The sequence below is a fragment of the Monodelphis domestica genome, chromosome 1, assembly GCF_027887165.1.
Source record: "Monodelphis domestica isolate mMonDom1 chromosome 1, mMonDom1.pri, whole genome shotgun sequence".
NCBI lineage: Eukaryota > Metazoa > Chordata > Mammalia > Didelphimorphia > Didelphidae > Monodelphis > Monodelphis domestica.
The window spans coordinates 411,954,437-412,098,615 of NC_077227.1; the positions used below are offsets into that span (position 1 = coordinate 411,954,437).

The 144,179-nt window shown below is 40.4% G+C and overlaps 1 protein-coding gene and 2 long non-coding RNA genes across 8 annotated transcripts; 1 reads left to right on the plus strand and 2 right to left on the minus strand.

The window, feature by feature from the left end:
* Positions 1-11,067: 11,067 nt before the first annotated feature.
* Positions 11,068-44,282, plus strand: TMEM268 (transmembrane protein 268). 5 transcript variants are annotated; one of them, XM_007474527.3, is made up of 9 exons: positions 11,068-11,494; positions 21,041-21,273; positions 23,867-23,976; positions 26,624-26,731; positions 29,242-29,391; positions 33,394-33,504; positions 34,559-34,639; positions 36,657-36,851; positions 42,528-44,282. In XM_007474527.3, exons 2-9 carry the CDS (start codon positions 21,162-21,164, stop codon positions 42,708-42,710), a joined length of 1,050 nt encoding a protein of 349 aa, XP_007474589.1. In that variant the 5' UTR covers positions 11,068-11,494; positions 21,041-21,161; the 3' UTR covers positions 42,711-44,282. The 5 variants fall into 5 exon arrangements, with proteins under 5 accessions (XP_007474589.1, XP_001368090.1, XP_056667999.1 ...); XM_001368053.3 differs by having other exon boundaries at positions 11,084-11,701; XM_056812021.1 differs by lacking the exon at positions 42,528-44,282 and adding an exon at positions 37,458-42,209 and having other exon boundaries at positions 11,154-11,494.
* A 1,224-nt stretch (positions 44,283-45,506) lies between these two features.
* LOC130456422 (uncharacterized) lies at positions 45,507-49,285 on the minus strand. The gene is made up of 2 exons (XR_008915252.1): positions 48,393-49,285; positions 45,507-46,331 (listed from the first exon to the last, which is right to left on the minus strand). It is a non-coding gene; the product is annotated as an uncharacterized LOC130456422 (long non-coding RNA).
* A 17,013-nt stretch (positions 49,286-66,298) lies between these two features.
* On the minus strand, positions 66,299-77,197 carry LOC130456423 (uncharacterized). 2 transcript variants are annotated; one of them, XR_008915253.1, is made up of 4 exons: positions 77,137-77,197; positions 74,090-74,217; positions 67,543-67,682; positions 66,299-66,428 (listed from the first exon to the last, which is right to left on the minus strand). It is a non-coding gene; the product is annotated as an uncharacterized LOC130456423 (long non-coding RNA). The 2 variants fall into 2 exon arrangements; XR_008915254.1 differs by having other exon boundaries at positions 77,120-77,140.
* Between the last annotated feature and the right edge of the window lie 66,982 nt (positions 77,198-144,179).

Sequence of the window (144,179 nt, forward strand, 5' to 3'; positions counted from 1 at the left end):
TGCCATGCTAAGTAAAGAGTTACTAAATTTGGTGGGGCAGAACAGTTGGGTAAAGGCTGGGAGAGTGTACCTCAGGAGGAATTGCTTAATGATTGGGAAAAAAAATTTCAAGTGTAAAGCTGTTACAGCAAATATTTTAAATCAGGTGTAAGAATTTGTGCCTTAAATTTTTTGTCATTTTTATGGCTATGTTAAAACCAGTGTTAAAATTTTTTTCAAGGAAGTTTTTTGGGGAAAAAAATGATTTGGCTTCTGATCATGTAAATTGAAACAAAAAATCCCCTTAATACATGTCTACATAATCTGGCAAAAAAAAAAAATCCCAATTAGCCATTTCCAAAAGTACGTATCTCAACATTGTGAATTGAGAGTCCTGCTTAGAGATTGGGAGGTCCTGGGTTCAAATCTTGCCTCAGACACTTCCTGGCTGTATGACCCTGGGCAAGTCACTTAACCCCCATTGCCTAGCCTTTACCACTCTTCTGCCTTGAAACCAATGCAAAATATTGGTTCTTAAGATGGAAGGTAAGTGGTGTTTTTTGTTTTTTTTTTAATTATCTGGTGGTTGACCATTAGGTAATGAAATCTAGATTTATGAAGGCTATGCAGTGGGCAGCATATATTGAGAATAGGCCAATAGTGGGCCTTTTCAGAGTGACAGAACTTGCCAGAGCTTGCCCTCCACAGATGAAGCCCTTTAAGAACCCGTGGTTATGGGAACAGGCAGGTGGCTCAGTGGATTGAAAAGCCAGGCCTGGAAAAAGGAGGTCCTGTGTTCAAATTTTTTGGTCTTTGACACTTCCTAGCTGTGTGGCCCAGGGCAAGTCACTTAACCCCCACTGCCTAGACCTTATCACTTATCATCCTTGAAACCAATACACAGTATAGATTCTAAGATGGAGGGTGAGGGTTACAAAAGAAAACCAAACCAAACCATGGTTACTTTCATGCCTGGAAGAATGAGGAATTAAGTAGTACTTGAGCAGAAATTTTAGATTAAAGCAGGCATGAAGGACAGACTCAGAATGAAGATAAAGGAAAAGTAAAAATACAGTACTAGACACATGAAGTATGTTTTTGGTGGAATCAAAACAGATAATTGATTGGATATGAGATATGGGAGGGAATTAAACTTCCAGGGGATTGGGTGAATGGGCATGCTATTCAGGATGGGGAAATTTGAGAGAAAAGGTAAGTTTATCTTTGGAAATTTGAAACTGAGGGACTAGTGGGCCATCCTGGCAGAAATGAAGGCAATTATAAGATACCCACTATATATCTTTTTAAAATTTTTTATTAACAAAAATTTTCCTGAAAACAAGTAATTAGGGGGAAAAAAACAAACTTTATAACTGTTGGCAAACACATTGCATGCCTGCTGGAGGGGGCTGTTCTGTTTCCCCTCTCCACCAGGAGTGAGGACATTTCTCACATGCCTTGCCCCTCTGCCCAGCAGCCCAGTGAGAACACTTCCTCCCCTGTCTAGGGTAATGCAGGGGGGCTCAAGGGTGGCTTGGTGCAGTTTGGGCACATGATCTCTAAAAGGTTCACCAAAACTGCCCTGTAACATGCCCAGTCAAAACATGTCCAAGAATATTTATGTCTCAATGTAATTTTATGCCCCAATCAAGTCCATTGTCTTGTCAGGAAACAAGTAGCATGTTTTATCACGAATCTTTTGGAATACACCTACTATTTGTCTTCTTTATGCATGTCATTTCTCAAATCCAAATTTAACACACCAGGGAAATACTACCTCAGATGCTATATATTTTATTTAATTTTTTTTAAGTAAGAATTTTTTTCTTTTATTCCAGTGACAATTTTACATATAAGTTTTCCAGGGTCACGTGATTCATGTTGTCTCCCTTCTTCCCTCCCCCTTTCCAGAGTTGACAAGAAATTCCCCTGGGTTATACATGTATTATCACTCAAAACATTCCCTTATCATTCATTTTTGTAAAAGAATAATCTTACAAAACCAAAACCCCAAATCAAATTCCCAAATAAGTAAAAATCACATGCTTTCACTTGAATTTTTACTCCACCAGTTCTTCTGGAGGTGGATAGCATTCTTTCCATAAGTGCCTCAGAATTGTCCTGGATCATTGTATTGATGATAATAGCAAAGTCTATCATAGTTGATCATTCCACAATATTACTGTTATTGTGTACAATGTTCTCCTGGTTCTGCTTATTTCACTCTGCATCAATCCATGAAGGGCTTCCCAGCTCTTTCTGAATTCCTCTTGTTCATCAGTCCTTAGTATTCCATCACCATCATATACCACAATTTGTTCAGCCATTCCCCAGTCAAGGTGTACAAATGGAGATTTTGAACCTTTGGACTTCATCCCCCAAAAGTCCCTTAGTATTTCCCAAAATTCCTTTTAATCTCTCCTGTGCCTCCACATTTGTGTGATCACATTATTGTTTTATAAGTGGCTGTGACTCCTCTCTCTTTTTTGTTAAAAACCCTTACTTTCTGTCTTAGAATCAATACTGTGTTTTGGTTACACTATCAATACTGTGTATTGGTTCCAAGGCAGAAGAATGGTAAGGGCTAGGCAATGGGGGTTAGAGTGACTTGCCCAGGGTCACACAGTTGGGAGGTGCCTGAGGGCAAATTTGAACCCAGGACCTCCCAATCTCTAGGCCTGACTCACAATCCACTGAGCTACCCAGCTGTCCCTCCCCCACCTATTTTTGACCTGTGACCAGGCTGAGTTCAGGCATTTCTTTTGCTTTAGTTATTATTAATAAAACTTTATAAAATATAATACTTTAGTTATTGTATATTAATTTTAAGCTTTACAAAGGTCATCCCCATAGTTTCCAATTTTTTGCCATCACAAAAAGCTCAGCTATAAATATTTTTTGTACAAACAAGTCCATTCCCCATTTTTTTTTTATCAGTTGCTATATATTTTAACCTAAAGTTGGAGAACCTAGATTTGAGATTCCATTCCTTGCCATATAATCCTGAGCAAGGCACTTAATATCTCATGGGAATAAGCTTACCTGCTCTATTTGCTTCACCAGATTGTGGTGATGCTAAAGATACTATTTATAGCTTGAACATCTACAGTGCTATAAGCACTTTGCAAAGCACTTTATCAATCTTAGTTTATCAAAGACCTGTACAAGTTGGTACAATGGAAAGAGTTTAGGATTTGGATTTACTCGATCTTGGTTCCATTCCTGGCTCTGTTGTCACTTGTGGGCATGTCATTTCATTTTTCTTGGAGCTGATGGGCTCTGAGGTCCCTATCTGCTCTACATCTATGATCTTAGGACATAATTATTGTTTCTGACAGTGCGAAAATTAACAGTTGCTTCTTTAAACTCAGAAACTCCTGCTTCTAGAAGCCTGATAGCCCCTCCAGTGAAATGAAAAGATTTTCTGAAGTACTTGTCATTATGCACTTAAAGCAAATGGACACATGGGAGATACAATAACAGCCCGTGCTTTCAAGCTTACAGATGGCAGATAAAACATGTACATGTAATATTCAAGGTAGGATGTGATAAGTGCCTTGAAGCTCAGCAGAGTGATTAGAAAGGGAAGGAACAAATACCAGTTTGGGAGACTGGCGAAAGCTGAAGGCATCTTAGCTGGGCCCTGGGGAAAAGGAAAGAAGGCTTTTAGTAGCTGGATGGAGATATAGAAATGACACGTTCAAGGTATGGGACAGGGCCCTGCCCAAATCCAACTAATAATATCTTGCTGTCCTTCATAGGCAATCTTTGAAGGAGGAAAGTAAAGACCTCACTCTCCTCCCACATCCGAGTTTCAGTTTCTTCCCTTCGGAGCTTCCCGGTTCTCAATTGGTTATTGATCAACTCCATCTAGATGGCTTCTAGATATACTGGCAGAAAACAAAACCTAGGTTGAACTAAAGCTGTTTCAGGTTTTTTAAAGCCACTGAAATGATATGACTTTAGCCCCAAGGAAGGAAAAATCCCTACCTTTGAAAAGGTCATTTCTAAAGGAAAGAAAAAAACACAAAACATTAGAGTTCAAGACTATTATAAGACATGTTGCCTGGGGCAGCTGGATAGCTCAGTGGATTGAGAGCCAGGCCTAGAGATGGGAGGTTCTGGGTTCAAATATGACCTCAGACACTTCCCAGCTGTGTGACCCTGGGCAAGTCACTTAACCCCAACTGCCTAGCCTTTACCATTCTTCTACCTTGGAACCAGTACACAGTATTGACTCCAAGACAGAAGGTAAGGGTTTAAAAAAGAAAAAAAAAAGAGACATGTTCCCAATGTTTTAGTGTAGTTTTACGTATTGATACTCTTAGAAGTATAAATGTTACAAACTTGCTAAAGACATCATTTCAAAGTTTAATTATTTAAATGTTTTTACACTTACTTGGTTTTCTGAATTTTGAGTAAAAATACTTAATTTTAACTTTAACAAGATAGGGCATCTTGCCATCATGCATTTTGTGTGTGTGTGTGTGTGCTAGTTTCATGAACATTGCTTAGCCACCTTGGTCACCTGATCTATCCCCACTGGATTTTTTTCATTTGAGGTCTTGTCAAAACCAATATATGCATCAAACTATCAAAATCATCTTTGGCTAGAATTTCAAATTTGAACCTTTAAGTCATTGAGCAACAGCTAATGGAAACTTGGACAAAGTTTGAATATGGACTGAAACAATGATTAGCCCAAAAATGGTAGTTATGTTTGCGTGGAGTGGAATTTTGCAGGGGAGCTTAACACCCCCCCCCCCCAATCACTCTAATGGGCATTGAGGAGACTTAATTCAGCTTTTATTAGGAAGGGGGAGAGGATGGAGCACTGCCTGAGTGGTCTCTCAGCAACAGTGTCCGTGTACAAATGAATTCACAACTTATAGGAAATTAATACAATGGTGCCTTGAGTTACCCACCACCACCTGTGTGTGACCTAATGTCTGAATGTTCTATTCCTTTTATCTTGTCTTACCCTTCTAAAGTTTCCCAGCTCCTTTTGAATCATGGGAGTATTTCTCAAATTAACACTCCGTTTCAGTCATAATTCAGGAATGTGCAAGGTCAGAGCCACAGTCTTTCTAGATAGCGGGACTAATTCTCATGAATATATCTTCTAGGCTCCATGGCCTCCTCATTGGACTCTTTGTACTGTAATTTTCCATGGGACTTCATTTTTTTAACCCTTGAAATACCAGTTGCAAGTCAATTGAGGATTAACAATAAAGAAAAGAAAAGGTGTTTGGCCACTTTTAAAGAAGTACTAATAATGAGAAGGGGCTTGGATAGGGGATGTCTCTACTGTTGTGATGTAGAGATGGGCTTCTTTTCTCTCTTGCCTGAAGGGCCTAGCTAAGCTAATCTATATAGGAGAGTTACAGGGATAATTGATCACCATAATTGTGAATAATGCATGACTGATTTTTACTCTACACATGTTGAATTTTAACAAGCTTTTTTTAATTTAAAAAAAAATTTAATTTTTTAAAAATGCTTGTTAAGGGGGCAGCTGGGTAGCTTAGCAGATTGAGAGCCAGGCCTAGAGACGGGAGGTCCTAGGTTCAAATCTGACCTCAGCCACTTCCTAGCTGTGTGACCCTGGGCAAGTCACTTGATCCCCATGGCCTAGCCCTTACCACTCTTCTGCCTTGAAGCCAATACACAGTATTGACTCCAAGACGGAAGGAAAGGGTTTTATTAAAAAAAAATGCTTGTTAAAAATACCAGCATTTAAAAATTGTAAATAACCATTTTATACGTTTTATACGTTTTTAGCATTTATGTTTTGAATTTATTAAAAGATAAAAACTATGCTAATACTTTTGTCTTAATCACTTGTCATACCTTTTAATACCTTATATTAAGTCAGTATTACATTAAATAAGATTATACTCCAAAGAGTCCATTTTAGCTCACAGAAATTGCCAAATTTTGTATGCTGTGTTTAAAACCTTTCTCTTCAATAGAAATTGGCATACTCAAGGGTACTTGTTCTTTTCCCTTTTCTTTTCTTATGAATTGGCCTCATTAGCTTTGGGGGCTTTGAAATCCTGGAAGACAGATGGTTAAAAGCCTTTGTTGAATGATTTGGTCTGTGGGTGTGTGGGTGGGAGACCTGAAAGACAGCAGCATGTTTCCTGCAGCCCTTGAATTCAGAACCAGGGCTCCTTACATTTTGTTGGGGAGAGAATAATTGCTGGGAACAAGTTAGCAGGGAGGAAGGGCAGTATGAGCTGACCATGATTTTAGGGCATTCTTTAGCAGAGCTTCTCATTGTCTGTTATTGTTTTCTGGGGTTTTTAAGGTGGAAATGTTGTGGGGGCCTTGAGGTGAACCCCCAGGGTTCAAGAAGGGAACCCTTTGCAAGAATGCAAGACTCTATAAATTAGCTTAGAAATTTAAAAAAAAAAAGGAAATTTATGAATTTCGAACTCATGTTGAATTTGGGTGGGAGGACAGCATATGGAAAGCTGCTTCCTCAAGGTCATCAATTCTGGGGTCTTTATACCCTTTACAACAAGTGGTACGTGACTTCAGGAGGGTGTGTGCTCAGGCACAAGGCTGGGCCAGTTTGGTCATCTGACTGGGGTCAGCCTGAAGACATAGGGGTGACCCTCAGAGTTTAGAGGTCAAATAGATGTCTTAGATATGACTCGATGGTATCAAAGCAGAGCTTGGAGGTGTATCTCTGTGTCCATCTCCAAACCTAAAGGAAGATCCAGTAGTAATTCTCTCAGGGCACTTTCCCTTTGATATAGCCTGGTCTTATCAGGAGTTTTTCATATTTTAGTTGGGAGTCACAAGGATTTTCCTGTTCCCAGTATGGCCTGAAACACTTCTACAATTTGGGCGTGCAAGGTAAACCCAGGATCCCACATCAGAAAGATTAAAAAATGCTTAAAAGATCATTTAATTACAGCATTTGGGTTAAACTATGGAATAGCCAGCCATTTTAGACAAATGAATGTGAAACTGATAGGCCTGGAAGCCTAATGCTATTATTTTATTCTACCAAAAATAAGAGAATCTATTCCTTATAATCATTTCTCAGATTGCATCTGCTACTGTCCTGGGGGCCTGACAATTTGAGAAGAAAGCTCAGGTAAGCTTCCTGTCTATCTTTTGTGATTATCCAGTCACGTCTGATGCTTTGTAAGCCCAGGGGCCATGAGCACACCAGGGACGTCTGTCCTCTACTATCTCCAGAAATCTGCCCAAGCTCACGTTCTCTGGGCCTATCTGGGTAGCAGTGACTGCTTATAGTCTGAAACTGGACTTTGGATCTGGGCAGGAGAGTCACTTGACAGAAGCCTGGGCAGTAGAAAAAGCATGAGGACTAACAGGTTGGGTCCAGGCTAGGAGGGGAAAATTTCAGAGCTGGAAGGGATCAGAATCAATTTCAACTCTTTCATTTCACAGATAAGGTAACTAATCAGTCAGCTGATTTAATCTCCCAGATCACATGGATGTCACATGCCACCCCTTCTCTGCTCCAACCGTGCCCTTCCCCCACTCATTAATGGAAAGCCACTTAACTATCAACCCAGTCTATAGAGTGGCACCCACCCTTGCCCTCAAGGATCTTAAGTTCTGATTGGGCCGTATATTCAGTATTGGTACAGAGAATACATTGTAAAAGTTTGGAGAACTGGGAGATCAATGAAGGCCATCCGTGAAGCCTTTTTTTTTTAATGCTTACCTTTTGGTCTTAGAATCAATATTGTGTATTGGTTCCAAGGCAGAAGAGCCATAAGGGCTAGGCAATGGGGGTTAAGTGACTTGCCCAGGGTAACACAGCTGGAAAGTGTCTGAGGTCAAATTTGAACCTAGGACTTTCAGTCTCTAAGCCTGGCTCTCAATGGCTGAGCTTCTCTTGAGTGAATCCTTTATGAAAGAGAGAGGACTTGAGCCCTGAAGGATTTGTTTAAATAGAGGGGTTTAGAGGACATAATTATATTAAGATATACATTTTATTTAAATAATTGCACAGATATAAAAGTTCTAGCTACCCCCTCCCCTCTGTTCCTTTATTTTTTTTAAATAAAAGTAGGTTAATCTCACTTTTACTAGCCCATTGCTTCAGTATTGACCAGCTTTGGCTAAATGTTTTTGCTCAGTATATGAGGCCTCTTGAATCTCTGTCTCCAGTTTCCAGGCAACTGCTTAATCTTCTGAAAGATTATTTTTGTTCCTCTGGAGGTGAGAAGTAAAGCAGCCCTTAATGTAGGCAAAAGGGAGTGGAAGCCATTTAGGAATAGGGACAGGGGATGTTGGAGCTAGCTACAACTGGCTCAGGAGAGCCAATTGTTAACTTTTCATTTACTCCTTCAAAATCAACAAACTACAAATCAGGATTTGATTAATTAAATTGTTGATTGTCTGGACTTAAGAAAGCAATGGAGAAAATGTTAATGATATGAATTTTGGGGCAGCTGGGTAGCTCAGTGGATTGAGAGCCAGACCTAGAGACAGGAAGTCCTGGGTTCAAATTTGAACTCAGACACTTCCCAGCTATGTGACCCTGGGCAAGTCACTTGACCCCCATTGCCTAGCCCTTACCCCTGTTCTGCCTTGGAACCAATACATAGTAGTGCTTCTAAGGCAGAAGGTAAGGGTTTTTAAAAAATGATGTGATTTAAATGTCATATGTATATATTTACATTTTTCTGAGAGCTTTTGTTTAAATATTTACAATACCTCCAGGATAAGGATATGATTTGAGAAGAATGGAAAGCTTCCCTGCTCTTAGGATCTTTCCCCATCCCCTCATGACCTAATAAGCATTACTGAGTGGTCTCAGTAAACATTTGTTGAATTGAATGAACCTCATGCCTGAAATTTAGCCAACAGGAACTATCTTTAATCTTAGAATTATTATCATAATTATTAAGCTTTTTTTTAACTGGAAGGTGGCTTAAGGATACAGAAATGCTGCTGGAAAGATCTTAGTAATAATGAAGAAACAGGCATCCATAATGGACTAGGAAGAAATGACTGTGTCCAATACTAGTAGGAAGAGTTAGGTGAACACCCAGGCTCATGGGCATTGTGTGGAATGTGCTCTTGCCATTATGGAGAGGAGTAGGGGGTGGGAAGGTGTGTGTTAAAAAAAGCAATGCCTTCTCCAGGATCTTCTATGGAAAATTCTAGAAAGGCAGAATAAGACATAAAGTCACTAATACTTCCCTGTGAATTTGTCAGATGGTTTCATTCTGTCAAAAGAAAGAGCAGGGGATGAAAGAGGAAGAGGGAAGGGACGATGGAGAAGCTACAAAGGAGAAACTGGTTGAGAAAAGGAAATACCAGAGTTTCAACTTCAGGGTAGCCAGCCTCAGTGGAAGAGCTCCCTTACACTGGTACTGTCAGTCAGATCAGGAGACCTGGGTTCTATTCCGGAATCTGCCACTAAATGGCCTTTGTCTTCCTCAGCAGGTGGTTCTGCTGGTTCAGCAGGTCCTGTCTCTGGACAACAATTGTAAAATGAAGAGGCTGGACTAAATACATGACCTCCAGGGCTCTTTCTATTGCTTCCTTTGTGGTAGAAGAGAACACAGGTATAGAAACTAGAGGCAAAGGTGGAATCCTAGCTCAGCTAAATAACCATAACTAGACTTTAAATAACCTTTTTTTTCTTAAACCTCACATTCTGTCTTAGAATCAATACTAAGTATTGGTTCCAAGAGTGGTAAGGGATAGGCAATGGGGATTAAATGACTTGCCCAGGGTCACACAGCTAGGAAGTATCTGAGGCTACATTTGAACTCAGGACCTCCTTTTAGGCCTGGTTCTCAATCCACTGAGCCACCCAGCTGCCCCCTAAATAACGTTTTAAGGTTTGCATTAATCTCATTCCATTTTCAAAACAATTCTGCAAGGCAGGTACAAGTATCTTTCTTATTTTACTGAGGAGGGAGCTGAGCCTGAGAGGGGTTAAGTGACTTGTTCAGGATTACATCTGCGGCAGGATTGGAGCTCTTCTGGACTCTAAAACTATATCCCACTATGCTCCTGGTTCTTGTCCACCCACCATCTTCCTATCTTCCTGAGTATCTGGCCACAGGAAGGGGTCCTAGAATTGTTCTTGGTCCAGGTCCTGCTGATTTCTAGGTCACCATTTCTCAAGCTTATTTCATAGTATTATGAAATCTCAGAAACCCCTGGAAAAATGGTGGCTTGAGCAAATCCAACCAGTTCTTATGATCAGTATTCCTTTCACTTTCTCATTGCCTAAGGTGTTTTTTGCCCTCCCTCCTCTTTCCCTCTCCCTTTGTCTTCCTCCCTTCCTCCCTCTCTCTGCCTTTTCCCCTCTGTCTCTTTGTCTCTCTGTTTCTCTCCCTCTCTTTTCCTCTGTCATTCTCTCACTCTGTCTCTCTTCGTGGCCCCTGGAATAAATTGTTCTATCTGCCCATTTTGCTGGATGAAGCCTTCACGTGGGCAGGAGAGCCACCAATGAGTCTGAAGCCTTTGGGTGATGCCACCTTGCTCGTGGGCCTTGATTTCCTGGGGTGTGACCCGAGCACATGCTACAGCTTCCTGGGCTCACTGGTGAAAGGTGGACAGAAGAGGAGCAGACCTAAGAAAAGGCTCAGCAAGCCCTCCCACCAGAGGTGCTAGTTTGTGGACCCTGCTCCAAACTACCCAGCATTCATCTTGTACACATTCTGGGTATCCGTGTTCAATGTCTATCCATCACATATATCCGGCATGTTTATTTTGTGTACTGATGTGCTCCCGTTGTCCACCCTATGAGACTTTAAACTCCTTGGGGGCAGAGAATTGTTTTTTCTTTTAGTTTGTTGACAGCTAGCCAGCCTGTCCCAGTGGATTGGCTGCTGGATCTGGTTTAAATTATGTTCTCCTCTTCGTGACTCCATTTTGAGGTTTTCTTGGAGTGGTCTGCCATTTTCTTCTCCAGCTCCTTTTAGAGATGAGGAGACTGAGGCAAACAGGGTTAGGTGACTTGCCCAGGGTCACACAGCTAATACGTGTTTGAGACCGAATTTGAACTCAAGAAGGCAAGTCTTTCTTGATTGCAGTTCAGGTCTCTGTGCACTGCGCCACCTAGCTGTCCCAAAGCACCCTATAAGTGCTAGCTATTGTTTTTGTATATTTTTGTATCCCCAGGCTTTTAGCACTGTGGACTTTGTACCTAGTAAGTGTACATACTCAGTCGATTTACTGGGTAAGTGGCTAGCCTTGCTGCTTCAGTTTACACCTCTGCAAAATAAAAAGGGTAAATGGAACCTGATTCCGCGATCCGGAGGGCCCCTTTCAGTTCGAAGTCCCTGATTTCTAGTTTCCTACCTCCCTGTTTTGCATAGTGGCCTCGTCGGGGGGGCGGGACCCGCGGGGTGAATCCCCATGAGGTTGCACAAGTCTGTGCCTGTGTTGCAAGGAAATGATCGGGCCGTGAATCCGGCCCCTGGAATCGAAAGAGCAAGAGAGGCTGATGGTGCCGGCAGTCCTTTGGGGCGCACGCAGCGGAGTCACATGCCTGATGACTAGCAAGGTAACTGTAACCAGAGAACAGCGCCGCTGGGCCGATAGGGAAGTCAGCATTTCTGTCGCGGTGCGAGGTCAGGCGAGCGCGCAAGAGTTCCTTATCTTCTAGGATCTGTCTCTCCGCCGCGGCCCTCTCGCCTCTTGTTCCGCTTCCCTCTAAGGAAGCCCTCTCTGCCCGGCGCCGCCGAGGGTCTCCGCAGCGGCGGATGCCAGGGTGAGTGTGTGCCCGCGCTCCTGCAGCCTCGGGACAGCTCCCGGCACTGCGTCCCCAGAGCAGAGCAGAGTCTCCCTTCTAACCTTAAGTCCCTAGAGCACCACCTCCCCCTACCCCGCCCCGGGGGCAGGGTCCGGGGGAGGGGTCTCTGCCAGGAGAAAGAGGAAAAGGGACTTTGGATGCGCGACCAATCTGGAGGTTTCCTCCAGTCAGCGGAGGGGTTGCTGCAGGCTCGAAGCTCCTGTGGTGGAGCCCAGGGCACATCAGTTTGGCCTCCCTGAGAGAAGGTGGCAGATCTTGCTCTGGCCTATCATAGGATAAAAAGTCAGGTGACGCCCCTCCCCTCCCAAGGGGCCAAGGTCCAGCTACGCAGAAACTTCAGAAAAGCCACCAGCCAGCCCCTGCTCCTGAGGGCTCCTGGGGTCCGCCAACAGAAAGCAGAACATCCCAGAATCCCGGCTGTGGTGTTTGACCTGACCCTTTCCGGGGCCTTACAGACGAAGAAGCACAGGCTTTAAAGGATGGGGTAGTTTCCGCAGTGTCTGAAGCACTAATCAGAATTCAACCTCAAGTCCTCCGCTTTCCATTGCAACACGCTTCCCCAGCTTTAGTTGGTTGCAGTGGTCTGATGGGCACAGGCGCGCACACTCTCAGTGACTAACTCTGCTACTGTCTGACCTTGGCTGAGGTCCTCCTTACTTTCAGGGGCCTCCGTTTCCTTCTCTTTAAAAGGAAAGTGTTGGGACTGAAGGATCTCCAGGGCTTCTCCCAGCTCCCTGAGAATAGAAAATGGCCCGTTTAGGACCCAACTTCGCTGTGCGAGGTTTGGATCTGTCTCCTAACTTCTTGCTGCAGTAGTAGCTGGTAACCCCGGGGAATTCAGCTGCCTTCTCCGGAGGAGGAAACTGAGTGGCAGTGATGTATATAGTTCGTGGTGGAGTCTCTGGGTCAGTGCATAGAGTCCCTTGAAAGAGTAATCTCCATAGTCTTTGGTAACCCAAATCCCCAACATTTTTTTGCTTCTTTTGACTGAAGAAGGGTAAGAAATAATCCTGAAGGAGATAAGCCCCCTCCCCCCCCAAAGGCAAGTTACATTAGAAAGTAAAGTCAAGAATCTTTATAAGAGGTCCAGGAATGTGACTTTTAAAGGCCTAAACTATAGGGAGAGATTATTATTTAATAACTACTTAAGGCATCTCTTTGAATCCTTATTATAATTTGTTACTGTTATTTCCAGGCTCTCCCTGCTAGAGGAGGATAGGGACCTTCCCATATACCTTGTCCAGTACCAACACTTCCCAGCACTTTTAGTAAATAGCATAAGGAGAAAGTATACAATGAAGTCATGCCCCCTTTTTGGCCACTGTTCTTATCTGAGAAATAAGGATTTAGAGCTGAAAGGGAATCTTTGAAATCATCCAACATAGCCCTCTCATTTTTACAGATGAGGAAACTGAGGCACAGAAAGGTGACATGATAAACCAGGTATTAAGTAGCCCAACAGGGATTAACTTCTCTGACCCTCAATTCAGTGCTTAAATGAGGGATGGTTTAGATGGTCCCTGTGTTTCCTTCCCTCTTTCCATGATTCTGACAGCAGTTCTGAAGTTGGGCATTGTTGGTTCCATTCTCCTTTCCCATTTTATCTTTGCTACCTAGACCTTTGTTTGTCATGGTGGGGGGGGGGGAGGGAGGGATTAACACTCCTACTAAGACAACTAGTAAGATGAATGGAATGATGAGAGGCTTAGCCCAGCTTGATTTTTCTCTCACACCTGATTCTTTCCAGTAGGGTGACTCCCACATACTTGATAAGTATTCATTCATTTAGCAGAAGTTTATTAAACACATAACCCCAGGGACTAGGTGGGTAGGAGTAGAGAGCTGCAAAGTTGGAATAAGACAGCCTCTGCCTTCTTGGAGAGAATATAACACACATAATGTTAATGGTCCACATTTGTATGGTGATGCTAACTCATTTCTATAGTGCATTCAAGTTCCTTAACAATCCTGCTAGACCAAGAATTGTAAGCATGATTATCTGTTTTACGCAGGAGAAAATCAAGTGCCAAGGAGGGAAAGTCACTTTTTTTATGGGCCAGATTGTCATTAAATGTGGGAATCAGGATTCAAACCCAGGCCTCTCCTCTTCCCATTAGATCCCACTCAAAGGACATTAGAGAGGTGCAGAATGAGATCCAGGAATCCAAGTGGAAATGTCATTGCCAACAAGTTTTTTTCCCTCAGATTCCGGGATTAAAGTCCTGAGTTCCAGTCCCAGCACTATTACTACGCTGGTGACCTCAAACAAGGGGGAATCAAGAGCCAGCAGATGCAGGGGGTGGCTTTAGAATGGAAGAGCCTTGCCTCAAATCCTAGCTTCATTTATCGTATGAAATTGGGCAAAAGCCCGACCTTTTAGGGCCTCCAGGTGAGGTGAACTAGATAATTCCTGCAGATCCTTGATCAGAATGGGCAACTACAGAGGCATATTATGATATCAAAGGACCCTTGATAAAAGCTAGCCTAATTTATATATGTAATTTAAGGGCAACTAGGCGGTACAGTGGAGAGAGTCCAGAGCTTGGATGTAGGAAGACCTACATTAAAATCTGGCCTTGGACACTTAATAGCTGTGTGGCTCTGGGTGACCCACTTAACCCTGTTTGTCTCAGTTTCCTCATTTGTAAAATGGCCACAATAATAGCACTTACCTTTCAGGGTTGTTGTGAGGATAAAATGAGATGAGTGGGTAATATAGTGTCGGTCCCATAGGAAGTGAGGGGAGGCATTGGGGTGAGGAAAAGCTTCATGTAGAAGGTGCTGCTTGAGCTTAGTCTTGGAGGGATTAAGAGATTCTGTGGGGTTGAGGTAAAGCAGGAGAGCCTGAGGGATGTCACGGAGATGGGAATTGGAATGCCTTGTGTGAGGAGCAGAGAGAAGTCAGTTTGGCTAAACCGTGGCTTGTGGGGACTTCGTAGGCTAATGCAGACTAGGGCTGGAAAGGTAGGTTGGAATCCCATTGTGAAAGTCTTTAAAAACCAGCCAGAAGAGTTTATATTTTATCCTGAAGAAAATAGGCAGCCACTGGGATTTAGTGAGAAGGGGAGCAAACCCACCAGACCTGTGTGTTAGGAAGCTCTCCTTGGTACCAGTGGTCTGCCTGGAGAGAGGAGGGACTTGAGGCAGAGAGACCACTTAGGAGGTCTTGTCTTAATCCAGGTGAGAGGTGATGAGAGGCTGGACAAAGGAGGTGGGTGTACGTGAGGAGGGAGGGGACAGAGGCCAAAGATGCAAGCATTGGCTTCTGATCAGATGGATATATGGGAGGAAGGAAAGTGAGGAGTTTAAGATAACATGGAAGTTTTGAAGCTGGGAGAATAGGATGATGATTCCCTCTACAGAAATAATGAAGAAGTTTGGGAAAGGGGTGGTGTTAGGGGAAGGATAATAACATTTTGTTTTAAACTTGTTGAGTTTGAGATGTGTATGCACCTCCCAGTTTGAAATGCCCAACATGCACAGAATTAATAAATCAATCAATAAGGCCAGTCGGTCCACTTGCAGGCCATTGCAATAGTCTGGGTATAACGTGAAGAGAGCCTGCAATAGAGTGGTGGCAGGGCAGAACTTGGAACAAAAGCTGGGACAGGACTTTTAGCTCTCTTCAAGAGATGATTAAGCTCAAGAGAGCTGATGTGAGAGAGTGGAGAGAGAGAGAGAGAGAGAGAGAGAGACAGAGAGACAGAGAGACAGAGAGAGACAGAGAGAAAGAGAGAGAGACAGAGACAGAGAGAGACAGAGAGAGAGAGAGAGAGAGAGGAAAAGAGGGCCCAGGACAGAACTTTGGGGTCAGGGGTTTGCTGGAGCCAACTCATAACCAGCTCTAAGCCGATTTGCTCACTGTGAGCCAAATAGACAACCACTACAAATCAGAAGCTGATTTAGTGCTTGGTGGATTGTCTAGACCGAAGAGAATTGCAAAGGCGTTAATCATACAGATTAAACTTGAGAGTGTCATATGAACATTTTTTTCCCTAGACGGTCAGTCAGTTGTTAAACATTCTATTAGCACAGAAGGCATGATCCCAATGAGTTAGGAGAAGGCTGAGGAGCAGCCAGACAAGTGGGAGGAGAAAAAGACAACAGCAACAGGAACACGGAAAGAAGGAGAGTGTCCGGGAGGAAAGGAACCAATTCTGTAGAGAGGTCACAGTGAGCTCTGAGAAATGGGCCCTTTTATGCAGTCATTTGAAGAGGAGAGGAAGGGAGAAGATGATTTTCAAGGTTCCTTTCAGCTCTAAGATTCTATGATGGGGGGGGGGGGGGGGGAGGGCAGAGGGTTTGGTTAATTTGTTTTGTTTTGTTTTGTTTTGTTTTAGAGGGAATCCGTGCACTGAAGTGCCCGGCAATGCTGGTGACACATTGCCTCCCAGTCTTTCTTAATGCGGGTAATAAGTACCTGTGATAGAATGAACTCTTCCTGCCCGGGGGAGAGTCATCATCATTTGGGGGCTATGAGATCATAGACTGAGAGCTGGCAGGGATCTCTGAGGTCATCTAGGTCAGCCCCTTCATTTTACAGTGAAGAAACCGGGACCAGGAAAAATTAAATGGATGGCCCCGAGTTAAATGTTGTTCAGTCATTTCAGGTACATCTGACTCTTGGTGACCCCATTTAGAGTTTTTTTGGTTTTTTTTTTAACCCTTACCTTCTGTCTTAGAATCAATTTCATGTATTGGCTCTAAGGCAGCAGAATGGGTAAGGGCTAGGCAATGGGGGTCAAGTGACTTGCCCAGGGTCAAACAGCTAGGAAGTGTCTGAGGCCATATTTGAATCCAGGACCTCCCGTCTATAGGCCTGGCTCTCTAACCATTAAACCACCCAACTGCCCCTATTTGGGGTTTTCTTGGCAAAGATCCTGGAGTGGTTTGACATTTCCTTTTCCAGGTCATTTTACAAATCAGGAAACTGAGGCATACAGGGTTAAATGACTTGCTCAGAGTCACAGATATTAAGTCTCCATTTCTGTCTCTAGGCCCCTTACTCTATCCATTGCACCACCCAACTGCCACCTAGAATCACATAGAAGTGGCAAAGTGGGAATTGCATGAACCTGGGTTTTGTCTTCCAGTATCTTTGTACAGTACTATTTCCTTTATTAAAAGAACTGATTCTCTGAGACACTCCCAAAATGAATGGGTGTATAAGGGGGAGAGGGAAGTGTCAAGGGTCCACATGTGTATGGCCCAACCATTTTTTCCTAAATTAGGTAGCATGGTAGCACTAAAGTCAGGAAGATCTGAGTTCAAAACTAGCCTCAGATACTTGCCAGCAGTGGGTTCCTGGGCAAGTCACTTAGCTTTTGTCTTCTGTTTCTTCAGCTGTAAAATGGGGATAATAATAACACCTATCTCCCAGAGCCATTGTGAGATGTAAAGGAGATAATATTTTCAAGTTCTTAGCACAGTGCTTGATATACATTAGGTACTTAATAAATGCTTATTCTCTTCCCCTTATTACCAAGTGGTAGTGGGAGATGGTACCCCATAATTATCAGTCTAAATTAACAGTCCACACAACACCAAATTCAATGTTAAGGATCTATGCCATTCCTGAACTGCCCCCCCCCCCTCCTGTACTCTACAGTGTTGCAGATCAGTGCTGTAGTCAACAATCTTCATGAATTTTCTGTGACTGAAAAATCATATTCTGAGGGGATCGACTTCCAGTAAGGAGCCTCCCAGTTTTTAGGTAGGGCTGCACTTGGAGAATAGGCCAGACTCATTTTTGGGGAGGGGAAGGAGAGGCTGGACTTGTGATTTTATCAGTTATCCATCCCCCAGTGCAAAAAAAATTCCTCTGCTGAGCCAGGGAAGCAGCTCACTTGTAACTCAGGAATCCTGCAAAGTTTTTCAGAGGGTAGAGCAACCTGCCCTGTTCATGGCACATATCTAGTGTGTTTCAGAGGCAGGACTTGAACCTGGGATCATAAATCAGAAGTCAGAAAGGGAGTCAAGATAAAGGGAGCTGGGAAGAGGATAAAAGACCTAAGGGAAGCAAGAAGGCATTGGGAGATGCTATGGAAATGGTCATCCCAGTTGAGAATAATGGCTTATGGGAGAACTAGGCTTGGAGTTGGGAACACCAATGTTCAAATGTGGCCTTAGACACTTCCTAGCTGTGTGATCCTGGGCAAGTCACTTAAACCTGTTTGCTTAGCCCAGTGATGGCGAAGCTATGGCACAGATGCCAAAGATGGCACATAAAGTGCTTTCTGTGGGCACACAGCTGCCCCCCTCAGTTCATTACTAGAAATGTAGAAGGACTCTAGTGGAGCTTCTCCCCAGGCCTGACTACATTCTTTCACATCCCCTGCCCCTCTGCCCAGCAGCCAGTGGGAGCCCATAGGGAATAAGGTGGGTGACTCATAGGTGGCAGAGCTGGAGGGGAGCAGAGAACTCAGGCCATTCCCCTTTTTCTCTCTACACTCACTGAGGACATTCCTCATTTCACCCTCTCCTCTGCCAAGAAGCCCAATGGGAGTGCTTTCTCCCTCCCCTGTGTGGGGTAAGGGAGTACACCCCAGCTGGGGGGTGGCGGGTCACAGCACTTGGTCTAGAAGGTGGGATGGGGGTGGGATCCTGCACTCATCTCTAAAAGGTTCATCATCACTGGCCTAGCCCTTGCACTTTTGTCTTAGACTTTGCTTGCTAAGGCAGAAAGTGAGAGTTTTGTTTTGTTTTGTTTTTATGAAAAGAAAGAGAGAATAATAATTAATGATAAATATGAGTGATGATAACAACAATTAAATACTGTCAGAGCTCTGTATTAAGGTCACTTGGGCCTTGAAAATTAAGTTAGCTTGAAGACTGTTGCCCTCACAAAGCAGGCCTGTGATCCTGGAAAATTTCTAGACTGGGATCTGTCTGAATGGTTCAATGGAAAGAATGTTGGATTTGGAATAGAATATCCTAAGTTTAAATCCTGGCTCTTAGCCTTCATCCTTTTAAACTTCTTTACAGCATTTGTCACTATTGACAAAGTCCTGTCTTTAGGATTTAACAATAAGATCACAGGTTTCAGTCAGTCAGTCAATTAACATTTAATAAATACCTATTGTGTGCCAGAGATTCAAAGAAAGGCAAACAATAGTGCCTGCTCTCATGGAGCTCATACTCTAAAGGGGAGAGCAAACTTGCAAACCACTATGTTGTTATTTAATCATTTTCAGTCATGTCTGACCCTTCCTGGTTCCATTTGGTGCTTTCTTCTGTTTAAAATTTTTTTTTTTATTTTGGAAAACTTTTTATCCTCTCTCTTAATATCAGTTATAAGACCGAAAATTGATATGGGCTAGGTAGTTGGGGTTAAGTGACTTGCCCAGAGGCACACAACTAGGAAGTTTCTAAGACAAGATTTGAATCCAGGTTCTCCCAACTCCGGGTTTGGTGCTTTATCCATTGTGCTGACCAACTACCTCCATTTGGTGTTTTCTTGGCAAAGATACTGGAGTGGTTTGCCATTTCCTTCTTCAGCTCATTTTATAGATGAGGAAACTGAGGCAGAAGGGTTAAGTGACTTGCCTAGGGTCACACAGCTAGTAAGTATATTTGGACAGATTGAATGCAGGAAGATGAGTCTTCTCCTAACTGCCCTAAACTGCTATGTACATGCCAGATATCTACAGAATAAATTGGGGATAATCCAGAGAAGGAAGGCACCAGAATTTTGAAGGATCAGGAAGGGCTTCTTGCAGAAGTTTAGAGTTTAGCTGGGACTTGGAGGAAGCCAGGGAAGCCAGGAGGTGGAGATGAGAAGGAAGAGCATTCCAGAAATGGAGAATGGTCAGTGAAAATGCATTGTTGGGATATGCAGGAAACATGAGTACCTGAAGATGAAAAGTATTAAGAAGAAGCTTAGAAAGGTGGGGAGCTAGAAGAGGTAATCTTGTCTATTCCCAGGGTTTCCTGACTGGTAATCCATGCTATCTGCCATATTGCATTTCTCCAGAAGAATGCTCAAAGCCTCTTCAGTTTGGTAGACCCTACCTACCATCTGCTAGAATCTACAATCTATTGGGAAAGCTACTTGGAGAAAAATGGTCAAATATACCTAGGCTGGCAGCTGGATTTTCCTCCCAATGGTAGAGGCTCTCAAGGAAAGGACTGAGGTCTTGAGGTCAAAGTCTGAAGTGCATAAATGGGGAACCTGATTCTCAGAATATTTGATTCCTCAAGAGAATCAAGTTTAATGGAAAGTGAAACAGTGCTTCAGTTGGTGTTGTGAACTGTCCAATCATTCTGGAGAACAATTTGGACCCTTTGTTTGTTTGCTTGTATCCTTTGACCCAGCAATATTACTACTTAGTTTCTATCCTAAAGAAATCAAAGAAAAAAGGGTATAGGATTCATATGCATAAAAATATTTGTAGCAGCTTTTTTTTTTTTTTGCAAAAGTGCAGGTTTATTTATGCCACTCCCTCACTCAGTAAACTCCAGTGTGTAGCAGCTTTTTGATAGTGGCAGGGAATTGGAAATTGAGGGGTTGCCCATTAAATGGGGAATGGCTGAACAAACTGTAGTATATGGTTGTAATGGAATACTTTATGGTTATAAGAAATGATGAGGGGGGTGTTTCTAAAAAGACCTAAGAAGATTTATATGAACTGATGCAAAGTGAAATGAACAGAACCAGGAGAGCATTGTACACAGTAACAGCTATATTGTACAATGAAGAACTGTTAAAGATTTAGTTACTCTTATCAGTACAATTTTCCAAAACTTTTCCAAACATCTCTTGAAGAAAAATGTTCTCTATTCAAAGAGATGAAATCAGTGAAGATTGAAGCATACTTTTTAACTTATTTAATTTTTCTTGCTTTTGGGGGGGAGAACATGGTTAACATGGAAATATGGTTTATGACTTCACATGTATAATTTATATTATGTTGCTTGCCCTCTCATTGAGTGGGTGAGGGAGAAAATGGAAAACTCAAAAATGTTCAAAATGAATGTTAAACTATATAAAATATAATCATTATTTTTTTCAGAAACTACTTGCTACCTGAAGGGTAGCAGTCAGCAATATCCCTGCAGAGTCTTTGCAGGGATATTGAATTCTCTGTCCCCTAAATTCCCTTTAATCCAAGATTAAAATAGTATTTCTGCCAGAGTTATCAAAATGAACAAACTTAATGGCAACAACTGAGAAAAAAAAAGTTATTGTGAGTGGTTTGTTCCCAGATCATAGGTTAACTTCAGTCTTGGAGAGATAGCCAGTGTTCCTGATCTTGCCACATAATGAAGTTTTCCTTTTTTCTGTGCCTTTGTCCCCAGCTTTGACCAAAGCTAACATGAGCTGAGTTGGCTGTTCTCCAGACAGGCAAAGAAGGGGAAGCAGCTTCTTATGAAGATGGCATAAAGTTTGGACAGAGTTGTTCAGGGTTTTCTCTACACCATGGCATATGACCTTCCTCAGGACCCAGCTGGGGTGCCTGGACCCTCTCTCACTTCCTTTTCTGACTGGAGCAGTCTCATTCAAGAGGATAATTCCTGCCTGGAGAGAAGAGGTAAGACTTTATCTCTTCTTGGTCACACTTTGGTGTCTCATGCAGGAGCTGTCATCATTTCCTGACCATTTGTGAGGTCTCCAGGAACAGAGAACAATCAATAAAGCTTCTTAGTGTTTCATTTCTCCTATATAGATTTTCCTGACATTTACGTATAGCAGTTCCTTAACCCTTCAGCACCTCTGCTGGGTGGGTTGAGGCAATAGAGAGGTTCAAGCTGAATTTTGGCTTATTGGCATAGCTCCCAAGTAAGTCTTCTGCATTGGGGATTTGGTATTGCTTCATGGTATGAGAAGAGTAGTCCTTGTAGGAAATGGCTTGGGATTAGTTCATAAATTTATAAGTTCTGGTTATGCAAGTAGGTCTTTCTGAAGTCATTTCCTTCCTGGAAGGAGATGATTATGAGGTAGCCCAGGAATTTATTGGGAAATGGAACCCCCAAAATATTCCAAAATAGAAATCTTCTTGGATCTGCTTGAATGGGCAGCCTGTTGAGGGCTGATTTTGATACTTGGCCAAGACTGAAAACCAACTTTAATGAGTGGCTAAAAGATTACATGTATGAAATCAGCATGTCTCAGTATATATTTACATGGAAAGAGCTAATGTGCTGAAGGTTTTTGCTTTATTTTGTAAGGAAATTCTTTTTCAGGAAGTGGCAGAGAGCCCTGATCTGAGTTGCTTTTTTAAGAAGATTCTTTTTTTCAAACCAGGGGTAGCTTTTAGAGAAACAGAAAGCAGTGACTGGAAAGAACACTTGCTCGTCCTCCAAATAGGCAGCCTGAGGGCCTGTGTATGGATGGGTTTCATCCAGGTTACCAAGTGAGCTGTATTGTCTTGCTTCTTTTTTCCCCAGGATTTCCATCCTGGGATGTTGGTGGGTTTTTAGTTCTAGCTGGGGACCAATCTGTCCTAGGATGAAGAACATAATCCTTATTTTACAAGCAAAGAAACCATAGCCTGTTGAGGGGAAGTGAGTCATCTCAGGTCACACTGCTAGTAAGTGATAGAGCAAAGACACAGAAATTGGAAAATGCAATCAATGAATCAACAAGAATTTATTAATCATTTACTAGGTACAGGATCCTGTGCTGGGTGGTAGGGATCTACATATAAACCAAAACAACCTCTGCCTTTAAGGACTATTGGAGATAAACAGCATAGCAATAAATATAGGGGCTTTTGTTTTGGGGATGAGATGGGGTGTCAGAAATTAGATCTGGGGAATGATTAGGAAAGGCTTCATGCAAGAGGTAGCAGTTGGACTGAACTTGGCAGGAAGCGAGGGATGCCAGAAGTTGGAAAAAAGCAATGAGTACATTCCAGGCCTGAGGAAAGCAATGGCTTAGAAATGGGATGGAATACCACCTATGGGAAATAGCAAATAGCCTCTTTGACTGGAACACAGAACTCATGAATGGGAGTAATGGTTCTGGAAAGACAGGTTAGATCCAAATCATGGAGGGAAATTTGGTACAGTGGATTCTATTCCTGGATAAAGAATCTAGTTTACACAGACTCTTTGCTTCCATTGTTTCCCTTTTTATTCTTGGCTTCTTTTGGCCATTTTCATCTCTATGAAAACTTCCAGTTGAGAAGGCAGTGATGAGGTAAGACTTCAGAAGATGGTAGCATCACTGAACTAGACAGGGACATTGGTGGCCAGCTAGTCCTATCCCTTCATTTTATAGATAAGGAAAGTAAAGCCCGAGGAGGTTAAATGTTTTGCCTGAGATTACGTAGGGAGAATCAGACCGGAACCCAGGTCCTTGACTCAAATTATATCTTCCCATTGTAACATATTGCTTCCCCTCTAACTTCTTTGTGGTCATTTCTGGTTAAAAGGTTTACAGTTATGGGGCAGCTGAATGGCTTGGTGAATTGAGAGCCAGGCCCAGAGACAGGAGGTCCTGGGTTCAAATTTGGCCTCAGATACTTCCTAGTAGTGTGACCCTGGGCAAATCACTTAACCTCCACTTTCTAGCCCTTATTACTCTTCTGCCTTAGAACAGTATTGATTCTAAGATGGAAGGTAAGAGTTATTAAGAAAAAAAAAAGTTTATAGTTATGTAAAATGTATTTCTTTGCTCGTGTTTCCTAATTATAAGTAAGTCATTCATGTCTTTCTTTTCTCCTACAATGAGCTATTTGAAATTTGTTGACTCATTGGTCAATGTTCATTTATCACTGACTGTGTTAACCTTATAAAAAAGTTTCAATTTAGAGACCAAGGCCCAATTTCCTCTATATCTTTCCTCTTATCTAGACCTCCTGTACATTCCCTCTGATCCTCCTACCCTCCCAGCTCCTTCCTTTCTACAGAGAGCAGGAAAGGAGTTAATAAAATGAAAATGAGAATTTTTCTATTTTTTTGTGTTAAGGTTCCTTCCCTTCTTCTTCAGATTCCTTTTCCCTCTCTGGATTTCTTGAACCATGTTGCCAACAAATAATAAACTCTTTATTTATCTGGAAAAATTCTAAGTGAACATTAGCTGCACAATTCTACTGAATATAATTTTATTTTTATTTGATGAGTCAAAAAGCATTAAAGGGCAGCTGAGGTGAGAAGATTCTACTTTCTCTTCCATTTCAGGACTTAGCAATGGCCAGCTCCTCATGGTCCTAAGTATTGACAGTACCTGTGAGGCAGCCTCCTTCAATTTAGAAGTCTCTCAGGAGAAACTGAAGGCCTGGGGGATTCAGGTGAGTCAGACCCTTCTGTTACACATTAGACTCAGAACTGTTAATGATGAGAGCCAGAAGGAATCTTAGAGCCTTTCATTTTATAGATGAGGAAACTCTGTTTTGGAAGGCCAGGGTACAGTTGGTTTTTGAGTATTATTTGGGGGAGCAGGACAGAGAAGGTCTGCCCTTCATGGAGGACCCCAGGCCCAGGTTTCCGAATTCAGTCCTTGGGATCTTGTTGGTAAGGAATCTTAGCATGATGGGTGGCACATAATAGGTGCTTAATAAATTGTTTGTTGACTCTTTGCCTAAGGAAGAAATGAAGCATCAGTGTGGAACTAAGGACAGTGTAGATGTGACCTTCCTATGGTGCTGGGGTGAGAAGAGAAGTGGAGTTTGAGACCTTAATTTCCCAGGACCACTGATGGAGAAGGCTGGAATTGTGCCAGAATTTTCCTGAGGCACTGAATGAGGATACCTAAAACTTTTAGTCATGTAGAACTAGGTTTGATGATAATTGATGTTAATAAATATAAATGATTATTCTGGCCTTCCTCTTTTTGAAGCAAAACTCAGTAGGGATAATTGCCTTAACCACCTCATGTCTACTCGCCAGCTTAGGCCTTGCCAACATCATACATCTGTAAGGGTTAAAAAACTAAAGGTTGGACTAAATTTATGAGAAATGTGGTCACTGAAATTAATTACTCAACTCAGAATGACTTTTTATGGTAGTTTACTTACAAAAGGAGAGAGAGTGAAAGTAAAGGAAATGTGAAAGAAGATAGAGTAAGGTATCTAACTTAACACACTAAGTATTTTGCTCCAGCCCCTGGCTCAATCCAGACAGGGCTAATTAGTCCTCAGCTGGAGGGCCCTTAGACTTCAGCCGAGGGCCTGGTGTTGAATAAAGCAAGGGCTTCAGTCATGAAGCCTCTTCCAAGATGGGGGCCTCTCCAGAGGCTAGTCCCTCAGGGGGGTTGGGAGGGGGAGGGAGGGAGGTGTCAGTCTTTTTACTCACCCACATGGTAGTCCTAAAAGAAGATCCAAGAGCTGCCTCACCAATGTCAGGGTCTCAGGTCCACAAAGCAAATCCTTCACCAGCCTCCAACTCAAACTCCAAATGGAACTTGAACTCCAAATTCCAAAGAACTTCCTCTCACAGGAAGTTGCAACTGCTTTTAAAGACGCTTCTTTGTGTCACTTCCTGTGCATTCCTTCCACTTTACGTGGACCAATTGTAGCTTTAGCTTTGCTTGGGACTGCCCAGGGGGCAATCACTCATTTCTGATTCATCACCCACTTTCACACACATGGGTCACAGACCTCTCTATGAATCTTAAAATTTCTCAGACTTGTGAATGTTAAAAATTTCCCCATTGGGGAATTCTTCATTGGAACAATTCCCTACTGGGAACATTCCCCATTTAAAATGTGAGAACTCTACTTGGATCAGAAATGGGAGGACCTCTACTCCACCTGTACTTAAGACTGCTTTAGGGGAAAAAACTCCTTGCTAAACAATGAAAAAGTACTTAAACCCATACTTAAGCCATGCCTATTTTTAGAAAGGGGTGCTAAGTACCTATAAAAGGTCAGGCAACTTGTGAACTTACAAGGAGCAAAGAGGTGAAAACTTACTCAGAGCTTTCCTGATATGAATTACTCATAAGTTTTAGTCTACCCAGAAAAGGTGAGAGCAAGATGTGAATTAAGAAGGTGATAACAAAATGTGAATTCAGAATGGGCTGTCCTTTGGAAAACGTCTACTGTGATTGGTAGATGGAAGAACTTAGGGGAGGTAACATAGGAGAAAACCCGCTATATAAGAAAAAAGACAGACTGAAAAGAGAGGTCTTAAAATCTCTCTGGAGAGACCGGCTCTAAGGAGGGCCTCTTGAGAAGAATCTCTTGAAGGACAATCTCTAAGGAGGTCTCTCAAGGGAGGCTGACTCTGGCTGGAACTCCCTCTGGGGAGACTCTGTCCCCCAGAATCCTCACTTGAACAGATCTTATGGTGAGTGATAACTGACTGACTGATCTTTTCTTTTAGGATTTAGGCCTGGGTTGGCCAGGGCTACCCTGGGCCAGTCTATCCTTTTCTCATTATTTCCTTTTTTTCTCTTTCTCTCTTTCTTTGATTCCTCATTGTATTATTAATTAAAGTCTCTATAAAACCCAGTTGACTTGGGTATATTCATAATTGGGAATATTTCCCTGGCGACCACCTTATATTTGATTTAAAACAAGACACTGTAGTGAAAACATATTTTCTGTGGTCACAATTTACTCACCCACTCTTATATCTACTACAATTTATATCTTCCACTATTTTACTCACTACAGTTTACAACCTCAACTATTTTAATTATTACAGTTTATGGCTCCCACTCTTTTAAATATCACATCTCCCGCTTAAGGATAAAATAGGGTGTATACACTTCTGGTGATTAAATCTAAAAATAGGCAGGGGAGACATCTACTTTGCAAGGTAAATAAGCCCTAAAGTGTCCCAGCCCACTCCTGTTCTTTCCAGCATCTGCCATTCCCTGTGGTGGTATAGAGTCAGATAAATGATGCTCTTGGCTGTTCCCAGACCAGGAGGGGGAGGAGCTGTCTCCCAGGCAGAAGTAAAACATGGTTTCTCTTTTGGGTTGCTGAATAGGTGCCTACAGAGCAGTACAAGAGTCTAATTGAGACCGCCGTCTTGGATCCCCAAGTGAGAAGATTTGTGTTCTATAACTCCAGGCCTTTCCAGCTAGCCATTGCTGTGGTAAGGATTCATGTCTGTTCTCTGGCTGCCCCTAGACTTGTTTTAGTTTCTTTTTTGAAGAGACTAGTATCATATGCTAAAGGGAGGCATATCTGAAATAGACATTATTGAATTCAATAGGGCTTCCATAGAGCTTGTTGAAGTGACTTTAGAAGTCTTGGGAAGGTACCTTGCTCTTTCCTAGCTAGGGGATGCTTGCACTCAGCTAGGGGATTTATGACAGAGGGGAAATCCAGCCTTGAGATCTTGAGGCAGGCAATCCCTGAGGCAAAATGGCCTTGCATTTGGAGTGGGAAAGGAGGTTGAGAGAAGGTAGGGAAACTACCCTTGTGATTCTGATTCCAAGCTCAGTGTTCTTTCTCTTACTACGTTGTGTTTTTATTCATGACAACATTTGTTTAGCTTTTTAAATTTTCTACATATGTGTTCCTCTTGAATAGCTTGTCAGAAATAACAGATAACTCTACCTTCTATGTCCTGCAGTATAAAGCTGCTGGGTATCCTTTTAGTTATACTAAAAGTACCTGCTTCCAACTCTAGAAGGGGGAACTTTTAACTACATTGAACTAATTTGTGTTCCTCTGTCACTACTTTTATATATATATATATATATGTATGTATGTATACACACACACATACACACTCATATATGTATATATACAAGATTTTGTAGACTTGGATCCTTGGCATTCCAGGTCCTGGATCTGGCAAATCTTTATGCCTTGTCATGGAAAATAGGTAACCTTAGGTTCTTGATTGCTGTGCTGATGGAGTCTAAGCTCAGGCAAATTCTCCCTAGATGGAAAAGTCCTAATTTTGTTCCATATGATGGATCATAGGAACATAGACTTAAAGCCAAAAGTTATTTTAGAAGTCATTGAGTACAGCCTTATTTTAGATTTAGGAAACTGAGGGAACAGGTAGGTGGCTCAGTTGATAGAGAGCCAGCCCTGGAGAAAGGAGATCCTGGATTTAAATCTGATATTAGATACTTCCTGGTTCTGTGACCCTGGACAAGTCACTTAACCCCATTCTCTAGCCCTTACTATTCTTTTGCCTTGGAACCAATATATAGTATTGATTCTAAAATGGAAGGTAAGGGTTTTAAAAAAGAGTTAGAAAACTGAGGTCTGGGGAAATGAAATTATTCCCTCTGGGGTATACAGAGGTGTAATTTGAACCCAAGTCTTCTTGACTCTAAGTCCAGTGCTTTATCTATCTACTCTCCCATACTGTCAGTTGAGGACCAACCTGGCCAGATTGTAGACTAATCCTCAGGTTGACCCATGAGAGATGGATTCTTGGCCCAAGAAAAGGATCTGTTAAGTTACAGAGGGGTTTTGCCTGTCTCATTGGAGGTGGCACCAATAGTGATGAGATTTTAGGCCAAAAGGTTCATAGATTTAATGGCATCAGGACCTTGCCTTACCCCTTCATTTTACAAGTAAACCTAAAGGGGTTAATGGTCTTGCCCACAATCATGGAGGCAGTGAGTGGCAGAGGTGAGGTGGAATTGGAAGCCAGGTCCACTGACTCCTAATCCATTGTTTTTGTCACTGTATCATTCTTATCTTATTGCCAAAATAATCCTTTGGATGCTTGCCAGGAGACTTGCTTTTTGGTGTGTGAGATACTGAGCTGGGAACAGCAGGGACAAAGGTACTTCCTCTGCTCATGTGTTGGTAGGCTCCCTCCCCTTTCATGTTTCAGTAGCTGTACATTTCTTTTTAGGATTGCCTTTTAGGCTTAATTGAAGAAGACGGTGCCATGAAAAACAGTAACTAGCCTTCTTCTTAGGGTGAATTTTTATGGACGAGGGGCAGTGTGATACATGGGTAGAGAAAAGAGCTAATGGCTCTTTGACAGAAGGAGCCCCATGCCCCAGTCTGACACTAGCTTCAGTTTCCTTATCTGTGAAATGAGAATAATCATACCTGGGCTCCATCTCCTAGGGAAGTCATCAGGCTCAAATGAGATTTTACACATATAAAGAATTTTGCAAACTTTACAACAGTTTTGTTGTTGTGTCCGATTTTTTGTGACCCATTTGGGGTTTCTGGGCAGAGATACTAGAATGCTTTGCCATTTTCTTCTCCCGCTTATTTGACAGATGAGGAAACTGAGGCAGACAGGGTTAAGTGACTGGCCCAAGGGCACACAGTAAGTGTCTGAGGATAGATTTGAACTAAGGAAGATGAGTCTTTTTGACTCTGGTGCTGTATCCACTGTGCTTCCTAGCTGCTCTAGTTCTCAAAATTTTTTTTTATTTTTGCTCACTAAATGGTATTATTCTTTGCTCTGAGTTGAGGCAGGCTACAAGAGAGGCAGCAGGCCTGCATAGTTGTATATAATTATGTGTAAGTTCTATGCAACTCGTGACCCCCTGGGGCAATCCCTTTGAGAACCATTGCTTTAAAGTACTCTGTGAATACCAGTTATTATGATTATTTTTTTCCTGGTTTATTTGTCTTCTGGTTACTTGAGTACATGATGTCTTTGTGTTCCTCCAGGTTTTCTACATAGCAATGTGGGCCAATCTGTATTCCACCAGCCAGATGTTTTCTTTGGGAAGACACTGGGCAGCTGTGGTTCTTGTGACCCTAGGCACTGTGTTAGCTACTGTCATTCTCATTTTCATCTTTGATAGGCACCAAAGGAAGGTAAGGGAGATCCTTCTGTAAAGTGAATATTGCTTATAATCCTTCCTCTCTAAAGGGCATGGAAAATACAACCCTCAGGCTTTTAATTTTAATTTTATTATTATAATTTTTAAACCTTTACCTTCCATTTTGGAATCAATACTATGTATTGGTTCTAAGGCAGAAGGACAAGGGCTAGGCAAATGGGGTTGTGACTTGCTCAGGATTACATAGTTAGGAAATGTCTGAGGCCACATTTGAACCCAGGACCTCCCATCTCTAGGTCTGGCACTTTATCCACTGAGCCACTCAGATGTTCACTCCTTTCCCCTCAGGTCTTTTCTATGTCTGCTATAGAGCCTAGCACCATAGTATTTTGCAAGTATTTTTTGAGTTGAATTGTTAAGCTCTCTTCCAAGTGGCTTAATGGATTGAGAGCCAGGACTAGAGTTACCCTGGGTTCAAATGTGTCCTCAGACACTTCCCAGCTATGTGACCCTGGGCAAGTCACTTAACCCCATTTGCATAGCCCTCACTGCTCTTCCATCTTGGAATCAATCCACAATGTTAATTTCAAGATGGAAGGTAAGAGCTTAAAAAAAAAAATACAGCGGATATCACATAGGTCAAGAGGGATATGATAGGGGATGTAGACTCTAAATAATCACCCTAGTGCAAATATCAATAATATGGAAATAGGTCTTGACCAAAGACACATGTAAAACCCAGTGGAACTGTGCGTTGGCTACAGGAGGGGGGGTGGGTGGAGAGGAGGGAAAGAATATAAATCTTGTAACCATGGGAAAAATAATATAAATTAATCAATTAAATAAATCTTTTCAAATTTAAAAAGAAATACAATTAAATATTTGTAACTAAAAAAAAAATACATGGGGGCAGCTGGGTAGCTCAGTGGACTGAGAGCCAGGCCTAGAGACAGGAAGTCCTAGGTTCAAATCTGGTCTCAGATACTTCCCAACTGTGTGACCCTGGGCAAGTCCCTTAACCCTTAACCCCCATTGCTTAGCCCTTACCACTCTTCTGCCTTCAAACCAATACACAGTATTGATTCTAAAATGGAAGGTGAGGGTTTTAAAAAATATTTTAAAAAATTAAAAAAAAATACAGCTGAACTTATTCTTTGGCTATATGTCATGCTTCTCCTAATCTGTTGTATACCTAAAGTAAAATATGGTGGCATTCCTTATAACTGCTGGATAGGGGGGATCAGTTAGTGCATATTTATTTAGCAGTCAGTAATATTAGGGGGAAGCTAGGTAGCTTGATTGAGAACAAGGCTAGAGAAGGGAGCATCTGGATGCAAATCTGGCCTCAGATGCTTCCTAGCGTGTGAACCTGGGCAAGTCACTTAACCTGCATTTGCCCAGCTCTTACTACTCTTCTGCCTTGGAACCAAAACTAAAACATAGTACTGATTTTAAGATGGAAGGTAAGAGTTTAAAACAAAACAATACAAAACTCTACCAGTAATATTTATTAAATATCTAATGTGGTAGGAGCTGGGAGAGATGCCAAGTTTGAGGTAGGCCTGATCTCTACCCTTAATAGGTTTATAGTCTGTCAGCAATTGTTTGGGCCTCGAAAGGACCTTCAGGATCATGTAGCCCAATTCCCTCACTTGTAGGTGGGAAATCTAAAGTTAGGTTAAATGACTTCTCTGAGGTCACCCAGTCCTGGAGCCAGGATTCAAATTCAGGTTGCTTGGACTGTAATCTGATGCTCAGGGGGGATGATGGAGAGACAAACAGACAGGCAGACAGAGACAGTCGGAGATAGACAGTGTATAGGTAGGTAATGACAACATGTAGTTTATAGTACATCAGAGAATAACCAAACAAAATGTCTAAGTGATGTAAAAAATAGACACGAATCCAGGACTTCAATCCCCAGAATGCCCTGTAATCTCACTGAATTCTCACGTGGGCCGAGATTGAGAAGGTATTTAAACCTGGTTGTGAATAGGCTCACTCTCTTTTTGGACTTCCGTTTTGGAGCAGAGGCATCTCTTCCATGATGTGAGATTATCTTGTCTAGGCCTCGCTGGCCTAGGCACATGTTTTCTTATCCTGTATTTTCTTTAATCCTTAACCTTTAATAAACCTCTAAAAAATATAATACTCCTTGCAGAGAGAAACTAATTTCTACCTGCCTCAGTTTCCCTAAATTTTAATCTTTACAGTGATGTCTAAAGAGGAAAGTCTTTGCAAACTGGGAGATCCAAGAAGACTCCTTGGAGATGGGAACATGTGAATGTGATTTAGATGAGGATGGGTAGCAATTTAATAGGTAAAGAAGAGAAGGAAGGACATAGCAAACATAATAGAATGATATGAAAAAATACAAAGATGTTGGGGAGCACCATGTGCTCTGAAGACAGTAAGTCCATTTATCTTGGAATATATAGGAAGAGGAATAATACTTCCTGTAGAATATTCTATAATTGAGTAATATGTAGCAAAAGGAATAAATGAATGGTAGTTCCACAGCATGCAGGGCCTTCATAATTAGGCCATAGAGTTTACTTGATACTATTGATGAGAAAATAATATATATATATATATATGAGTTTTATATATGTATATAATATATGCATATCTCTGTATGCATGCATACATGCATATCTGCCTATCTAAACATAAACTGTATATTTTTAGTCTCAGATCTGCCGGAAACAACTCTTATTGAATTGATCATTAATCTATAGCTAAACATTTTCTGGCTTGGAGAAAGATGTCTAAACTGGCATTGTAATATATTAGCCAGTATTTATAAACTGGTTTACATATATTAATTCATTTGAACCTTGTAAACACCCTTGGATGGTGATGTTATTGTTATGTACAATTTACAGATGAAGAAATTGAGGCAAAGTAACTTGTACAAAACTACATAGCTATTATCTGAGGCTGGATTGGGACTCGTTTCCCCAGTTTCAGGTCCCACACTCTTTGCACTGTACCACTTAGCTGCCTATAGTCTCTCATGCCTTCTGACATGACTCTGTCCCAATAAGTCTTTGGAATAATATTATAGAAATCTGAAAGGGAAAAAAGATCACATTATTTAAAAAGACAGTTCATGTTAAGAATCTAGAATTGTTGATTAACCATGTCCTATTATTTCCTCCTGGACAACTTCCCTTCACTCCTAGAATTAAACCCAGAGACCTGTTCTCCTTCCATATATCTTAATCTTTTCTCGATGGAGAAGGGAGGGTTCTAGCACCAATCACTTGAATGGGGAGTTAATGGGCACAGTAGACCAGGCATCCCTTTTCTTTTTTTTTTTTTAATTAATTTATTTAGTCAATTTAGAACATTATTTCTTGGTTACAATAATCTCATTATTTCCCTCTGTCCCCTCCCCCTCCCCTTCCCACAACCAACGAGCAATTTCATCGGGTATTACATGTATTCTTGATCAGAACCTATTACCATGTTGTTGGTGTTTGCATTACAAGCATCCCTTTTCTTAAAGAGTTTGATGCTACCCTTTCTCCATTTCCCTAAGAAACATGTAATTTTGTTCTTGACCTATCACCTGCTTTTCCTAAGGGCTTTTCCCAGAAATCTGGTAAGGGTTTTAGAGAGAAATATTTTTATTAATATTAATAGGGAAACTGAAAAAGGAGATTTTGAATATGCTTCTGCAATGGGCATTAGGGAAGAGAGGAGGAATCTCCTGGTAGATCTATGTAGAAGAATGATCATTCTGACCACAGTATGGGAAGGATAGATTGGGGTGGAGAGGTGGCTGCTAGGGGAGCTGGGTAAGACAGGGGGGAAGGTAGAAAGAAGATGGTAGGGAGGCATTACTTTACCTCTTAGCCTCCTTGTTGTGTTGTTTTTTTCTGGGCTTCTTTTATCTCTTTTATCTTTTATCATGGTTCCTATGAGAATCTATATAATCACAGGTCATGTTAAAATGGGGTTGGTTATTAGTGTGGTTTGAGAGCTACCCCGAGACAAGAACACCCTGCTTTATCCCTTGTTGACTTTGCAGGCAAACATGAACACAGACCTCCGGTTGGCAGCTGCCAATGAAACACTGATGCCATACCACATGCTCCTGGGAGTGACTGGCGAGGTGGAAGGCTGCCAGATGGTGCTGCAGGTATCACTCCTCTGAATGATTCATCCTAGTAGATCAGGTCTCTGTCAGGGAAGACAAGAAAGGGCTTCTCCTCCAAAGGAGAAAGGGTCAAGGAATATGGATCTACTTCTTTTCCTTGAAGCAGATCTAAAGATGAGTTTTGAAGACCAGAAAAGATACCTGGATTTGGAATTGTAGGGTTTGGGGTTCGTTTGCTGGCCTTGATGTTTAGTGCTTTTATTATCTTGAGTCAATCACTTAGTGGCTCAGAGCCTTGGTTTTTTCATCTGTAAAATGAAGTGGTTCAATTCACTTGATAGGTTCAGGGATCTAGAACTAGAAAAGACTTCATGGATAATTGAGTCTATCCTCATCATTTTTACAGAGGAGGAAACTGAGACTCAGAGAGATTGGCCGTATTCAACCCATGGTTACATGGCTGGTCAGTGGTGGCTGTAGGATCTGAACCCTGGATTTCCCAATCCCAAGTCTAGTTCTCTATTCACTATGCCAAGGTCCCTTCCATTAACTGCATGTCAATACATCATCCTAAGGGCAGATGAACTGTTTCAAAGCAAGTCTTTTCTTTCAACATTAAGAGGACCCAAATTTAAAACAATTTTGAATGACCAAATTGTAGCCATTGATGCGGTGCATTTTTTAAATCCATAAGTTAAATGAAAATATAGAATGAGCATCCTTATTTCAAAGTAAAATTATAATTATTTTTGCATCAATTGATGTTCCTGATTCTTTTTTAATTAGCAGGATGCTTACTAATTTAATGGTAGGAGAGGAAAATCCTTCACCAACAGGGTTGGATATTTTTCACTTTTATGAAAAGCAAGTTTTCTACTTGCCAGAAAAATTAGACTTAATTATAGAGCAGTACACAGAGAGGGAACAGAATGGTGTGTTCCTGCTATGGATAGCACAGTGAAACAGAAAAGTCTTCCTGTAGAAGGTCTGCTTTCAATATTGAAATGAAGACAATGCAAAAGAAGAATAGCGGGTGAGTGGGAAACAGGAGCCAAGAGCCAAGTTGATGTTTTCTTCTCTCTTTTGTCCTCTCTAGCTTTGGTTTGTTTACTTCCACTTAGAGAGCTGTCTCCAGTCCTTATCTGACTGTATCCGAGAACTGAAGACCAATGAAGAGGTAACCAACCTGTAGGGTAGCCTGAATGACTGACTTCTCTGGGATGATTCTGAATTGAGTAGAGAAGCAAAGATACCACATTGGGATTGAAAAGCATCCTTAGCTATCAAGGCAGTGCCCTGTAATGGGAAAGTCAAGAGAGAGGACCTGGATTCAAAGCCCAACATTGCCAATTAAAAGTCACTCATGTGACTTTGGGCAAATTCCATCCCCTCTGTAGGTACCTCAGTTTTCTCAGCTGAGGGAGTTGGATTAGATGACATTGAATGTCACTTCCAATTCTAAATCTGTGATCTGGACATCTCAATAGATGATCATTGGATCAGAGATTTAAAGCTGGAAGAGACCTTTGAGGCAATCAAGGCACATCCTTAATTTTTTTTTTAACTCTTACGTTCTTTCTGTCTTAGAATCAATACTAAGTAATGGTTCCAAGGCAGAAGAGTGGTTAGGGCTTGGCAACAGGGGTTAAGTGACTTGCCTATCTAGGAAGTGTCTGGGGTCAGATTTGAACCTGGTCTGGTGCTCCATCCACTAAGACACCCAGCTGCCCCCAAGTACTTAGTTTTTTTTTTTTAAACCCTTACCTTCCATCTTGGAGTCATTACTGTGTATTGGCTCCAAGGCAGAAGAGCGGTAAGGGCTAGGCAATGGGGGTCAAGTGACTTGCCCAGGGTCACACAGCTGGGAAGTGTCTGAGGCCAGATTTGAACCTAGGCCCTCCGGTCTCTAGGGCTAGCTCTCAATCCACTGAGCTACCCAGCTGCCCCTCAAGTACTTAATTTTTGAGAGGTGTTCATTTGACATTGAAAGGTGGAGAATTGCCCAAGAACCCACTCAGTGGATACAGAGGCCCTAGCTTAATATCACACCAGAGGGACCAGCCTAGCTATGCGTTTAACTCATGTAAGACCATTTTAAAAGGATTAAGTTCTAGTTCTAGCTCTGTCCCAACTTGTTGTGTGACTTTGGGAGAATCCTTCCATCACCTTATGGCTCAATTTTCTCAAATTCAAAATGAAGGGATTGAATTATCTGATCCCTAAGGGCCCTCCTGGCTTAGGAATTCAGTATTTCCAACTTTAAATTTTCATTGCTGATATACCTTTTCAATATGCATCTATGTAATTCATTGGGAAAGAGACTAGCTTAAAGTTATTTGTACTTATTTTACATGGCTTCTGACAGCTAGAATAAATTATAATAACTAGCATTCCTCTAATGCTTTAACCCTTCAAAATATCCTTATATCTATTTTTTCCTTCTTTTTTGATCATAGCAATCTTGTCAGGAAGGCAGAACAGTCCAGCCCAACTTCATTTTATGAATTTTGTTTCATTTTAATAAACCTAGGAGTTCAGTGATTTATTTAAGAGCACACAACTGGTTCAACTTAGGGCAACTAGTTCTTGTGATTCCCAATCCCTGTGGCCTGCCCACTTGACCATACTGCTGCTAACTCAGATAGCTGGTCAGTATGTGCCAGTCATTCTGCTTCCAGAATGTAGACAAGGGCAGGCAGGGTTTTGGCCAGCTACTCTTGTGCTTTCTGGCCTCACTCAGTTGTGGGGCAAGTGAGCAATGGGGACCTTTTTTTTCCCTTAAACCCTCCCTCTCTCCGTCTCTCCCTCTCTATCCCCCTCTCTCCCTTCTTCTCTCTGTCTTCTTCTCTGTCTCTCTTTCTGACTCTGTCGCTGTCTCTTTCCTCTGTCTCCTCTGTTTCCCTCCCTCTTTCACTTTTTTCTGTGTATGTCTCTTTCTTTCTGTCTGTCTCCCTCCTCTCTCTCTCTTTTCTGCCTGTCTCCCCTCTCTCTCTTCCTCATCCTTCCCCCTCTGTCTCTTTCTCCCCCCCCCCCCCTCTCTCAGGCAGAAAAATGGCTAAGGGCTAGTTAGATATTTAAGTGACTTGACCAGGATCACAAATCTAGATGTATCTACCCAGCTACTCTTATTGGGACTTCTTTGAAGACCCTCTAGGTCAGGATCTGGCCCAGGCACACTATGACTTTCTCTGCAGTCAGTGCTAAGACACCGCCTGAACCAATTCCAAGTGGTGGTGGAGACGGTGGTGAGCCCTGCTCAGGATCAGGAAGAAGATAGTGAGCGACTGCTGGAGGAATCTCCTCTGCTGCCCCATGGAGGAACGGAGCCAAGCAAGGGAGTGGTCACTCGGATGGAGCTGCACCATCTCATTCCAGATGCTGCACCAGAGGTAATGACCATCTTTCTCAGACTATTTGGAGTCAGACACCCCATTGGAGGGTAGTTAAGTGTTTACCTCTCAGAGTCATGGCCTTGAGAACACAAAAACCCTTGGATTATTGATGGCATTAAGTATTAAGTATAGATTTATTTTGCCTCTTTTGGGGGAGGGAGGGATAAAAGGTAAGATATTTGTAAAAAATACCTAGCACAGTGTGTGGCACATAGAAGTGTAATGGGAAAATTTTTAGGCTTCTGGGAGAGGTTATGAGCACTGTAATGGTTAAAAATGTGGCTACAGGATTTATGTAATATTGAACAATGGCCGCCAAGGAATTTACTTATGAAATTCCTAAAATGAAACACTCAAGTCAGAATGAAGTTTATGGAGGTTTAATCACACTGGGAGTAGGGAAAGGAGAGGGAGAGAAGGAGAGAAGAGAAAAGGGAAAGGGGCTACTCAACCTCTGACCAAGGCGGAGTGAGTTCTAGGCCCAAAGGGCCAAGGTGGAAAGAATCAGTCCTTAACTCACGTGAGTGATCTGAAGGAAAGCTGTCTGCGGGCGTCCTCCCTGTCCAAGCTCCTCACACCAACTCCCTTTTGCTCTCTCCACAGGAAGTGAGCGAATTCCAGAGGCTGTTCCCTACCTCACTTCCTGTGTCTCACAAATGCCAATGGTTGGCTCTAGCTTGGCTTAGGACAGCCCAGGTGGGCAGTTAGTTATTTCTGATTTGTCATTGACTAGCACATGCCTGTGTAGTGTGGGTGTGCACAATTTTTGGGTGCTAGACCAAGATGGAGACTTTTAAAATTCACAGAAGGCACTATATAAATGCTTTAAGAAATTTCACTGAAGAGTAAAAACACTGATGAAAAGCAACTGCTTGACTACAGGGGTTGAGGGGATATAACTGAGGAGAGACTAAATGAACACTCTCATGCAAATACCAACATGGAAATGGGTTCGAATCAAGGACACATGTGATACCCAGTGGAATCGCACGTCAGCTATGGGAGAGGTGAGGGGGGGAGGAAAAGAAAATGATCTTTGTTTTCAACGAATAATGTTTGGAAATGACCAAATAAAATAATGCTTAAAAAAAAAAAAGAAATTTCACTGAAGGGGGCAGCTGGGTGGCTCAGTGGATTAAGAGCTAGACCTAGAGACAGGAGATGCTGGGTTCAAATCCGGCCTCAGACACTTCCTAGCTGTGTGACCCTGGGCAAGTCACTTAACCCTCATTGCCTAGCCCTTACCTCTCATCTGCCTTGGAACCAATACACAGTATTGATTCTAAGGTGGAAAGTAAGGGTGTAAAAAGAAAAAGGGTCACTGAAGCAGATTTGTAGTCATAGAACTTAGGGACATTAAGTCCAAGCCCCCTCATTTTAATGAGTTTACTAACTAACTGAGGCCCAGGTCAATTCACTGACTTACTTAGGTCCATACTCAACTACTAAGTGTCTAAGGTAGGATTTGAACCCCGGTCTTCCTTACTCTTAATTCCAGTGCCCTATACACTGCATCATGCTTTTAATTTTAGTTCAAAGTAAGGAAAATCCCCCCTGTCCATTATACTGTCCCAAAATGGAGTGAACAGCCTCAGAAATCCTCCCTAAGGGGAGTTTAAACAAAGGCTGGTTGATCAGTTGTCAGATATACTGTAGAAAGGATTCCTTTTATTTAGGGAGAGGGTATCATCGCCTCGAGTTTCAGATACAGCTTCCCTCCCTTCTACCACCCAGAGAGCTATTAAGAATTTTAAGAAATAAAAATTGTTCTGCAAAACTGACCAATATAACAATTTATGCATCATTCTGCAACCATGGTCCCCTACTTCTGCAAAAGAGGGAAGTCATTGCATCTTTAATCACTTCTTCAGAGGAGGAATTCCTTTTTGTCTCTGTCCAAAATACCTGCCTACTGTAACATTCTGTGATTCTATGTGATTCACTAGTGAAAAGAACAATACTCTTATTTTAAGGTTACCTTCATTTTCCAAAATAATACCATTGACCCACCAAAGATAAGACATGCATTTTGTATTTCTGTAATAGTGAGGATATGCTACATTCTTCTTTTTCCCTCACCTCCAAGACCTTAGTTTGGGCATCACCTTCAGGAAACTTCCTCTGATGTCTCCTGGTCAGGAATGATATCCTTTTTCCTCTTTGCCCTCACAGCACTTGGTGCCTCTTTTTTTACATGGAGCATTTTTAGTTTTTATGTTTTACTTTTTCATGTGCTTGCTTTATCTACTCCTATCAGATTGTTGGCTCCTTGAGGCAACATGTATATAATGGCACCCTCCCACCCCTCATTGCACTAATAGGTGCTTGTGCAATCTGCTTCTTAGATAGAGAAGGATTCGTTTGAGTTAGTGAGTCATAGAATATTTAAGATTTTTGTACCTTCTCTTAAAAACCTCAGCCCATTTGGTGCTGCCAAGCAAAGGCCCTTCTTGAATCAGCCCCTTCTTTCCTTCTTTGGGACTTGTTAAAGTTAATAAAAACAATGTGCTGTATCACGGAAATGAAAGATTTTGCCGTGAAATCCTTTCCACACTGCATATATCTCTGGCTTACACTATATTCATGAAAAATTGAGTGAAAATTTCATTTTCGTGAATTGAATCTCATTCTGTGTGCCCTGGGGGAACCACAATTTGAAAAAATCCTGTGATCCCTTTTGTAAAGCAAAAGCCTTGATTTATTACATCCGTTCATCCAGTTTCCTTTCTTTGCAAGCATAGATTTCCATGTGGCTGTTTTTATTTTTTTAAAGGAAGTCCAAAAGGGTGCTAATATGGTTGGTATACCCTTTCTCTGTAGCCTACATGTCTGCCAAAGCAACACCTGGGCTGCTTTCTTTATTTCCTTCCTTCCTTCCTTCCTTCCTTCCTTCCTTCCTTCCTTCCTTCCTTCCTTCCTTCCTTCCTTCCTTCCTTCCTTCCTTCCTTCCTTCCTTCCTTCCTTCCTTCCTTCCTTCCTTCCTTCCTTCCTTCCTTCCTCTCTCTTTGTTTTGTTCATTAAATTTTTTAAAAATTTTATTTAATTAGTCAATTTAGAACATTTTTCTTTGGTTACAAGAATCATATTCTTTCCCTCCCCTCCCCTTCCCCCTTCCTGTAGCCAATGCGCAATTCCACTGGGTTTTACATGTGTCCTTGATCAGAACCTATTTCCATGTTGTTGATGTTTGCACTAGGATGATCATTTAGAATCTACATACCCAACCATATCCCCCTTGACCCATGTAATCAAGCAGTTGTTTTTCTTCTGTGTTTCTGCTCCCACAGTTTTTCCTCTGAATGTGAATAGCGTTCTTTCCAGTTGTTCTGGATCTGCATTGCCACTAATGGAGAAGTCCATTACATTTGATTGTACCACAGTGTATCAGTCTCTGTTTATAATGTTCTCCTGGTTCTGTTCCTCTCACTCTGTATCAATTCCTGGAGGCCCTTCCAGTTCACATGGAATTCCTCCAGTTCATTATTCCTTTGAGCATAATAGTATTCCACCAACAATAGATACCACAATTTGTTCAGCCATTCCCCAATTGGAGGGCACCCCCCCCCATTTTCCAAGTTTTTGTCACCACAAAGAGCACAGCTATGAATATTATTGTACAAGTCTTTTTCCTTATTATCTCTTTGGGGTACAAACCCAGCAGTGCTATGGCTGGATCAAAGGGCAGACAGTCTTTTAGCAGATTTTGGGCATAGTTCCAAATTGCCCTCCAGAATGGTTGGATCGATTCACAATTCCACCAGCAATGCATTAACGTCCCAACTTTGCCACATCCCCTCCAGCATTCATTACTTTCCTTTGCTGTCATGTTAGCCAATGTGCTACATGTGAGGTGATCCCTCAGAGTAGTTTTGATTTGCATCTCTCTAATTATAAGAGATTTAGAACACTTTTTCATATGCTTATTGAGAATTTAGATTTCTTTACTTGAAAATTGCCTATTCATGTCCCTTGCTCATTTACCAATTGGGGAATGGCTTGATTTTTTTGTACAATTGATTTAGCTCATTATAATTTGAGTAATTAGACCTTTGTCAGAAGTTTTTGTTTTGAAGTTTTTTTCTCCAATTTGTTGCTTCCCTTCTATTTTTGGCTGCACTGGTTTTGTTTGTACAAACCCTTTTTAATTTAATGTAATAAAAATTATTTATTTTACATTTTTACTCTTCTGTGTTCACCTAATTTACTTATAGTTTCCTTCTTTATATTCAAGTCATTCACCCATTCTGAGTTTATCTTGATGTAGGGTGTGAGATGTTGTTCCAAACCCAATCTCTCCCATACTGTCTTCCAGTTTTCCCAGCAGTTTTTGTCAAATAGTGGATTTTTGTCCCCAGAGCTGGGATCTTTGGGTTCATCATAGACTGTCTTGCTTTGGTCCCTTACCCCAAGTCTATTCCATTGATCCTCCTTTCTGTCTCTTAGCCAGTACCATATTGTTTTGATGACCGCTGCTTTATAGTACAGTTTAAGATCCAGTACTCCTAGGCTACCTTCCTTCACATTTTTTCATTATTTCCCTTGATATTCTTGATCTTTTGCCTTTCCAAATGAACTTTGTTATGTTTTTTTATAATTCAGTAAAAAAGTTTTTTGGTAATTCAATGGATATGACACTAAATAAGTAAATTCATTTGGGTAGGATTGTCATTTTTATTATGTTAGCTCGTCCTACCCGTGAGCAATCAATGTTTTTCCCATTGTTTAGATCGAGTTTTAATTGTGAGGAGAGTGTTTTGTAGTTGTGTTCATATAGTTTCTGTGTTTGTCTCAGGAGATAGATTTCAAAGTATTTTATATTGTCTAGGGTGATTTTAAATGGAATTTCTCTTTCTAATTCTTGCTGCTGAGATGTGTTGGAGATATGTAGAAATGCTGATGACTTGTGTGGGTTTATTTTGTATCCTGCAACTTTGCTACAGTTGTTGATTATTTCCACTAGCTTTTTAGTTGATTCTCAAGGATTCTTTATCTTTATCATATGATATCATCCGCAAAGAGTGATAGCTTGGTCTCCTCCTTGCCTATTTTAATGCCTTTAATTTCTTTTTCTTCTCTAATTGCTACTGCTAGTGTTTCTAGTACAATGTTAAATAATAGAGGTGATAATGGGCATCCTTGTTTCACTCCTGATCTTATTGGGAATGCATCTAGTTTATCCCCATTGCAGATGATGTTTGCTGATGATTTTAGATATATACTGTTTATTATTTTTAGGAACGACTCTTCTATTCCTATGCTTTCTAGTGTTTTCAGTAGGAATGGATGTTGTATTTTATCAAAGGCTTTTTCTGCGTCTATTGAGATAATCATGTGATTTTTGTTGGTTTGCTCTTTCTTTCTCTTTCTTTCTTTCTTTCTTTCTTTCTTTCTTTCTTTCTTTCTTTCTTTCTTTCTTTCTTTCTTTCTTTCTTTCTTTCTTTCTTTCTTTCTTTCTTTCTTTCTCTCTTTCTCTCTTTCTTTCTTTCTCTCTTTCTTTCTTTCTCAGAATTGGCAGAAGAGTGGGAGTTAGGCAATGGGGATTAAGGGACTTGCCCAGGGTCATACAGCTAGGAAGTATCTCAGGCTGAACTCAAGTCCTCCTGACTCCAGGCCTCACACTCTATCCACTGCTCTAGATAGCTGCCACTTATGATGCTTTCTGATTAATTCCAGGTGATGGCCCAACGGTTGCTGGTCGTCTTTGGTGGATTATACATCAGGCTCTTGGTGACCAATCAACTCCCTCAGCCTGCTGCAGCATCCGGGCATGCAGGTTCACTGCAGGGACCCTGCCCCTGCCAGTTCATTGAGACCCACATCCTCGGGGCTGGGTGCTGCTCCCCCTTGGCCAGGTGATGGCTCCAGAGGCCAGAGCTCTGGTCTGGAATGAGGACCTGAGGTGTGGGATCCAAGGTGCTGCCAAAGGAGGCCCAGATGCAGGCAGCAGCCTGGAAGGGCCTTCAGCACCCTTGGACCATGAGGGCTAAGCTAACATTGTTGGGAAGGAGAAGTCACTAGCCCAGATGGCATCCTCTGCACATCCACAGAGTCTGTTGAGACAGCTCTTCCAACTGTGAAACTGAACACTGTGCTCCAAGCTTGCAAACGTTTCCGTCAGTGGTTGTGAATGGGCCCAGCTTCAAGATTCATTTTCTGCTTTGTTTATTCTTAGGCACTGAAGTGAAGGGCTTTCCTCTGAATTATAGAGGCCTTCTCTGGGTATCCTGGAGCTGGCCTGTGTGCCCACACTGCCCATGAGATAGTGCCCAAGCATGGTAGAGTGCAAAGAAAGAGCCTTGGATCTGGAATCAGAGGACTTGGGTTTGAAACTTGGCTCTCTTGCTTATTTCTTATGTGACCTTGGGTAAGTCACTTCATTTTCTGCCATGAAAAATGAGAGAATTGGGTTGGGTGATTGCTGAAGTCGCTCTCAGCTCTGATCATTGTGAACTCTGTATCCTGGCATTCAAGCCCTCCCTAAGATGGCCATAATCTATTTTTATAGTCTTATCTCCCAGTGCTGCTCCCTTAAACAAACACGTGGCATTAGACAAACATCCTCAACACATCCTCAGAGTTTTCCAATTTGGTACCTTTGGCCTCATTTGGACTGCCTCCCTCCTCTCTCCCCGCTTTGTCATCCATCAGAGTTCTTTCTTTTGAGGTAAAGGGGAAATTCTGCTTTTGGCTCTGATGGACTGGTTATAGCTGGGTTTGACTTGAGTGAGTTCTGAAGACTTCCTTTGCAGTAGAATTGTGAAGATGAGGTCACCAGTTATTGGGAATGAGAGCATAGACAAGGCTGGCACAGGAGAGCGAGTGCTGGGCTGATAGCAGATGGCCAGCTGCATGCCAGTCCCAGTTCTATTGACAGTCTCTTGGGGATTTGGTTTTCCCTGGGCATCATGGGCATCATGGCCCATCTTGTGTCATTGTGGGGAATCAAATGAGAGAATGGATGCAATAGTGCTCTGAGCACGGTAAAGGACCACTGGTGTCCTATCTGTGGGATTCCTAGTGTCATTTTTTGTCTTCTGTAATGGAAATGTTTCCAGGGCAACAGGGGAGGGGACATATTCCCTGCCAGTCAGTAGGCACAGTGAGGACTCATTCTGTTGACCTCAGTTTTGGGTTTTGTTTGAGAGACAGACAGACAGACAGAGAGGGAGAGAGGGAGGGAGAGGAGAAGTGGAGAGATAGGAGAAAGGGAGATGATTATTCATAAAGGTAGCAACAGCTGCCATTACTGATGAGTATAGGGTGCAGAGAAAATGTCAGACTCGGATGTCACCCATAGAGATTTGTGTTTCAAGTCTACTGATAAACCCTGGGCAATTTATTGTGGGTAAAAGACATGTTTCTTAAATGGCAAAATGATCATTTTTCAAATTGAATTTCTATATTAAAGTCTCCTTTGAAGCCATCTGACTTTTTGTTTTTTAAGTTTGTTTTTTTCTAATACATATTCTAGTGGAGTTCCCTTGGCAAGGAGGATGTAGGTTAGACCCAAGGAAGGAAAAGCTTGCCCCCATTCCATTCAGTCATCGTTTATTGAGTGCTTAGTATGTGCCAATTACTGCACTGGTCCTGACGATCCAAAGATAGAACAAAAATCTCCCCTGCGCTTTAAGAGCTTATATTCTAATGGGGACAAATAGCACATGCACAGGTGAATAAATACCAAGTAATTTCCAGGGAAGGAGAAGTGCTCACTACTAAGAGAATCAAGAAATACCTCTAGGAGGTGTCCTATAATCTACCTTTTTTAAAAAAAAATCCTTACCTTTTGTCTTAGAATTGATAATAGATATAGGTTCCAAATCAGAAGAAAATAAAGGCTAGGCATTGGGGCTAAGGGACTTTCTCAGGGTCACACAGCTAGGAAGTTTCTGAGGCCAAATTTGAACCCAGGACCCATCTCTCAGCCTGGCTCTCAATCCATTGAGCCACCCAGCTGTCCCCACCACAATTGAAAAATTGAGGGATTCTACAAGGCAGAGGATGAGGATGGAGAGGATTCCAGCCATGGTGGATAACCTCTATATAAGTAGAAGATGGGTGTTATATGTGGGGAACAACAAGTAGGCCAGTTTGGATGGATTGTAGCCAATGTGAAAGGAAGTAGTGTGGTGATTCCTTAAGCTCCTCTCTGGGGATGGATTATAAAAATAAATAACAACTTTCTATCTTTATCCTCTCTCCAACTAGCACTGGCCACCTGGATATGGAGTGAGAAGACATGAGTTTATCATTTAACCTTTCTAGGATTTTAGAAAATAAAGGAGATGCTGTAAGAGATAGATTTGGACTTGGTTTCAGGAAGACCTGGGTTCAAATCTCATCTCTGCTACTTCCTACCTGTATGACTTTAGGAAAATCATTTCAGGCGTGGATGTTGGACTCAATGACTTTTTAAGGTCTCTTTCAGTTCTAAACCTATTTGGCCTTTAAGGTCCTTTCCAACTTTTAATCCTATTCCCTAAAACTACTGGCACATGAAACCATTACTAGAGGGAAAAAAAAGTTAAATCGTTGCTGAAAATTGCAAGAACTGCTCTAAGGCCTAACCTTCTAATATGTAGGTCAGCAAGGTCTGATAAGATCAGAATTGTTGTGTCAACCTGGAAAAACATAGAACGTCAAAAAAAGTCAGCAAAACCAAGTCTTTAATCAGGAAAGAGATAGCGTTCACTATTCAGCTGCCAGAGCCAAGGGCTCTGGGACTCTGGGAACAGTATCTCTGGGAAGATCACCATGGGAGATGATTCTCCCAAGAACAATAAAACATAGGGATCTTCTATTCCTTCTGGGAAACTTAGGGCATCAAACATACACTGACAGGTTGTAAGCAGGCTTGGGAAAGAGACTGTAGCTAGAGTCTGGGGCATTAGGGAATGGTCTACTACAAAGGATTCTAAAAGGGTGAGTCCTGCCCAGGTTCTTGGGAACAGATCTCTGATGCAATGGGGGAAACTTCTAAGACTAAAAGGGTGATTGAACATTTGAGCATTTCTGTTATTCCTATTCAGGATACTTAATGGTTGCTGGGAGATCCCTTATTCAGTCTAACACAAGTCACTTTAGGACTTCCCTTAAGGTAAGTTCTCAAGGGAAATGGGCAAATTTGGGACTTCAAGAACTAAGTTGACACATCCCCTTTGTGGGCAAGGCCAACTGCTATTGACAAAGAGTGTGTGTGTGCCTAAGAAAGTTTGACCCTGTTACTAAGAATAGAAAACATGGAGCATAAGTATAGACAAATGGCATTCTGGGGGCACTCCCCAGATGCAGTCATGCATTGACAGTTTGGCCAGAAAGGCAGGCACTTTACTTTTGGCAAGATCATAACAAACAGAGACTACCCCAATTCCCAAAGTCTTTCAGTCTTCCAAATTCAGTGGGTCTTGATGTAGGCCTCATTGTCCTCTTTTGTAGAAGTCTCCTAAGCACAAACAGGTTCTTGGAAGAGTTCCATTGCTGGAAGAGAAAATATGAGACAACTATAACCAAATTCTCCAATAGGAATTGATTGACTCTCAGTATATTTGCCCACTATTACATATAGGACTAAATTATGCTGTTAATTTTGGTCTGATTGATTTAAATGTTATCAGTCCTTAAATATTACTTGACACTAGTGCTTAGATCAATATGAAAAGTAACTTCATTAGCCACTTCTTAACAACCTCTTATTTTTTCTATTAATATCTATTTATACCAATTATAAATATATATAAGCTATAGATATGATCAGAAAAAAATTTCCTTACCCTACCAAAGTAATCTTATAGAAAAAGCAACATTAAAAACACATACAAACTAACCTATAGAAATATGAAAGCAAAAATAAAATCTATATCACAGGTTTATCAAAGCTTATAAATCTGAAAATGGCCTTCTTCACTGTTTGTGGGAAAACAAAATTATCAGCTAATGCTGATTAAATATACTGTTATAAAAACCATATTAAGAATGCTTGCATGACAATTTCAGTTTCAAAGCAAATTTTGCAAATTAAATTCAAAAGTTAAAATACTTCTAACTTATCATGAATTCAACATTCTCAGATCCTCCTTTAGGGGACTGAGATGCTGAGGATCTAAAAATATGTTTTCATTCACTTTTAACTGCTTAATCAACAGCCATAACCAGGCTCAAATAGAATAGACATTTTAATCATATTAACTCTTTTAAAAAATTCCTTTAACTCTTGTATACTTCCAGGAAATATTAGGAATGAAGTACTATGAGAGAAATAATGTTGCAACTGAATCACAGCAAAAGCAAAAAGTTAGTAAATAAAAATTATTGTGAAGGAGTTCTCTTACTGTGGCAGTATCATGGAATATCCGGAGTTAACCAAGTCCTAGCCTTAACTCAATCAATTTTGGGGACACAATTTTCAATTTCTTGTGTATCTACTTATTGACAAGAAGGGCTAAATTTACCTTTTAACTTAGGCCTAATCAGGTGTTTTCATTCATATTCCTAGGCACAAAAGGCTCCACTCTTCTTATCTAATTGTTTCTTGCTTTGTAACCCCAAAATGTATAAACCTTACTGATACTTAGAAGCACTTTGGTGTTTTATCTGAATCCTGTTTATCAAATATGTTGTTTAGAATTTACTATCTGTATAGGTTCCCCCTTTTTGATGCTGATATCTGCTAGGTTTTTCTTATGTACTGAATTTTTCCTAATAATACTCCATCCAAAGCCTCGGGAAAAAGGACTTCTTTATTTGCTTAATTATTTTAAAAGGCTAAAATTTCTACATGTCTGCCTCTTGAATTCCTGTTTCAGGATTTGCCTATTATGATTTTCTACCTTTCATGATTGCAGAAAATTTTGCCATAGAGAAGAGGGAAATAACTAAAATAAGGGAGAAATGCGCCCTTAATTTGGAATATTAATGCCATGTCTAAATTGGCTATGCTGCCCAGCTATGTGTAGAGCCTGCCAAGTATAATACAGAAATTTCTTTCTAGGGAATCCAGCTGAGCCCCCTCTCAGCCTTCACATGGTCCAGAACTATACCTGAGTTACCAGAAATCACTCATAGGACTGCTTGCATCACTAACCAATTTTCTCCATAGCACTCTTTCCAATTATCTTCCCATTTGATTCAACCTTACATGGCAGTTCTACCCTAATCAAGTTCAGGGTTAACTATAACCTATCTCCTGTTGCTGTCAATTTTCTTCATAAAAATTATCAGGCTCTATTATTCTTTCCTAAATTCTTCTGATGTCACCTTGAGAAAATTACATTCTGCAGTTCTATACATACGCTGAAAATATGTTATGCAAACTTAGAAAAGCACTCTGGAATTTTTGTTGCAAAATTTCAGATTAACAGATATTATATTAAACCTCATAAAATGCTTCTAGTTGAAATTTTTCCTACTTTAGCTCTTTTCCTTTCTACTTCTCTACTTAAAGGAACCTCGCTCATTCCCAGGGGAAATAAAATGGCAAATTTTATACCTGGTTCAGAAAAGCTAAAAGGCAATGGAAAGAAAACCAAAAGAAAGGGATACTTAGCCCAATTGAGTTGTCTTTGGTGAAGTACTTCCCCTTTTAGTAGAGATGATTTCTATGTAGGTGTCTTCAGGAGACTCCTTCAGGTTCCTTGTAGAGATATCTTAAATGGACTCTTGGTTCAGGCTTTAGAAAAACCTTGTCTAGCTTTTAGCTCCCTAGGAAATGACTTGAGATAATAGTTAGGACTCCAAGGGTTCTGAATGAATTCTTCTTTCAACAAGAAATCTAGCAAAATTAACATTAATAAAATTCTAATAACTTCACCCACACTCCCGGAGTGGATTGGTAAATGCAGGATGTCATTAGAGAATTCCCAGGTGGGAAAATCTTTTCCTAATAAGAGTCTGTACCAGTGGTTATCTATCAGAGAACAATTAAACCTAAGGGTAGATGCTGAATAGGGTCAGTCTTCCAGATTTAAAAAGGAAGAGATAAAGGTAAATCACTATAGAAAAAACAATCATCAGAATTTACTAGTCTTTAAAAAAACAAAACTTATCTATGTAATGTAATCTATGTACTCTGGAAATTTACCTAAAAAAAAAAAAATCAGGCTACAGTTCATGGCCTTTTTTCTTTTGTGTCTCCAAGAAATTGCATTTCTCTCAGCTACACCCTAAACTTCTCTTTTAGCTTAAGGCAAAAGCCGCTTCCAACAGAAATTTGATTGTTCAGCTTAAATGCTCAGGGTTGTCTTACCATTAAACATAAAGCATTTCTCCAAATATTTCTTGCCCATTTACAAAATGCAATAACTAGTCAGGTCTGCATCAAACTCAAATTAACTTTCTTTACTCTTTACTCTAGAATACATACCCGCTAATCAGAAAAGCCTTATCTCTAGAAATAAGTAACAGCTTAACAAAAATGTAAAATTATAGCACTCAAATTGAGTTACTATACCTAGAATAAATTTATCTCATTACTAATATGATTAAAAATTAACTGCTCTTAATATATACTATTTCTCACATTAACCATACTAAGATTTGAAAGAAAAGACTAAAATAGAAAGTTGTGAATCCTAGACCCACTTTTGTCTCATACTAGAGATTCTGACATCCAGAATCCAAGTTCCTGTATTTTCAGCTTTTGAGAGGAATCAATTATTAGTACAACTTCAGACATTATTGGCTAACATTTAAATTTCAAACTTTTAAGGTTATTTTAGAGAAGCCTCCACCCCAGAAAGATAGAAACCCAGAAGAAATCCAGAAGAAATCTAGCACTGAGTTCTCAAGCTTCTATGAGAAGCTTTTTCTCATACAAATTTACAACCATTAAAACCTTAAGCTATGGCATTTCATGCCATGAAGAACCTTTGTCTATTTTAATTGATTCAAAGCAGTTACCCAAAACTTTGACTGAACACTTGGATTGAATAACTTTGCCTCCAAAACCAAAAACAGATCCGAGTATGGAGGTTGCAGTCAGGTTGAACTGAACTCCATTTTGGCCAAAAAAGAAAAATGCTCAGGGTCAGAGTTAGGCAACTTTTGCCAACCACATCTACATCTACAGTCCCCAAATCCCCCCAGGTATCTGGTACTCCTCACAGCCCTCTGGGGAGCTTGCTGGGGGCCCACACAACACTGTGTTAGCCCATGAACCCCGATTGGTTCACATTCCCCAAATACACGAGACCTGAGTTCTTTGAGAGTTTCCGCTTACCCAGCCAACCTGCCAAGCTAAGTCCAGCCTGGAACTCAGTGTGTTCCTGTGGGCACCACACTTCTGGAGACACTAGCAGGTGGGCATGGGCGTGGGAATCTCACTGGGGCTTCCATTTTGTCAACCTGGAAAACCACAGAACTACTAAAGTAGTCAGCAAAACCAAGTCTTTAATCAGGAAAAAGATAGTGTTCGATATTCAGCCACCACACAGAGTCAAGAACCTAAAAACCACATAGAGCCAAAGACTCTGGGACTCTGGGAACAGTATCTCTGGGAGGATCACCATGGGAGATGATTCTCCCAAGAACAATAAAACATAGGGATCTTCTATTCCTTCTGGGAAACTTAGGGCATCAAACATACACTGACAGGTTGTAAGCAGGCTTGGGAAAGAGACTGAAGCCAGAGGCTGGGGGTATCAAGGAGTGGACTACTATAATGGATACTAAAAGGATGGTTCCTGCACAGGTGTTAAGTCTTCTTGGGAAAGGATCTCTGGTACAATGGGGGAAACTTCTAAGACGAAAAAGGGTGATTGAGCATTTGAGCATTTCTATTACTCTTATTCAGGACACTTAATGAGTGCTAGAAGATCCCTTATTCAATCTAAGATAGGACACTTTGGGACTTCCCTTAAGGTAAGTTCCCAAGAGAAATGGGCAAACATGGGGCTTCCAAAAACTAAGTTGACAGCTGAAAACCCATTTTTCCAAGGAGCCTCACCCTCCTCCATCCCCCTCCAAAACTTTGATTTAGTGATACTCAGGAGGAGCAGGACTAAAACTCATTTCCCCATGAGTCCCCAATTCTTCTATCAGAAAACCATTTAGTAAACACTACTTTTTGTGTTCCGGGAATTGTGGACATTGGGTAGCCCTAACCTTCAAAAAGTTTATACTTACTATCTTTATATGACCACAGATGAATAAATCTAGGGTATATACAAAATAAATACCTAGTGTTGGTGGGAAGGCTCTAACAACTAAGAATGTCAGAAAAGGTTTCCACAGAGAAATAGCCAGAGAGAGGCCTGGAGTCAGGAAAACTCATCTCTTGAGTTCAAATTTGGCCTTAGACACTTCTTAGCTGTATGATCCTGGACAAATCACTTAATCTCTGTTTGCCTCAGTTTTCTCATCTGTGAAATGAACTGGAGAAGAAAATGGCAAATCACTCCAGTATCTGTGCCAAAAAACTCCAAATGGGGGCACAAAGAGTTAGACACTATTCACAACAGCAATGGGGGTGGCACTTAAAAAGAGTCTTCCAGGGACTATCCTAAGTGTTAGAAGTGAGGAAGGGGAGCATTCTAAGGTTGAACAAGCTTGACTGAGAAGCAGACATGGTTTTAGAGAGTTACCCAGGACAAGTGTCAGAGGCAAGACTTGAATCTCTGACTGAGACCAGTTTTCCAGCTTTTGCCCCTTATTATTTACTATATACCACAATAAACTCCAAATGGAGGTTGGGCTCAGGAAGACCTGAGTTTGAATCCCATCTCTCCTATGTCCCACCTCTATGACCTTGGGTAAATCATCTTGGGTGTGGGTGTTGGACTCAACATGCTTTTAATGTCTCTTCTGATTCTAAATCTCTGTGGCCTCTAAGGTCTTTCCCAGCTTTAAATCTTATTCCTAAAGTGTGGAATGAGAAATTAGTGTGTTATTCTCTAATTATTAAGAGTTATTAATACCTAAAAGCTAGTTCTCCACTCCCACCCCATCCACTTCTCTTACAAGGTTACCCTGCTTCCTCCTTCAAGCAGGACAAATTTGGGTTGGGTCTTTTGGTGTTTGTTTGGGAATTTGCCTGGGGCAGGTCTGATCTGATCTGACCCTTTTTGTCTTAGAAGTCTCTCCTATTATACTGGAAGCTTCTTCTAGTAGGTCAAGCCCAGTGGCTGGACTGATGTATCAGGCCCTCCCAGATAATCCTGTTCTGACTTCCTCCTCTCTTTGTATAATATTCCTGCCCTTTATTTCTGAATAAAAACTTTATCTCCAACCCCTGGCCATTTCTTTAAAATATTGTAAAACCATTCTAAAGCTATTCAATGTTATAAAATGTTATAATCCCTTCTGGGAGGCTTGTTTGTATCAGGATTCTCCTATAAATAAGATTTTTCTGTGAATTTTTGTGCAATTGTCTTAGGTCAATGACTTGAGGCAATGCCCCCACTTTCTCTCTGTCTGTCTCTGTCTCTCTACCTCTTCTTCTCTCTCCTCCCTCCCTCCCTCCCTCTCTCTCTCTTTCTCTCTCTCTCTCTCTCTCTCCTCTCATTTTAAGTGATAGTTAAAGGGGATTTACTTTGAAACTTTCAACATCCCCTCAATTTCCACACCACTCATCAATAACTCCTGGCACATGAAACCATTGCTGGGGAAAAATAAATGAAACCATTGCTGAAAATTAAGTGCTTAGAGTTATAGTATTAGTCAAAAGACTTGGCAACCATCCACTCTAGCTACCACCCAGTACATGAAATACACCCAAAATTGGAGAGTTCACTGTCTCCCTTCCCACCCAGTTCCTCCATGCTTTCATTGAACTTCATTAGTTTAAAACCACTGATTGGGACTTTTCAGACTGTTTCAGGACTATTTTAGTAAAAATAGAGATTTTTACAAAGATTTTCCTTTGACAATGTAGTTATTGTTAAGGAAATTCATAGTTCAAAATTACATCAAAAGGGGTAGTGAACACATGAACAACTCTATCTCTAGATACTCAACTTTTATGCTATGTTAAATGTTAAATGTTAAAGCTTGGTCATTGAAATAGAGCCTGTAAAGGCTTTTACTTAGGCAAGATTCTATTGACCTAGCTGGAATTCCTGAAGAGATTTTAGAGTAACAAAACAGTAAAAAGCCTAAATAATTTTACTTTTCCCTCCCTTTAGAACCCTTATCTTCCATCTTGGAATTAATACTGTGTATTGACTCCAAGGCAGAAGAGTGGTTAAAGCTAGGAAATGGGGGTCAAGTTACTTGCCCAGGGTCACACAGCTAGGAAGAATTTGAGGCCAAATTGGAACTCGGGATCTCCCATCTCCAGGCTTGGTTTTATATCCACTGTGCTACCCAGCTGCCCCACTTACCTCCCCCCCCCTTCCCCCCCAAATGCTTTCTCTCCCAATGATATGAATGAGTAACATTTGGCTGTAGAAGAGAATACACAGACATGTTTATATTATGTAACAGCTTTAATTGGTGGCCGTTCCTTAGAGATAGGATGCCCCCTAGGTAGGTTTTCTGAAGTTGTTTTTTTTGTGTGTGTGTGTACCACAGGGAAGGTTCCAACCATTTCTTCTCCCCTAGGGAAGTTTCTGAATTGGTCTTCATGAATCCTGCTTTACAACACATTTTTTTTTTACCTTGAGAGATATATTTTCTAAGCTGCCATCAGCTGACCTAAAGATAGGGAGATCTTAGGTAGATGCAGATGATGGTGCTAACTAGAACCATCAGTTCCTCCTCATGGTGCAGCTGTTGTAGATAGCCCTATTTTGGTTGGCAAAGCTAAAATCATTACTGTAAAAATTTGGAGGCAATTGCTTCTTTATATCTGAAAGAACAAAGAAATGAGTGCCACAATTAGCAGAGAGGCCATGGAAAAAGTCCTGAGCAAATCAAGGACTGAAATTTGGTGTTAGCTTTGACTGTCACCAAGGGCACATCACCATCCCTCTGTTGTTCAATCATTTCACACTCTTCTTGGCTCCATTTGAGATTTTTTGGGCAGAGCTACTAAAATGATGTGCCATTTCTTTCTCCAGCTCATTTTACAGATGAGAAAACTGAGGCAAAAGTGGCAAACCACTATGGCCACCTATCCAAGGCCAGATTTGAACTCAAAAAGTCTTAACTTCCTGACTCCAGGGGCTGGCACTTTGTCCACTGTACCATCTAGCTGCCACACTCTGGGTCTCAGTTTTTCACTTGTAAAATCAAGGAAGTTGGATTCTCAATAATCACTTTCTAGTTCTCAGAGTATATATTTCAAATACAGTCTTGTCCAGCCTGTTCTATGTAATAAAATGCTATTGTGCTCTATGAAATGATGAGCAGGGTGGTTTAAAAAAAAACAAAACCTAGAAGGCTTTTCACTACCATAAAAGGAACTGACAAAGTCTAAATGCAGATTGAAGTATGCAATTCTTCATTTTATTTTTCCATGAATTTTTCTCTACTATAACCAATTCGGGTCTTCTTTCACAACATGATGAACATGGAAATATGTATTATAAGATAACAGTTCATGTGCAACTTGTATTACCTCCTATTTTGGGGAGTGAGGAGAGAGAATACAGATCTCAAAATGTCAGAAAACAATTGTTAGAAATGATATTGAGACATAAAAATTTTTAAAAAGAAAAGGAGAACCTGGGAAGACTTATAATGAACTGATGTAAAGTGAAGTGAGCAAGACCAGGTAAATGTACACAGTAACAGCAATAATGTATGAAGATCAATTGTTAAAGATCCAGGGAAAATATACTTTGATCAATACAATGATCCAAGACAATTCCAAAGGACCCATGATAAACAAACAAACAAATGCTACCCACCTTCAGAGAGAGAACTGATGAACTCTGAGTGCAGAGAGAAGTATGATTTTTCTTGCTAATTGTTTTTTGCATTATAGTTAATTATGGAAATACGTTTTGCATGATTTCACACATAAAATTAATATATTCCTTGCCTTCTCAGTGGGTGGGAAAGGGGCAGGAGAGAGAATTCAGAACTCCATGAAAAATGTTAGAGCAAAACAAATAATAAATTTATTTTTAAAAGCATTCTATGTTCTAAATTACTTTTCAAGTCAGACCTTCTTTGTTTTAAGGTCCCTTCCAGTTCTGACATTATGTTGGTGTCCTGAGGTCACTTTCTGTTCTCTTTTAAAAAAACAACAAAAAACAGATTTCTCTCTTCCTCAACTACTGTGAGAACTAGGGGTGGGGGAGAAATACAGAGCTTGAAGAAAAGAAGTGATCATTTTCCTCGTGGAACTCTGTCTTGGAAATTTCAAAAGTTCTTATTTTCTGGACTTGGAATGCTTGTTGGGCATTGACCAGGGCTTGGAAAGTTTTTGCCCACTGAAGAATTTTCTTGAGTTTTTATTTAATAATGGGATCTGAGAGGGATCTGAGTCAAGCATAGAGATGGGTAGATGCCAGGTTCAACTATTGCCTCAGATACTTCCCAGCAGTGTGACCCTGGGCAAGCCACATAACCCCCATTCCCTAGCCCTTACCCACTCTTCTGCTTTGGAACCAATACAGAGTATTAATTCTTTTTTTTTTTAAACCCTTACCTTTCATCTTGGAATCAATACTATGTATTGGTTCTAAGGCAGAAGAACAGTAAAGGCTAGGCAATGGGGGTTAAATGACTTGCCCAGGGTCACATAGCTGGGAAGTGTCTGAGGTCAAATTTGAACCCATGACCTCCCATCTCTAAGCCTGGCTCTCAATCCATTAATTCTAAGATGGACGATAAGGGTTGAAAAAATTATTCAGTCTCAGTTTTCTTATCTATAAAACGGCTATAATAATAACTCCTATCTGCCAGGTTATTGTGAGGATCAAATGAATTAGGTATGTGCAGTGCTCTTATATCCATCTTTCTGCCTCCTAAGCTGTCAAAGGAGGGTTTGGCTGAACAGATCCTGATGCTAAACAGTCTTTCCCTGGGATTCCTCACTCCTCATTTGGAGGAGGAAAGCAAATCTCTTAAAGGAGCTGAATTTCCTGCTTGTGCTATCCGCATTCAGGGGTGGCCCTGTGGGAACTGAGGCTTTATTTACTGCCCTGTTTATTTGGGGTGGGGAGAGCACAGTCATTTAGTTCATTCCCCTCATTTTACAGATGAGGAAACTACTGGAAGTAAGTAATTAGCTATTTTCTGTGAGATAGGATTAAAGGGGTGCTCTAAGCCTCCGAATGCAGCTCTTGCCTCCACCAATGTACTGCAGTGCTTCAAATTTCATTGTCCCTTTCCCTCCTATTAGAGCCATTGCTAGGAGGAGAGACATGACCCCCAGAGGACCCTGGCACTATAATGCTTTGTCTGGAAGGGGCTTCCATCTACTTCAACTCCTTTATTTTAGAGATGGGAAACTGTTCCAGAGAGGAGAAAGAACTTAAAAGTCAGAATCATAGACTGTCAATATTGGAAAGATACTTTGAGATCAGATAGTCCAGCTTCCTTTTGAATTAGGAGGAAATGGACCAGAGAGAGTAAGTGACTCCTGTGAGGTCATTCAGCAAATAAACAACTGGCAGCATCTAGCTTAGATCCATGGCCTCTGGTCACTGACCTCCCTGCATGGGTTTCTTAATTCCCATCCTTCCCCTCAGGCGTATCCACTTAAAATATCCTAATTCAACAGATGGTCCACAAACATATCATGCTCAACACATCCAGGACAAAACTCCTTATCTTTATCCCTAAACCTTCCCCTCTTCTGAACTCACTGTTAAGGTTGGGTAAGGCCATTTCCTCTCAGCCAATCAGGTCTGCAACTATGGCGCCCTCCTTGACTTTCCTTACTGACCCCACATGTCCACCTCATAGTCAGATGGTGTTTCTACTTTCTTGACATCTTTTATGTCCTCTCTCCTCATGTTCCAGCCTTTATTTCCTCTGGATTATTATAGTAACTTCATAATTGTTCTCCGTGTCTGAAATCTCACCACATTTCTACTTACCCTTCATTTGGTTGCCAAAGTGATTTTACTAAAGTGTCAGCCTAACCATGTATATGACTTCCCTACTCAATAAATTCCAGTCAGTGGTTTCCTTTTCCCTTTGTTGTTCAGTAATTTTTTCAGTTGTGTCTGACTCTTTCTTCATGACTCCATTTGGGATTTTTTTTGCAAAGATACTGCAGTGATTTGCCCTTTCCTTTTCCAGCTCATTTTACAGAGAAGGAAACTGAGACAAAGTTAAGTGATTTGCCCAGGATCACAGTCAGTAAGTGACTGAGGACAGATTTGAACTCAGGAAGATGAGTCCACTCAAGGCCCAGCACTTGATTCACTGTGCCACCTAGCTGTCCACTTTTACCTCTAGGATGTTATATAAATTTCTCTGTGTACAGTATTTCACACTCTTCACCAAGTGGCCCTTTCTATCTTCCAGTAATTGTACACTTATTTCCCTTCAGGCATGCTATAATCTAGCTATTCTGATTTGCTTCCCACTGTTCCTATTGCCTCTCATTCCTGCTTTTGCACTGGTTGTCCGCCATGGCTGAAAGGTTCCCTCCTTACCTCTGTCCCTTGAATCCTCTAGCTTCCTTCAAGATTTAACTTAAATGCTACCTTCTGCTAGAAGCCTTTCCAATTAAATTTATCTCCTGCTTATTTTTATATATCGCATATGTGTACATTATTAGATATTATTATATAGATATTATTACCTATATCTATGTCTGTCTATCTATCCCTCTATCCCTCTATCTATCTATCTATCTATCTATCTATCTATCTATCTATCTATCTGAATGTCTCTCTGTCTATCTATCTATCTGTCTATCCATCCTATCTATCTATCTGTCTGCCTATTCAAATATATATCTTTCCCTTTATGTAAACTTTTTGAGGGCTGGGACTGTTTTTGTCTTTCTTTGTATCCCCAGGGCTTAGCCCAGTGCTTGGAACATAACAAGTGCTTAATAAATGCTTATTGGAGGCAGCTAAATAGCCCAGTGGATAGAGCACTGGGCTTGGAGACAGGAAGATTCATTTCCCTCAAGTTCAAATCTGGCCTCAGACACTCATTAGCTGTGTGACTCTGGGAAAATCACTTAATCCTGTTTGCTCCCCTGATTAGCTGGAGAAGGAAATGTTCAACCACTTCAGGAACTTTGCCAAGAATCCCCAGCCCCCAAATAGGGTCATGAAGTCAGACAACTGAGATGGCTCAACAACCAAAAGAAATGCTTATTGACCAGTTGTGTATTTATGGATATGGTCCAGAATCAGACAACATTCTGAAAACTCAAATAACAAAACTTAGATGACTGGACAGAGGTAGCAATAATCTAGCTGATGACTGCTGGTCTGAGAGTCTCTGACACATACCAGCTCTGTGAGCATGGACAAATCATTTAATTTCTCTGTGTAAGTTTCTGAGGTTAAATTACAGAATAGTTGTTGAGCTGCACTGTTTGAGGGAGTTTCCATATTGGTAGCCCCCTACTTTCAAGAACTTATGCATCTGAATCAAAAAAAGTAACAAAAAAAAAAAACAACAGACAGCTGGTTTTCCTTCCTCCTTTCCCCTTGTGATTCTTTCCCCTCATCTTTATCAAAAAATATTAATTAACTACCTTGTAGCACTTGACATAATTGCTAGTGTATATAATGTAGGGGTTACAATTGATATAAATGAAGCTGACAGAAGACAGATTAGGGAATAAGAAATCTTGTGTTACTATCTAGCTAGAGTGTTGGATTTGGAATTAGGAACACCTGGGTTCAAATTCTGCTTTGATCACTTAGTTATGTGACCAAGAATAATTTATTTAAGCTCTCTGTGCCTTGGTTTTCTACTCTGTAAAACGGAGATAACAATATCTGCAGTATTTACTAATATGAATATTTAGAGGACTATAGTTTGGAGTTGGTCCTTAGAAGTACTAATTTTCTACCCTCCTTCCTCATTTTACAGATGAGGAAACTGAAGGCCAGACATTTGACCCAGGTGTCAGAGGTAGGATATGGACCAGGGTTGTCCTCATCAAAGTCCTTGTTGTCTCTTCCTCCTCCTCCTCCTCTTCCTCCTTACACCTTCTATCTTAGAGTCAAGTCTAAGACAGAAGAGCAGCAAGGGCTAGACAATTGGGGGTTTATGATAATATCAATTATTATTACCTGCTAATAATAACTATCCCACCTACACGCAGGGTGTCCCTAAAGTCTTAGTGCAGCCTTGTTCCTAAAAATGCATTAAGACTTTTGGGACACCTTGTATATAACTCCCCCTCACCCCTCGACCTGTGATTTTATTCATAGGTAAGGAAACCTGTCTTCTAATGCAGTGTGGCAATATCCCTGGAACTTCTAGTTACAGTTACCCAGAGGGTATGGAATGATTCAGGGAACTTGGATGAGGTCACATATCCTGGATATGGAAGTCAGTCAGTCAGTCATTTAACAAGCATTTATGTTTCATCAGAGGAAGGACTGAGAAAGGTCTTCCTGACTTTGAGACAGGCACGATCAGTTATAACATTGCCTCTTATTTATGCATTTGTGGTTGTTTTCTGTTGTTTCAGTTGTGTCTGACTCTTTGTGATCCCATTTATTTTTTTTTTATTTTTTGGTAAAGATACTGGAGTGGTGTGTCATTTCCTTCTCCAGCTCATTTTAGGGATGAGGAAACTGAGATAGACATGATTAAATGACTTGCCCAGGGTCAAACAACCAGTAAATGACTGAAGCCTGACTTGAACTCAGGTCTCCCCAATTCCAAGCCCAGGGCTCTATCTACTTTGTCATCTAGCTCCCCTATTTATGCAGTACTTAAACATAATAGGGAGGGGGCAGTTGGGTGGCTCAATAGATTAAGAGTTAGGCCTAGAGATGGGAAGTTCTGGGTTCAAATTTGACCTCAGACACTTCCCAGCTGTGTGACCCTGGGCAAGTTACTTAATGCCCACTGCCTGGCCCTTACTGCTCTTCTGACTTAGAATCAATACCCAGTATTGATTATAAAACAAAAGGTAAGGGTTTTTATAAAAAAAACACAAAACTAGTCAAAATAATAGGGATAATCATTAATATAGTAATGTTAGTGATATATGCCACAAATATTTTAGATTATTTACAGGAGTACATATAGAAAACACTGTTTATGACTAGTCATTTCCACTGTAGTACAGAGGAGGGCAAAGTGTATTTTGGAGCCTCTGAAGGGAAGGCAAGGAATAGCTGTAGATTTTAGTTTGGACTGAAGGTTTAAGGGAAATGACCTCTCAGCTCCTACATTTGACATGGTAGACATGGCTACCTTCTGTCGACTCCTTCCCTTCCTCTCTCTCCATCTATTTTTCTGCCCTGGTTCCCAGCCCCATCTTCACACTTGGCAACAAGTTCCATAAGCACAAGGAAATCCTATTTGCCTTCTAAAGTTGGATTTAGGATGGAAATCAGAAGGATTTTATACTAAATTTCTGCCATACTTTGTACAACAGAATTACCTGAAAATACCAACAGAATTATGGGCTCAGAAGAAAAAAATACCTATAATAAATAAATAAAGTGTATAGTCACATGTATAAAAACACAACACAAATATATACACGAGTTCCGTGTATCCTTTAGAACACCTCAAACAGTTCCAAGAGAAGTGAGTTTTCCAGGCAACTGCACAGAACCAGTCCCTAAGATGATTAAGCATTTAAAAAAAGAAACCATTTTTGATGGTGATCTTTCTAACATATATTACACATATCTGTATTTACCTTTTAAGCCTATTACGCTGAACAACCTTTGACAGGGAAGGGAATTAGTATTTAGTATTTATTATGTGTCAGATACTATGCTAAACACACCTTAAAATATCTTCTTTGATCCTCACAACAACCCTGTGAGATGGGCTGTTGTTATCCCCATTTTACAACTGAGGAAACTGAGTCATGAAGCAGTGAAGTGGTTTGCCCAAGGTCACAAAGTTAGTAAAAGTCTCTGAGGCTGGATTTGAACTTGAGGCTTTCTGACTTCAGTCCCAGGGCCCATCTAGTCAGTTCAGCTTGTTGGCTCAGAATCTTCATTCTAAACAATTGTTCATGTCCCATGCAGTAACACAGTGATAGACTTCCAGAGGGGTTTGAGCTGGACCTAGAGCCCTTATATTAATAGCTCTGGGAGAAGAATGGTCCGATGGCTAGACAACTGGCCTTGGAGCCAAGAGGATCTAGCTGTAGCCTGTGCCTCTCCCTCAGACTGGCTGCAGGATATTGGCTAAGTTGCTTGAGCTTCTGGAGCTGTCTCTGAGCCCGTGGAGGGAGCTACCTCATCAGGGAGTTCCTTGTCCCCATGAAATCCTGGGTCCTTCCTCTCTCCTGTCCTACTCCCAGCTCATGCTCTGAGGAGGGAAGGAAGTTTCAGAGACCAAAAGGAAACTCCTGCAGTTCTGCCCCTGGATACAGTCCAGGTAAGAGCATCCCTCTGGGACTTTTCCCTGTCACTGATAAAACGGGAGTGATAATCCTAGCCCTATCTGTCCCACTGAGTAATTGTCCAGAAGGTCTCTTGAGACCATAAATGGGAATTCCGTATTTCCATTGTAACACACTAGATTCCCACTGCATTAATGGCAGGCTGCTAGGTGGTGTGGTGGGTAAGAGCAGACGACTTGGAGGCAGAAAGATTTGAATTCAAATCTTGATTCAGACACTTATTAAGCCTCGTGACTCTGGGCAAATCACGTAAGCCATTTGCCTCGGTTTTCTCAGCTGTAAAATGGGAAAGATAATCCTAACACCTATGTCCATGGGCTAATATTTGTAAAGCAATCTACAAACTTGAAAGTGCTATAAAAATGCTCGCTATTATTACTGTTAGTATTAGGGCTCGGGGTTCCCAAGCACAGAGTGAGTGAGGATACAATAAAGGAACAGTAGGAGGATTAAGCAGAGCTGGGTCTAGGATGCGGGGCTGAAGTTACCTGGAGAGACCTGGCTTTAGTTTCCATGTAACACTCACCCACGTCCCAGCAACTAAATAATTCAAGCTGGCTGGGCAGGAGTTCACTAACTTTTTCTTTTCCACAGGAGCATCTTGGTCCTACCCAGACTTCCGAAGGGCAGGTGACTATGGAGGATGCTTTTCCCTGGGAGTGGCGGGGTCATTGGGTTGAAGTTCCCATCTGTTACCTTGTCAGGGAACCTTCCACAGACACTCACCAGTCTGAGTGCCATGAGGAAAGAGAAGGCACTTCTAGTGGCCAGAAGGAGCAAAGCCAAATTTGTCCTGGGACAGGTACATCTCTAATAATTCTAATAGATTCAGCAAGTGTTTATTAAGCACCTACTAGGAGCTATGTGATGGTAAAAAGAGAGAGGACTGGGCTTGGGATCAGGAAGACTCATCTTCCCCAGTTCAAATCTGACCTCAGATCCTTTCTATCTGTGTGATCCCAAGTAAGTCACTTAACCCTATTTGCCTCAGTTCCCTCAACTATAAAATGAGCTGGAGAAGGAGATGGTGAACCACTCCAGGACCTTTGCCAAGAAAACCCCAGATGAAGTTGTGAGGAGTCAGACACTAGCTGAAAATGTCTGAAGGACAACAATAACATGGGAGATCAGGGTGATGGACCCATTGAATATGAGTCTGAGGTTATGGTCCTGGGAGAGAGGCAGGAAGTGATGCCTGAGACCAACATACAAGCATCTGTTAAGCTACTACTATGTGCCAGCTACAGTGCTGGTCTGTAGAGGTAACAAGAAGAAAAATGAAATGATCCTTGTTCTCCTTCCTCTGGCCTTCTAGCTCTAGGCCAGGGGTTCTCAAGGGTAGTGTGTGTGTGTGTGTGTGTGTGTGTGTGTGTGTGTGTGTGTGATGGCCCCCTTTGGCAGACTAGTAAAACTTATAGGCCAGTTCTTAAAATATATATTTTTTAATGTATTAAGACAACTAGGATTACAAAGGAAAACAATGATATTGAAATAAAGACGTAATCTGAGTGCACAGGTTTAATATCCCTGCTCAAGAGGGATTCTCTATAAACAGAAACAGGGTAGTTAAGAGAGAAGGTGGGATTCTGCTGGGGCCATTGCTCCTTGCACAAGTGGCACATGGTTGCTATGTCAGGAAAGGGCCATGAGGGTTGAAGGTGACTGACTGCAGAATGGAATAACTTCCTTCTTCTACGTTGCCCACACTTTTATCCTGTAGAGAGTTTGTTTGCTTGTTGTCTCTCCCATTAAATTGTCAGCTCTTTGATGGCAGGGCCTGTCTTTTGCCTCTTTTTGTATACCCAACAATTAGCCTGGCACATAGTAGGTACTTAACTAATGTTTATTGACTGACTGACAATGAGATAATGTTATATAGAACACCTAGGGCAGAAAAGAGGGAAAATGATGCGTATTCTTTTCCTGCAGTGATGGTGTGATGAGTTTTAGCCTCTTTTTTTCCTCCTTCCTTCCTTCCTTCCTTCCTTCCTTCCTTCCTTCCTTCCTTCCTTCCTTCCTTCCTTCCTTCCTTCCTTCCTTCCTTCCTTCCTTCCTTTCTTCCTTTCTTCCTTCCTTCCTTCCTTCCTTTCTTCCTTTCTTCTTTCTTTCTTTCTTTCTTTCTTTCTTTCTTTCTTTCTTTCTTTCTTTCTTTCTTTCTTTCTTTCTTTCTTTCTTTCTTTCTTTCTTTCTTTCTTTCTTTCTTTCTGTCTTCTTTCTTTCTTTCTTTCTTTCTTTCTTTCTCTTTCTTTCTTTCTTTCTTTCTTCTTCTTTCTTTTCTTTCTTTCTTTCTTTCTTTCTTTTTTATTCTGTCGTGGCTTTTCAGGGAGGGGCAGAAGTTAACAAATTCTTGTATGATATTGTTAGATGCATATGTGTCTATCTCTCTATTCTAGTCTAAGCTCGATGAGGGTGGGATCTTGTCATATTAAAACTTTTTTTATATCCACTGTCCATAAGAACAGGACTCTTTCAATAATCCAATAAAGTTTATTAAGCACCTGCTATATGCTAAGCATTATGTTAAATGTTGGAGCTACAATTAATAAAAAGAAAGATAATCCCTGTCCTCAAGGAGCTTACACTAATGATTCCACATAGGAGATGAGTAATTGTGTTGAATTTGTCTTTCTTTGTATTTCTACTCCTTAGAACAGTATCTGGCATATAGTAGGTGCCTAATAAATACTAGTTGATAGACTGAATGAATGAATTAAATCTCCTTGGCATTTAGCCCTGTGGATGAGAGAATTACAGCCTGCATTGCAAGGACTTGGTTTGTAAAAACAACAGGAAGGAAGAAAGAGGATGGAATTCTGCTGTCAGTGGGGGATGGGGCTAGAACCTCTAGCCAAGAAAAGCAGATCAGCAGTTGGAGAGAGGGTTCTTCTCTCTTTTAAACTTGAAGAGAGAGGAGCATCCTGCTGAGCTCAACCTGTTGTGGTCCCTCAATTATATGAAAAAATCAGATTAGTTATCATAGTGGATAGAGACTTTTCCCTTTGGGGAAACAAGAGACTATCCATCAGAAGGCATATTCTCTATCTGTAATTTCTCTAGATTAGGAAAATCCAACAGCCTGACTCTGGATCTCTCCAGGGATTTAGGTCCCCAAACCTGAGCCATCAACCCCTGAGGGGAAATTTAGGATTAACAGTAGTTAGGGACACCTATTTTTCCCTCTATCCTAAACCCCACATTACTGTATACTTCAAAGAATAAACAGACCTTATTATTTAGAAGAGATTGATCATTCTTTTTCATTTAATGTGCTAGGGAAATCAGGATAATCTCTATGAAGGGAAGAAGCCAGAAACCAGAGACTGAAGGGGATTTCCTCCTTACCTCTCAGCTCTTGACCTTGATCAAATCTCTCCCCTTCCCTTGTGTAGTCCTACCTAAGAGAGGCAGTAGTGCTTTCTTTTATCTGTCCCTTCTCTTGTTCAGACCTTTCTTAACTCTGGTTCCTGAACCCTCTAGTACAGCCCCCAAGGAGCTTTCCTACTAGATAATGAGTAAAATAAGCTAATTCCAATCCATTTAATACCATTTACCGGTCTGGCCAGTCCTGAAGTTGGGAATGCAGATTGGTCTGATCTCATAAACCTAAGAAAATGTAATAGCAATTCAAACTAAACTATAATGTTTATTTAGCCAATGAGACTTGATCATAGGAACAGAGACTTAGAGTTGGAAAAGTACTTTGGAAGTCACCTAGTACATCCCCCTCATTTTACAGATGAGGGAATAGAGTCCTAGAGAGAGGAAGTGACTTACTTGAGGACCTCCAGGTGAGGATGACAGAGCTAGAAAATTAACCCAAGTGTCTTTTCCACTACTATTCCTTGTGTGCCTGTCAGAATCAGGTAAGAAGACAGGAAAGCAAACAGCGACTTAAAAGCATAAAAAAAGTAGAAAACAAGAGTCTATACTAACATATGGGCTAGTGGGTAGAGATTGGTCCTGACAGTCAGGAAGACCAGCATTCAAGTCCCTCTAATGCATTACTGATTGTGTCACTATGGTCAGATCATTTAACCTCCTAGTAACTTATGCAGCTATCTGAGACTGTACATGGCAGAGCTAGTCTGCATTTATAGAAGAAGTTTCCTCAGGGGGAGTACCAGTGAAATAATTTGTTGTTTAGTTATTTTAATCATCTCTGACTCTTCATGACCCCACTGGGAGTGTTCTTGGCAAAAATACTGCAGTGGTTTGCCATTTCCTTCTCTGGCTCATTTTACAGATAAGGAAACTGAGGAAAACAGAATTAAGTGACTTACTTGGGAAGACCAGATTTGTACTCAGGTAGATGATTTTTTCTGACTTTAGTCGTGGTATTCTACCCATTGCACCACTGAACTGATGCTAGTAAAATTATAAGTCTTCTCTAAAAAATCAAATGAACAAATAAATTGTAAGGAAGGAAGGAAGGAGAGTTTCCCTTTTAGGTATCAAGTATTGAGTGACAGCTCCTGACCCTGGCTTGAGAGCAGAGAGGTCTAATGAGAAGACTGTTGGACTTGGGAGCCAAGAGAACAGGGTTTGAGTCCGAGCTCTGACACTGAGGAATCAGCATGATAGAATCAAAGGAACTCACATCTGATGCTTATTGCCTTTGTGTTCTTAGGCAAGGTTACAATTTAATTTCCCTGGCACTCAGATTTTCCATCTGTAAAATGGGGTTGGGTGAAGGAGGTGTTGGACTAGCTGGTTTTGTAGCTCCTTTCCAGCTATGGCTCTATGACTAATGACTTAATAGCTGTAGAAACTTCAAAGAATCTCCCTGAGTCGAGTCCCTATTCTGGTAGAAGAGGGGACTCAGAAGAGATCTTAGAAATCTCAGCAGCAGCATCCAGTGAAAAAGTCATTAATTGGCTTCAAATGTGACCTTGGGAAAATCCATTTTAGTTTGAGTTTCCTCTTCTGTACTTTGAATTTCCCGTCAATTCATGGTGATTTGAATTAGGAATTGCCCTGAGGTCTCTTCCAACTCTCTAGATCAGAGATCCAATGAGGAGGACTCTTAGGCCTTGACCTTTCTCTTCCAAGGTCACATGGGTAAGGAAGGAAGTTGTGGAACCAAGATACAAATGCCCACCTGCTGATCCCGAGGTTGGTGCTTTTCCCACTCCGTCATCCAGTTTCATTTTGCTGAACCACAGTTTTCACCTCTATAAAATGGGCATAATGATAAACACAGTTATACAAGATTCTCTCAAGGGAAGGGCTTGGAACCTTAAAGTCTAAGTAAAAATGAACTTTAACTAATTATTAATGCTGCATTTTGGGCTTTATCCAAGGATCCAAGAACAGACTAGAAATAGAAAAGGACTCTTGGAATGATATCTGAAGAGCTTATTTCTAGAAGCATCCTAGAAGCTAGAGGGCTATTAAAAGTCATTAAGTCCAGCTTTTTAATTCTGCTGTTGGGGAAGCTCAGACCCAGAAAAAAAGCAGTGACTTTCTCAAGGTCACATAATGGGTTAGAAAATCATAAATCAAGGACTGGAAAACTAGGAGACAACTTAGAGATCATCTGATATAATTCTCTTATTTTACAGTAGGAAAAAGGGACAAAAAAGAGGCTCAGTGACTTTCCTAGGGTCACACAGTAAGCCCTAGAATGTCAGAATGTGGAAAGGACCTTAGAGATAATAATGATGATGATGATAGTATTTATAAAGCACTTTAAGGTTTGCAAAGCACTTTACACATAGTATCTCACTTGATCCTCACTAACCCTATAAGACTAGTACTCAGGAATCTGAGGTTAAATGAGAAGTTAAGTGATTTCTTCAGTCACACAGCTAATAAGTGTCCAAAGCAGGATTTGAACCCAAGTCTTCCTGACTCCAAGTTTAGCCCATTCTACCATAGCACCCTAACTATACTATAGATCATCTAATTAGAGACATCTCATTTAGTCTCAAGGCAGCTAGGTGGCATAGTTGGTAGAATTCCAAGCCACAAATCAGGAAAACTCATCTTCCTGAGTTCAAATTTGGCCTCAGACACTTCCTAGAAGTATGATCCTGGGCAAGTCACTTAACCTGTTTGTCTCAGTTTCCTCATCTATAAAATGAGCTAGAGGACAAAAAATGGCAAATAACTCCACTATCTTTGCCAAGAAAACCCAAATGGGGTTACAAAGAGTCAAACATGACTGCAACAACTGAACAATAATAACAATTTCAGTCTTGCTTTTTAAGAAGTAGAGAAATGAAGTTCAGAGAGGCACAGGGATCCCACAGAGAATGAATGGCAATCATCATTTTCTCTACCTACCCACTGGCTTCTTTTCTTCTGGAGCCTTGTTGGTGACGATCTCAGGTTCTTCTTCATGTTGGCAGCATTGGCAGAATAACTTGGTTAACTTGCTTTGGAGGCCTAAATAGACCAGGGAGCAGGGAGGAAGAAGACAGAAGCTTGAGGCCAAGAAGGAAAGAGACAGAGTGGGAAGTCAGAGAGGCAAGAACTCCATTACTAAGTCACAGACAGATAAAACTCAAAGGGACCTCTAGGCTAGCCCCTTCCTTTTACAGGTGGGGAAATAGGGGGATAGAAAGGCTTAGTGATTTATCTAAGCTAACATAGAGAGAGGCAATGCCTTTACTTGCTTGTTTTTTCACCTTTTGTGTTTTGTCCTGAAGGGTTGTTGGTATCTTCATCCCTGCAGTGGCAAAGAAATTTGGATGCTATGTTGTAGTTGGCTAGACGGAGAAGGGAAATCAAGAAGGGAGGTGGGGAAAAGACAGGGGAAACATACAAGGGAGACTGAGTCAGTAGCCAGAAGATAGGGACCAAAGTCACTGGGAGGGAGAAATAGGGGTAAAAGGAAAGGGGGGAAAGAAAGAAAGAAAGAAAGAAAGAAAGAAAGAAAGAAAGAAAGAAAGAAAGAAAGAAAGAAAGAAAGAAAGAAAGAAAGAAAGAAAGAAAGAAAGAAAGAAAGAAAGAAAGAAAGAAGGAAGGAAGGAAGGAAGGAAGGAAGGAAGGAAGGAAGGAAGGAAGGAGGAAGGAAGGAAGGAAGGAAGGAAGGAAGGAAAGAAAGAAAGAAAGAAAGAAAGAAAGAAAGAAAGAAAGAAAGAAAGAAAGAAAAAGAAAGAAAGAAAGAAAGAAAAGAAAGAAAGAAAGAAAGAAAGAAAGAAAGAAAGAAAGAAGGAAGGAAAGAAAGAAAGAAAGAAAGAAAAGGAAGAGAGAAGAGAGAGGGGAGAGGCAAAGACGAGACAGAAAGACAAAGACAGAGACAGAAAGACAGAGAAGGGCAGAGGGAAGAGAGAGGGGAGAGACAGAGAGAGACAGAGAAGGGAAGAGAGAAGAGAGAAGGAAGAGTAAAAGAGAGAGACAGAGAAAGGAAGAGAAGAGAGGGGAGATAGACAAGAGAGATAGAAAGACAGAGAGAGAGAGAGAGACAGAGAGAGAGACAGAGACAGAGAGAACATCACAGAAGCATAGAATGTCTGAACTGGAAGGGGCCTTAGAAACCTGCTCCAAAACTTCCCATGGTTTCACTTTGCCTACAAGACAAGACCAAACTCCTTGGCTTGGCTTTTAAAGCCCCTGCCTATTATTCCAACCCCTTTTCCTTTTATTCCCTTATGATACTCCTTCACTCCATCCACCTTTTTCAATAATCTCTGAATGTGACAGGGTCATTCCCTCTTCCAATCTCAAATCCCCTATTGTCCACTAGGAGGCATCATAGTGTAGTGAAAGAAGCAATGGCTCTGACGTCAGAGAGACAGACAGAGGAAGGAGAGAGCTCTATCACAGAATGATACCGAGCTAAAAAGCCTTTGGAGACCATCTGGCCCAGCTCTTCTCTTTTTACAAGTGGGGAAACAGAAGTCTAGGGAGTCTCGGTGCCTTGCCTTCAGCTCCAGCAACCTTGCTTCTCAATTTTGGCTCAGACACTTGGGGAGTAATTCCCCATCTTTGCCTTAAAATTATGGCTTCACTGCCTAGGGAAAGCTCTAAATAAATGTGAATTGTGTTTGTCACTCTGCCTTTGTTCATGTTTTTGCCCAAAGTGACCTCTCCCTTTTCTGGTCTTCTTGAGGGATGATATAGGCTAGTGGAAAGAATGTTGACTAGAAGATCTGGAGATTGGGTTCAGCTTCTAACACCTAGCTTTGTGACCTTGAACCTTTTTTTGACATCAGTTTTCTCATCTACAGAATGGGCATGATAACATTGTCTACCCACATGGTCATTGAGAGAAAAATTTTGTGGATCATGAAAAGTTTTGTTTATATTAAAATAACTATTTTCCATATTCTTGCCTGGTTTTAATAACTATCTCCTGTTATTTATATTAATATTAGAAATAATATTTATAACATATTTGTAGCAATGTTTTATGTATTTCTATAATATATCTATAATAATATAAATGGTGGTTATACACAAATACAATAATGATAAAAAAATAATAATTAATAACCATTCTCTTCTACCCAAGTACATATGGTTCAATTGCACTTAGAATATCATTTTCAGCTCTAGGCACCACATTTTAGAAGTCTTATTGAATAGCTAGAATGTTTCCTGAGAATAGAAACTAAGGTGGGAAGTAGACTCGAATCTTTGCCCAAATGCATCACTTATAGGTATTGAGAATGCCTTTTATTTAAAAGAACAGATTCATTATTTTGGATTTATCAGGATTTTAAAAGTATTATTAAAAACAAACAAAAATGTATTACAGCACTTATGATCTGTGGAACACTGAATTTCAAGGGAAAGGATGTGAAATTTGACATATTTTGAACTATAATTTGAATTTGGAAATGGGCCATATACAAGGTATCTGTGTGGGATTTTTTCCCCTTGGTATAAAAGATAATATATTGGTGGCAAAGAATTGGAAATTGAGAGGATGTCCATCAACTAGGGAATAGCTGAACAAATTGTGGCATACGATGGTGATGGAATACTTTTGGGCTATAAGAAATGATAAGCAAGATGATTTCAAAAAAAGCTTGAAGGATCTGCAGGAACTGATTCAGAGATGATTTCAAAAAAAGCTTGAAGGATCTGCAGGAACTGATTCAGAGTGAAATAAGCAGAACTGGGAGAACATGGTACATAGTAACAGCAATATTGCATGATGATTATCTGCAAAAACTTGACTATTCTCAGCAAAGCAATTATCTGGGACAATCCTGAAAGACTTATGACAGGGACTGTTAGCCACCTCCATGGAAAGAACTGTTGTAGTTGGATGTAGATCAAAGCATACTATCTTTCACTTCAGTGTTCTTATGGTTATATTTTGGCATTTTGGTCATGTATGAATTTGTTCTTACAACAATGACCCATATGGAAGTGTGTTTTGCATGAGAAAAAATGGAAAAAAGTCACCCCCCCCCAAAAAAAGATAACACATTCCAGCTTTAGAGGGAGCTCAAGACACATAAGTGGAATTCCCTAGTCTAACAATTCTCAAAGTGTAATACTCAGACTCCTGTAGGTTCCCAAGTTCCTTTTAGGGGGTCTGCAAGGTGAAAACTATTTTCACCAAAATAAATACTAAGATATTATTTGCCTATTAAAATTCTCCTCTCTTTTTCAACTATATATTTATATGAGGTTAAGTTTTCATCCTATGCTAGAACCAACACAATGTTTTGCAACAGATTAAATACAAAAGCAGAAATGGGAATCCATCTGTCTTCCATTGATCTAGACATTAGATATGCAAAAAAGATGTAAAACAATTACCTTTTTTCACTATTTTTTTTTGTTTTGGAAAATTGTTAACACAGGTTTATTATTATTTTAAGTGAATTAATAACTATGCTAAATTTTATTTTTAAAATTTCTAATACTATACTAATATATGTATATATATCCCACATCAAGAAAAGTTACTTGGCATCCTCAATAATTTTTAAGAGTGTAAAAGCAGTCCTGAGACTGAAAAGTTTGAGAACTACTATCCTAACTAAATCCAAGTCACCTCTCAAAACTCCTAAGCAAGAACATGGAAATAAAAAAGTAAATAAAAGATGAAGTTTAATTGAATTACAATATTTTGGAGCAGAGAAAAAACAAACAAACACTATTGACTAGACCTAGTGGATGGATTCGGCTTGTTTCACTTTGGATTCATTTATATCATGATGAGGCTATATTTGAGTTGCTTTTCCCTAGTACACAGTATAGTATGGTGGTAAGACTATTGATTGGACTAGGACCATGAGGATCTGGATTGAAATTCCATATTCAGCACTAACTAGCTTTTAAACCCTGAGTAAATCCCTTCACTTCTTTGAGTTTCAGTTTGCCTGTCTATTAATGGCAGTAATATTTGTAGTACTTATCTCACAGGGTCGTTGTGAGGAGAATGCTTTATGAATCAGTAATGCCACAAAAACATAAACTTTTACTTGTGGGATAAAGGAGAAAGAGCAAAAGGGGAAGCTAGGTGGATAGCATCAAGCCTAGAGATGGGAGATCCTGGGTTTAAATCTGACCTGAGACACTTCTTAGCTCTATGACCCTAAATTAGTCACTTGATCCCCTTTGACTAGCCTTTACTGCTCTTCTGCCTTGGAACCAATATACAGTAATGATTCTAAAACAGAAGATAAGTTAGTTTTTTTTAAGGGAAAGAAAACCCTATTTGGAATCAGAGCAAGTGGGGTCAGATCTCAGTTTGCGATTTGCTACCTATATAACCTTTGTTTCCTTCTCTGAACCCCAGTTTCCTGATTTACAACATAAGGCAATTGAAAGGATAGCTAAAGAAATTATGGGATATGAATATAATGGAATATAATTATGTAGTAAGAAATGAAGAATTTGGAAAAACATAGGAAGATTTTTATGTAGTGATGCAGAGAATAAACAGAACTTATAGACTAGTGTATGCAATAAATATGATAATGCTCATGAAAAATAATCACCACAATGAAGTTGAATTTTAAGTAATGAAAAACCCATTGAAGGAACTGGTAGAACTCAAACCTCTTATCTTATGGCAGAGGGGTAGAAGCCTAGGAAACACTATTGAATATTCCTATTTCTCAGTTCAATTTCCTTGCCTTGTTTTTTTTTGTTGTTGTTTATTTGTTTGTTTTTGTTTTGTTTTGTTTTTTAAACCCTTACCTTCCATCTTGGAGTCAATACTGTGTATTGGCTCCAAGGCAGAAGTGTGGTAAGGGCTAGGCAATGGGGGTCAAGTGACTTGCCCAGGGTCATACAGCTGGGAAGTGGCTGAGGTCAGATTTGAACCTAGGACCTCCTGTCTTTAAGCCTGACTCTCAATCCACTGAGCTACCCAGCTACCCAGCTGATCCTTCCCCCCCCCCCCCACCCCCCTTGCCTTCTTTTGAGAGAAGGTAGTGTAGGTTTAGCTAGGGCAGCAGTTCTAAAACTGCTTTTTAGGCTCTTAAAAATTATTGAGAAGTGGGGCAGCTATGTGACTCAATGAATAGCGCACCAGGGTCTAGAGTCAGAAGGACGTTTAAATTTGGCCTCTGACATTTTCTAGCTATGTGACCCTGGGCAAGTCACTTAATCTGTTTGCCTAGCCCATGCCCTTCTGTCTTAGAGTTGTTGCTAAGACTGAAACTAAAAGTTTAAAAAAATTATTGAGGTAATAGCTTTTGTTTATGTGAGTTATCATCAGACATGGTTTCTGTAGCAGATGCTTTGTTTAGTTATATTTCTTTTTCACAAAGGAGGGCTTAATCACTGGGAGGTAGAGGTGGATTATATCACATATTATACACACACACACACACACACACACACACACAATACCTAAAAAATAAATAAAGCTAAATGAGTTAGATTGGATCAAACATGTCATACTCACTATCACAAACTGCAGGCCTGCAAAACTATTGAGTCTGGCCCACTAGATTAAAATGTAATTGGGAAATATTTAACAAAATAAATAAAAATGTAATTCAATATTTATTATATGAATTTATGGTTTTTAAACCATGACTTTCAGAGATCACCATTTCTATTTTAATTTGATCCCACTTGATTAGATGTTATTTAAGGTCTCTTGAGACTAAATCCTGTGATGCCACTTAACCTTTAGGACAGAAGACTTGGAGGAGATATGAGAGCCATCCACAATTTTTTGAACAGTCATCATGTGGAAGAGGGGCTAGACTTGTTCTTTTCAAATAAAACCCAAGGGTAGATTTTAAATACATGTAAGCAAATGTTTCCTAACAATTAGAGCTATCTAACAAAGGAAGGAATTGCCTTGTGAGGCAATGAGTTCCCCATGTCTAACCATGTTCAAAGAAAGTTCTGTTGAATTTTCAAGTAGACAGCCTTTGCTTCTATTACCTGAGGAAATGCCTAGGGAAAGTCTGGGGGGGATTCCTGCATCTTACAGAAGGGTCTTAAAATTAAAAGCCAGGACCAACACTAAGCTCTTCTGGCTGCCAATCTAGAGTGTATTCCAACATATTGTTCTTGTTGTTCAGTTGTTTCAGTTGTGTCCATCTCTCATGACCCCATTGTGTGTTTTCTTGGCAATGACACTGGAGCTGTTTACCATTTCCTTCTCTATCTCATTTTACAGATGAGGAAACTAAGGCCAAAAGGGTTAAGTAACTTGTTCAGGGTCACAGAACTAGTAAGTGTCTGAGGCCAGATTTTAGCTCAGGAAGACGTCTTCCTGATATCAGGCCTGGTGCTTTATCCACTATCTTTCTGTACTATCATTCTAACATATGGGGCAGATTTTCTCTCATTTCCTATCCATGCTAAGGCACTAGAAATTCAAGTTTTTCTGAAGCTAGCCTAACTTTACTACTTGAACTCAGGCTAAATTAATTCTATTTTACTGTGAACATTTTCTTACTCATCAGAACTTAGAGCATCAACTCTGCCAGTCTCTGCCTCTAGGGATGAGGGTGCCTTTTTTTTCAGCACAGTCTTCTTTCAGGCTTGTCTTCCTAACACTGGATCATCTCCTGGATGAACACAAGCCTAGAGGTAAAAGAAAGTTGTTATGTTTCTGTATTTGTATTAATGAACTACGATTTAGGCTAATTCTCTATGGAATCCACAGATTACTCTGCAAAAATCTATTTGAACACACCTGAGATAAAGTCTTGGGAGTATAATATGTTTATGTATGGGTGTGTGTATGACAGTGCCATAGAACAATATCAATAGGGAGCATAATAAGATCATAAAACCTTAAGAGGCATTTAGAAGTCATCTGGTCCAACTTTTCTCCTAAGATAGAAACCTTTTCTTCATTATCCCATATATAGGTGGTTATCTAGTATCCACTTGAACAACTCCAAAGAGGGGAAATTTCCTGCTTCAGGAGGTAGCACACTCCATGGCTGGACAGCTCTCTCTATTAGAAAATCATCACCATCTTCCACCACTACCACCACCACCACCACCACCACCACCATCATCATCATCATCACCATCTTTTTCTTCTCTTCCTCCTCCCCCTCTTTCTTTTTCTATTCCCTTTTCTCCTCCTCCTTCCCTTTCTTCTTCTTCCTGAAAAAATATCCCTTGTAACTTCCTCCTCCTTTTCCTTATTCCTTCTTTTGATATTTAGAGTCATACATTAAAAGTTTTTTCTATCTTCTCCTCACTGGCTCATCAGATTTGAAGGATTCTGAGAACAGGAACTGTTTCATTTTTGTCTTTGGATTCCCATATCCCCAGGACATAGCTATGCGTGGCATGCAGCAGGTACTTAATGGATGCTTATTTGATTGATTGGCTAAGCATCCTGAGATTTTCCACCAAAGAACAAAGGTCATTATATGAGGTGGTTACTCTCCCTCTACCATCTTGGCTTGACATTCTCTGAACAAGAATCACATTTCAACTAATGCTACTTGGTACCCGTCTTCATGTCATCTCTTCAGCTGGGTCCTGTTGGCACTGTCTGCCCTCAGTGACAGGCCTTTCTACAAATCTGTAACTAATAATTGTTAGAAAAATGCCTTTTAGTCTTTAAATACATTTTTTCCTAGGAGATTGAATTCTAATGCCTTCGTTATCTTGCTTTGACTCTAATAATGTTTCATTTACTGCTTAATTAGAGTTGTGCCTTGGGACTCATTTTTCATTGTTGAACCTTTCTTTAGTTATATGTTACTTTGTTTTTTTAAGAAATTGCAAATTCATATAAAAAACCTGCACCAATCATTGCATAGGAGTACAGTGGGAAAAGTTTAGTAGTAAGAGGTGATGATTATTTACTTGTGTCTGACTTTTCATGACCCTATTTGGGGCTTTTCATGGTGAAGATATTAAAATAGTTTGCCATTTTATTTCCACTTCATTGTATAGATAAGAAAACTAAGACAAGTGGGGTTAAGTGTCTTATCCAGGATCACACAGCTAGTAAGCCAAAGCTGGATTTGAACTCAGTTTTCCTGACTCCAGGCCCAGCACTCTCTCTACACCACCTAGCTGCCTATTAGAGAATCTGGATTCTAATCCTGATTCTTCCTCTTCCTACCTTTGTGATGTTAGGCCATTGCTTAACTTCTCTGGGCCTCAGTTTTCCTATCTAGAAAAAGAGGGGATTGATCTAGATGGTTTCCAAGTCCCTTCTAACTCTAAATCTCTAATCCTCTGATGTTGCCATGTTGAGCAGCCCCCACCTACTTCCTACATATTGTAACCCTCAGTAGAAGTGAATGCCTTAAAAAAAGCAGGGGCTATGGGACTGGATTGTCTTTGTAACTCTGAGGCTCCTTGAGAAGCAGGTGGCATGGTGGATTGAAGACTCACCCCAGAGTCAAGAAGATCTCTTGTTCAGGTTTTGTTTCTGACACATACTAACTGGGTGACTCTGGTCAAGTCACTTATCTATGCAGTATCCCAGGCAATTTTATAAGACTTTAAGATGCAGATAAGATTCTTATTTTTATTGATAAAAGGACTTTCTTGCTGGAACTTCTTTATATTAATGAAATAATAGGTCCAATTTTTAAAAAAAATTAGGTTTTTGAACATGGTAGAGATTTAATAAATATGTGCTAAATTCTTAGGCATTGAGCAACCACATCATACTGTTAATGTTGAAATTGTGGTCAACTAACTTTCTGCAAGGAAATGTGAAGTGTTGGTGTTTTTATTTGGGGGTAATAGGTAGTATAGTGGGTAGAGCACTGGGCTTTGAATCTGGAAAAAGAGTCTTTCTGAGTTAAAATATGGCTCAGATACTTACTGGGCAAGCCACTTAACTCTATTTGCCTCAGTTTACTTATATGTAAAATGAACTGGAGAAGGAAATGGCAAACCCCTAGAGAATATTTGCCAAGAAGCTCCCAAATGGGGTCATGAAGAGTTAGACATGCCTGAAAAAAAACAACACTGAACAATAGTAAGGAAACGGGGAAATGGTGATGCCAAGTGAGGAGGCCTTCAAAGGTCTCTAGGAAATCTTTCCTGGTATCTGCAGCTCACACTGATCTTTCCTATCCTTTAAACCCATAAAGCCCTTATTATTGGACTTAAACTATTCAACATTTGATTAAAAATCCCCTCCTGTGGTAGTTCTCGAGTTGTTTCCTGATTTTAACTCATGTCTTTCCCACTTGATTTTCAGGCCAAGGCTGGAGTTGTCTGCCTTGTACCACCCCATAACACCTAGCATAGAGCTGGCTACAATGGTTGCACCCAGTGAACGGACTTACAATCATGAAAAAAGCAAAGAGATGGAAAGGCCTTAAGAAATCAATCCCTTCAGTTTTATAGGAGAAGAGTCTGAGCCCTGGAGAAGGGAAGGTCCAGTCAATTAGGGACTAGAGTTGACTAGTTTAGAGAAATGAATGAAGAAACAATTGATATATTTAGAATCTAGATAACTTTTCTCTTGGACATAAAAAAATCTCCTTTGTCTTACCACTGAGCTCCACTTACCTGCTGTCTAGCAGAGGCTGGTGTAGAAGCCTTTATGATGTCACCTAATCAGAGAATCATCAAATTCCAGACCCAGAAGAGACCTTGGAAGATCATCTGCTGACTCAGGGGTTCTTCATCTTTTTTTATATTCTGGACCCTTTTGGCAGTTTAGTGAAGCTGATAGGCCCTTTCTCAGAATCTAGTTTTTAGTTGCATAAAATAAAATGCATAGAATTACACACAAAAAAATTATGTCATGATACGGTTATCAAAATTTAAAAGAAACAAACAAAAAAGACAAGTAGATAGATCCCCCAGGTTAAAAACTCCCAATATAGTTTGATGACTTCATTTTAAAGAGAAGTAATTTGAGGCCTAAAGAGAGCAAAAGGCTTGTCTACGGTCATACAGAAGAGCTAAGGGGAGAGCCTCAGTGTTTTGACTCTTTCTTTCTTTCTCTCTCCCTCTCCCTCTCCCTCTCCCTCCCCCCCTCTCTCTTTCTCTCTTTCTCTCTTTCTCTCTTCCTTCCTTCCTTTCTCTCTTCCTTCCTTCCTTCCTTCCTTTCTTTCTTTCTTTCTTTCTTTCTTTCTTTCTTTCTTTCTTTCTTTCTTTCTTTCTTTCTTTCTTTCTTTCAATCAACCCTATGTATTAGCTGCAAGGCAAAAGAGCAATAAGGGCTGGGCAATGGGAGTTAAGTGACTTACCCAGATATCTAGGAAGTGTCTGAGGCTAGATTTGAACCCTGGTTTTTCCATCTCTAGGCCTGGGTCTCAATCTGCTAAGCCACCTAGCTACCCCCTACCAATATTCTTTTTCATTCCTAGGGGCTTGTTAGAAATGGCTTTGCTTTTCTATCTCTTTATTCCTCTCCCCTAAAGAGACACTTACTCATCTTCTATGAGCTTATGTTCATCCATACTTCAAAATTGGTTCTTATGCTGGGTAAGAAACCTAAAAAGAACTCTTGACTCAGGAGAAGGTTAACTTAATATCAGTTTAACTCCACCAAATATAGTCTTATAGCTCTAAATGTGGAAAGGACCTCAGAGGCTGTCTAGTTCAACCTTCCTAATTTTACAGATGAGAAAACTGAGATACAAGGAAGTTAAGTGATATGCCCAGGGTCATAGAAATCTGATTAAGGGTGGGACTTGATTCTCAGTCTTTTGACTCCAGACCAAGGCAATGTTCCTTTATATGCTGGGCCAAGATCTATGTGCTGTGCCAAGATTATAAACATGAAAAATAACATGGTTCATTTCCTCAAATCATTTATAATCTACTGGGCCCATAAGACCTGTTTGCAAATAAATGAAATACAAGGTAGAACTATGATAAAATCAAAGGAGAGAGTCCAAAATAAGTAGTCTAGGAAAGTTTAAGGAAGAAGAGGATTCTAGAGCATTCTTAGAAGAAGAGATAAGACAAAAGTATGGTGAAGAATTCAGTTTAAGGAATGTATATTTTCATTCTTCAAAAAGTAGGGAAACTAGCAAAGAGAAATTCTATTCCAGTCTGATTCTCATTGCCAGGAAGGAACTGGGTGCTGGGGTGGAAATGATGAAAGTATTTAGGGGAAAGTGATGACTATCTGAAAGAAGGAAAAGAATTGTGTGCCCATTCTGGCACCTGCCTGAGCTTTTAAGAAAACAGATTTTAAATAGTTCAGGCAAAAGATAGATAGGATGCCATGCAATAAAACATTTTAAGTGAAACAATCTAAGGAAAATAAGATTTTTCTGAAGGACATCCATATGGATATTCAGTGACTCTCTCACCCAACTTAGTTTTAAAAAAGAAAATGTACCCAAGATGGAAATTAGGTCAGAAGATGAGTAGCAAGAGCATGCTACAATTCCTGTCAAAATAGTGTAAGGAATCCTAAGGCTTAGAATAAGCTAAGCCTGGACATGAATTCTTAGAACAACAAAAAAGTGTTTTTTTCTTCTTTTTCTTTTAAGATATATTAGGAGAAAAAGAAAGGAGAGGACCTTTGGCGTAGATGGAATCATGATTAGCACACTGTTCATTTCTTATGTTGTTTAAAAAAATTTTTTTTTCAATTTTCCCTTATAAGGAGAGTGACCTTTACATGAGAGATGACAGAACAGAAATGACTAATAAAGCATTGACAGCTAAGGAGATTGTAAGAGTCCTCAGCTGCTTTTGATGAATTCATGTCACCAGGCCCTGTACCCTTGGGTCCTGAAAGCACTGGCAGACATGAAGAGGGGGTGCATTCAAGACAGGGTGAGGGGAAGCCCCATTCTTGTTCCCAGTGTTCTAGCTCTTTTACTCAGATGCTAACCAAGTAGAACTAGTTGCCTAGTTTCTCTGACCCAGGTTCTTGACCTTTTGTTCCCTCAGACCAGTTTCCCGTCCTCGGTCCCTGAACCAAATATCTTAGTTGGCATCCTGTTTCTTGTTGCTTGTTCTGTTCCTTGGAGCTTGACCTCAGCCCACTTATCTCCTTGCCCCCTTTTCTTTGCTAATTTCCACAGGCTTATCTACCAGCCTGCCAGCCAATGGTCCTTGTCAGCCTACTTCTAGAACTTCTGCTTTTGGCCTTTTTCTGCTTACCTCATCCTATTATAATGCAGATCCCACCTTGACGATACTTCATAAATGCCTCTTGACTGGTGGGAAGGGAAGGAAGAAGATGTCTGGAGTGAACCTATAGAACGTTGATGCCTATTGTGCCCCCTGACCTGCCCTCTACAAAGTCTCACTGGCTTTTTGTTTGTTTGTTTCCTCTAGACCATCCTTACTCAGCCTAGGACCGACACACAGAAGTTGTAAAGAGAGAGATTTGGGCTTAATAGAAAAAAACAAATATTCCAATAATTCTAACTGCCCAAAAGTAGGATGGATTGATTTATAAATTAGTGAGACTAGAGGATGCTTCCTGATACTAGGTAGTGGGGAGAGGCCTCAACAAACCACACTCAGCAGCCCTGCTTTCACAAGCTGCCCTGTTAGTTACAGACAGAGAAGTGATTAATTTGGTCCAGTGAATGTTCCAGCCAGTGTCCCTGCATTAATGGATCCCCATGATGCTTTTAAAGCTATAACCTTGGATTTATAATACTCACGTGTACAAACACTCGTGGTCTGAATTTATTATTCACTTAGAAATGGCCGTTTTGTCTTTTGGTAATGGAAGGTCATGATTTTTTTTTTTAATTTTTAAACATTATTTTATTTGGTCGTTTTCATACATTATTCACTAGAAACAAAGATCATTTTCTTTTCCTCCCCTCCCATACACCCCCCCTCCCGCCTTTCCCTCTCCCATAGCCGATGCATGATTCCACTGGTTATCACATGTGTTCTTGACTCGAACCCATGAAGGTCATGATTTTAATGTAAACTCTTTCCTCTGTAATTGCTGCTAGAGTTGAAATCATCTGAAAGGAATTGGGATCCTCTCCCCCCAAATTCCAGAAATACCGACCCTTAGCTGCTCTAAGAATTCTGGAGTTGAAATTTCATGTGTATGTAGGAAGATTATTCTCAAGTTCCAATCCTGTCAAAGTGCCACTTACATAACCCATACCTTGGAGCCCTCAGGAAAAGTCTGATTATGCATTTTTACAGTCTAAAAATACATTTGACTTTGGGGGCATGGTTAAATGAGAATGAATTTTCCTATCCTGAAGAGGAGGGGAAAAAGTATTCCCAACTCCAATTTGAGGCTTGTTGGAAAGGGGTGAAAGAAAGAATCCTTCATCAACCCAGTTGAAGGTTCTTGCACTGAAATATTACCCTGAAATTCTGCCTGAGATGGTCTGATGTTTTCCACAGTCATTTAATCTGCCATTTATTACTCACTCATCTCTTAAACAATAATTGGAAAATTCACTAACATGGTAGGTAAGCAGGACTTAGGGTAGTGCTTTGTGGCTAAGGTGGTAACAGGGCCAGCCAGGGGAAAATGTGTTTTCTCTCTGCAACTATAGCATGTTCTCTTCAGCTTTAGAGAAAAGTTTGGTAGAAAGAAGGCCCTTTGCAGAATCTCAGATGCTCAAAACTGGAAGGACATCAGAAGTCAGATTATGTAGTCTATATCAGAATACAATAGGCCTGTTACCATCTATGACAGCTTCTCCTTGAATAGGCTCCCTACTTCCCAAGGAAGCCCATTCCACTTACATGCTGACTTTTTTATTTACACCAGTCAAAATCTTCCTCTCCACAGCATCTTTCCATTGTTCCTTATACTATCCTCAGGGATAAGTATATATAGAGTCAGAGAGAGACAGAAGAGATAGAGAGACAGAGAGGGAGGGACAGAAAGAGAGACACACACACACAGAGACAGAGAAAGAGACAGAGAGACAGAGACAGAGACAGAGAAATGAGAAACATGGATGGGATTTCTTAAGAAATGGCAATCCAGTTAGAATCAGCCCCAGACAAGCTGTTGGGGGAGGTAGAGCAGTCTGGTGAGTCAAGTTGAGTTAGTAATTAAATGAACAGCATGACTAGGACTCCATTAAAAAAAATAGACCAAAAGTCTAAGCAGAATCTAACTCATCTTTCTTGTAAAAATGGAGATTTGAACTCCAGACTTCAATCCCCAGAAGTCCTTGGTAGTTCCCAGAATTCCCTATAATCTCACATGAGTCCTCACCTGAGTGCGAGATCCCAAATTATTATTTAAAGGGGCTCTCTGCCTACTTTGGAGCTCTCCCGTTTCTAAGCATACACGTCTCTCTATCTGGCAGGCAAGATGTAAGTGGCTGTGAATGGGCTATATGCCCTAGGCATGTGCTTTCTTATTTTGTATTTCTTTATCCTTGATTTCTAATAATCTTTAATGAACCTCTAAAAATATAATACTTTTAGTAGAGAAACTAATTTAACTGTTACACTCTTTAGGATGATTGTCTTTTATTACTTGACAGATATTATGCTCCACCCTTAGCCTTTTCTTCTCTAAGACTATACATCCTCAGGTCTTTCAGCCCTTGGGGATCCTTCTGGAATTATATCAAGGAAGAGAAACAGCATGGCACAAAAGGAAGATACACTGGATTTGGAGATAGAAGACCTGGGTTCAAATTAAGTCATGATACTTCTGATGCCATTATTGATGTGGAATAGAACAACACCTATAAATGAAATATTTTAGAAGTTTATTAAGTTGTCCAGCAAAGTGGAGAACTAAATAAGGTATGGTCTACTCCCACCAGGTATTTATAATTTATACATTACTTAGAGTTCAAACAAAGAAGCAAGGAAATAGTAGATGATTGGTCAGCTTGATGGCAGTTTCTAGATAAGACTCATGGGTTGCTTGAGATGTACAACAGGAGAAAACTCTGAACTGATTTAGAATCTTGAACCCTAGAGACTACATTTCCCACAATCCCCTTTTTCTTTTCCTGTTTGTGCATCTCCTTACTTGGAGGCAGTTTTGAATTTCTTTTTCTACCCACATGCTCTCTCTGGATCCATGGTGGAGGAAGAAGGAGTGGCTCTTGGTTTTTGCTAGCTTTACTTCCTTATACTTCAAGATAAATATTTAATAAATATTAATAAATATAATACTTGGAGTACTGGATATTAATTTTAATCTTTACATTTTTGACAGACTATGAAGGGATTCTAGAACTTGGCTTTTCTTTTTCCTTTTCTTTAAAGCCGGCAGCCTGGTTACAGCTGAGCAACCCAGTGGTTTAAAACTGCTACTGGTTTGCAACCAAAGTTGCTTTTCTGCTGGGAGTTTTCAAACCCCCTCTCCAGCCGCCCAGCTGCAGCTCATTCCTATAGGTCTCTTTCTGCCTTCTGAGCCTCCAGCAGCTGTGAGTATTTTTACACCCAGCTCTCCTACTGGCCCAGCTGCCTTAATTTAGGGGATGTGGTGGAGGAGCCATTCCCCACTCACAGCCTGGAGAGCAGCCCTATCAGCCTGATTGACCATTCCTGCCTGTAGCTTGGCCAAACCCTGGCTAAGCAGAAAGCCCACTCTTTCCCCACTGCCTCAAATTGCTACCTCAGCCACAGCACCCTGGGCCTACCCTGGTGCTGCTATTGTGTCCTACTTTACTTCCATCTGTCTTTTGTAGTCATATCCTCCATATTGGTTTCTGGCAGTCCTTAACCACACCCCTTACCCTTAAAACCACCCCTAACCCCTCCCAATTGTGTTGCTGCCTCTTGGCAACTGGAGGTCAATATTGAGCACTGATTTTTTCTTCTCTCTTTTCTTCTTCCTTTTTTCCCTTTCTCTTCTCTTATCCCCTACCCCCTTTCCTGCTTAACTACAGTGGTTGTTTGCTTCCACTAGATAGCAGCAACAAATAGATAAATAATTTAAAAATGTTTCCCTTAAAAAAATTAAAATCCAATAAAATAAAATAAGCTAAATACCTTCACCTTCTACCCCCACCCCTTAGAATAATAATAATTTAAAAATAAATCAATAAAAATATGTACATTATTTTTTTCCTTTTTTGATCAAAATGCTAAGCAGCATAAATGTTACCATGCATGAAAGCCTTCTGCTTTTTACCCGATTAGAGGCATGTAAAATTCCAAATTCCCTCCTCCTCATACTCCTAGGACATTTTATTTTTCTGATCTTCATTCTTAAGACAAAAGATGCCTCTATACAAGAGATTAAAGCAGAAATGCAGGCCAACAGGAAAATTCAATAAAAAAATTTCAAACACATACATGACCTAATGAAAAATACTAATCCCACCCAAAACAAGTCTGAATGTTGCAAGCCTGCTCCTGAACCACAAATAGAGGATGATCCTTTTTCTCCAGAAATGGAGATGAGACACCCCTCCCGTATACATTAGGTGCAGACCCTTCTCTTTTGTACTTTGCAACATCTCTCATGCTCTGCAACTCCTGGATGATCTTAACTCCCCTAATCCTTCTTCTAAACCCCCACCCTCTCCTGCCCTTTCTCCCACCCCACGACCAGCCCCAACTCCAAAGAAATCTTGTTCTGCTACCATACCTGTTCCTACCTGTTACCTCGGCATCCCCACAGTCAACTTCTAAGGAATCACAGACATCAGATGACTACTATGAATTCATTTTCCCCTTAAGAGAAGTGACTGAAATAGAATGCAATGGGGATGTGGTAACCCTAAGACATCATATTCCTTTTACTCCCCAAGAAATTAGAGAACTGAAACATAATATACCTTCATTTAAATCTGAACCTTTGGTTGTGACCAAGAAGATGGCTGATATTTTTTTTTATCAATATGATACATCCTATAAGGATGTTGAGAATTTGTTCAATGCTTTTCTAACGGAATGTGAGAAAAATAAAATCATCTCTCATGTTAATAAAGTTGGGGAGCATAGTGCACCACCCTGGCCAGCTCAGGATCCTGCATGGGATTATAACAGCACCACAGATCAGTTGCAATTACATTGTTATAGGGATGCCATTATAACAGCTATGAGAGAATGCTCCAAAGATACGGAAGCATGGTTAAAATTTGAAAGGCTTAGACAATTAGATAATGAGACACTCTCACAATTCATGGATAAGCTCATTGAGCTTGGGGGGTCGATATCTAGACCTTGATACTTCTAAAGACAAAGATATTAAGCAAATAAAGAGACATTTTTCAGCAACTCTTGCAGGGTGGTCCAAGATTATTTCAAGATGCATTGCTCACGTTGGCCTCAGATGGACCTTGAAGAGTTGAGAAACACTGTTTCTTATGTCTAAAGGCCAAAAGGAAAAACACAAAGAGGCTAATAATGTCATAGAAACCTTGAGAAAACAAATCAAATTTTTGGAGGATAAGATTAATAAACAAAACAAAGGGCATGATGATCAATCAATGGTGCTATCCCTTTTCCTAGAACCTAACTATCAGTCCCTTACCTGCCAATTCTGTCAAAAGAAGGGCCACATAATGATGGACTATAGGAATTTTTCCCAGTAATGATGAACTATACCAACTGGAGAAATTCTTATAGAAACAATTACAGGAATGACAATTATAATGGTGATTTCAGGAATCAAAATTTTAGGACTTATAATAATCCTAAGGACATAAATCAGGCAGCTGACAAATCATACCAAATGACCCCACAGCAGTATATTTTGAGCGGAGATTGCCCCCAAACCACCCAGGAAGCTATTGCCCTTCAGGGGGAGAGCCCAAGCTACTACCCAAAGATTATGAAGGTATACTGGGAAGGGGTGTTGGGGCATAGGAATCAGAGGATACAACCTTTGATTTTCTAGACCCTGATGTCTTACTGCTCATTGTCCCTATCCACTCCCCCCCCCCCCCATACTAATGAGCCCCATGTAACATTAAAGGTTGGTAACACCTATTATGATTGCCTTTTGGACACTGGAACTTCCTGGTCTGTATTGAAGAGTACACCTGATTCGTATTGCAGTTCCATTGACTTAGTTAATGTCAGGGAGGTATCAGGGACACCCATAAAAGGTTCCCAAGCTTTCCCCTAGAATAGTATCTATAGGATCCCTTAGTGTGGAACACTCATTCTTCTTAATGCCTGGCTCCCCTTTAAATTTGCTAGGGAGAGACCTTTTGTGCAAGCTTAGGGCCACAATAACTTGCTTACCAGATGGCTCTATGACACTGGAACTGCCTGAGGAATCCTTAACTTTACTCCCTGTATTTCTTTCAGATACTCATGAAATGAAGGAGACTCCTATTTTTGAGATCCCAACTGATATACCTGAGTCTCTCTGGGCCACATCATCTTCTGATGTTGGCCTATTTCAATCTGCTGTCTCTGTCCAAATTCAAACAAAATCTATCCCACCTCCTTCCATACCTCAGTACCCTCTTTCAAAGGAGGCAATTCATGGCATTACACCAGTAAAAAATTCCCTGATTGACCAAGACATCATAATTTCCTGTAAATCTGAATATAATACACCCATCCTGCCTGTTAAAAAGCCAAAACTGGGGCCCGATGGCAAGCATCTCTATTGTTTTGTTCAGGATTTGAGAGCTGTGTTAAGATTAAAAATTAGTTTCTCTGCTAGAAATATTATATTTTTTAGAGGTTTATTTAAGATTAAGAATTAAAGAAAATACAAAATAGGAAAGCATGTGTCTAGGCCCAGAGAGCCCATTCACGATGAATCACTCATTCTACATTCTGCCTGGTAGAGCCACATGTGCCCAGACACGGAAGCCAAGAGAGAGAGACGTGTGTCTCTGGAAGCGCAAGCAGGAAGAAAGAGTGAGAAGAAGGTGGGGTCTGTTTTAAAAACCCCTCTCTCCTCGCGGCTCAGGTGATGACCTCACCTGAGATTATGGGGAACTCTGGGAGCTACCAAAGACTCCTGGGAATTGAAGTCCGGGGTTCAAATCTCCATTTTTACAGCTGTGAACAATCACGTTATAAAGAGACACCCTGTAGGTTCCAACATAAATACTGTTATTTCTTCTATTCCTAGCATAGTTACATACTTTACAGTAGTAAACTTGTGCTCAGCTTTCTTCTCTATACCCATACATGAGAACTCCAGGCATATCTTTGCTTTCACCTGGAAGGGCTTCTAGTAGTCCTGGGCTCATCTGCCTCAAGGGTTTGTGGACAGCCCTACTCTGTTCACACAATTCTTAACTGCTGATACAGATGCCATAAAATTTAAATACAGTCGTTTAATTCAGTATATGGATGATTTACTCTTGGCATCACCAAACGCTGAATCATGCCAAGTGGATAGCAAACACCTCCTCTTAGAGCTACATAAGAGAGACCACAAGGTCTCCAAGGACAAAGTTCAGTGGTGTCTCCCCAATGTATAATATTTAGGCTTTATTTTGACTACTGGGTCCTGTTTAATTTCTCCCAAGCATATTAAAAATATCCAAAAGATAAGTGCTCCTACCACTAAAAAGCAGTTGAGAGTTGGAGCAACAGGATTTTGTCGGCAGTGGATCCCTTGCTATGTGAAAATCACTAAGCTCCTTGTAGCACTCACAAAAAATGCAGTCCCTGAACCACTTAAATTAGAAACAGAACACCTAACATCTCTTTCAAATTTAAAACAAGCTATCCTATTTACCCCTGCTCTAGGCATACCAAATTATGATAAACCATTTACCTTATATATCCATGAACAAAAAGGGGTAGATTCAGGTGTTCTAACTCAACTTTTGGGACCTGCTAAATGCCCAGTAACCTATTATTCTTCCCAGCTTGACCCAGTAGCTGCTGGAGCACCACCATGGCTTAGAGGAGTAGTTGCTACAGCTTTACTGTTAACCAAAGCTGCCAATCTGGTATTGGGATGCCCTCTGACCATAATGTGCCCACACGAGTTCGAGGCATTGTTATTAAGACATAGGACACAGGCATTTACTGATCAAAGGATTACTAGGTATGAGATAACCCTATTAAATAATGAGCATATCACACTAAAATGCTGTGGAGTTCTTAATCCTTTAAACTTGCTCCCTGATTTACCAATTTCCAGAGAACCTTTACATGATTATACATCTTTAGCGTCCACTGTTGATAAACCTCATAATTATTTATTGGACTCCCCCTTTGGATGATTTGGATTTGATGTTATTTACAGATGGTCTTCATTTATGAGGGATGGTGTGTGCTATACAGGAGCTTCAGTAGTTCCTGAATTTGATACTTTGTGGTCAGCTTCCTTGCCCTCAATGTAAGAGCACAGAGTGCAGAACTCACAGCTTTGAAACATGCCTGTATTATTGCAAAGGATAAAAGAGTCACAATTTACACAGACTCCTGCTATACCTTTGGCATATATCACGCTGTTAGCATGCTATGGCTTCAGAGGGGATTCTTAACATCAGCTGGAAAATGCACACCATTGCACACCTTATTACTGAACTTCTTTCTGCCCTCCAGCTTCCCAAAGCTATAACTGTCGTTTACTTCTCCGCACATACAGGTGGCACTGACCCTGTCTCCAGGGGAAATAACCAAGCAGATATCATAGCAAAACTAGCAGCCTTAGAAGGCCCTGAATTAATTATGCCATTAACAATTACTGATGGTTTGGATCTATCCCTTTCTTATAATGACAAGGAAGTGGAAAAATGGAAGCAGAAATTTAAAGCAAAACAGATAAATGGAGTATGGGTATCATCAGATGGTAAACCTACCATGGGCAAGGTCCAGCCTCACTTGCAACTCCAGGGGTTCCCAACAGGTGACAAATGATCAGCCAAAAAAACAATAAACAAAAGACAGCGGTATATATATGGCCATGGCCTTGCTTTGCATCTGATAGCTGCTCTGCCATCCCCAGGCTTGATGTTTATTTTTATACCCATTTTCTTGGCACACAGATACATTACCTAACACACATGTCCAAATAGAGATATTTGAAAAAGTGATACACTAACTTTTAACAATTCACTTGATTAACATTCTATATTCTTGTATTGTGATTACAGATTCTTGACAGCATAAAGGTTTCATGCAAGATAATTGATTTCATCACAGGTGGCTTAATTTTCTCATTACCCTGTGAAGAGTTTTGAGCTTACAAACAATCAAGGAAATTTACTTATTACTTTTAATAAAAAGAAATAATCAATCAGATAAAGTCAATTCAACAATCATATCATTGAGGTTGAGAGGTACTAGGAACACAATTCAGATTTAATATTAGACTGATCATTTTTCAGGGTTTACTAGGGAGTTTCTCAAGGTGAAGAATCAAGTCACTGAGACATGATGAAGCTTGGTGTATCTGCTCATTTTGTATGGGCTTTTATGATTGATTTGTATGCTGGTTTCATGAGAATAAGTTTCTGTGAGTGGGAAAGTTCTGGGCTTGGCTTGTAGCTATGGTTTTACTGGGAATTATGTACCTAAGTAAAAGTTAACCCATGGTAGTCTTTTGGGATTGGGTTTGATCTTTTGGTGACATTTTAGAGAATTAGGGTACATGTATTTTGCTCTTGCATTATTCCTTCTGAGACTAGGAGGAATAGTAATCATGTCGATTCCATAGGTAAGGGATGTTAATGAGAGAGGTCATGCAAGGCGGATTGAGTGGGCAATCACATCTTGCGAAGGGCCACTCTGTGGCCTCCTTGGCTACCATGTGTGACTTTGTCAAGGAGTCGTGGCTTGATGGTTCCCAGCACAAATCTTTACTCCCTAGAGCTTTCTATAACCAGATTTGTCACTTTATTCATAAACATGGTCACTTTGGCACCCAAGGAATTGTAGACTCTGTTAAAAAGAGTATGGATAGCACTTGGAATAACTACAATTGCCTCCAAAGTATGTACAGCTTGTCCTACTTGCCAAGCCTTTAATCAACACGCCTTTTGAGGAAAAGCCTTTGGTGAACATCCTCTTGCTGACACACTATTTGTGCACCTACAAATTGACTTTATGCCAAAAGCTGGACAGTATAAATTTTGTCTTATCATAGTTGATCAGCTAACCAGGTGGCCTGAGGCATTCCCTACTGCTCATTCTACAGCAGCTTTTGTTGCTAAAATTCTTTTGAAAGAAATTATTCCTCATTTTGGCCTGCCAGCACATATTGATTTAGATAAAGGAAGTCATTTTACTGATTCAGTGTTATCTCAAATTTATTCATGTCTGGGGATAACTCCTAAATTTCATACACCATATCATCCCGAGCTCTGGCCAAGTTGAACAAATTAATAAAGAACTTAAAATCATGATTGGCAAATTATGCATGGAGACTCATTTAAAGCGGACTGAAATTCTACCTCTGATCCTATTTTATCTCAGAAGCAGTCCCAGAGGTGATTTACACATCTCACCATTTGAGATGTTATTTGTACATCCACCTATTCATGCACAACCATTTGCCCCTGCCTATACATCATTGTTAGGAGGGGATACAACCATTGCTACATATATCAGACAATTACAAACAAAATTGAAAGAACTCCACAACTCTGGAGCTGCTGTTCAAGCAGGCCCCATTGATTTCTTGCTTCATGATTTAAACCCAGGTGATAGTGTGTACATAAAGAATTTCAAATGTACTGCATCGACTGAACCTGCTTATGATGGACCATTCCAGATCTTATTAACTACACCAACAGCTATAAAAATTGGAGAGAGGGTCTCATGGATTCATTGTAGCCATGTAAAACAAGTACCTTCTATTGATAATGAATAATTGCTTGCACTGATTGTATTTGACTATTCATAGTGATTGGATTTCTTTATTGCTGGATTTATACTATTTTGTTGCACTTTATTTGATTGATCCTCATATTTGCACAAATTGTCTTGTAGGGCAACACATAAACTACCTCATAGAAGAAAATCTGTATTAGACCTATATTGACCCGATGTGCCTTTTGTAACATTTTGTGCCTTTACTAATTTTTTTTTGGGTATTTTTTTGAATTATTGCTTTCTCTACCTCATTTGCACTCACATCGTTTTATCCGCCTTATTCGCACTCACACTGTGGATCATGGTAAGTCGAAGAGGAAATGAATCTTATTTTTTGAAAACTAGTCCCTATACTTTACCTCTATAATTGTGAAATATACACAATTTTAACATCTTGTTTTCTTCCTACATGTGTCATACAGTATTTGATTTTTTTGCCTTCTTTTCTCATTTTTTTTGCCTTTGAAACACATGTCACTAGTATTAAAAATGTTTTTTAAACTATTTTTACCTTTTGCAATAGCATAAGCTAAGATATCCATTTACCTAGCATATAAAATACATACCCCAAAAGCTTTGGACTATGGCAACCTACCACTAGTTATTTAACTATTATGAGACTTTTGTTCAATGACTATGTCTAATCCAAGGACAAATGGACCAGAAAGGAGCACAGAACTTGACTTGCAAAGCGCCAAACAAGCACAATGACTTGATCATGTATGAGACTTGAGGTTTTGGCTGTTTAACATGTGTTAAATGCAGGACTTCCTTGAACCACACTCTATATCAAACATATGACATCATTTGCTCTGGCTCCATTATCCTGAAAAAATGAAGAAAAGGAACCAGGTAATTCTATTTCCCATTTGTCTCGAGATCTAGTCTCTTTTTCAATTTTCTCTCATGATGTGACAACTTACTGTAGTCCAGACTGCTAAATTGGGTTAGTGACTAATTGTTGTACGCTTATGGGACATGGATCACTACAAGAACCTGTTATGAGTTATGATTTTTTCTTTTTTTTTCCTTCTTCCCAGAATTTTTTTCAAGTTTTCTTTTTTATATTTTTTATCTGACTCAGAAGTGATGTTTTAAATTTTAATTTCTTTGATTCCTTGATGTTTTTTGATACTTGATTCATATGCTTTATGACTGGACCATGTATCCCTGTGTAATTCCTACATGCATTCCTGTATCCTCCTTGGGGGGGAAATGTATTATTATTTTCCTCAGGGGGGACTATGTTATTGTTGTGAACTTTGACTTGAATTTGAGCCAAATTTAGAATAAGAGACTACCTCCCAGAATCTAGAAGGTGCTGTGAACATGCCTGTAGATACCACACACTGTACCGGAAGATCCAGAGTGAACTTTGAGATATGACGAATTTTACCTTTGCAGGGGGATGGGGGGGAGGGGGTGTTGAAATGCTTTTTGTTTTGAATGTACACTCTTATGCCAAAGGGGATTGCCTCCTAATTGGCTTTTTGTCAATGCTCCTATTATTGGTTTTGTTCCTTTTCCCTTTTATTTTCCTCTAATCCCCAAATTATTGTAATTTCCCTTTAAGAACGATAACATTTATATATGCCTATAGTTAAAGTGATAAGTTAATTATGTTTTCATGATTCATTGGGGAGACTGGTCTCCCAAAGGATCACAGGGAGAAATGTATTGATTTAGAATCTTGAACTCTAGAGACTACATTTTCCACAATCCCCTTTTCCTTTTCCTGTTTGTGTATCTCCTCACGTGGGGGCAGTTTTGAGTTTCTTTTTACCCCCATGTGCTCTCTCTCTGGATCCATGGTGGAGGAAGGCTCTTGGTTTTTGCTAGCTGTACTTCCTTATACTTCAAGATAAATATTTAATAAATATTATTAAATATAATTCTTGGAGCACTGGATATTAATTTTAATCTTTACAACTCCTTACATTAATCTTTGGTTCTGACGGACTTTTTGGTCAGCATAACCTAGGTCCCAAGTTAAACATTAAAAAATCTGGTCTTTAAGTAATCTGTTGTCTCAGCCATGCAGGGCAGTACCTGGGTTCAAATAATGCACCAAAAATTTCCCACAGTCTCTATGTTGTACTCTCTGTGTGACTGGGCAAGTAATGGCTCCTTTTTGGGTCCCAGTTTCCTCATCTGCAGAACAACAAAGGGGTTGGACTAGATGGCTTCTAAGTCCTCTTTCAGCTCTAATTCAATGATCCTTTGAGATTTGGCTATCAAAGCACCTGGTTATAAGTTGCTTACACCCACAAAACTGTCTAAAGGTTCCTGTTATAGTGAGTGGAGAGGTCCCAGTTGAGTGGCTGAGCGAAAGCCATGGACCTGGGTCAGAGCCTTGCTCACTGCCCTCCCTTCTTCTCTGACCATACTGGAAATTTTCATGGGGTTGGGAGGAAGTGGCTTCCCAAGCTGATCCAAAACAAACAACCAAATAAATAAACAAATAAATAAATGAACAAGTAAATAAATAAATGCATGAATGAATAAAGACCTAGAGTTCACAGATACACAATTATTATTATTATTATTATTATATATACACAATTAATAATAAGCTAAGGCTAGCTAGGGGGCTCAGAGGATAGAGTGCTGGGTGTGGAGTCAGGAAAACTGAGTTTGAATCTGGCCTCAGACACTTACTATACCTGGAAAATTAATTAAACCTCTTTTTGTTTTAATCCACCGGAGAAGGAAATGGCAAACCACTCCAAAATCTTTGCCAGGAAAACCTCATAAACAGTATTGGTTTACTAAGTTCCATAGGATCATGAAGAGACCAACATGACTGAACGATTAAATAACAAAATAAAGTCTGGCCACTGCACCAATCCCTTCTTTTTCTATTAAACCACTGAGGCAGAGAGATATAGTGGAGACAGTATAAGCTTTAGAATATGAAGACTTGGGTAAGATACTAGTTCTACATTTGGGGGATGCCACTCTGCTGCTCTGAGACAGCCGAAAAAAGGCAGATTATAGTTACAGAGCAATGGAACTGGAATAAACCTTACCCTGCCTACCTTAGCGAGCTGTCATTAGGATCAGATGAGAAAATGAATGTGAAAATGCTTTGAAACCCATGAATCCCAGCTGTATGAGTATAAGGGGTTCTTATTACTATTTAATTAGGAGCTAAAAAACCACTGAGAGAAGAAAGGAGGTGGGTGGGATTTAACCTAACAAATGTGTGAGTTTCAGTTCACATATGATGTTCTCAGTATACTTTCCCAAAGGTACATCCTCTGTCAGTCTTTAAAAACAAACAAAACAAAACAACCCCCTGAAACCCAAACCTCACTAAGAAAAATACCCAGACATTTGAATGAACCAGATTTTTCTTGAGTAAAACTATTATTCAATTTAGTTTAATGTAATCAGTTATTCTTGTTTTTTTAAACCCTTATCTTCTGTCTTAGAATCAACACTAAGTATCACTTCCAAGGGTTCTGGGGTAGGCAATTGAAGTTCAGTGACATGCTCAGGGTCTAGACACAGGTAGGAAGTGTCTGAGGGCAGATTTGAGCTCAAGACTTCCTGTTTCCATGTGATATGCCCGGTTATGATCCCAAAAATGGAACGATAACCAACAATGTAACATACAGAAGGGAGTTTTATTAACCAAATTGCAGTTTGGGGCTCAGCCCTAAAAATTGGCTGGCCCAGAGTCTGGGGCTTGTAGGCTTTTTATACCCTTTTGTGGTAGGGGGAGTGCACAGGAATTCTTGGGGCTGGGGTCCTTATCAGGTCCTAGCACATTCCAGGGTGTGGTCACTGGTTCTTCAGTAACTTGACTGCAGGGGCTCTAGGGGGTCAGGAAAGGGATATACAGGGTGTGGTTGCTTGTCTGCAGGGGGTCTAGGGGAGAGGGGGCCAGGGAAGGGCATAGGAGCTGGTTCTTCACATGCCTGTACTCTATCCACTGCATTATCTACTTGCTCCAATATAATCACTTATTGAGTGAATTCTGCCCTATGTACCCTAAGTGTATAGAGATGAACCTGACCTAAAGTCTGACTTCAAGGAGCTTATCTAGTAGTTAGTCACCAAATTTGAGTGCTTACTGTATATGCCTGGAGTTATGCTTAATACTTTTATTGTTCAGTTGTGTCTGACTCTTTGTGACTCCATTTGAAGTTTTCTTGACAAAAATACTAGAATGGTTTGCCATTTCCTTCTCTGGCTCATTTGACAGAAAAAGAAACTGAGGCAAATGGGATTGAATGACTTGCCCAGGATCACACAGCTAGTAAGTGTCTGAGGCTAGATTTGAACTCATAAAGATGAATCTTCCTGACTCCAGACCTGGCCCTCAATTCATGTGTCCATGCTTAATGCTAGGAATATGAGGAAAAGCAAATTTACAGTTCCTATAAGAACAGAAAAGGTAAATACAAGAAAAATAAATGAGAAGCCCAAAGCTATTCTGTAGGAAGATGATTCTCCCAGAGTCGGATGGATTGGAAGAAGGGAGAAGACTGGATAGGAGGGAAGACATTCCAGCAGTCCAAAGGAAGAGCAATGAGAACTTGAACAGATGACTATCAGAAGAAGGGATATATAAAAGGATATATTCATAAAGGAAGGGATAGATGGGTGATTGACTGTAGAGATGGGATAAATTGTAAAAAGTGATGAAGGCGTCAAAGATGATTGAGTTTTTAAGACTGGGAGACCAGGAGAATGGTATGGCCATTAAAAGTAGTAAAAGGAGGAGCTGCTTTGGGAGTAGATCTGGGAAGATGGAGAATTGAGATTTGGATATACCAAGATGCTAAGCAGGTGAAGGTTAAGCAGGGGCTGAAGACACAGATTTGGTAGTTGTCTGCATAGAGTTTTGCTTGGCTTTGTTTTGTTATAAAAACAATGAATTCTTCTATCAATCCTAAAACAGAAGAGCAGTAGTGCTAAGCAATTGGGGTTAAGTGACTTGCACAGCAAGGAAGTGTCTGAGGCTAGATTTAAACCCAGGTCCTCCTGCCTCCAGGTCTGGAACTCTATCTGATGTGCTGCCTTAACAGCCTTGAGTTTTATTTATCACAATAATTAGCATTTACATACTACTTTAAGGTTTGCAAAGTACTGTTGTGAGGTATATGTTGAAGCTATAAGAATGACCAAGCTCTCCAAGTGAAAACCTTATTGTTGAAAAAGAAGAAATGAGGGTTTAGGAGAGAACTAGAAGATAATCTGTATTTGGGTGAAAGAAGAAATGATAGTCTCGAAATTGGAAGGGACTTTGAGAGCCAACTCTATTCCCCTTTATAATACCTCGGATAAATGGTCAGTCATCTAGTCTTAATTTGAAGGCCTCCAGAGATGGAGAACTCTTTAGATACCTCATTCTACTTTAGGCCAGCTAGAATTGTTAAGAAATTTTTTGTCTCTCCCGTCTCTCCCTCTCTCTCTGTGTGTGTCTCTGTCTCTGTCTTTCCCCTCTCTCCTGTAAGAGAGAGATTTGAGATCTTGGAAAGAAAATAATTCTGGAAGAGCTGTAGGATTCTACAGCGGGGAGTGGGGGGGGGGATGGGCAGAACTCAGAGCCTTGGAGTGAGAGAGGGGAGCTGATCCAGGCAGTTGGGGAAAGACTTCTGTCTGGAAATCCAGACCAGAGAAGTTGGCTCAGGCTAAATCTCCAACTCAGAGATCATCCTCCCTGTGATTCCTGACCCCAAATCCTCCCAAGAAGAGAATCCTGTGGACAGGACTTTGAATCATAAGTTGCCCACAAAGAAAGATCTCCACCAACCTTTTGAACCCTTGAACTTTGGGGACACTCGCCTGTGCAGGGAAGAAGTCAGGGTTTCTTCACTCTGACCCCAAGGGGGTCAGGTTAATCAAGACCTGATCTGCCTGACTTTGGGGGGAAGGCTATTAGCCTGCTAGGGACCCCCTTCTCTTTCCTTCCCTCTTGAACCTCATTCCTACCCGCCATCTGCCCTGTCCCTTGTTTCCTCAAATCAACTCTGTTAGTAAGATCTAGAAACTGATTCCAGCCATTATTAGAGGGCAGTCTGAGATTGGGGGGAGAGAAGTGACATTTCTCTCCCCAGGGAGAAAGAGGCGCTTTCTATCTCTTCAGACAAGATCCCTGAGGGAACAGCAGTTAGGAGTTAAAGGCAGCCATAGTGGGGTTTTGTCAGGGGGAACTGATAGGGAAAGACAAACCATTCTCCCTCTCCCTTTGGCATGGGCATGGTATCCCCAGAAACTTGGGCAAAGTATCATCAGGGAAATTCCTCAGCTCCCAGAGGCCCTCTGGACTCCCAACCCCAAACACCAGACCTTGGAGATTACCCTCCTTTCATTGCCCCTTTGAATTGAGGTCAGAGACACACTTCATTCATTCATCCTCCAAATCACCCCCATGCCCTTGGGCTAACCTCCTTTCCCCAACCTCGGGCTCCAGAGCCATGTCCCCATCGCTGTAGAAGAATATAAAACCTCAGAATGGAGGCAATTGGGGAGCAACCTCCTGGTTGTTCCACTCATGCTGTTTTGCTAGCCAAAGATTTAACACTACTAATAAATCTCTCTTTTAAGTTAAGTTTCAGAGTCTTGCATTCTTGCAAAAAGTATCCTTCCTGAACCCCAGGGGTATACCTCTACACCCCACAACATCTTGGCTTATCAACATCATCTCCTCACTCGGTCCCTGCTTTAAAAGGAGAAGATTCCATTCCCTCCTCCCTTCTCCTTATTTTACACTCCCTCTCTCTGGTCTCTGTCTGTCTCAGTCTCTGTCTCTCTCCCTGTAGAAAACTAGGTTTTGTTATCTCTTCCCACTCCCCTCCACTCTCCCCTCCAGGCCCTTCATTGATATTTACATTACTCAGAATTCAACTTCCTCTCTGTAACCTTTTCATTTACTTTGCTGTAGTCATTGTGTTTTCTTAGTTTTGATGATCACTTCATAGAAATCTTCCCCCATTTCTCTGCATTCATCATACTCATTATGCTTTACTGCACAATAATATTCCATAAGGTTTACATACCATAATTTTTTCTAACATTTCCCAGGTGATTGTCAGTCACTTTGTTTCCAATCCTTTATTGCTACAAGTATTTCCATGAATATTTCAGTATCTTTGGAATTTGGTTTTTCCCTTTTACTTCCCAATGGGAGAGGGCAGTATTCATAAACACCCAATAGTGGGGTAGCTCCTTCAAAGGGCCTACTTTATTTACTTTTCTTGAATAATTACAAATTGATTTTTTATTTATGTGTTTATTTTTAAAAACTCTTACTTTCCATCTTAGAATCAATATGAAACACCCATTCCAAGGGAGAAGAGTGGCAAGGGCTAGCCAAAAGGAGGTGAGTGATTTGTCTAGAGTCACAGAGCTAGAAAGTATCTGAGATCAAATTTGAACCAAGGTCCTCTGGTTTCCAGACCTGGCACTCTATGCACTGTGCCCCCAGCTGCCCCTTAACTTAGTAATAGGTTATTAATTATTAATATTTTAAATAAACAAATAATTTGCAATCTTCTGATTTAGCTATGAAGTTTATATTTACATTTTATAGGAATATTTGTCAAGGAAATAGCATAAAAAAGATGAAAGGGAGGATGTTTAACTGATTAAAGGGAATTTCTGAGGATATTAATTAGTCTTGTATATGAAAGGTGTTGCTCATTAAAAACAAATATCGTATTTATTCATTAAAGGGGCTTAGCGGGACCTTTATTTTCCAACATTATCACTGAAATCCCAGAATGCTAGAGTTGAAGTATCAGAGGTAGAAGGACTTTGGCAATCATCCATTCAACTTCTTACCCCAAGTAGGAATCTCCTTTATAGTGTTGCTCACACAAAGTTATCTAGCCTCTGCTTAAATGTTTTTCATGGGAAGTTCACTGTCTTCTGAAGCAGCCAGTTTTAAGCTTGGCTAGTTCTAATTATTATTCTGTTTCCTTATATTAAGCAGAAAACCACTTCCATGAAACTTCCTTGCCTCTTGAGTTTGTTTTCCCCATTGAAGAAATCAGATCCCTCTTTCACTAATCCTTTCTGCCACTGAGAGAAAGCTTCCCATGCCCCATGTCTGCCTTCTCATCTTCAATTCCTGATCTCAAACTGTACTATAAAGCAGTGGTCATCAAAACAATCTGGTACTAGCTAAGAGACAGAAAGGAGGATCAGTGGAATAGACTTAGAGTAAGTGACCTCAGCAAGACAGTATATGACAAACCCAAAGATCCCAGCTTTTGGGACCAAAATCCACTATTTGATAAAAACTGCTGGGAAAAGTGGAAGACAGTGTGGGAGAGATTAGGTTTGGATCAACATCTCACATCCTACAACAAGATAAACTCAGAATGGGTGAATGACTTGAACATAAAGAAGGAAACTAAGTAAATTAGGTGAACACAGAATAGTATACATGTCAGATCTTTGGGAAAGGAAAGATTTTTTTTTGAAAAATTTATTTAGTCAATTTAGAATATTACAAGAATCATATTCTTTCCCTCTCTTTCCTCCCCCCACCCCTTCCTGTAGCTGACACACAATTCCATTGGATTTTACATGTGTCCTTGATTAGAACCTATTTCCATGTTGTGGATGTTTGCCCTAGGTTGATCATTTAGAGTCTACATCCCCAACCATATCCCCTCAACCCATGTAGTCAAGCAGTTGTTTTTCTTCTATTTCTACTCCCACATTTCTTCCTCTGAATGTGGATAGTGTTCTTTCTCATACCTCCAAGTTGTTCATATTCTCTGCATTTCCACTAATGGAGAAGTCCATTACATTTGATTGCACCACAGTGTATCAGTCTCTGTGTACAGTGTTCTCCTGGTTTGCTCCTCTCGCTCTGCATCAATTCCTGGAGGTCATTCCAGTTCACATGGTATTCCTCCAGTTTATTATTCCTTTGAGTACAATAGTATTCCATCACCAACATATACCACAATTTGTTCAGCCATTCCCCAATTGAAGGGCATCTCCTCATTTTCCAGTTTTCCAGAATCAAAACTGTATTCCAACAGCTGACTTTCTTTCTCTCTCTCCTTACTTACGTTCTGTTTTAGAATCAATGCTATTGATTGGTTCCATGGTAGAAAGAAAGAAGAGCTGTGAGGACTAGACAATAGGGGTTAAGTAATTTACCCAGGGTTACACAGTTAGGAAGTGTTGGAGGAAGGTTTGAACCCATCTCTAGGCCTGGTTCTCTATCCACTGAGCTACCTAGTTGTCTTCTAGTCTTTTCTAAATTACTGTGTGACCTTGGGAAAGCCACTTCCCTAATCAGGATCTGTTTCCTCATCTGTAAATTGGGAGAACTGACTTAGATGCCCTTTATGTGTCCTTCTGGCTTTAAAGACAATGAGCAGTTCCAGTGTTTCATTCCCTAGCACTTTAGTTCTGTAGTCATGATTGCCCAGGTCTGTAGTTTGGAACCTGACCTTTTTTAGCCTTTGGCCTCTGACCTTACATTCCCTTAGTGATTACAACCTTAGAGACGATCTAGTTTAAGAGTGCAGAGCTGAAGTGGCCTGTTGAAAATTACATAGATTTGAGATAGTAGAGTTGATATTTGAATTTTTCTTAAGGTCAAAATCATATGCTCTTTCCACTATTTCACAATTCTTCCATTTGACTAAGGCATGTGAGAACCAGAGCAGATTTTCTCTTCTTTTCTTTTTTTTTCTAGGAAAAATAGTTCTTTTCTTTACATTTTTCTTTTTCAGGACAGATAGTTCTTTAAGAACCACCTTTCTCCTCCTCTGGACCCTCTCTTTTCATCCCCAAATTTAACAGCAGGCAAGAAAAGTTTGAGTATTCTAGACCTGACTCTCCTCTTTAATATATACCTTTTACTCTCTGTTAGACCCCACTTTTCCTCTCTCCCACCATGCTTATTGGCAGTTTGGGTTTCCCCTGAGGGTGAAAGCCTCAGGCAAAGAAACAAACGTTATTTGCAAAATCTGGTTTGATGAAAATGCAGAGCATTGAAATCAATATTGATGAAGTTCAGGAAAACAGCATAGATCTTCAGGACGTGAAATAAGAATTAAGGGGAGAGCTCCTAGGTTTATTTGTGAGGACTATGGGGGCCAGAGGCTAGGAAGGCAAGGATCTTGCCATAGGGGATGCTCTGAAAAGATGTGAACCTTAGCTGTCAGCCCTGGGCTAGTCCTTTTTGTGGTCTGCCTCAGGGCCTTGAAGAGATTTCACTAGTTCAATAAACTACCTTTTATTTGGCAGGTGTTTCTACAAAGGTGAAATGACCTTTCACCTCAGAGAAGTCACTAGGGGAAGAGATGAGTGAGATTCTGGGATGTAAGGCCAGAATGTGCTTTGTCTATTGCCTTAAAAGATATTTAGAGGGCCACCAGATGGCTTAGTGGATAGTCATGTTTGGAGAAGGAAGGTCCTGGGTTCAAATTTGGTCTCAGGTACTTCTTAGCTCTGTGACCCTGAGCAAGTCACTTAACTCCAAGTGCCTAGCTCTTATGGCACTTATGCCTTGGAGCCAATCGACTCTTACGACAAAAGGCAAGGATTTAAACAAAAATTAGCCTAGAAATAATAATAGTTAACATTTTCTTAAATTTTAAAGATTAGTAAAGAGTTTTTAAAAATCAGTATTTACAAATGAGGAAACTGAGGAAGACAGAGGCTAAGGGACTTATTGAGGGTCACGTACAACTAGTGAGTGTCTGAATCTGGATTCATACTCAGATCTTGACTTGAGGTCCAGTGATCTCTCCACTATATTCCCCAGCTCACAGAAATCATGTGGCAACTGGACTAGGGCTAGTTTCTGCCTTATTAGCAAGTGGCAGTGGACTTAGGCATTAGATTCTTGGGTTGTTAGGGGTAGTGGCCTACATCTCTATCTTCATCAATCCAGATCAGGGCAGAGATAAACATGTGCAGATGTCAGGAGACCCCAAACTGTCAGTTAAAAACCTAAGTGACATTGGTTGGTGAGATGGAGAGGAGAATGGCTTTCTTTCTCCCTGGCTCTGTTTCTTCTTATTCAGTCTGGATTTGGGGGCAGTCCTGGGACACACACACTGTCTTCCTTGCTTATTCTCCTTATATGCTCCAATGTGACTCAGAAAGTCACTGGTCATACCCAAAGGTTAAAGAGGGCAGTAGGGAGATATAGAAGGTGTTTGGAGGTTGATGTCCCATGCAAGAATGTTTTAACTTTCTTTTTTCCTTTCTTTCAGGTTTCCTATGCCCCCCAAATCCCACTGTAAAAACTGAGTAACTTTATTCTATGAACATGGGGTTACATGGACAGAGAGAGGAGATTCTAGATGCTGGCTAGCGATGGAGCCAGGGATATCTGTTTTTTTTTTAAAAATGATTCTGACCAAAATTCCCTTATTCAAAACTCAGTATTTCTAGACTAAAAAATAACCAGGCTAGCTGGAGTTTTAACTGCTCAGTCTCCAGTGCCTTGATTTGGCTGCTTTATTTATGCATCTATGCCAGAGAAATGCTGACAAAGCCATCTGGTACACAATTCAGATCTCTTCTCACCTCTGAGACATGCTAGCTCTGTGGCCCTAGGCAAAATACTTAACCTCTCAGGGCCCCAGGCAACTCCCCAAGACTATAAAGTACCCAGATGGTACCAAGTGGCATGAGTCCATGTGTGACAGGGATTCTGCTGAGCCTATGGTATCTGGTGTGTGGCTTGAGCTTAAGGGCACTGAATGGACAACTTGTCCTATTACACTCCTGCCCTGGGTAATAGGGAATCTAGCTAGGGAAGTAGCTATTACTGAATATAGTAATTCTGTCTGAGAGTATATACATCTAGGGTACATGTGGTCCCCCAGGGCCACATATTTAATACTTATTATGTGAGCGGCACTGTGCTAAGGGCTTCTGCTCCCCTGGGGAATGATAGAAAAGCAGTTTATAAGATTAGAGTCGGAAGGGATATTTGTGGTTTAGTCATTTTCAATGATGTCCAACTCTTGGTGACCCCATTTGGGGTTTTCTCACAAATATACTGAAGTGGTTTTCCATTTCCTACTCCAGCTCATTTTACAGATAAGGAAACTGAGGCAAAGAGAATTAAGTGACTAGCCACAGTGTTCCTCAGCTAGGAAGTGCCTGAGGCTGTATTTGAATTCAGGAAGGTGAGTCTTCCTGACTGCAATCCCAGTGCTCTATCTACTTCACCACCAAGCTAATCCAATCCCTTCATTTTACAAAGGAGGAAACTGGGCTTCCAAGAGAAGTAATTTGACTAAGGTCACCCAGGCAGTAAGTGGCAAAACTCAGAAGCAAGTCTTTGAACTCCAAATCTCATTCTTCAAGAAAAGGAATTCTTCACCTCTCTTGAAGCACCTTGACTGAAAGCCTTAACTCTATAGTGATATTCTCAATGCATTAGAAACATTCCAGTTACCTACCCATTCACCAGGTAGGAATAGTCATGTGAGAAGACAGAAGGGCTTTCCCCTCTAGTTTACTCTTCTCTTCCAGTATATGAACAAAGATTTCCTTGTAATTCAGCTCCTTAAGACATGATTAAATGGACAGCTATTGCACAGGGCACTGATAGAGAGTTCTTGTTGGAGTGGGGAGAACCTGGGTTCAAATCTGGCCTCAGATACTTCCTAGCTAGTTCAGTCTGGACAAGTTACCTAATCCCATTTATCTTATTGCCTTGGAACTGATATTTAGTATTCATTCTAAGACAGGAGATAAAGGTTTTAAAAGAAAAGTAGTAAATCAACAATACACAAGTATTTATTCAGCACCTCCTATCTAGGTGCCAGGCATGTGCCATGCACAACTATGAAAAAATCAGAAAGTTTGTCCTTCTCTTGTTGTCACTTGGAGGCCAAATACCAGTTAATAAATTGAGATAGATGAGCCACTGAAAAAAAAGGGAAGTTAAGAATAATGAGACAAGAAGAAATGGAGTCAAGAATATTGGCAAACAACACAATGATTTCCCAGCCACTGCCCCCTGGGTGGCCCAGGCAAATTAAGAAACTATGGTTGGCTCCTGAGATATGATGTATGAGAGTTAGAAGGTGGAGAAAAGACTTTACAAGGTGAGGCTCCAAAGAAATGGGGATCTTTGGCATGGGGACTGGACCCGAGGTAGAGTGTAGTGAGGGGGCCCACAATGGAGGCCACAGATTAGCCAACTATTTAAATTCCTACTTTTCCCTTTCCTTCAATCTACTACTTTTTATTTAGTAAAGTTATTAAGCTGCAACCAGCCTCATAATTTGTAATTCTTATGTAAATATTTTATGTATTTAAAAGCATTGCTTTGAGAAGGGGTCCATAAGCTTCATTGGATGCTGAAGGGGTCTATAACAAAGAAAAAGTTTAGGAGGGAGAGAAGAAGAGAATTGTGTAATTAGAAATATTGTACCTTTGAACTACATTACCCAGGAGCCCACTCACTTCCTGTTGTTATGTGCTGATGTAGATAGAAGATAAATTGGGTGGAGTTTCATGTTTAGCCCTCTTTCTTTCCAGGGTCATGACTTTGGTGGAGCAGGCTATTTAAGCAGGTAGATTAGCCATGGGCATGTGGTTTTATTTTGTTACTTCTAGTGATTATTAATAAATCTTATTAACTATAATATTTGAAGTTATTGTATATTTGCCAGGAGCCATCAAAGACCACCCTGTGTGACAAGGTCACACGTGGAAACTGGGGACTGCAAACCAGCACCCAGGAAGGATGTGAACATCCACCGAAACCCCCCTAAGTGACTTTCCTTATTAACATCCCCTTATTATTGGAATTAGTATGATTATTATTCTTACTTAGCCCCAGGAAAAATAGATGAGAGCAACATACTTTGCAGGGTTAATACAGATGTCCCACTCTGTCCCCCCAGGATATTACCAAGAGATCCCACTTACAAAATTAAACCTAAGGATTCTTATATACCCATTTAGATAGGACCCTCTTTTTTTTTTAGGCATAAAAACTTCTGGCCAATCTGTGCTCTGAATTCTTCAACCTATATCTGGATCATGTTGATTCTACCCTCTGACCCTGCACTTAGCAACAATATTTTGTTGACTATCTCCCTAGGCTTCCTGTCTGTTGTTAGGTTCTATAGAAACATGTATGTTGAGAATGAAACTGTGTGTGCCAAGTAGATGTGTGATTATGAGGGTATAAAATAAAGCTAGGCCTCAGTCGAGGTGGAGCAGTTTATCCTGTGAGACCTGTGCTGAGGGTTGAATCCAAAAGCTGTGTCCCATCCATCATTCTGCTGACTCTGTCCTATCTCCAAGACCCCATCCCCTGTGGGAGGCTGGTCCACCCTACAGCATATATTAATTTTAATTTTTACAGAATCTAGGATAGACTCTTGTAAGTAGATGCAACCTGGAGGAAGACCTAGCAAAGGACAAAGAGAAGGAGTTGTCAGACAAGTAGGAGGAGAAACAGGAGAGGGCAATGTTGTGTAGAGAAGTGAGACTAGCAAGGTGAAAAGGGGGATGGCCAGTATCAGAGACTCCACAGGAGTCAAGAAGGATGAAGATCAAGAAGAGGCAGTAAAAGATTATTTGGCAATAAGAGATTATTGGTAATTTTCAAGAGAGCAGTTTCAGGTAAACTATGAAACCAGAAACCAATATAGTATTTTGTAGTAGTTATTATTTTTTATCCTTCTTTTCTACTGTATACACCAAGATGGTAAGGAATGAATACCTCTTGTCTAAATTTTATCTTCCCTAGTGCCTGGCATATCTGACACAGAAGATGCTTAATAAATGCTGTAGCCTTCTGAAGTTCAAAAATCTATATTTGCTGTCCCTTACCCATCTCCTCACTCATCTTTCTTTTGCATTCTAGCTTTTATGTTGCCAACAACTTCTTTGTTGCATCCAATGATCTCTTCTAAGTCTTTAACTTCCTTGACCTTTCTGAGGTATTTCAAAATGTTCATTGCTCCCTTCTTTCTGGAAATCTGCTTTACCTTGGTTTCCATAACATTGCTTCTTCCTGGTTCTCCTCTTATCTGTTGGACTGCCCCTTCACTATCTCTTTTCACTGGTTCATTATCCCTCCTCTGTCTCTAAACCAGTTTGATGCAGCTGCTTTTGGAGGACTTAGAAATTTCTATAGCAGGTATAAACAAGTCAATATTGCAAAAAACAATGGATTTAAAAAAAAATAATGAACATGTTACCTCAAATAAGGGAAAGCACTTAACTTGAGAGACACTAGAATGGGGCAGGTAGTGAGAGGAGGAACAGACAAGGGTCCACTGGTATTAGCGCTTTCCTTTTGAGATTATCCTATATAGGTCTTATTTTATCCTGTAGAGATCTTGTTTGTAAATAGCTGTTTGCATGTGGTCTTTTCTGTTAGACTACTGGAGAGCAAGTACTACTTTTTAATTTTATATTTCACTGAATTCTCAGCACTCAGCACAGTACCAGGCACATAATAGGTGTTGAATAAGTGCTAATTGAGAAGTAGAACCAAGATGGCAGAGAAGGTACAGAGATCTGCCTGATCTCTTCCAAATTACAAACAACTTTTAAAAAAAACAACCTTTACTTTTTGTCCTAGTAACACCTCTAAGACAGAAGGTAAGGGGTTAGGCAAAAGGGGTTAAGCCCAGGGTTACACAAATAGGTGTCTGAGTCCTCCTGAGTCAAGGCATGGAGCTCTATTTACTGAGAGCCACTCAACCACCCCTCCAAAAAACTCTGATATCTGTCCAGAACAAATTCTGGAGTGGCAGAACCTACAACAGGAAGAGATGAAACAATTTTTCAGCCCAAGACAACTTTTGGTCTACAGATGGAGAAAAGGTTTAGGTTGCCAATCAATCCCAGAAGAAAAAGCCCAAAAGGTTTGTCATGCCAGGTTGAGAGTTGAGCGCAAACCAGCATGCCAAGGCAGGTCTGCAAGCTAGCACAAGCCTTCAGGGCTGTTGAATCAGTGGCAACAACTTTTAGGTCTCTGTCACAGACAGTAAAGGGGTTGGGGGGCAGGGGGGTGGCTTAGTGGAATGAGAGTCAGGCCCAGAGACAGAAGGTCCTGGGTTAAAATCTGGCCTCAGACATTTCCTAACTGTGTGACCCTGGGCAAGTCACTTGACCCCCATAGCCTAGCCTTTACCATGCTTCTACCTTAGAACCAAAACACAGTATTGATTCTAAGGTGGAAGGTAAGGGTTTAAAAAAAAAGTAAGGGGGTTGGACAATTAGTCAGAAGGAGATAATAAGCCCTAGGTGCAGGTCTCTGATGCATAGCTCACATGCAGATCCAGATTACAGTCCTGGTTTGGTATTCCATAAAAAGGAGCACTACTGCATATCAGCATTGATGACTAAGGGGGAGCAGGGGACCTGTGGTCACAGTTTCAGGGTGGAAAAGAGTACTTGTTCACAGATCTCACACACACACACACACAGATCACAGACCAAGTGAGTATTAAACACATTTCTTTTTAGATCATACCACCTTGGAAGAAATAAAAAACTTACAGATGCTCAGAGCTACCTCTGAAAGCAGCAGTGCAAAGAACCTGAAGCTTAGAACAGAGTCCCTTTCGCCACAGAAACAGAGCCCAATTGTAACAATTTTTAAAGTTAAAAGGCAGGAAAAATGTTGGAAACAAGTAAACAACAACAAAAAAGTAACTCAACATTGAAAATTATTTCGGTGACAGGGAAGAATAAAACAGAAACTCAGAAGATATCAAAGTCAATACTGCTATATCCAAAACCTAGAAGAAAAGTATGAGTTGCTCTTAAGCCCACGAAGAGTTACTAGAGCTCAAAAAGGATTTTTAAAATCAGATAAGAGAGGTAGAAGAAAAATTGGAAAAAGAAATAGAGTGATGCAGGAAAATAATGAAAAAAGAATCAATAGCTTGTAAAGGAGGAACAAAAAAAGACGGAAAAAATAATACCTTAAAAAGCAGAATAGATATTGTATACAGCCATAGCAACCACTGTGAATAACTTAGCTATTCTCAACAATACAATGCCCAAAGGACTCATGTTGAAAAATACCATCTGTCTCCAGAGAAAGACCTGATAGGGTCTGAATCCAGATCAAAGCATACTATATCTCACTTTATCTTCTTATTTTTTTGTTTGAGTTTTCTTTCACAGAAGGATTAATATGGAAAAATGTTTTACACGATTGCACATGTAAAATCTATATCAGATTGCTTACTCTCAGTGAGGGGGAAGGGGACAGAGGGAAGAGAGAATTCAGGACTCAAAATTAAAAATCCCCAACAAATATATATTTTTAACAGTGCTAGTTGATTGACTGACTGTCACCCAAAAGCTGAAGATCCAAAAAAATATTGTATCTGAGACTGAACGAGTCAGAGCTTGCCAGACCCCAGCACAGGCACATAGTAAGCATATGATAAATGGATGGTGAATATACATGGGACCTTGGCCTGTGGTACCACCATGTTGTCAGGATGCAATGCTCTTCATTAGTATCTTCAGGGACACTAGTAGAAGGAGGGCACTTCTTTTGATAAGAGATAGTCTGGCAGAAAACCAGAGGCGTTTCTAGGTTACCACAGTGACCACCAAGTGTGAATGTTCCCTTCTCCATCATTCATCCACCTCTTCTTTCTGTAGGCTCTCTCCCTTGTTTATAATCTTCCCTGCTCAAGCTTCAGGGAACTCTTCCATATATTTCATTCTCTGATCTACATAGTTATCTTCAATCTCTCCCCTGAGCTCTAGATGGGACTTCCAACTGTTGGATAATTAGAGAGGCTCATTTTGGAAATCTACAGCTTCACTTTTAGGATTTTAGGTGGCAAAGCTGGAAGGATGGTTAGAGTTCTTTCAGCATAGCCCCTTCATGTTACAGGTGAGGAAACTGAGACCAAGCGGAAAGAAAGACCAAGGTCACACAAATAATTAAGTAGGAGAGAAGGGATTTGAACCTCTGTGTTCAGAATCCATCACTTTTTCTGCTATGTCATGCTGATTATTTCCCTTTCCTCTGCCCTTTTCATTACTCTCTCTGGTACTTATCCCAAATACCTTTCAGCTACTTGTGGACTTCATGTTCTCTATCTGTACCCCTACTCTACTCACTAGCCAAACCTGATATAAGTGTGGTGAGCCTTAGGCTTTTTCTTCCGGGATTGATTGGCAAACTAAGCCTTTTCTCCATCTGTGGATCAAAAAGCTCTGCCCCCATAGAAGGAATGGAGGGCAGGGAAATTATATTAAAAGGGAATTTCCAGCCACCCTGCTAAATCACATCCTGCAAGAAGACCTTAGTCTACCTTTGTTAAGCATGAGAAAGATTTAAAGGTATTCTCTCTGCTTCAGAGACATGCTAGGAAAATTAGTTCTGATGTAACTGATGGGAATCTGGTTTTAATAAGCAGACCAGATATGTCCCTGGAAACATGGTTAACCAATTGATTGGCATTTGGAGCATTTTCTAATTTTGGAGACTAGAGGATATAAACATGCTGCTGGGAGCAATGTCCTGGGTGCCTGATGTGAGAAATTTTTATTGAAAAATGCTGTTGGTTGTCATAGTCCTTGCCTTTGACAAGTTATTTTCCTTTTCTGAGACTGAGTTTCTTTGTCTGTGAAATTGGGGATGGGAGGGAGAAGGAGATTCAAATACAGAGAGTAAAACAGTTCATTTCAAGGAGTTTATATTTTAATTGGGGAGACAGGATGTACATGTATAAGCATATAAAGGATAAACAAAAAGAAATACAACTAAATAAAAGCTGTTAAATATAATTTATTAGAATTCTATTCAACAAAGAAAATAACAAAAATCTGTGTCCTACCTGGAGACAGATTTAGATTTGATGGAAAGAAACACTTCCAAACAATGAGGTTTTTCCCAAAATAGAATAGGCTATCTTGAGAAGTGGGCTATCTTGAGAAGTGGAGTCCTTGTTGAGCAGAAACTTGATCATTTGTAAAGTATAAGTGGGGTTCCTTTCGAATATGGGTTGGACTAGACAGCTGTTAAGGTTTTTTCTAACAATAAAATTTTTGGATTCTGTAATTATTCATTTGGTGTATGCAGGCGTGTTTGTGTGTGTTGTCTTGAAGGAGCTCATTTTCATTTCAGAAGTTTGCTTCACTGATTTGAACCTTCGGTCTCATTCTGTGTTCATCCTTTATCTCTTTCATCCTTGTACAACTTTTGAAATGTGTTGGGGATTTTATTTTTTTGATGAAGGGTCCCTTTTTAATCTGGAGCATGTAACACATTCAAATTCACAATTCACTAAGAGATTGAGTGTGTTAGTATCAGGGGCTGGCAGTCTTATGGGACGTAAATCCTTATTCCTCAAAGTCTCATAAATCACCCCACTGTGGTGTTGTAGATCTTAAAATAAGCCTCGCCCCAGAATTTCACTTCTGTCAATATATTTTTACAATGGTTTGAAACAGAGCTGTGCAGGGACGTGCCTTTTAACGTGTTGGATGATCTCAAAAAGCCTCTATCATTTTCTTTGCTAAAACCTTTGGACAAGAGATTTGCATCTCAGATGAATGAAGACCTCTTGAAGCTGCTTTTGGGATAAACATAGTAGGCAAACTTCTCTCAGCACCCAGATCACGGGAGTTTGTCTAATTTTCATTGTTCTTGAAAGGCCTCCAGAATGAGAATGACTGGAACTGGCTGTGAGAAAGCACCTACTTTCAAGTCAAGTCCATAGCTAAGCCATTCCAGTGGTCAAAAGTCTACCCTATTCTTCAAGGATCCCAAAGGGATTCTCTAAATCATTTCTTCTGGGGTTAAAGGAGTTTAAATATTGGGAAATTCTACCTATTTAAGATGAATCCTTCTTTCTCTCTAGTAAGGTCCATTGGAAAATAAAAGGGTGAGAGCAGGAGAATGGGGGTGGGGGATGTCAACAAGAATTTGAGAGGATAGGAAAGGAGGTGAAAGATTGTGAGGAAAACTATGGTTGCAGAGTTCCAAAAACTTGCTTAGTGATACTAGTAATATCAATTGCACAACATAGATTCTGAATAGTGTGCTTTGTTCCTTTGCACACCCATCTCCTAGTCTCCTAGCTTTTAAGATCTGTGGTAGTGCCATGAAAGATTTCTCTGTCTCTTGTCTCTTGAGGTCACTTTCTTGTTTTCTCTTTCGGTGTGTTTTGTGAGAGGTTCATAGTATTCTGGAGGAGTGTACTGTATGGGTTATGGAGTAAAATCAATAAGCATTTTAATTTCTATTACATGCTATGTGCTATGCTAGGTGCTGGGATATAGAGAGGGAATTTTGGAAGGCAACATTTTCAAGTATTAGAGCCAGGGTATTTCTACTAAGTTTTGAATGGGGAAACAGTTGGACAGTTCTTCTATCTTCTCCCCCTAAGGAACAAATCCATGAAAATTGATCATTCTTTGTGCTAGCATTCTTTTTTGGTGGCTCAAAGAATGTGATTACCATGGTGATTGTTATGTACATTTGAAAGGAAGAATAGCAACTCTTTTTAAACCATCTGATCCAAGAAGATGATTAAAGGGATACAAAATTGATAAGGGGAGGAAAAAGTCAAGGCATGGGAATCTCAAAAACTAATGATAACACATTTATTTAGTGCTTTATGGTTTACAAAGTAGTTTTTTTCATAATGAATTTATGAGGGAGGTAGTCCAAGCTTGTTGCTCAACTTTGCATTTATTAACCACCTATTAAATATCAGGCCCTGTGCTTTCTGCTGGAGAAAAAAAAAAGATAAAACAAAAATATACCCCGCCCCCGTGCCCCAAACCCCAAACAACCCAGTCCCTGCTTTCCAGAACTTTAAATTCAACTTCAGGGTAATATATAGTTAGTCAATTATAACATATCGTAATATAAAATATATCAATAATTAACCAATTAATTAATTAATCACTAAATAATTAATAATTATTTATTTTGGTTAATGCATCAATATGTCAATTATTAAATTACCAAAGAATATATTAATTATTTAATATATTAGCCTATTTAAAATATTAATTAATATTTGATAGAATATTAATATACTATCCCCAAGTAGAATTACATATATAATATATACTTATAAGATTAAAAAACATATAAGAGAAATACTATTGTCAAAAAAGTACATTTGAACTTATTTCTGAGTTGTGTATATGGGAGATTTGTAACTAGGGATATCCAGTGAAATAAAGAGGGAAGAGGCAGCTGGGTGACTGTGGATTGAGAGCCAGGTCTAGAGATGGGAGGTCCCAGGTTCAAATGTGGCCTCAGAGGTTTCCTAGCTGTGTGACTCTGGGCAGGTCACTCAGCCCTCAGTGCCTAGTCCTTCTGCCTGGGACCCAACATACAGGATTGATTCTAAGATAGTGGGTTAAGGGTTTAAAAAAAAAAAGACATTAGGAAGCTACTGAAGTTTCTTGAATGTAGTCAAACGTGCTTTTGGAAGAATACTTAAGGATGGGTATTAGACTTAAGACAAATGGTTCAGGGAACTTTCAAAGAGACTTGCTCTTCCCTCCCTCCCTTCTTTCAGTCCTTCCTCCCTTCCTTCTTCTATCTTTCCCTCCCTCCACCCCTTCATTCCTCTCTCCCTCCTTTCCTTCCATCCTTCCTTTTTTCTTCCTCCCTCCCTTCTTTTCTTTCCTCCCTTTTCTCCTCCCTCTCTCTCTCCTCCTTCCCTTTCTCTCCCCCTTCCCCTTCTCTTCCGTTTCCCTACTCCCCCTACCCACTTTTCCCCCTGGGCATTCAAACAGAAATGGGACCGGGCCAAATTGCATAGCGCCTTTGCATCCGACAATGGCCCAGATGTCTTTCTCTAGCAGTCATCAGTATCTTCAGGATACCTGCGGGGCAAGGAATCAGACCTGCACAGAAAACAAACAAGGCCCAGGGAGGGCGCCTGCACTGCTCAGAACTCTGGTGCATGAGTAAGTCGCCAGTCATTTCAGGACTTTCACAACTAATAAGGTGCTTCCCATGTGGGGAGCCTGAAGGTCACGGGGCCCTGGCAGTGCTGGGAAGCGGCCTGTGGCTGTGGCGGCAGCCGTCTTGCAGCCCGCCGCTCCCCTCCGCTAAGGGTCTAAGCGGGCTCTGCGGGGGCCCGTTTCGCGGGCCAGGCCCGGCCTCATTAATCTCGGCCGCCGGTGCCTCCCAGCGTGCGGCCCGGCCCCCGACGACGCAGCCCTCTCGCTGGGAAGGCGGGCCGCCCGAGCTGCCGCCCGCTGCCGCTTCTGGAGGGGAAGAATGGAGGGGGATACATTTTTCGGGTTCATCGCCTTTGCCTTACGGGGCGCTTCCTAAAAGCTCACGCGGCTTTGCTACCTTTGAGGCGAAATTGGCACAGGAAACACTGAGGCAGGAGAAACAGCTCAGAGCTCCTAGGGAGCAGTGCCTGACATCATCAAAGCACTTTCCAAACCTAATTAATCTCCAACCGGCTGAGGAAGGTGGGAGGATATTAGTCATCGCTGGCATGAAGCTGTGGTATTTTTGTTTTGCTGCAAAATAACCTGCCCCACGCCCCTCCCCCCAACCCTCCCAGGAAAGCAAGATGGGGAGGCGCCCCGAGGTCATGGGGGCAGGGAGAATTCAGCAGGAAAGGGCTCCCCTTGTGTTCTTTTTCTCCAGGATCTCTCAGCCGCGAACGGTGTATGATACTCTCAGACCATTTCCTTAGTTTGGCATTCAAGGCCAACTTCAGGCCAACCTGATTTTCCAGCCTTGGGTGTGGGGTATCAGAAGATCTGCCTTTTTGTCCAAAAATCCGTGTAATCTAGGGAAAATCGTTTCCATTTTTTATACCTTTGCTGCTTTATTTGTAAAACACTGGCTAGAGCAGATGATCTTAATTGTCTCCTTTCCCAGTAGCTTTTTGTGCTCCAGGAGGCCCTTTGTGGCACAGGGGATAAAGCTCGGGGTCTGGAATCAAATTCAACTTCAGATACAATTATTATTTATTAGCTATGTGATCCTGGGCAAGGCACTTAACCTGTTTGCCTCAGTTTCCTCAACTGTAAAGTGGGGATAATAACAGCATCAGTCTCCCAGGGCCATTGTGAGGATCAGAGAGGACCACATTTATGATACAGCACAATGCCTCTCATGTCATCAGTAGGATCTGTATAGTAGATTATTCCTGCTGTCCCCCTTCCCCTTACTTCTGCCATCTTCACACTCATCTACTTCCAGGCTTGGAAATGCACTTCTCTCTGGGCTGGGATTCCCTCCCTTCCAGCCCATCTTCTTCCTGTAGCTCAATCCTCATCATCCTCTCTGGGACCAGTTCCAGCCCTTCTCCCTTTGTGAAACCACTCCTGCCCCACCCAGGCCAGAATGGGCTCCCTAATGCCCGCAGGCCCTCTTCTGGGAAAGCTCACCCAGGAGCAGAGAGAACATCCTCCACGTTCAGTTCTCAGGTGCCAAATGACTATAACAGCTCCTGGAGGTTCCAAGGAGGGAAGATCTATGTGGGGCTGGGGTGATGGCTGAAGACTTAAGGGAGGGGGAGGATGTTTAAGATGCCCATTTCTCAGATCTTACCGATCCTAGCTAGCTATGTGACCCTGGGCTAGTCATGTAACCTTTGTTGAGACCTAGTTTTTTAATCTGAAAGTTGAAGATGTTAATACTTGAATTATATATCATTATATAGGATCATCAATTTAGCATTGAAAGGAAACCTAGGAAGCCATCTAGTCTAACCTCATTTTAGTGATGAGAAAACTGAGAACCAGTGTCTTTAATGAATAGTGGTCATTAACCAGGTAGTAAATGTCAGAGGTGGAATTTGAACCTAGACCTGCTCCCTGATAATCAATAATTTTTATTGAATCATTTACTTCATTGGGTTGGTATATAAGAAATGTGTTTCTCTAGCTTTTCCCCACTTCCTCTACTCTCTCTCCCTGTCCCTGCTTTTTCTTTCTTTCTTTCTTTCTTTCTTTCTTTCTTTCTTTCTTTCTTTCTTTCTTTCTTTCTTTCTTTCTTTCTTTCTTTCTCTTTCTTTCTTTCTTTCTTTCTTTCTTTCTTTCTTTCTTTCTTTCTTTCTTTCTTTCTTTCTTTCTTTCTTTCTTTCTTTCTTTCTTTCTTTCCTTCTTTCCTTTTTTTCTTTCTTTCTTTCTTTCTTTCTTTCTTCCTTCCTTCCTTTCTTTCTTTCTTTCTTTCTTTCTTTCTTTCTTTCTTTCTTTCTTTCTTTCTTTCTTTCTTTCTTTCTTTCTTTCTTTCTTTCTTTCTTTCTTTCTTTCTTTCTTTCTTTCTTTCTTTCTTCCTTCCTTCCTTCCTTTTTCTTTCTTTCTTTCTTTCTTTCTTTCTTTCTTTCTTTCTTTCTTTCTTTCTCTCTTTCTCTCTTTCTCTCTTTCTTTTTTCTTTCTTTCTTTCTTTCTTTCTTTCTTTCTTTCTTTCTTTCTTTCTTTCTTTCTTTCTTTCTTTCTTTCTTTCTTTCTTTCTTTCTTTCTTTCTTTCTTTCTTTCTTTCTTTCTTTCTTTCTTTCTTTCTTTCTCTCTTTCTCTCTTTCTTTCTCTCTCTCTTTCTTTCTTTCTCTCTCTCTCTCTTTCTTTCTCTCTCTCTCTCTCTCTCTCTCTCTCTTTCTCTTTCTTTCTCTCTTTCTTTCTTTCTCTCTCTCTCTCTCTCTCTCTCTCTCTCTCTCTCTCTCTCTCTCTCTCTCTCTCTCTCTCTCTCTCTTCCTTAGTACCCTGGTATACAATAGGTTTTGATAAAGAAAAATCTCTCTCTCTCTCTCTCTTGCTCTCTAATCTCAATTCACTTGTTCTGAGGATCATAGAATTTAAAGCTAGGAGAGATAGCAGATATTATCCAATCCTATCCATTTATTTATTTATTTTTTGATAAGACCCAGAGAGGAAAAGAAATGCCAAGCAGCAGTTAGGATTTTACTCTGGATTTTCTGATACCAAATCTAGCTCCTTTTTTAATACTTGATGATGGTTACCGATTCGGTTCCTTTTTTTTTTAAACATGATTTACTTGACCTTGATGTTTACTCTTTCAGCAATTTTTCCCTGGATTAGGCAATTTTAAAAAGGATTTCAAATTTTTTTTTCAATTACATGTCGAAACCATTTTGGACAATTGTTTTCTGACATTTTGTGATTTAGATTCTCTCCCTCTTTCCCTCCCCAAGGTGGTAAATAGTCTGATGTAGGTTATACTAGTGCTTTCATATTTCCGTATTCCTCATGCTGTGACAGAAGACATATCACAAATACAGTAAAAAATTCATGAAGGAAATAAAATGAAAGACAGTCTGCTTTGATGGGCTATCAGACTCCAGCAGTTCCTTCTTTAACCGTGCATTATAGGCAACTTTTGAAGAAGAACAGCTCTACTTTGCCACTTTGCTGAATATCAACAAGCTCTTTAGGTGCCAGTAAGCCAAGCTCACTGCCTGGAGCCAGCCCCAAGCAGTCACTGGCTCCAACAGAAGTAGGCTTACAGACTCAACCCTCTCTTCTCATTTGGGAAGGAGTGTGCAGATCTAAGTGTTATCAGCCCTGCTGATTACTTTGTTTATTGGGAAGTTGTAGATTCAATATTGGCTCTAATTCTTCCCTAATCCATGATCCAGTCATGGCTTTTAAAACCTAGAATGAAGGCCTATCGTGAACAAAACTGAAGTCAGCTGAACTTGCCTAGCTTGTGCCTTGTCCTCTCTTTTTCAAACCTATTTTTCCATTTTATAGGATAATTATAGATTATCATAGAGCAGAGAGAGGACCCAGAGGTTATCTAGCTCAACTCTTTTATTTTATAGAGGAAGAAACTGAGGCCTATAGAGGCAAAGTCAACTCAGATCCTCTGACTTAAAATCCAGTGTTCGTTCTATTATGCCATATTTATTATGACCTCGCATCCAAAAGATCTAGGAATTTAAAGCTGCGAGAAACTCTATAAATTATCTAGTCCCCCCTCCCCATTATACAGATGAGGAAGCAGAGGCCCAAAGAGGGTACATTAGTTACCCAATGTCAGATGTGTAATAAATAGCAGAGCTGGGATTGATAAGGCACTTCAGGATGCCCTTGTCATATATATATATATATATATATATATATATATAAATTATTATAATGCACATGCATATTTAATTAATAGGAACATTAAATATGATGTATAAATTAATTAGAGAAATTATTTACCAAGTATATACCCTGCCTTCTGCCCAGTAATTTACTTAAAACCATGGATATTATGAAGCAATTAACATTTTATCTTTACCTTCAAGAAACTTAGATTCTACTTGGGTACGTAAGCCATAATTATGAGACAAGTTAAATAGCAGAATAAGACAAAAAGTACAAGAAATGCCATAAGGTCACAGAGTATGCTGAGGGCTAAGTTTCCCTCTTTTTAGATCCTAGAAAAGGAAATGGACATGACTTGCCCAAGGTCAAGTAGTCCGTTAATGTCAGTTCAGGGATTGGAGCCCAGGCTTCTAACTGAGAAGGAGCTCACTGGGGTTTGAGCTTGTTGAGAAGGCCCTCATGATACATAAAAGCCTTGGAGGACAGGAAAGATGTGGGAGGATGGGGTTGAAAGCATACAAGCAAGGACAGCATGAGAAAAGACACAGAGGCAAGCCCAAACCTGGCATACAAGTGTGTCAGTTCCTGCTTGGTGTGCTCCTACTGGTCATCAGAGAATTCTAGGGCACCGAAGACCAGATAAAACAGATTTTGATCAGATTTATGAAATGCAGTATTTCTCAGGAATGGCCTTCCTGAGATTCATTGGTAGTCTTGCTGGTTAGAGCTGAGTTTGTGATGGATGAAACCTCACAGCTGATAAAGGTACCTCATTCTTTTTTGCTGAGTTTTTGAAGAAAAATCCAAGAACTTATGCAAAATTGATATTTAAATTTCACAGGCAATTGAGAGGCTGTCTGGGGTCATGCAATGAACATACTGGACTTAAGAAACCTGGGTTCAAAAGCTGGCATTGACACTAGTTGTGAGACCCTGATCAAGTCTGTCTTAGCTTCCTTTTCAGTAAAATGCAAATAATATACACTGTATGGCCTATTTCAGAGGGCTATGGTGAGGAAAATGCTTTGATTTATTATAGATGCATAAGTATTATTATGGAAAATAGAACCAACTGTGACCTTTAAAAAATTAAAAGAAATTCATACTTTTTATTTTTGTATTTCATTTCTGAATATATCTGTCTTCTGTCCCTTACCCAAGGAATGAATCCTTGTAACAAAATTTTAAAAAAAAGGAAAAAGAAAAAGCAGTTCATCAGAACTAACCAGCACATCAACTAAGGCAGACAGCAGAGATGCAATATTCTGTACTGTAGTCTTTCCCTATGCAACGAAGAGAAGGGAGATGAGTTTTTTCATTTCTTCTCTGAGCCCTAGGAGCTAATATTTTGGATCACATTTTGCCCTGAAATCCAAACCATTTGAAAGGCATCACCCTGGGTAATATTTTCATTTCATGTTCAGATATGTGTCTTTTGGTGCTTCTTTTGGAGATGCTACTACTCTGATTCTCCTCAAAAATCTTCCTTCCCATCTTGTGCTCGATGCTTTCTTGAGTCTAGAGGACTTTGAGGAGATCTAGGCCTTTGGATAACCAATCTTTCACAGAGATATCAATGGCTGGATCTAAAAAGCTGTTGTGCTTTTATAAAATTTGTCCCAGATATAAGCATATACCTCAGAAAGTCTGGTTAAGATTTGAGGTTTGGGGGGAGTGTTGTCCTATCAAGATTCTTGTCTAATATGGCAATATCCAATCCAATTCAGCAAACATTTAATAAGCAGCCACTATATGTGAGACATTGCCCTAGGCACAGGGAATGCAAAGACAAACAATTTTCATAGAAATTTCAACTTTTAAAGAATCTGAGGTATAATACAACAAACTCTATAGATTGAGAGCCGGGAGTCAGATGTCAGACAAATCATGCCACCTCTTTCGACCTAGGATTCCTTATCTGTAAGCTGAGGGAGTTGGGCCAGATAAATTCTGAGGACTCTTTCAGCCCTTAAAGATATGATCCTATGATCAATATCATAGGAAAATTATCTTTCTCATGGTTGGAGTCTCTCCCATTACCATGATCAAGGGGAAATTGGGAAGCAGCATGACTAATTTAATAAAGAGCCTGGGGCTGAAAAAAATCTGAAAATGACTGGCTTCATGATAACTGTTGATGGTGTGGTCAGTGGAGAAATAAGTCTCAGCAGATTTTAGGTGCCCACGTCAGATCCTGGAAACAGTTATTTTTAGACAAGAAGCTGTTGAAAATTCTCTAGCTTTCCAGCCACAAACAGACTGGTCCATTGAGATCTGACTGCTTAATAAGCTAAGCTTCCGGATCGTCATGGAAGACATGAGTCCAGAGCTCTCCTGGGAAAGGCTGCTCTTGGGCTGTTGGGAGGGCTGACATCAGGTGGTTCAGCTGCACCGGCCACCCTCAGATTTATTTCCAGAGATCTTCAAGCAAAGAGGAGGTGCCTAATGGTTACTTTTTCCTGTAGTCAAATGACATCTGTGTCTGTACCAGGTTCCAAGAGCATCCTTATCTGTTGCTATAGCAATTCCATGACTACCCTCCAGTGCTGGCAATATTATGTATGTATAGATGTGTATCTGTGTGTGTGAATACATACACATATTTATTTTTTCATTTGCCTACATACAAATATTGTTGTTCAGTTGTTTTAATCATACCTAACTCTCTGTGACCTTATTTGAAGGTTTCTTGGCAAAGATCCTAGAGTGATTTGTCATTTTCTTCTCCAGTTCATTTTATAGAGGAGCAATCAAAGGCAAACAGCTTTAAGTTCCTTGCCTAGGGTCACATAGCTAGGAAGTGTCTGAGACCAGATTTGAACTCAGGAAGATGAGTCTTCCTGATTCCAGGCCCTGCACTCTATCCACTGTGCCACAGAGTTACATATATGTATATGGTCACCAAAAGGAGCCTTATGGTGCAAAAGCAGGACAAATGTGCTTGGGTTTCAATATTTTATTTTAGGAAGATGTTTATAGCAGGGAAATCCTTTTCTCAACAGTTCTCTTTCTCTTTGTCCTTTTTAATTCTCTTTTTTCCTTCCCCCTTTATTTTTTGGGGAAAAATCAAAGGATTTTGGTATTAGATGATCAAGTCCAACCTCCCATCCAATGGCAATTTCCTAGCTATAATATCCTAATCTGGTAGTCAATCTGCCCCTTCTCGAACACTTCTACTAACAGTGATCTCAACATACAGGGATGTACAGTCCATCCTATTATTGGGTGGATGTCATCCAGCTTTGGAGCCGAGCCAGCGGTCTCTCAGAGGGTGAGGGTCCTCTGCCTAAGTGTGATGTTCCAGTCAAATAATGGAGTGAGAGACACTGTATGCTCAATCCCACATGTGCAGGCATCACACAATGTTCTGCCATGGCACAGAGGTTGGTTTATTTTATAGGTTCAGAGAGTATATGCTTTTCTGGCACACAATCAATTTTCTATATACATATTTCCATAGAACTTAACAAGAGACGTGAAGCCTAAGGAGATAGTCAATGAAACATTGTTGCTACAACAGAGATGGAGATAAATGGCAAGAGTAGGGTGATTTTGAGGTTAGTCCCTCTTGACCTAAGAAGAATCATTGTTACTTTTGGTCAGCTTTCACAATCAATCACAATTAATTAGGAGATGCATAACAAAACATTTTGTAGCTAAGTACAGGGTTAGAGGGTAATTTAATGACAGACCAGAATTGGGGTTTTCCTCAATTTATAAATTCCATTTTTCTTGTGTTACTTTAAAGCACCTGGCAATGTTGCCTGATTTCTGTCTGCAGTGGAGTGTGTCCTGTAAACCTGGACTTGAAGGTGATTAATATTCTAGGCTTGCCTGGCTTGTAATGGGAGTGAATTTAACTCTGTGGAGAGGGAAAGGAGGGGGGGGGTAATGGGTAGTGACCTTTAGGTTTTAATTCTGTGAATGTAATTTGGGGGGATTAGGGTAGGATATATGTTTCTTCTGTAAGTCTGCTCTTATATCATTTCTTTTGTATTGGAGAGAGAACAATACTCATCCATTAGTGAGAGAAGTTAAAGAGAGAGAAGTCACAGAGGGAGATCAGTGGGGGGCCTCATTGTCTGGGGGCTGCCTTGCAGCCCCTATTTCCCAAACTGTGACTTTGTCAGCCAGTGGGGGTTTGATGGTTCCCAACAATTCAGGCCAGTTAAAAATAGTAAAGCTAGCTGGTATTTATACCTCCAAGCTCCAAGTTTTGCAGGATGTTTAAATTCTCTCACTTGATTCTCAAGACAGCCATATGATAAAAGTACCATAGATTTTATACCCATTTTACAAATGAAGAAACAGAGGTTCACAAAGGATAAGTGATCCGCCATCATCATGTAGCTATTGAGTGTTAGAAGTGGAATTTGAATCGAAATCTTTTCTGACTTCAGTTCCTATGCCTATTCGCTATACTCATATAATAGACTTCTGTGCAGAAGTCAGTCACTGTGGTGAGGGAACTCGGCTCTTAAGGATTTTGTCATGTAATGTAACCTGTAATGTCATGTAACCTGATGATTACTCACAGAATTTTGGCATCACAGGGAGCCTTAGGGAGCTAGGGAGTACAATGGGTAGAGCATTGGGCCTGGAATCAAGAAGACTTGAGTTCAAATCCAGTTGTGGGTATTTGTTAACTGTAGGACCCTGGGCAAAGTCATTTAACTTTGGTCTGCCTCAGTTTCCTCAACTGGAAAATAAGGATAATAATAGCAGCAACCTCACAGGGTTGTTAGGATTACACTTAGCCTGGTGGTTGAAAAGTGGTAGGTATTTAATAAACACGTATTCCCTTTCCTTTCTCCTCTCTAGTTGAACCAATATCTAAACAAAAATCCCCCTTCTATAACATGCCTGATAGGGGGTCATCCAACCTTTGAAGGCTTCTACTGAAGAGGATTCTCCTCTTTTCTAAGATGCCCTTTTCACTTCTGAGGAGCTCTGTTGGGAGGTTTTTGCTTACATGGGGCAGAGCTCTGAAACACTGAAACCTCTGCCCATCTTGTTGGCTCTTCCCTCTGGGGACAAGCTTTTTCTGGGTCCTAAAACATCCCATTAGAAATGTGAAGTATCTTTAAGTCTATTTCACAAGTCTCCTTGGCCCCTATATTGTCACTTAGGTTTAGTCTTCTGGTAATGAGCCTCTTGTCCCTCAGATAGTTGTCATTATGTCAGTAGGGTCAACTTCAAAGCTCTTTTGTTTTGGTTGAATTTGAATTTTTCAGTCCATTAGCCTAGAATCCAGGCAAGCCTACCAGGTAGTTCATTCATTCATTTGTTCATTAGTCAGGTTTTAACTCTTCCTGATTCCTAGTCCATTTGACATGGTCATTGTACCCCAGAAACCCAGGCTAACTATTATCAGGGAAATTCCCTTGCCTTTGCAGCCTTGTGACTCTTAACCTAGAAACACTCAAGAACCCCACCTAGGGTCCTGAGATGTTTACCCTCTTTTGTCCTCTAGATTTAAGATGGACAAAGAAATGAATCTTTATGCCTCCAGGCAGACCCTAGTCAGATGACCACCTCACCCCACTAAATGCCTGAGGGACTAATACTCTAGGCCAAGTCCACACCAGAACATAGCATCTAAAGAGTATATAAACCCCAGAACTGATGTCATCTGGGGGACAGCCTTTCCATCCATGCTGTCCCCATGGGGGAACAGCCTTTCCATTCATGCTGTCCTCCCAGGAACTGCTCCCCATCTTGTTGTCCCACCTTGCTATCCTCCTGGCCACTCTCAACATTACTTTCTAAATTAATAAATCTCTTTTGTTTTTAAGCTAAGTTTTGGAGTCTTGCATGCTTGCAAAAGGTATCCTTCCTGAACCCAAAGGTATCCCTTCCCGCCCAAAACATTTTGGCTCCCAGAAGAAAGAGGGAAACCCCAGGGGGTACACATCTACCCCCCCCCCCATAACACAATCAGTACCCTATCCACAGCACCACCCAGCTGTGATCAATCTCCTGTGACTTCTAGGCTTGCTCTTTATTGTTATCAACAAAGTAATTATTAGGAAATAATACAGTAATAATACAGCATAGGACCTGAAATCAGAAAAGATTTGGATTCAAAATCTACTTTTCACACCTAATAGCTACATGATGATGGCAGGTCACTTAATTTTTCTGAACCTTGGTTTTTCTTATTTGTAAAATGGGTATGAAACTGATAATACTTTTCTTCATTAGCAGGAAAGTTTCTCCAAATTACTTTTCATTAGATATATCATAGAAACTAGGAACAGAGTCAATCAGTGCTGTTCCATCAGATCTGGTCCTTCAATAAATTCCATTATTTGGCCATTGGTACTTGTGAAGCCATTTGAAATAGTCATAAAAATAGTTTTTAAATGAAGTTGACTTGGGCAGATACTTGTCTGTATTTTCTATTCTCTCTGCGTAGAATTTAATCTGTGATCAGTGCCCCTTTCTGTCTATTCTACTGGAGTTTGAATCATTTAGTTAGAAGACAGAAGTTTGAGTCCCAGTTCAAACTTTATTAACTATGGAAACCTGGGGCAAGCATTTAATTTCTTTGAGTCTCATTTTTCTTATCTGTAAAGTAGGGATAATAAAGCACCTACTACTTACCTCATAGGATTCTTGTGAGGAAAGTATATTATAAACCATAAAGCACTGAAATACTAACTATTATATCAATATTAAGGTTGTTCTACCTCTTTCAACCAAGATGTCCCTCTGCTGACCTCTTCTTAGGATAAGTAGTTGAGTATAAAACCTGCCCAAAGACATATAACTTCAACTCAGGGATGTACACTGGCATCATGTCTCTCTTCTACAATTTCTAAGTCCACTGACAAAGAGGAACCTGGTGTGAGAAAGCTTTCTTTTGCTGGGGATAAGAAGTGCATCTTTGGGTAGGTGGATGCTAGATACAGAACCAAAACACATCTTCTAGTTCCAATTTTATTGCTAGTTATATGTTTTTGATCAGGCAACCTTGCCTCTCTGGACATGATTCTTTTTTCAAGTGAGGGAATTGGACAAGATCTCTAAGGTCCCTTCTAGCAAGAGAATGTTTTGCTGAAAGAAGGAGTCTCAACATAGAGCCAAGAGCCCTGGGTTTGAATTCTGACTCTCATACTAGCTCTGTGTTCATGGATAAGTCTTTTCACCTCACTGTTTCCTCATTTGTCAAATGGGGACAATAATCCTGGCACTACAGATATCACAGGACTGTCATAGGGAAAGGTGCACTATGAAGTTTTAGATAGCCTAGAAATGTAGGCTCTTGTTGTTATGTGAACCACTGTGGAACTCATCCTTCCCTCCAAAAAAACAAACACCTCAATGAATAAGTTAAAAAAAATTGGAAACAACCAATCAACCCTCAAGCTGGATGCAACAATTCTGTGAAATCCAGTTCTCAGAATTATAAATAAACTATATTGTATGAGCCCTAATTAATAAAGTTAATTGCCTTGATATCCTTTCCCTGAAAGAAATAGAGAAATAGCATCTCAGAGGTTGACTATAGGCTAGTTAGTATCTCTGATCAAGGAGATTGCAAGGATGCTGGGCTTCACTGTCAAAGGAAATACAGAGTCAATGGCCTGGGTCTCTTTCTTCAATTCTATTTATTTACAAGTGAACCTCTCTGGGAGGGTTTTTCCTCTTGGCTGTCTTTTGCAGATTCAAAGACACTTTAGGAAGGAGGCATTTTCCACTGAACAATTGCTTTTTCTTTTTGAATAAACCCTAAGAAACTGCAGCCTTGGGAAAAAAAAAGTTTTTCATTTCCTTTGCCAAGAGTATTTTGTTTTGATGAACAGTTCTAAAAGCCTTCACAAGTGGGAAGAATATTAGAGACCATCTAGTCCAAAACCTTCACTTCAAAGAAGAAAAAGTGAAGTCCCAAATGGTAAAGCAGATTGTCCAAGGTTACCCAAGTGGAAAGTAGTCAAGGAGCTGAATTTTGAACCCAGATCCTCTGTCTCGAAAGCCAATGCCCTTCTATGACTACACTTTTCTGTTTCTAAGTTTCTGTCTTGAAGCTGCCTACCTCCTATTTTCAGGTATCCTTCCAGGGGGTATAGCAAAGATCATCAAAGTGTAGATCAAATTTAAAGCACTAAGTGAACAGGAAAAATCTCTTTCCCAAGCTTTCAAGGCACTTGCAGAACAAGATCACAGCTATATGCACCTTCTTTATTGCTGCCTTCCTTTCAGCATCCAGACTCCATAAACCTCCCTCCAGGCCCATGGTACCTGCTGGCCTGAAGCTTCTTCCTTATCATATACCTTTTTCCAACTTCTGTATAAGCCCCTTCTGTGGACAGCCAGCCAGTTAGACAGGCAGGTCCTTCTCCTTACAGGTCACATCTGCCTTCTGGGTAATGATTGCAGTGCAGCTTTTGCTCTCTCCATTTAAGATCTACTATTTCTTAAGGTGGGGGAAAGAGGTCCCCTTGCTTTTCAAGTTGGTGCAAAATGTACGTCATCCCAGCAGCAAAGTTACTGAGGCTATCCTGTGACCTATTTGTGTTCCCTGGGGGCCTGCCCAGAGAAATCATTGTGGTGGTTTGTTCTTACTGAGGCTTGGCTCACCACCCTCCCTCTGTGTAGTGTGTAGAAAATTAGGGCCTTTTCCCATAGGCTTTTTCCACCTTCTGTTGTTGCAAGGCCACACGGGAAATAACCATCCAGAAGCAAAACCATGGTCATGAAGTGTCCCTAACCCCCAGCCCCAGACTGTACCACCTGGTCCAGCTGCTAGTGCTTCTCGACTGCATCATCTTCCCCCTGATTTATTTTGTATTTTAAAAAATTATTAAAAAAAAATATATATATATAAATACCCCCACCCCTGGCCTCTGAGCTGGTTCATTGCATAGGACTCTTCTCATTGGTGAAGGGAATGATGAATTTGGCTGCACAGCTGCGTGAGTTAACATGAGAGCTTGAGCTAGACATTATTCTTGCTTCTCTCCTTGAAGGAAACACAGTCTGCATACATGTCTGAAACTTTGCAAACTCTTTCTTTCTCTCTAGATCTCTCTCCAAAGAGGCCCTGGAACAGGGGTGTGCTGCTAAATGTTTAATAATTAGCTCTCTGGGGGCAGGGGTTTGCATACTCACAACACACTTTTAAGTTTATCTATTTAACTTTTTAAGTTTAATCTGCAGGAACATTTTCTCCATTGGGGCAGTGAGATGGTTCAGTGAATAGAGAGCTAGGCATGGAGAAGGGAGGTCCTGGGTTCAAATCTGGCCTCAGACACTTCCTAGCTGTGTGACCCTGGGTAAGTCACTTAATCCCCATTACCTAGCCCTTGCCTTTTTCTGATAGAATTGTTATGAAGGCTGCAAGTAAGGGTTAAAAAAAAATCCCCTTACTGCTCTTCTGCCTTGGAACTGATGCTTAGTATTGATTCTAAAAGGCAAGGTAAGGGTTAAAAGAATTTTTTTCTCTGTCATTTTATTAAGTACAGATAATCAACAAAACAATAAATCAAGCCTTGATTTGTAGCATTTGCAGATTTCCAAGATGTAAATGCTCTCTCTGAATTTTTTTTAACCCTTATTTTTCTGTCTTTGTGGGCAAGGGCTAGGCAAATGAGGTTAAGTGACTTGCTTTGAGTCACACAGCTAGGAAGTGTTTTGAACCCACATCTTCCTGACTCTGGGCTTGTCTACTTTGCCACCTAGCTGTGTCCCCACCCCTTTTCCCCCCACTGAAAATTTAATAAGCCAGTTTGAGATGCCTCCAGCCTTCCTCTGTTCTGGAACCATCATTTCCTCTTCTGTCCCAAGGACTCCCAGGATTGGCTTTTGTGCCACTTTATACCTCCTATAGCCTTGCATTGCTGAGTCTTCATTCTCTCCAGCGATGACGAAAGTCTTTTGCAAATGAGGAAGTTTGGGGGCCTAGATTATATTCACATATGTACATGTTGTCTTTTCTGGTAGGAAGCTCCTAGATGTTTCCCATTTGGCCTTTATCCCCAGCCCTGACTACAGTGCCTGAAACATAGCAGGTGCTTAATAAACACGTGTGTAGTAGATTATAATTTCCATTTCTACAGTATTTTAATTTTTGCAAGTTGCTTTCTTCACAACAGTCCTCTGAGTAAGGTAGATAAGTTGCAAATTTTCAACTGCTATGTAAATGTTAGCTGCCATAATTAGGTTTGCTTTTGATTCCAAGGCAGAAGAGTGGTAAGGGCCAGGCAATGGGGGTTAAGTGACTGGTCCAGGGTCACACAGCTAGGCAGTGTCAGAGACCAGATTTGAACCCAGAACCTCCCGTATCTAGGCCTGGCTCTCAATCCACTGAGCTACCCAGTTGCCCCCCCCCCCATTAGTTTTAAGATTATTTTCCTAATTTTAAAAATAAGGAAATGGAGGCTTAGAAAATTTAAGTTTCTTGCTCAGAGCTACATTGTTAGCATCAGAGGTAAATCTAGACTCCAGGTCTCCTGACTCAACGTTCAGTGCTCTTTTAACTAAATACTTTCCCTCCTGATAAATTTTCCTTTGTCCATGGAATAACATATAAACTCCATACTCTGGCATTCATGGAATTTTATAATTTGATTGCAGCCTACCTTTCTAGTCTTATCATCCACTGATCCCTTATTTGAACCTTTGACTATAGCCCAATCAGTTGCCTCCTTGTCCCATAGATATGTCTTGTGCCTTCTTTCTTCTGTATCTTTGCTTAAGACATATGCCTTGCTTGAGATGCTCTCTCTTTAGCTTTCCTGTAATTAAAAAGAAACATTTCCTTTCTATCTTAGAATCACTACTGTGTATTGGTTCCAAGACAGAAGAGTGGTAAGGGCTAGGCAATGGGGGTTAAGTGACTTGCCCAGGGTCACACAACTGGGAAGTATCTGAGGCCAGATTTGAACCCAGGACCCACCATCTCCACATCTAGCTCTTTATCTACTAAGCCACTTATCTGCCCCAATTTCCTTTGATTCTAATTCTACCCTTCCTTCAAGATCCTATCCCATCTATCTATGAAACTTTTTACTTCATCAGATGCAAACTAGGATATTTATTTTCTGGTGTGGACAGCTGGTCACTCACTGAGTTCCCCTTAGTAGACTATAAGTTCATTAAGAGTAGGAACCTGCTATACTCAAAATCGGGGTGATCAAGAAAGGATCCCTGGTTTCCATGGGATGGATGGCCCACAGATGCTCCATGGGGCGGTCGTTTTCAATGGTGTCTCCCTGATTGTCTGGGCTGGGGTCTGCTGGGTCCATCCCATGGTCACCAAAGGGACTCCTTTGATTCCCTTCCATTACATAGTTCTTTATCTTCTTCACACTTATGTAAGTGTGTTTTGCATAGTCAGTGCACAGTAAATGAAGTCATCAGAACACCTTTATTTATCAGCTTATTTAGTGTTAGAACCATAATTAACTATAAATGTGGTGCCAGGCCTCCCACCCCCTTGCCAGGTAGAAATGAATCATCTGGTAGGTTTCACTCAATTCTAAAAGAGAGAGAGATTAAAGTGTTCTCTAGATTTCCTAGATATCGTGTGACAGAATCAAGGCACCCTCTATGAATTCTGCTCTTCTTGTCTGATGTAACTAGAGAGAATAAGTGAATTTTCTAGGGGTACACAGAAATCAAGATTCCTTCTCCCACTTCTCAAACCCCCCTGGTCTCACAGTCTGCATGAGAGAAGTGAGCTGGTCTAGTTTGTCTCTGGAACTGTCCATTTCTATGCTTATTTCCCATTTGGGGAGGGTATAGGCAAAGAATATTGAATTTGAAGATGGAACACTTGGCTTTGAATCCCAGTCTTGAAATTTATTAGCTGTCCAACCTTGGATGAATCCCTTAACTTCTCTGGGCCTCAATTTTTTCACCTAGTCAATGAGCATGCTGGTCTAAATAATGTCTGAGGTCATCTCCAGCTCTAATATGTTATGTTCTAAAGTCCTTTCCAGATCTAACATTTTTCCCCCTAAAATCCCTTCCATCACAATCATATGCCACAACTTCTTCAGCTCATTTAATGTACATCCCTCAATTTCCAGGGCTGTTTTTTTTTTTGGCCATAACAAAGAGAGCAATTACAAATATTTTAGAACATGTAGTTTTTTCTCCCCTTTCCCCCTGGTCACATTAGCTATACTGTATTATGTTCTAAGGTCCCTTTCAGGTCTAACATTTTATATTTCAAGTTTTTGGTTTCAGTAGTCTATGTTCCAAGATCTTTATCTGGTCTAGCTATCTTTGTTCTAAGATTCCTTCCAGTTCTAGCATAATATGATTCTCTTTTTCATCTAGTCCCCAGGTTTCTTGTGTGCTGCTCTTGAAACTCAAATCTACTTATTCTTTGTGGTACCCTATCAAGTCCTCTTTTTGGTGCCCCATCAGCTAGAATGACTTCCTCTGTATTCTCTACACCTCCAACCCTAGAGTACCTTTCTTATCCCTTTAGTACATTAAAACTATTCTGCCCTCAACTTTAGATATTACCTGATGAAAACTAAAGAGCACCAAGGTGTAAATAAATAGGCATCTTCATAATCTCATGGAAGCTCAGAATCCACAAAAATGTAGGTGCTGAAGTAATCATTGCAATTTTTTCCATATGAGTTTCTTCCTCTCTCAAAGCAGAATCACTTTTCCTCAGGTTTTATTTTTAAATTTATTTATTCCCTTAACATATCTAGTTAACTCCTTCCCTCCCCTCCATTAGACAAAGCATTATTTGACAAAAAGATATATGTATATATAAAACTATGTTTTATTTATTTCTATTTATTAGTTCTTTCTCTGGAGGAGGACATACACAAATCATTCAAGCAATATTTCTGCTGCTGTATATAATGTTCTCTTGGTTTTGCTTGCTTTACTCTTCATAATTTGGTAGTTCTTTCCATGTTTTTCTGAAATTAACCTGTTTATCATTTCTTAGAGCACAGTAGTATTCCATCACAATCATATGCCACAACTTCTTCAGCCATTCCCCAATTGATGGAAATTCCCTCAATTTCCAGATTTTTTTCTACCACAAAGAGAGTTGTTATAAATATTTTAAAACATAGAGAGATTTTTTTCCTTTTTCCCTCATCACCTTAGGAAAGAAACCTAATAGTATTGCTGGGTCAAAAGGTGGACACAGTTTAATAACTCTTACTGTATTTCATCATGCAAAGTTTCTGTTGTGGGTAGTTATATAAAGGTGTTTGTGAATTTCTAAGAGATTATTTATTTGTTGTGATTTGGCTTTCTCCTTTTTCTGTTATTTACTTGGCTAATAAATATAGAATAGCCAAGCTTAGAGAGATCTAAAAGACCATCTAGTTTAACTCCTTTATTTTACAAAGGAGTTGGGAGGAGACAGTATGACATGCCATCCATCATCACATTGTTAGTTGGTGGCGAAACTAGAATTTAGTTCTCCTGACTCCCAGCTCATAGCTCTTGCTGCTATAGTTCTTTTTTTTTCTTAAAAAAAAAAATCACTTCCTAATCCCAAAGAAATAGTTAGCATTTCTTTAAAGTGAAGGAATTAGACTGGCTGGTATCTAAAATCTTTCCCAATTCTATTATGATTCTGTGATTTATAGGGTGGTTTTAGGCATGCAAAACACTTTATATATATCATTTCAATCTGATTACTTGCAATAGTGGTGTGGGGCAAAGAATAATAGATGGTCTTGGAATCTAAGAAACTGGGCTCTATACCATACTGCCTCCTTGTTTTAATTCTTTAACTTTGAGACTCTGAAACAATTTGGAGGACAGAGGTTGGGTAACAAGAATTACCCTGGCATTGGAAAGTGTGACTTCTAATCCTAGCAATGGGTAAGCTTTTCAATGCCTAAGACACCAGACACATAGTAGGAGTTTAAAAAATATTTATTTACTTGCTGATTAATAGTTATGTGGCCTTTAGCTTCATTTATTCATCTCTCCAATGAAGATAATGATCTGTCCTCTGCATATTTTACCAAAGTCATTTTAAGTCAGAAATCAATGAGATCATGGGTAGGAAAACCCTTTGATCAGTCCTTTTGCTAACAATCATTTAAGTCCAGGCACTGAACTAGGTGCCTGGGGTACAAAGGAAAAAGTAAAACAGTCTCTGTCCTGAAGAAGTTTACATTCTATAAGGAGAAAAAATTATTTATATATATATATATATATATATGTTGAGTCATTTCAGTCACGTCCAACTTTTCATGACCTTATTTGGGGTTTTCTTGGCAAAAATTCTGGTGGTTTGCCATTTCCTTTTCCAGATCATTTTTACAGATGCGGAAACAGAGGCAAACAGGGTTAAAGTATCCTGTCCAGAGTCTGACAGTTGGTAGGTATTTGTGTTTAGATCCGAACTCCGAACTCAAGTCCCCATTCCAAGCCATTGAGCAACCAGGCTGCCTCGCGCTCTCTTTCTCTCTCCCTCCTTTCCCCCCTCCCTCACCCCCTCCTCTCTCCCTTCAAAATAAATAGGAGGTAATTTGTGGGGTGGAGGGCAGGCAATGGCACTTGGGAGCATCCAGAAAGGCCTCATCTCCTTGAACTGAGCTTTGAAGGACGCTAGGGATTCCAGCTCTATGAGGTGGAAGTTTGAGGGAGAAAAGATGGAGGGAATTCCGGGCACCAGGAGGACGATCTTACAAAGGCACAGATCAAAGTAGAGCAGGAATACGAGGTCCCGGTTTTGAGGCTCTGCCATCCTGTTACTTATTACAGTGCCTCTGTTACACACACACACACACACACACACACAAATTGGTCAATTAGAAAACTTCTTTATGTTGTACCTTTTGTAGTGTTCACTATTCGGAGTGATCATTGGCAATACACGACTATGACCAGGAGGTGGTGCTGGAGAGCAAGGCTGAGGTCGGCATGCGGGGCGGGAGAACTCCCTCCATCTTCCTTTATGCAGGCATGCCTGTCTCTCAGTTCACTCCTCACTCAGGGGCGTGGCTTTCCTTTTCCCAGTATCTTACTTCCCCTCCCTTCGAGTGGGCGGAGTTTTCTTTGGAAACCCCCAGCGTGCATAAATGGAGGGCAGGGAAAGTGGTAGAGCCTGAGCTTTACCCTCTAGCATCCCGTGGCCTATTTATCACCTCTGTTTTAGGGCCACAGATATTTTTTTCCTTCCTGTAATACCCTATTATTTTAGTAGCTAGAACCCCTAGCCAGTTTGCACCAGTAAATTTAATTGAGTTTATAAAATTTTCATAATTTAAATCGTTTCCCATCTGAATTTTGGCTTGTCTCTATTTTCAGTTTCACTGCTTGTGTTCATGGAAGCTAGATTGGGAAAGATTCTAAAACCATCCACCTTTTAGTACATTGTTACATAGGGACTGACAGTATGGTGTATAGAAATAGTTTAAAATTGGGCTACAGGAGGCAGCTAGGTGGCTCAGTGAATTGAGAGCCAAGCTTAGAAACCAAGGTCCTGGGTTCAAATGTGACCTCAGATACTTTCTAGCTATATGACCCTGGGCAAGTCACTTAAGCCCTTATTGTTCTTCTGCCTTGGAACCAACACACAGTTTTGATTCTAAGACAAAGGGTAAGGGTTAAAAACAAAACAAAACTGGGCTACAATCAATACATGGTCAGGGCAGAAAGAAGCAGTGTGGCTGTCTTCCTCTCTTTCTGGTTCTTCTTCAGTGTATGAATAAAGCCAGATACAAGTGAGGTGTATAAAACTGGTGTAGGAAGGTATCTCCCAGCTAGTTTCACCAACAGCACCCATTTGTGTCATCTAGGGGGGTTCCATCAAGAGAGAACAATTACCAGGAAGTCTACATGCCTATTGATTCATTTTGCAAGGGGGCTTAGTTTGGATGATGCATATGTATCATACAATTTAGGTTTCCTTGAAAAGTTTTGCTCCCTATTATCTGTAATATAATACAGATAATATTATTATATTTATATAATTTATATAATATTATTATCTGTGTGACATTGGGCAAATCACCAAGCCTCTCTGGTCCCCAATTTCTTCATCTATAGAATGATTAAAATTGGACAATATAGTTTTTAAGTCCCTTACAGCTCTAAATGTATAATGGTCCTCATTAACTTCTCTCTCTCTCTCTTTCTCTCAGCAAATGGTGTTAATCGACTTGCCCACAGCTAGTGTCTTAAACCAGATTTGAACCCAGGTTCTCCAAACTCCAGGCCTGCTGCTATCCACTGTGCCACCTAGCTGCCTCTCCTAATTACCTTTTCACATGTATGCTTTGTTCTCCAACTAGACTTAAGGACCAAAGTTATTTTATACCAGTTCATTATCTACTCTTCAGTCTTTTGTACATTATGCATATATTCTATAAGTAGAAATATAAGATCTAGAGTTTGACAGGAAACTGAGAGGCATGAATATGAGAGGCCCTGTTTTGAGGCTATATCATCCTGTTTCTTAACAGAATGCCTATTTTAAAAAAAATTGGTCAGTTAGAAAAAAAATCTTATTTTGTACCTTTGGGACAAGTACACACTTCTTCATGTGATCATTGGAAATATACTAATATGACTAGGAGGTGGTTCTGGAAAGATAAGTGCAAGATAGGGATGAAGATAACTGAGAAGATAAAAGACTTACCTAAAGTCACATAAGTAGCACTGGCAGAAATGGAATTTAAGTCAGTTCTCCTGACTCCAAACTCCATATTATTTATACTATTACCCTGAGTATGTGCCCAAGTGATCATGGAAAAAGATGAAAGAAATAAGGAGAGGTAGATTTGGAGGAATTGGTGCATCAGTGACCCAAAGACCTGAAGTGGGGGAAAATAAGGGACCTCAACTACATGATCTCTAAAGTCACTTTTAGCCCTATCATTGTGCCTTGAGCTAGATAGAGGTATATGGTAGGATAGTGACTCATTTCTTTCTAAACCTCATTACATTGCAGTTTTGTAGAGACAAGCATTAGCATGGAGGTAGATGAGCATGGGGCCAGCTGGGAGAAAGGCCCCTATGGAAGCTTGTTACCTAATTAATCCTGGTGGGGAGGAACCACAGAGATTAGCTTAAGATAAAAACAAACATGGGTGTTTCTGCAAATGCTTTATGCTCATGTCTCTTCTCTTTGTTTCATCCTCTTTTCCCTAGGAAGTTGGCAGCTCTTGAGGTCTGTCATAAATAGTCATTGGAAATGGGGTTGGTTAATCCATATCAGTCGCAGAATTTCAGATCAAAAAGGGACCTTAGAATACATAATGTTAGAACAGAGAGTGTATGTTGCTCCATCTATCTCATTTTGCAAATGAGGAAACTGAGACCCAAGTGAGGAAGTGGTTTGTACTGATACAGCTGGTAAGTGGTAGAGTCAGGGTTGAGGAATGAGGGAAGTAGAAGCCAGGCTACATTCCTCTTAGGAAAGATTCCCTTTTAGAGAATATAATGAACTTTAATAATGGTATTGAAGCAAAAGGAAGAAGGAAAGATGACAATTTTTGAACTTGAGACATTGGAAGAATGACAGAAATTGGCAAGTCAGAAGCAAAAAGCCAGAGTGGGTGGGTGGATCAGGCCAGAGATAATGTGTAAAAGTCTAATGAAAATGTCCAATAGGCAGTTAGAGGGATGGGATCTGAGTTTAAAAGTGAAGTCACACCTGAATATAGTCTGGAATTATTTGTCCAAGAACTGAAGAATTGAAAGAAGGAATGAAAATGTTTTTTGAAAGAGTGTAGAGAGATGAGCAGGGATATTCACTGACTGATCTTGAATAAGGGCCCACAATTAGAGGCATCCAGGAGGAAGAAGAACCAGCACAGAAGAAAGAACTTTCAATCAGAACTATGGGAAGAAAGCTAAGATTATAAGGTGGCCAGGGAAAAGAGAACTTCAAAGAATGGGTGGCTAACAGCTTCAAATACTTCAGAGAAATCGAGAAGACCAGGGAAAAAGAATTAAGATTTGGGTGATTCAACAAGTCATTGATGATCCTCTTTCCTTCTTCCTGTTTCCCTGGTTCTCCTCTTTTTTCCTTCTCTTCCTTTGCTTATCTATCTGCTTCCTATTCTTTCCATTTCAGCATAGATACCTAAAGCCATTATGGAAGGGGAGGAATTCTTGGGGGGGGGATCAAATAATAGGAGGAGAAAATGGGGTGTGTGTGGTGTCTTTTGTCCCATTGAAATACTTTTAGTTTGTACAATTTGAAAATGAGAGGCCTGATGGTTTAGAATTGTGAACCAGCTGTCTTACAATCCTAATAGCCTATGGGGTATGTGATTTAGGGCATGTGACACATTCAATTTCATTATAGTTTTGCCCTTGTGCATTGCATGATTTAAAATTCTATTGAAATTAATGATACCAGGTTCATTTTTTTTTCTCTCTCTATGCCTGGAACTTTGCCTCTGATCAATGGAATTCATCTTCCTGAGGTGTATTGATGGGCTAAGAGTTTTCAAGTCTGATAATTGCTTTTTTTCCCCTCTTTCATTTTGTTCAGCTATAGCCAGAGCTTTCTTTCAGGCTCAGACTATTCAAAAATCAAACTAGTGAAGTTGTTTTTTCAGTTTATTATTATTTTTTTTGGTGCCTTGCTCTGTCATTATTATGAACAGTTCTGTGATCCAAAGAACCTGTCAGAAATGATGTGTGAACATGAGCAGCCAGAGCTCAAAGAAGCTTTTGTATGTGATTCAAGCCTAGCAGATAATTCTGCGAGGCACAGGAAGCTAAGCCTGATCTCTCCTGAGGGCACTTTAGATTTTTATTCATATATTTTTGCTATCAGTCTCTTTCCTGAGTGCTAAGAGCTTTAGGGGATACAAAGATATATACCCAAAGTTTGACAATAAAGGAGGACCCATCTGGGGTCCTCTGCACAATTCACACTTGCAGGCTGGGTCCTTTGGGAAGAAGATTATGGCAGATTCAATGTACTTTGTGGGCCTATATTCCAAAATTATAGCTTAAAAGGACACTATTTGGGTGCTTACTTTGATTTTAATAAATGACAGTACACAAGTAGCTCAAAACAAAGTCATCAATTGAAATGGCATAGTAAGAAAAATAGCACAAAAAAAATCTTCCATGAAAACCTGGGTATACTGTTCCACAAACATCTAATAACATTGGGAAGAGTGGACATCATGAATTAACAAGCATTATTAATTGCTTACTATGTTTCAGGAATTGTCCTAGGCTGTGGAGATAAAAATATAAAGAATGAAACAATACTTACTCATAAGGAACTTACATTCTAATGGGGAAGACAATAATTACACATAGGACAAACATAAAGAGATAAATGTGAATAAATACAAAGTAGTTGACTATTAGGTGGTTTGAGAGGGAGGGAACTAGCAGCTGGGAGTGGCAAATAGGAAAGTTTTCATGTAAAAAGATTATGTGAAAGCTTTTTTTATTTTTTTATTTTTTATTTTTTAAACCTATCGTCTGTCTTGGAGTTAATACTGTGTATTGATTCCAAGGCAGAAGAGCAGTAAGGGTTAGGCAATAGGGGTTAAGGGACTTTCCCAGGGTCACACAGCTAGGAAGGGCCTGAGGCCAGATTTGAATCCAGGACCTCCCATCTCTAGGCCTGGCTCTCAATCCACTGAGCTACCCAGCTGCCCCCTGAAAGCTGCATCTTGAAGGAAAAGTAGAACTCTGTGAGGCAGAACTGAGCAGGTTGTGCTTTCCAGGCATGGGGGATAGTCAATGTAAAGAGAGAGATGAGAAATGGAATATCCTGTGTAGGGAAAAGAGAGACTACTTGGTGGAGTGGGGAGGAAAGAGACAGAGATAGACATGTGATTCAGTAGGCTTAGGGATGAAAGTCTTGGGTTCAAATCTGGCCTCACTCTTCCTTGCTATGTGACCCTGGGCAAGTCATTTAACCTCCTTTGCCCTAGCCCTTATCACTCTTCTGCCTTGGAACCAATACACAGTATTGATTCCAAGATGGAAAGTAAAGGTTATTGTTTTTTTTTTTAAACCCTTACCTTCCATCTTGGAGTCAATACTGTGTATTGGCTCCAAGGCAGAAGAGTGGCAAGGGCTAGGCAATGGGGGTCAAGTGACTTGCCCAGGGTCACACAGCTGGGAAGTGTCTGAGGCCAGATTTGAACCTAGGACCTCCCGTCTCTAGGCCTGGCTCTCAATCCACTGAGCTACCCAGCTGCCCCCGGTTATTGTTTTTTTTAAAAAAGATTCTATGAAAGGGTTTAGTGAGCTAAACAGGAAGCTCATATTTATGCTTATGGAAAATCATGTGGCATGTAGGATAGGATAGATTGGCATGTGGAGAGATTTGAGGGCAGGAGACCAATGAGGAGGAGGCTGTTGCTATAATCTTAAGTGATAACTGACAAAGGCCTGAACTAAGGTATTATAGCTGTGTAAGAGAAAAAGTTGGACTGTGATAGATGTCATGCAGGAAAAACAATAATATTTGTCAACTGTTTGGCTATACTGGGTGAGGGAGAGTGAGTAGTTTAGGATGATGCTAAGGTTATGAACCTGAGAGTTTGGAAAGATTGGTGTACCTTTGATGGAAATAGGGAAGGATGTAAGAGAGACTGTGGTTTGTGTGAGGTGGGATGGGACAGATAATTAATTCTGTTTTGAGTGAGATGTGTCCAGGATTATCCAGTTTAAAATGTATAATAAGTAAGTGGTAATGTGGTACTTAAGCTCATGGGAGATACTAGATCTGGCTAAATAGCTCTGGGAAGAATTGATACAGGGATGATAAATCTTTGGAAATTAATGAGGTCATAACTTGAGAGAGTAGATAGAGAGAAAAGAGTTCCCAGGACAGAGCCTTGAGGTGTGATGGTGAAACAGCAAAGGAACAAGGAGGAATGGTTAGTTGGTGAATTAGGAGAGAGTAGTGTCAAAAAGGCCAGAAAGGAGAGAGGGAGCGTCGTCAGTATGAAACGTAGTAAATAGATTGAGAAAACTGAGGATGATGAAAAGACCATCAAATGTAGTAAGTTAGAGTTCAGTGGTAATTTGAAGAGTAGGGTTTCAGGTAAGCATTTTCTTTGGAAGCCATATTACAATGGGTTGATGAGCGAGAGGGAAAGAAGTAGAAGTGATGAGTAGACTTTTTTTTTTTAAGTATTTGGGGCAAGAAAGGGAGGAGAAATACAGAAGGAAAATGTGAGGGGATGATAGGATAGAGTGAAAGTTTTTTTTAGTTTTAATTTTTTAAAGATAGATGGAACTAACAGTTTAAAAATGGTAGGAAGGTACCAGTAGATAGGGAGAAGTTGGAGGCTTGGAAAAATAACAAACGATTGTAGTCAAGATGGGGAGGAGCAAGATCAAGCACATAGGGAGATGGGACAGTCTTGCCTTAGAGAAGCATTGCCTGTTGCTGCATTTTAGAATTCACAAGAGGAGAGGCAGACGACTCGTGAATTTATGTGTCCAAGGCACATGCAAAGAAGGTCAACTCATAACTCCAAAAGTCAGGGTAATTGATGTACTTCGATTGGCTTCCCTGTCTTATGGATGTTGCTGCAACGGATTCTGCCAGATGCAGGTTGGTCCATTGCTTGACCATAATCACCACCCCCTCTGGCTTCGATGTTGAGCTGATGGCCTCACTAAGGTGCTGTGGGAGAAACACACCCAAGTTTGTAGCATAGTCTTTCCCCAAAAATGGGAGACACAAACTCCATTCAATTTGGAAGTAAAAAAATAAATTTTATTTGAAGAAGAGGTTTTTAAGATTGTATATTGCTCTAGGCTGGTAGAATGACCTTAGAGGCTGGTAGAGTGGTCTGGGAGCTGGTGGAGTAGTAGCCCCCTGGTTGAGTAGCCCCTTGAGCTGATGGAATAGCCCCTCGGAGCTAATGGAGAAGCCCCTACCTCTGTGTGAGTTGGGGTTTGCTTATTTATTGGAGGTCCCAGACTGCCAGACCCCTTGGTGAGCATATCTCATGTTTCCCCCCATTGTCCTCCTGCCATCATTTGTCAGCATGGGAGTGGTCTTGCTATTACTTCTGGAATACCTTCATCAAAAGATGGGAACATAACTAAGGTAAATGTAGAACAATGCAAGTGGTTATTATGGTAGCCTAATAATTCAGAACTAAGGTAAATATAGGCACAAAGCTGTGGCACAGAACACCCTGACAGATCTGAACAAAGGTACAGAACAGTATAAAACCATTATGAGTGACTAACAATACAGAATGGTGAACTGATTAATAATACAAATTTTGCAGTGTAAGCTTAGCTAATGCCAACTGGTGAGAAATACAAGATTACAGAGCATGAGGGTCCTGCTTCCTTCATTGCCCATTGCCCACCTCCATCAAGGGTATTGTCCTGGACTTTTGGGAAGATCTAGAGCTTACATCCTAGAGCCAATGGCTGTTTGAGCTGCATGGCCTGCTATCTTCCCAAGCAGAATCACAGCTCCAGGTATTGGTTTCATGATTTCTCTCTCCTGACTCACTTGATTCCACGTCCCTCCATTGTCTTGTGTTTCTGCTACAAGATGCCATTATCAGTAGGAGGGGAGGAGAAGAGAAAAATCTCTTCCCAGCCTTGCTCCCTTAGAAGCACTCCTAGAGCTGGCTGACTCCACTCTCTCTGCAGCTCAGCTGCAGCTGTGGCTGCTCCACCTTTAAACTCTCAGGCCTTCCTTTAGTCTACATCAGCCAGTGAGTGTTGAAAATCTGAGGGATTAGGCCTAGCATTTTTGCAGACCCAATTCTGTTTCCTGAACCTTTCACACACAAATGAATTACTCACAGTCTGAAAAGGGATGCACCCTTTGCAAGGGGCAGATGGGCCACTTAAAGTCTAAAAAGGACCCAGAACCGTGTATCTCCTTATCTCTGTTACCTGCCCCTTGTGTGCTATAATTTCATCATATGGATTTAGAGGACTCAATTAAAATGAGTTCCTTGATTATTCATGTACTATAGTAATAAAATGAATTAAAAAACAAACCTACCAGAATTTACACATTTTCATAGGTATTGTTCTTTCAAAGTAGTTCCCTAGGGAAGCTGCATACTTATTCGGCTGCCATGGCTCAATTAATTTCTGACCGGTTTTGGAATCATTTTGAGAGTCCATTTACATATCCTATGAGTCTTGGAATTTTATAGGCATCTCATGTTTAACCAGAAGGGATTATTACTAAGCTTAATTCCCAACCTTATCTACCAGGCTTGGGTCCAAGTAACATTTGATTATTTCTAAAAATTAAAACTACCCCCCACAGATTTGCCCCTTTTGAAGATAATCAGAAACAAAGGTCCATGGGTTATTTTTTTAATTGAAAAATTGTATTTAATTAATTAATTTAGAATATTATTCCATGGTTACATGACTAGTGTTCTTTTCCCTGTGCTCTTCCCTCCTCCCCCTCACCAAAGCCGACTCGCAATTCCACTGGGTTTTACTTGTGTCATTGATCAAGACCTATTTCCATATTTTTTTTTCTCTAAATGAACATCCCAGTGCAAACAACAACATGGAAATAAAGTTCTGATCAAGGACACATATAGTGGAATTGCATGTCAGCTATAGGAAGGGTGGGGAGATGGAATGGAGGGAAAGAATATGATTCTTGTAACAAAGTCCATATTATTGATAACTGTATTAGGGTGATCATTTAGAGTCTACATCCCCATCAACCCATGTGATCAAGTTGTTGTTTTTCTTCTGTGTTTTTACTCAGTTCTTCCTTTGGATGTGGATAGTGTTTTTTCTCACAAGTCCCTCACAATCGTCCTGGATCATTGCATTGCTGCTAGTAGAGAAATCTATTATATTCAATTGTGTCACAATATATCCATCTCTGTGTGTGCAATGTTCTCCTGGTTCTGCTCCTTTCACTCTGCATCACTCTGCATGGAGGTCGTTCCAGTTCACATAGAATTCCTCCAGTTCATTATTCCTTTTAGCACAATAGTATTCCATCACCAACAGATACCACAATTTGTTCAGCCATTCCCCAGTTGAAGGGCATCCCCTCATTTTCCAATTTTTGGCTACCACGAAGAGCGCAGCTATGAATATTCTTGTACAAATCTTTTTCCTTATTATCTCTTTGGGGTACAAACCCAGCAGTGCTATGGCTGGATCAAAGGGCAGACAGTCTTTTAGCGCCCTTTGGGCATAGTCCCAAATTGCCATCCAGAATAGTTGGATCAGTTCACAACTCCACCAGCAATGCATTAATGTCCCAACTTTGCCACATCCCCTCCAGCATTCATTACTTTCCTTTGCTGTCATGTTAGCCAGTCTAAGTGTGAGGATACCTCAGAGTTGTTTGGATTTGCATTTCTCTAATTTTAAGAGATTTAGAACATTTTTTAATGTGTTTATTGATAGCTTTGATTTCTTTATCTGAAAATGGGCCATGGGTTCTGAAGGCAGTTCTAAGATATGATCCTGATCCCAAAGACTTAGAGTGACAAGGGATGTTAAAAGTCATAGACATCTTAAACTTAATGTGTTCTAAATTGAACTCATTATTCCCTCCCTTAAACCTTACCCACTCTCTTTCTTCCCTGTTACTGCAGAGGCCAAGACTATCCTCAAAGTCCCGTAGGCTCAGGACTCATGAATCATCTTGGACTATAGGTGAATTTGCTGTCCTAAAGTCTCCCAATTCCCATCCATCTTTCAGTCCCTAAAGTGATTTTCTTAAAGTACAAATCCAACCGTGTCACCCCTCCCTCCCCCCTCAATAAATTCCAGTGCTTCCCTATTACCTCCAGGATTCAAAGCATTTCATAACCTAACCCTCTCCTACTTTTCCAGTCTTTTTTTTAAATCTAATTTTATTATTATGCAAAACACACTTCTATTTTGTTCATTGTTGTAAGAGCACACTCATACATAACTAAAACCCCACAATGAAACCATAAATACACTGATGTGAAAGACATTATGCTTCGATTGATAACCATCCAACTCTAACAGTTCTTTCTTTGGATTTTCCAGTCTTCTTACACCCCACTATGTATTCTTTGATTCAGTGATACTGGTCTTTTTGCTGTTCCACAAGCAATTTACTTCATTTCTTGGCCCTAGGCATTTTCTCTGGCTGTCCTCCATGCCTGAATACTCTCCTTTAAATCTCGACTAAATTTCCATCTTCTTACAGGAAGCTTTTCCCAACCCTACTTAATTTTAGTGCTTTCGCTATCTTAATTATGTGTGGGAAAGAACTGAATATGCTCTTCTCAGAATGAGCATTTAGCTTATAAAAAGCTAGTTTGTTACCTTTTTGTTGGTTGAGGACTCCAGGACAGGCTTGGGAAGGAGACTGATGAAGGACAGAAGGGGTGATGAAAAGCTTGGTTGCTGGTCTAACCTCACATGAGTAGGGTTGGAAGCCCAAGTGTTTTGATTTGTAAGTCAAAGCCTGGTGTGGGCCTACAGGGATGGAGGAGGAGTCTTGTATATATATTGTCTGTTTGCTGCCTTGTCAGTCAGCACTTCTTAGCCCATCATTGGAGTGATCTCTTTCATGAAGGGGAATAAACAACTGCCTCTTTTTACTCCCACTTTCTGACTCTGATTTTGTTTGAGTGAGTAGGGCACTGGTAATCAATTTTTATCCCATACAATTATTTCTTGTTTCGTCTATTATAGTGTGTTTGTATATTTTTGCAATCTGTATATATTTATTGGTTGCTTCTCCTCCCATTTTTCCCCCCATGAGCTTTCTGAGGGCATAGTTTGTCTTTTGTTTCTTTTGGTATCTTCAACAATTAACATAGTGCCTGGCATATTGGAGGTATTTAATACAGGCTTCCTTTCCACATTGCCACTTTCTCCATCTCAGATATATGGTGGGTTGGCATAAGAAGCTAAATGAGAATTTTTTGGGAGTTTTGTGGAAGCTACAGATGACACAGAAAAAGTTTAGAAACTCGGACATGCATAAAAATATATGCATAGCATTATATAATATCAACATATTTTATCTTTTAATACTATAAATATACATAATTTCTTCTTTTAAAGTTAAAATAAGTAAAAAGTTAAAGCTTCTGAAAAGAATGAAAGTCAAAAAATTTTACACGGATTTTCCAGATTGTAGGAGCAACTACCCCTACCCCCTGTGATGTAGACGGGGTGGCTGTAAATTTATTGACTGACCTAATCCAACCCCTTCATTTTACAGATTAGCAAACTGTGGGCCAAAGGAGGTTAAATCATATACCCATGGTCACAAGGTTATGAATGGCAGAATCAGGATTTGAATTCAGGCCCTCTGATATTTCCAAATCCAATACATTTTCCACTGCCCCACACTGCCTCAAAAAAATAGTAGTTTATAATGTAGTTGAGATGATATAGGTAAGAGAGATGTGATTTCAAATGTGACTGGGCAAGTCATTCATTTTTTCTAAGCTTGTTTCCTGATCTATTAAATGGGTAATGTAGTAGAAGTAAGGTACCTAGGCAGTAGGGTTATTTATAGGATCATAGATTTAGAGTGGGAAGGGAATTTAAAGATCCTCAAATTTAATTTCCTAATTTTACATGCCAGAAAACTGAAGCCCATGGCGGTGAAGCAACTTGCCCATGGTGAGGTAGTGACAGAATTTGAATCCAAGTCATCTGACTTCAAGCCCAATATTTTTATTCTGAGGATCAAATGATACATTAGAAGAGTTCTGGAGCCAGCTCAGAATTTTCCGTGTGAGCATTTTTGCCTCAGAAGTTGGCATCCTGCATCTTACAGACGAGGGAACCATGACTCAGAGAGAAGTGGCTCACTTAACCCAAGGTCATGGAGGTGAACCACACAATTACAGAACTGGGATTTCAAGCAAGATGATGTGATTCTGAATTTAGGGTTCATACCTGAACCACCTGCACCATTTCCCTGGCCTATTAGGCCAATCATGGTTTTTTGTCCCAGAGGCTACCTGGATGGGCTCCTTCCTTCCCCTGGTGTGGCATCCAGGCTTGGGGGCTTTAAGGAGGGAGATAGGACTGGCTCTCCTTTGCTTGTCTGGCTTGGAGCCTAGGCAGCTTCTACTGCAGCATCTTGTCAGAAAATTGGTAGCTTAGGTGAAATGCCTTCCTAGGACACAGTACCTAAAAATTCCTCCCTTGGGGGTATGCCAGATGGTGTTCTGAGAAGGCATGCTTAAAATTCTTCAGATGTCATGGTAAAAATAATCCCTAACATAATTCTGATAATACCCAAAGAGCTCAAGCTTGAGGGTGGGTGAAGGTACATAGCAATCTCATGCTATTTTATTTTATTTTTTATGTTTTGGTATAATGGTAATAACAATAAATCCTATCCCTCTGCTTTTTGGCTTTCTTCTGAAAAAAGATAAACTCCTCTTATAATGGAATTTGCTAATTTTGTGTGGTTGCTTGTTCTAAAGGAAAGCTTGCCAGGCAATTAGAGATTACAGATTGGGCTGTGTGCCATCCCAAATGCTGTTTAGTTCTGATCTGAAGTACAGATTTAAGTTCTCAGCCACCTCAAGTTCTGCTTGGAAAGGACAACTTTAGAAAATTGTAGAATGTGAGAGCTGGAAGGGCCTTCCAAGGCAAAGCAATTTTATTTGTCAAAGGAGGAAACTGAGGTCAAGATTAGGGAAAATACAATGTCTGGGATAAAACAAATTAGTGGGACAGGTTTCCTGATACTCACTTTAGTGCTGTTTTGTTTTTATTATTATTTTGTGATTTGTGATAATTAACTTTATTAATTTTTTTCCAGATTACATGTTGATATAATTTTTAGTAATACTTTTCTGACATTTTCTTTTTTTTTTTAAACCCTTACCTTACGTCTTGGAGTCAATACTGTGTATTGGCTCCAAGGCAGAAGAGTGGTAAGGGCTAGGCAATGGGGGTCAAGTGACTTGCCCAGGGTCACACAGCTAGGAAGTGGCTGAGGCCAGATTTGAACCTAGGACCTCCCATCTCTAGACCTGGCTCTCAATCCACTGAGCTACCCAGCTGCCCCCCTGACATTTTCA

Excerpts from the sequence above, each read along its gene's own strand:
- TMEM268 (XM_007474527.3), top strand. The coding sequence starts at position 21,162 with ATGGCATATGACCTTCCTCAGGACCCAGCTGGGGTGCCTGGACCCTCT. Across the intron at positions 21,274-23,866 it reads TTCCTGCCTGGAGAGAAGAG|GACTTAGCAATGGCCAGCTC; the intron begins GTAAGACTTTAT and ends CTTCCATTTCAG. Across the intron at positions 26,732-29,241 it reads TCCAGCTAGCCATTGCTGTG|GTTTTCTACATAGCAATGTG; the intron begins GTAAGGATTCAT and ends GTGTTCCTCCAG.